The sequence below is a fragment of the Rhea pennata genome, chromosome 14, assembly GCF_028389875.1.
Source record: "Rhea pennata isolate bPtePen1 chromosome 14, bPtePen1.pri, whole genome shotgun sequence".
NCBI lineage: Eukaryota > Metazoa > Chordata > Aves > Rheiformes > Rheidae > Rhea > Rhea pennata.
The window spans coordinates 17,949,743-18,093,921 of record NC_084676.1 but is presented as its reverse complement, the minus strand read 5'-3'; the positions used below and the strand labels follow the sequence as shown (position 1 = coordinate 18,093,921).

Below are 144,179 nucleotides of genomic sequence, written 5' to 3'. Positions count from 1 at the left end.
GTTTCAAAAGGGGGGATCCTCAGCATTTTGGGGGGGTGGACTCTGATGACATGTCTTCCAGTGAGGAGATAATGAGTGTACTGCGGTCTCCTAAATTTTGAGTATTTTGGGATACTTGGGAAGGGTTGTCTCAGGGAGTCAAACAAAAAGAGAGACGGGCTCATTTGCACTGCTCCCAGAACATATTTCCCCGAAAAGGGAGCGGGGAGGTGGGGGCAGAGGGGAAGGCTCCTAGGTGCCGGGTGTCTGTGTCGCGTTATTCTTTCCTTTGTGGTAGAGTCTGAATTCTGGGGAAGGACCTGATACATGTTACCAAAGCTCTCCATTTAATTACACAAGTGACCAGGCAAAATCCCGGAATGGAGCAGGCCAGGGCTTGAGTCGGAATTTTTGTAGTGTTCCAGGTTTATAAGGTTCCCCATTAAACGGAGGAGAACGGCCTGCTTGTTTCTACGGGAGTTTACTAGCCAGACCTTTACCACCTCTTAAAGCAAGCTTTGGTTGAGGTTCTTTCTGCCTTTTTTTTTCTTCTTTTTCTTTTTTATAAGCTGTAGGAAAGAGGAAAGCCCAGGGGCCAGGCCGAGCTGGGAGAAGAGCTGTGAGTCAGGCAAGCCCAGCTGGCAAAGTCTGCTGGAAAGGAAACACCTCTTGCCCTCTCGGGTTTCCCGTTGGCATGCCCGGACCTTTGCAAGTCCTGACTCTTCACTGTCCGCATTAACTTCAGCGGCTCTGTGGCTGGGTCTCTGCGACTCTCCGACTCCCAAAGCCAAGGACTTTTGGTTACTTTTGGTCGCGGGAGGTGCCGGCAGTTGCTGCGCGGGCTCTTTTGACGTATCCCTGCCGTATACGTTGCGTGAGCCGGGTGTCAAGACCGAGCCGCCCCGAAAGACGGTGGCAGAGACGGCTCGGGCTTGCGGGGGCTGCCGCGAGCGGGGGGCGGCTCGTGGGCGAAGCGCTGCGGGGGCCGCGGCGCGGCGCGGGTCGCGAGCCGTCGCCTGGAAGAAATTGTGAAATGCCCCCGGGGGAGCCGGTGTGAAAGCCACGCTTCGGCGGAGAGCAAACCCGTGTCCGTGCGACGGGGCTTGCTGTAGCCGTCCTAAGTCTTACCGCTTCTGGAGCGACGGCTCTTCCGAGGAGCAAATTAAATTGGTTTCAATTTCATTGCCATAACTTCATGGAAATGGGTTTCAAAAGCTCAATAACTAATATTAGCTAGGATAATAATATTAGCTTATTCACGTGTATAATAGCGGTCATAAAAGGAAAGCTATATGAAATATAAAGCTAGGAGAAATCTCAGCCCTTTGAAATAGTTGCCACTAATGTCCCTCCTTGGTAGAATAAAAATTCACCTGACATTTAAATTTGAAGACGAAAGCAGTGTCATCAGAGCTGTTTCTTTCTGAGAGTATACAACAAGCTGTTATTATTCAGTATGCAATGTTCCTTAGTAATAAGAAACATTTTCCTATGTATGGGCAAATAAATTTCAGTTGTATTTTAATTAGTTTTGAACTCATGCCTATGAGAAACACAGTACAGTACTGTTATTAAAATCCGTGCTGTATAATAATTAGTACAGTTAATACGGTCTCTGAGAACTGCAAACTAAGGGACAATTAACTCCAGTTAATGGTGGAATAATCAAACCCTTGCTATCAGTTAACCCATACTAAATTTTTAAATAGGTTGCGTAAAGAGAAAGGTGGTGATCACTCTTTAATTATTTTTTTCCCTAGGCTACAGCAAGCCTGCCATTAATTATGAATACTCATTAACTTTAACTGATTATATCTGCCGTAAAATCTCTTACCTGAACTTTTTAGTTTTACAGTAGGGCAGTTTTGACAAATATAGCAGGAACTGTCCTTAAAAAAAAATTTTTTTTTAATCTTTCCTGGAATGCGTATTTAAAGCAGAGCAAAATGACTAATGAATTTATGAAAGTCATTGCTCAGCTCTGTCATAAAATTTTGTTGATTGCCTTTGAGACAAAAATTTGAATTATAGCTAGGATATTTTCCCCCATGACTTTTTTGTTTAGTTTTAAAACTCCCTAATTGTTCCACACGATAATCTCCCTTTGTATTTTGCTGTAAATTGATTTGCTGTACTGTCGGGAACCTAAAGAAAAACATCTCTAAGTAAAAGCCTATAATCTTGCAAGAGGAGCTTTAAAAGCACGTATTCTTTTTAAGAGCCGAAGTAACCCCTCTTTCTCCTCTCTCCCGCAGGAGATGCTCTTTTCCCGTAGTGCCCTGTGCCAGCCCCAGGTCCTGAGGGGGAGGCTCACAAGACGCAAATGCAGCTTAGGAAAAGCCCGATGCAGCCTGTTTGGTTTAATAAGGAGTTTTACTGGAGTTCGGAGTAATCAAAATCCAAGCTCATAGAAAAGCTTAAATAAATCTTAGGTATGTTTTTTGGTTTTGGTTTTTTTTTTAGAATTTATTTCTGCCTTGGTTTTTCCTTTTTTGTGGCTCCGTACTCTTCACTGAACATTTATGGTGGTCATTTAAGCCGAGTCCTTCATATTTCCTGAATTGCTTCAAAGCAGTCTTCCCACACATATTTTGGGGTCCCCATCCAGCTTTGGGGTCATCCCCAGTGACAGACTGCCTCTGGCTTTTTTGCCAAAATTACAAATTTGTAACTTTTTCTTTTCTTCTGAATGTTTGATCACTGGACTAGATGGACCCAGAGAAACGCTATTTCCGAAACACTCCTAAGACCAGAAGTTCAGGATTCTGTAAGGGGAATTAGTAAAACTATTCATTTAAGTGCATCTTAAAATATAGGATGATGAACATGACTATTTCCCTACAATATTGGCAGTGTTTCCTGTGGTAATTAATTAGCTACTCATTGATGCTGGGCTAATTCCCTGACTTGCACATTGTCAGTCAGGTAGAAATCCAAATGTTCGCCCACTCCCTAAACTATTTCCCTTCTCTCTGCCACCACCAGAAGCACATGACACATCTTGTAGATCATGTGAAAGAAAATCTGATAGTCTCTCTTCTTCACTCCAGTGGAAGGGGAGGGGGAAACATGATTCTCAACTGTATAATCGTTTCCTCTAAAATAAATCACTTTATCTGTCTTAATGCTGTCACACTTGAGTTCTCCAGTGATCTACTTTTTCCATCTGTATGCATAACTGTAATCTTCTCTACACCTACTCTATGTACTTTCAAGTGTCAAAATCTAGCCTCAATCATTCCTGTCATTAGTCTCTTGTTTTTTACAGCATAGGGGGCAAAATATCACAATCCTTGGGACCACTTTTGATTATTTCTGTGCTCACTTTTCAGAGCTTATTCGAGCTATGAGAAATAAGACGTGACTGAGTCTCGATTCGGTTTGGTTTTTGTCACCTTTCGTCACCTTCACTACTTTTGAAACCGCTGGGTATTTGAATGAGTCCGCGACTTGTTTCCGTCACCACTCTTGCTACAGCCACGCATAACTTCAGGAGATACCCACGTTACCCAAATTCTATCGAAGTTGACTTACTGCTTGTTATTAAGTAATTCTACATGACTCACGCTTTGCTCTGATATAATTTTTTTGTACTCATTTGCAGAGTATTGTTCGAACAATTGAGCTCACTCACCAGAATCACCATCTTTTGTAGCGGGCAAGTGCAGCCGCTTTGCTCGTTCGCAGAGCTGCTGTAAGAGCAATGGGCTGACCCATAAATTATGACTTTCTTGTTTTGCTCAAAATACTGATTCTACTCGGCTAACTGCAATAACCACAGGGAAAAAAAGACACCGTCTTGGAAGCTATGCATCTTCATAGTTTAATTTGACATTGTGCTGCTCCTGCTGAGCCGTGACCTACTTTGCTCACAAAATTCTCTCGTTGCGTTCCCCCGTGCACGAGGCTGCCGGTGCCACCAGGATCCCTCACCTCGGGATCTGCAACCGCAAGGTCTCAGCCAGTGAAGAGGGATCCTGTGGTGGTTTCCACGTGAATCATTCTGTCAGGCATTGTGCTGCTTTTTGCATGTCCTGTAATATCTGATCTTCTCACACAGTTATTGTTTGTATCATTTCTTGTCTCTGTTTCTAGGCTGCTTTCTGTAATTACTCCCCTCAAATTTACGGCTGGGTGAATTTTCCTCTCTCATGAGAGATTTTGATAGTTTTTTGATTGGATTGATTTTTGGGTTGGCTCAATTAAAATGTTTTGCTGTGCTAGTTCAAAACACTTCCTCCTTCTTTTTTATAGTCTTTTCTTTTTCATTATTATTTGAGAACCGTCCTTTTCCTCTACTCAATATATTGTGTGCATCAAATCTTTGTAGGATGCTTACTCATGGAGGAACAGCAGACAAGAGATTAAACATCAACAGCTGTGGGAATGACCTACAACATATGGGACATTTGGTAATTATCCGGGCTGTCTTATGTAAGATATAAAATTATGCTGCTCTGCTAAAACATGTCAGTAGAGAAAAAGAAAGTGATAGCAAATGACTCTTCTCCCAGAAATAAAGGTTCTTCATTGCATGTTTATGTTTTCTGGCTCTTCAGCAAAGGCCTAGAATCTGCTTGCTGAATTCAGGTTTGTTGCGTAGTAAAGGCAGCATCTCTTAGAAGCAAGGCTTAATATATTGGAGAGATTATGGTACTGAAAGGCATTTATTGATAAAGAGGTTTGCAGCATAAATATCCACAGCTAAGAGTGATTTATAGATCTGTGACTACAAGGACTTACTGTAAAAGGAAGCCTGTGCTGCTGTAGCTCTGCCCCCTTTGAAGTCGGAAGGAAATTTCTGATGAATAGCAGGAGATAGTGGCAGAAAAACAGTGCTGTGGACTTGTGAAATTCCTAGTACTTTCAGTGAGCAGTATTTCATGTCCAAATGTGATAGGCAGTCACACTTCCTCAGGGCTGAAGTCATCAGAGAAGAGCAGATTTACAGCAGGGAGAGCTGTAAAAGTTGCATGTGAAATATAACTTTTAGTGGAGAAAAATTAGGGAGTTCTGTTTACAATGACTGTTGAATTGGGCTACGACAGGGACAAACTTGCAGAAGTCCCCTGCACCTAGCAGTTTCCACAGCCACAATTATGGTCAGATTTTCCTTTCCTGAAAGTTGCTCGCTTGTTTTGAAAATCTGTTCTGAAGCCTTCAAATACATATTCAAATTCTCGTCCTAGTTTAGCATCACAGCGCTCACACGGAAAACAGCTGAGGTTGTCCGTGAGGTGTTGCATTTGAGACTCGTAACTAAAGATACTGATCATAGCATGTAGACATACCTTCGCCCCACACTGAGAGAATGGTCAGGCTTATTATTTGGTGCAGATGGTTGGATTTTAATGCTACAAGGATCTTTATAGTCAAAAGCTATAGAAATGTTCCATAAGCTGGAAAAATGTCTCAGAGCTTGATCTGGTTCGCTTACCAAACAGCAGTTTGAGAGGTGATTCTGTTGTGACCTGTCAATACCTTCATGGCACATGTGGTGCCTACTGAAGGGCTTCTCCAGCAGAAAAAAACCAGCAAGAGCCAACGACTCCGTTCAAGTAGCATCCTGATGCAAGGCTTTAAAAGCTGGCGAATTAGCCACTGCAACAAACTGCTAAGAAAATTGTCATTTTCTTAGGTCTTGTCTTCTTTTAGTTACAGCTGAGGGCTTTTCAGGATGACATACTTGTATAAAAAACAACTTTTCGAGTTGTACTGAAGACTCGATATAGTCACCTGTGGCACACAGGAGACTGGATCGTAGCTTAGTTTCCAGAAAAGTTTATGAACCAGCCATCTAATCTCATCTCATACTTGGTATTTTTGAATTTAATCTAATGAGACATTTACTCTATTCGCTTTAAAGATCTGACTGAATTAGTTGTCTATGCTTCCCCTATTACCTGCGAGGAAAGTGGGCTCCTCGAGAGGACAATTCAGAAAAGCTGTTGGAACCGCTTCCCTGGCTGTATGGGGAGTTTAGCTTTTATCCTACACATCTAGGTGAAAAGCCTAAAGTCAGGTGGAATAACTACCCACTCTAGCAATTTCTGCAATTTCCTCCCCATATTTTAAGTGATGCTGTTGAACATAATAATGTGTTTGAAAACTAGCTTACACCCATTGGGATTTAAGGACTCCAAATTAATTTACAAGCTTCCTCTGGGAGCTGTTCTGGTGGTTAATATCCTCCCTGAATTTGGAACTTAGAGTTACATTGACTGTTCTAATTGCACATTTATCCGCTCCGATTTTGGATGCCAGTATCTATATTTATTGGGAATAGAAATACTCTATGATAAGATACATGATTTAAAAAAATGTGTGCCTATGCAATTAAAGGGTATGTGTACAAAAGTTAAGGTATTTTTTAAACCCTTTGTTTAACAACACAACCCAAAAGATTAAACCTGGAGTATTCTGTTAGCAGTAAGGTATATCCTTCTGTACTTCAGATGATCCGAAGTTACCCTTTGCAGTAATTCTCAAACTCTTTACTTGCTACTTACGATTTCATTTTGTATTATGCTTTGCTGGCTTACAGTATTACTTTATTTGGGTTTACAGAACTCATTCTTGCATACATAAAGAAGCTGTTTCCACAATATCATTTAGGAATAAAAGACTCTAATCTGCTGTACTCAATTTAACAAATGTTTTTCTCTCTGGAGAGTCCAACATTTTTCTAGAAAATCTCAGCAGCTGCACTTTTTGAAAATAATACCTGATTCAAGAATGAAAATTTACCTCAAAGTTAAGAGAAAGAAATATAAACCAGTGCTCCTCTTCCTCAAGAAACTCCCAGACAGTTGTCTAAGTGTCAAATGTAGAGTGGATTTTTTTTTTCTTTTTCTACTGAAAACTTCGCCTTCCTATTGCACCGTTGGCCAGGAGGTAGCACTGATATACCACGGTGGAAGGATGATGATATCCAGAGCCTCTTGTGCTCTGACTTCTCTATGCTTCCCAGGAGGGTGTGAGGTGGATTAATAGTTTCTTCCTAGCATGAGCCAGGGCCAACTTGACCCAAACACAGATGCTCGAGGAAATAGTTCATCTAACACAGTCTGCTGGGATAATGCAGGAATGGAGGTGTGCAGGGGAGAACAGAAAGGTTTAAAAAGGGTTTTGGCACTAGGATATAGTACTGGGTCAGATTCTATTTGCCTTCCTCATTTCAAATATTTTCTTATTCTGCAGTTGATTTCACTGATTTCACCAGGGCTACTCACCGTGGTAGGTACAAAGTGTTGTAACTAAGGCTGAGAGAATTGTACTCTCATCCCTAAATTGTGTTTGAGAGCTATTTGTCCATCCTATAAAATACCTGCAGTCATCTAACCAGAGTGAAAAAGTAAATCGTCTCAAAGAGCTTGGGGTTAGCTAAAAAACCTGAGAGTTCAAAAAAATATTTTCATATAAGTACTTCTAAGAAGGCTGAAAATTCACTCTTCGGATATGCAATTGTCATTCTATTGAATTTTTTGACATATGGTTATGTAAAGCATGTAATATCAAACCATACCCATTTACTCCTTCCAGAAGGCTGTAACTTCAGGAGTTAATGCAGAATTATTTTTAGTATGTATTCAAGTTTATTCATGCTGAAAGGTGGTACTTATCTTTTGTAATTTTGGAGTAGCTATTTGAATAAAAACAGGAGTATAGTTCCACTTTAACTGCCATGTGACATTTGCAAGCAGGCTAAAACCTCTCCCAAGATGCCAACACCCTCAGAGGTTTTTTCCCTACACTATCTCAGCAGTATACATAATGCTTGTGTTTGTGTTGGGACCTACATCTATAAATGCGTAAAGCGAATAATCAGTCTCCGATATGCCGAGAGAATGTTATACCATAAGTAATAAAAGTGTCTGTAAACCAGAAGGAAGCATAATTTTCAGGGGTTTGCAGGGAGAGCTCGTTGAAGTTCAGCTACCCTTTTGAGTCCAAGCTCCATATTAAGTTGTCATCAGAGAAGTTCTTAGATAAAAATCTGTGGATCCTCAGCTGACTATTTTCCCTTAAGCTGGGTAAATATTTCTGCTAGCCAAGTAACTGAACCCTTTCTCAGTTCATTGTATGTTTGTGCAGAGGTTGCAAGTTTCTCATGTTTTGGGGTCATTGCTCAGATAAGGCTTATGCTGTTGTTTCTACTCTCTCATGGAACAGTTAAGAACGAGTATGCAGGACCAGTGTGCAATTTCAGCAGAAGGAGCTTGACTGTTTGTCCAAGAGGACATGCAGGGATCTGGCTGGGATGGACTAACATGAAGGCAACAGCAAAAGGTCAGCAAAACATATTTTGCAAAACTTTTGCAAGATTCATTTACAAGTACTTGAACATATAAGCCTCTTATTTGGAGATAACTGCAGATCTGACACGAGAAGAAGCTATGCTGTAAAAATAATAAGTGACTCACGATGGTAATGAGGCTATAGTTATGCAATAACAAGTTATGCTTATTTCCTTTGCAGGCACTGCACAACTGCACATCTTGATGTTCAAGATAAGCTGAGTTGTTTCTACCTCGGGGCTTGTGTTCATACCGCTGTGAAATACTATCTTGCAGAAGAAAATATACCAGTATTTTCCAAAATAAAGACTTTCACGGTCTCTTTTGCAAGCAAACATATCCTAAAAGTATTTGTCTACTGGATTCATTGACAATAATGTTCAAAGAGGCATTTTAAAACATACTTCTCCTCCTAATCTATCTTTCTATTTAGGACATTTTGAAAGCATTTTCAGATTGTGAGTCCTAATGAACCAGCCCTATACATGCTTGCATTTCCTCGACAGTGAAGTCTCTTAACTCCCAAGCAACACTTGGCAGTTTGAATTGCGTAGCTGCTGCAGATCGGCGGAAGGCAGAGTTCACAGCAATTCGCTGTGACATGACCAATTTACAGGAACAGGGAAGTGTGCTGGGCAGCCAGTGTTTGTATTTGACTTTCCCCTGGCAGCAGCTGAGAGATGTAATAGACCCATTACTGGCAAGAGCACACTATTTTCTTAGACCATTAACTGTACTTGGTCTCAGGGTGGATGTTGCCTCTGGCAGAACCTGCAGCTGGGATGGAGGAGGCTCAGTCTTGAGTCTGTCCAGTCCTTCCAGCAGGTCTACATGCCTTCACCGAGTGGTTAGCCCGGGCCAGGCGCTTGCTTTGGGTGTCCTCTAGGCAGAAGCTGACTGGGTCCCTGAGGATGAGGAGCAGACCCTGCATCTCGTTCACTTCTCATAAAGCTTTTGACACCCATAGTCTCATTGGGGCAGCCAGTCTGAGACCATCACTGGCTGCAGAACTGAAAGCTTCTTGGTGTCAGAACAGAGGAAAAGGAGCTCATTAATCCTTTTGGAGGTGCTGGCAATTTTCGCTTCAGGAGTTTGTATCTTTTCCTCATCCTTAGCCTAAATGCAGTATTTCCATAACTCATTAAGGGAGCTAATTCCAGATGACTGTAACAAATCCTGGACTGTGTTAATTCACTAACATCAAAGATGCAAAGCAAACTGAAGTAGATTCTCTCAATTACAGTTATTTTGTCTTGAGTTTGGAATTTCCTTAGAAAAAGCTCTAAGAAACCTTCCCTCCCTGTTAGTGTTACTACTGAGTAAGAAATAAACTTTGCAAAGCTGTTTATTTAAATGAAGGAACTGTTTGGTGCATACAGCGGCTAGCTCTCATACGGGAGCTATTGTGTTCTACCTACCTTCATTTCAGTGTTGTTATTTGGTTTGTGGTTAATGCATTTAAAGCAGACTACTGTTTTCTATTTACCATATACTCTTGGTAAATTCCTTTAGTTCAACATGTTTTTGAGAAAATGAGGGCTTTTTTGCTGAAATGTTTTTATCAAAGGTATTTCTGAGGAGGCAGTTCAGGTAACACATCAGGTTCCTTACGTTTGTGCAACAAACAGGCCTGCTGAAGATATTTTCCCCCCTGAAAATATTAACATAACCCTGCTGGAAGGAATTTCCCTCATGTTTCTGCTAGCACAAGAATCCAAGAGCTCTCCTTGAGCCACGTCAAACTCAGACTCCTTCAGGGGAGGAGTAGTAGTAGATATCTGATCTATCTCCCACCACTCGTGTCCTCCCCTGACTCCTGATTCAGGTAAATTCTGTGCAGCAGTGTTGAACACAGCCACTCTCCAACTCATTATTAGGAACATTTATCACATGGCTCACAAGATGCTAGAACTAGATTCTGCCAGTTGTGTTACCCTCTCCAACACCTTCCCAACCTATGGTTCATGCGTAGCCATTTGGGCAGTAATGTACATGGAGGTTTCAGTATTGCAGCCCTCTAAGTACAAAAGAGATACGATTTATCAAGAATACTTGAAGAAATGGAAAAATAGTTCCTTGCACAGCTGTTTCTGTCCCTGCTGCAAAGTCAGCCTGTTGGCAGGGGCAAGTAATCCTTTGGCCATGGAGAGATATTAGGCCATACTTCTTCAGCTACTTTAGAAACACCCACAGGTATGGTGAGATTCTCAGGTCTGATAATTCTCTTCCTTTCTCTCCTTGTGATGTGGGCGACTAAGTATTTTGTACTGTGCTTTCCCTTCTGAGGGAACGTATCAGCGACAGCCCTCCTGCCCTTTTGATAAGTAAAGATGCATTTTTGTCTGCAGCCAGAAAGCTTGTCGTATAAAAAGGTCTCTATTTTGAAGTTCCTATCACTGGTCCCCCCTCTCCAGGAGACTGTGTAAGCAGTTACTCAGATGGAGCCAAAGCGAGACATCCCAGTCATCTGACCAGCTACACTTTTGATCTCTCCTGATCTCCTTAAGGGCATCTCCTTCACCTCTTCAGCCCTTTGCCCTCCTTAGTCTCCTGCCCGTGGCCCACTGTGATGAAACCTCAGCAGACCTGAGTGACCGCCAGTGCCTGCAATTTGGCCCCACCGGCAGAAATGACAGAGCTGGGAAGAAACAAAGCGTTGTTTATTTATCCCTTAGCTCTGAAGGCCTGCAAATGATTAATGTGTCTGCCTACCATTTCCCACGCGTGTAGGAAGGCCCAGATTCATCAGATGGTGAGTACAGAATATCTCTTGTGTCACTGTGCCCTTCTAGGTTGCTCCTGACAGTCTCACCTCCTCCCTTTTCCAAGCACGGCATTTCTTACCATGCATTTGTGATCTACATCCCACCATGGGGAAAATACCTGTCAGTGGAGTTTTGTCACCTGCCACAAGTATAATTGGATGTCTGCTCCAAGAGAGCAGAGGTGGCAGCCAGCTCCATCAGCCTGCAAGCAGAGTGACCTGCTGAGCAAGAGCAACAATTGCTGCAAAACCTGTCAGAGGAGCACTGCAAGAGAGAAATCCTTCCGAATGACGGTGATGTTTAAGAAATTCTGTAATGCAGATGATTTTTCTAAAGTAGGTCAGATCTCGTGAGGAGTTACGCATCTTCATTTTTTCCCCCGCAGTTCAGACCCTCTATTCAATATGCCTCAGATAATTTGTTTTTATTGAATTTCAGCACTACCGTACGTAAAAGCTTATTCTACTTAAATGGTTGGTTTGAATTGAAGAGCTCTGAATGCAGTGTATCACACCAACCTTGCTTACTCTGCTTAGATCACACACCCCAAAGAGCTGTAAGGGAAGTGTAGAGTTACTGCCTTCAAGCCCTCAAAGCCATCCTTGACTCATGAAATTTCCAACACTGCCATTCTCTGTAAGGGAGAATTACCACGACCACAACAGTGGCTGCCAGGAGGATTAGCTAGGCAAGTCCCCTGTCATTTTGCTAATCTGTTCATTGCGTTAGTGTTGAACTGAGGCCATCTTTTTATTCTTTCCTTTCTACCCGCATCTTTCCTTTTCCTAGAAGGCTGCATCACTATTCATGCCCTTGCCTCACAGAAATTGCTGCACTCTGGCTTTCGTGTTACCACAGCAGTATTCAGTTTACATTCATTTCTGAAGGCGTGAAAGGAATTACCTAAATCTGGAGAAACACCACCACGAATCAGACCCATTAGCTCCTTGACGTTTTATTCCTTTGTCCAGCTTCTGTTTAAAAGTGTATAGTGACAACTGACACGGTGAGACAGAACTAAAAGCCAAATATCTGAACTTCCCCAGCTGAAGCTGTGGTACAGCACATGAGTTTTATATCCGCAATAGTAAACAGGCTCCTCTCCTCCCTTCCATTCCTTATTGCTGACAACTGTAAGCCTGCCAAGTATGAAAGAGATGTAGGAACTTGTCTCTGGCCTTGTTACAAAGGTTTCAATACAAAAATTCATGGTTCTATCCTCAACAGACTCCAAGCACAACATAGTCAGCTGCAATTGTTGGCAGCAGGTGTACGGTGACTCTCAGGCTTTGGAGAGCTACATAAAATCTTGTTTTGTTTTTGAGCTTTGAGAAATCAAGACAAAAGAACCAAACTTGTGGTTTTGCAGGGAAAATGATAGGAAGCTCCTAGTGGAGATGCCAGACTGTTTCCAAGTCGAGTCTTCCTGCTTCTTCCTTTTAAGCCTCTCGAAGAATATGTTGTTATAATTTGTTTGTGAATCACCCTGTGATGGCTATGCAGATATAAAGGGTCTTTGCTAGGCTGAGTCCATTTACGACTTGCGAGCAAATAAATTATTTAGTGAGAAGCATTAACATACTAAGTGCATTCAAAGACTATCGGCTAGAGTCTTATTCCACCCTGCAGCCGCTGTGGAGAGATCCAGCTCCGGCTGACGTTGACTAATGGGCTTTGGGTCAGATTGTTCCTTAGATACACTGGCTCCCGCTCCCTCATTTGGTGTCTGGTATGTCTGACATAACTCCGGATTTCAAAGGTCAAGGTGACAAACGATTTTATCGGTTTTTATGGCAATGTCTGCACTGCTGTATGGGAAGGACCTGCAAGGCTGGGCTGAAGGCCAAACTGCAAGTTCTGGCTTGCATGAGCACTTGAGGGGTTAGTCGTGGGGTGGCCCTGGCTGGTGCTCCCTGGGCAGGGGTCTCCAAGTGCAATTGCATGTCATGGTCTCCTCAGTAGCACACTGGGGCCAGGTCTTCTCCTTGTGCCCTGTCTCACTGGCTCCATCAAGGCTTGCTGGTGCTGTATGGGCACCATGCAGCTTCCTCAGATGCGTGCAGGAGCCTTCAGAAGGCAACGGGTGTTGGGTGCGTTGGGGTCCAGCCTTGTCTGTCCCCATGCAACCGTGAGGTTTCTCTGACTGAGGTCCCTCAGTTTGCTCATTACCTCCCTCTCTTCCTCTCTGTAGGCAAGATGACAGAAAGACTTTCAAGGGAAGGATCTGAAAGAAGAAAACCTACTGTTCATTAATCCATTGCAGGTAGTAATTTTTCTTTCCTCTACAGAGGACCCAACCACCTCAGATGTTTTAAGGAATATAGTGCTTATCACTTTATTCACATGTCTCTTTGGTGAATTAAGAAAAAAAGCAGCCCTTGGTTTTCTTTTATCTTTGAGGCTTTATTTACACAATCCATCAAGAGGTATCTTACACGAAACATTATTTAAGCTGAAATTGGAGAGTTGCTCTTAGTCTTGAAAATTCGTAAGATAAACAGATTTTGTCATTTAATTTGTTGTAGCCAATGGAAAAATAAATTATTGAGAAAGCATCGTGCAGAAAATATTTAAGCAAAGAAGAAATCAGCATGCTTTGTATGTGATCTTATACCAGCACCGTACATTTTGTGTGTTCTGTTTGTTTTTATATCAGGTAAGATTAAGTGTGCAGTTTGTATTGTTTGCTTAGGGAATAATTTAAACATAGCTAAAGATGGAGCATCTGTCGAACACCTCTTCAGTCAGTAAATATTATGAGATATATTTTTATTAAACATATCCCAACTCACTCCTTTTACTTCCCTGCTGCTGTGAATCGAAGGCTCATTAATTATCTTCAGGAGAACACACCAGGCTTAGTTGTGCAAGAATAAACGGCTGCTTTGTTTCAGAGCTCTGCATACATATAAAAGATACGTGCTGCAAAGAAAAGAACTGAGGGGTAGAGTTAAAACGGTTGGGGTCTGGAAAAACTAATGAACATCAAACAAATGAATGCCTGCAGTACCATCCTTCAAAAGAAAGTAGAAGTAGGTTTGAACTGGTGGATAATAGGTTTTCCATTAACGTCCCCAGGCCCACTGTTTCACCAGGTTGATGTCAGAAGAGCAATGACGTTAGTATTAGAAGGGCCAAGACATCCGATTTGAGAGGTGTGCCAGCTGAAATCCAGGAATGGTAAATACAGATTCCATGAAAGACAAGGTGTTCCTCAAAGGCAGAGACATGGTAAGAAACTCAGGCAGCATAATTGGATCTATCATAAAAATAAATGTATTTTCTTGTGTTGTAGTTGAGACGACAGCTGAGATGGAGAATGACAACAAGAAGCATGAAAGGACTGTAGTGGATGGAGTCTCCTAAAAGTGTCCCCTGAGAGACTCCTCTCTTCTGAGTCTGAAGATGATTAAACGAAAATGACCTAGTGACATGCTCAGCTGAGGACCAAAAGACAGTTGAAGCACTGAAAAGGTAGATGATTGTGATGAGTTGCGTTAGGAAACAACACATATAACGGAGTCTGAGAATCTGAAGAGCTTATGAGGGCAGTTAAAGGCAAAAGACAAGTGGGTATAGTGTCAGCTTAAATATTCCTCTGTTGTGATCACCAGAGAGCAGCTGTTTTCCAAACCATATGATGCATTGACCCGTTCCCCCAAGACTCCTTGGTCCTCTGGACTGTCTTGCTCAGCTGGGCTTTTGGGACTTCGCTTAACCCACTACAGCTGACTGTACTCAGAGCTGGCTGTCCCCGCCGCGGCTTTGAGATCTCTGATGAGCCAAAGATTATGGTTACAGTTTTAAGAATCTCTGATATCCAGTGATTGGTGGGAAAATTCTGTTCAGAATGTAGATAAATCTGGTAGATTTTTTTTGAGAAATTATATTAATAGTTTCCATTAGAAAAATGCAAGCATTATTAATCTGAAGTGAACACATGGACTGGACCGTGGAGAAGCTTTGCCTGTCTTTGTTTGCCTTGCTCCACCTTTCCTTCGCTTGCTTGTCCAGTGTGGACTGCAGCCCTTGCTTGGTTCTGAAGGAGCCTGCAGCGGTGAGATCCCAGAGTTAGTTGGATTTCTACCTACTATTATCGTGCAAATAATAAATGTAATGGAAAGACATTATGAAAAGACATTTTCATGTACAGCAGAGCTATTATGATTATTTTTAATAACATATATGGAGCTCTCCAATTCAGGTACCAATTAATTAGTTATACTTTTCATTTTGTCTAATGCAAACCATTGTACAAACAATGAAGATGAGACTGGGACTGAGCAGCCCTTACTGGAGACCAGATATGGAACAACAGATGCTAGAGACTTTGGTGAGAGATTGGATTTGATTAACTCTTCTGCATTGTAGACAATATAAATCTGGGAGTGGGGCAGGCCAGACTGAAAAAGAAAGGCGGCAGATGGAACGGGGGGAAGATGATTAATAGAAATATAAGCAAGCATCCTTGTATTAGCTCCTGCTGTTTGTTTTGAAATGTGAGGACTGAAAATGGGACTATCAGGAAGTGGCACAGATGGAAAGGGGACTGCTAGAGATAGGAGCTAAGACCTGAAAAAGAGATCAACGAAAGAGATGTGAAACTCCTCAGTGCTTTTCCTGTGCGTTCTGGGTGGAGCGAGGTCTGTGGGAGAGGCATGAGCTGGAGGATGCAGATTAGAATGAAGCTGGCTTCTCTTTTCATGTATTTTGGTCTGGAAGGAGAATTTCAAATGGAGCCTGAGTGGATGCTAATGAGAGTAGAGGAAGAGTTGGCAGTGATGTGCTAGACTGAAAAGTGTTTGCTTGTAATTTCGTAAACAGCAGCAGAAACAGAATGGCTGTTGTGAAGACCATGTCTTGATTTGGGGCCAATCTGTCTCTCTGCGTTGCCCTGTCAGATGCTGGCCTTCAGAAGCTCTGCACTATCCAGGTTGCCTACTAAGCTGAGAAATGAAACAGCAAAGGAAATAAAAGAAAGGGATCATCAAAAATATAGGCCTCAGACATGAGCTGAGAAAGGGGGCAGTCTCATGAAATCCATTTTAAGTCATCTCTACACCTCTGAACCATCAGCAGCAAGAGGAGCCGTAGAAACCCACTAAATAGGCAGCATTATGCAAGACAGGCATAATGATAGTGACAACCTTTCAGGCCAGCAAGACATCATGAGGACAGGTCTATTCAATACAGAGCTTATGACAGGGAACCGCAGGGACAGCATATACCAAATGACATCAATTACCACTCCACTTGTTATCACTTATTATACTGTAGATCCTATTACATGCTTCTTAATTGTAAATCTGGACCCTGCTGTGTGAGCAAAGTACAGAAAAAGGAAAAATAAAAAAAGTCATTCCTTGCCCCAGGGAGTTCATGATAGAAAGGAAGGAGTATTACTATGAAAAATTGCATTATCAGTTCTGTATTGGAGGCCGAGGAAGAGAGTGACAGCTGGACAGTGTGTTTCAGAGAGTTCACAGTTTAGTAACAAAAAAAATTTTATATATGAAATAGAAATGGCTCTCAGCTGACTAAATTACAGAGAGAGCTTTGAGAGATGCAGTGGTTCCAATTTATAGGGAAGGAGGGGAGGAGTGATTCTTTTTAGTGGTGTAGAAAGCTTAGAAGAGATTTTATTTGATCTTAGATTTTACTAGACTACAAATCTTAACCCCTTCTAACCTAACTGGAGAAATACGACGAGGCTTGGTGGTGTATGTGGCTTTCATCTGAAACCTGACAAACTTGACAGCTGCTTTTGTTTTGAAATGATGACATCTTCCAACGCGGAACTCAAAATTCAGCAGGTGATAAACCCCAGGGAAGAGAAGGATTCAGAAAAAGTCTTCTGATCCAAAATGATCTCTCTTTAAACAACCCTGAGAAGTGTCTGTAACAAAATGGCAGTCTGAGATTAAAAAAGAGGCAGGAATTAGAAGGAAACTGGTGAGGAGGAAAGTGTGGTAAGACTGACGGATCTTAGATTTACCGGCAGGTGGCACTTGGAGATTCCCCTGAACAGGGAACCAGAGAAAGGCCCATTAAATGCACTCGACCACCGGGTTACCCAGCCAATGAGCCTGGTGTTATATTTCATCAAAGACTCTAGAACGTGAGAGAAACTAGCCACAGGCAGGATAAACTGAATTTGGGATAAATGGGAGAGGTTTGTTTTCAGCCCTCGTTAGGAGACAGCTTGAAGACATGTAGTCGATGTTAAGAAAAACTTGGTTCAGCTGGCAGGGAACAGCTGCTGCTAGATGTTAATACTAACACCTTTGATGCCAGGAAATTGAATTCTCATCTTTCTCTTGACATGAAGGGACAATTGCTCTCAGAAGCTGGCTTGTAGCTACAGAAGGATGCGTTCCATGCCTGAGATGCCCTTAAATATCAAAAATTACTCTGTAAAGCACAGAAGAGCCCTGAGACCCAACAGCAAGGAACTTTCTGCTAAATTCATCTGCTGTGATAAGCAGGCCTTGACCACTCTTTGCAAGGAAGAAAGTGTAAGGTACAAAGCTCAAAAAAATTCAGGGTATAAATTGAACTGTGCAGAGTCTTTTAAGACTTCTCTCAGCATTTAATTCATGAATTTAAGTGAGCAAATTTGCCATGTAAGTAGCAACATAGGATGCTCCTGCCCTAGCCACTGTTGCCTTTCAAGCCCTGCAATTGCTCAGCTGCCGTCAGCGGTCCCTGCTAAGACTCTCCTCTTGGAGAGGCCGATTCTTAGCCTGTCTTTGAAAATCCAAGCCTGGAACTCTGCCACATATATAATAAAATATATGTTATAGTCAAACACTGAGTGGGTACGAAAACAGATGGTGCAAATTAGTACAGAGCTGTAAAGGGCTGTGATGAGACATTCATACGGAGGGCCTGGTCCAAGGAAACGAACCACTCCAGAGATACAAGCTCAGGCCAGACTGAAACCCACTGCTTAGCTCAGTCACAAGGCAATTGCTCTGAGTTCCCTCAACTTAGTCTGGATTAATTGGTTTTATTTTGGAGAATGGGCCTTATTCTACAGAATGTGCCCCTTTATTGTGTTTCCATGGTGTGGAACACTATTGTGGACATATTGTGTTTAGCTGCAGAGGTTTGCTTCTTTGTTTCATTAAATTTAACACCAGAAGTGAATCCTCTTCTCTCAACTGGCAGATTAACCATTATAGTTTGTGAAAAATGTTCATTCCACTTGGATGGAATTAACTTTGCTATGCCAATTATTAATTTTCATGAATTTCAAAATATGTTTTATGGTGATAAGCATAAAATATTTCCTCTAAAACTGTATTAAAGAAAGTGGTGCTTACATAAGTCCTTTGGAATACCTTATGCGCCATAGTTTTTGCTATAAATATTCACCAGTTCATTATTTTCACTAAACTTTGATAGTAGGTAGGTATTGATTATTTAACCAGTCAGGAGAGGAAAGTCACTTGGATGGTTGCATGCATTCTGAATAAGCTTGCAAAGCAATTTGCTGCTTTCAGTCTGACCAAGAAGGCAATTATCTTCCCAGTCTTCCTACTTCCTTTTTCCTCTTCACGAACCTTCAATATTTTTTTGACTTTTATATTTGAAGTTAATTTGCTGCACTTGACTGACAGGACTGACTCAGGACCCGCTCACTCCTCCCTCACGGCTTTTCACTGCAGGGAAGAACTTAAAAAAAAAAAAGGCTGATGCTTTTCAGACTAATATCTTGCCCTGTGAGCTTGGCTGCTGTGTCCCAGAGGAGTCGTGAAGGCACTTGGAGGGCCAATTTGTCCTTGGTATCGCTGTTTCTGACTACTCCTCGTAACGCTGGCAGCCCCTTGGTGAAGAAACCCTCGCTGAGCCATGGCAGTGAGCTGGGCAGTGCGAGGTAGCACTTAAATATTCTGACTTCTAATTGCTTCCTTGCTACCATCTTTAATGGACCTAATAAAGAAAGCAACTGAAGAGCTGTCGATCTGGAATATTTCAAATGTGAAATATGGGAGCAAATGTGCCGTGCTCTGTTGTTAATGAAGCTCTTGTCAGCTAAAGGACATCTTGCATGCTGCACTGATGACATGCAATCAGCTCTGGGGCAATTCTGTTTATTGCTTTGCTTTTTCCTGTCATTTTTCACACAGGAATAATTTCCAAGGTCTTATGTTCTATTCAATATACAAAATTAAGTTTCTCTGACAAAAACAAAACAAAACACACAGCTAATGGTCTTCTCAGCTCAGTCATTCCTCAGGATATCCACTGACATCTGGGTGTGAATTCCAGTTAATCCTGAAGTTTGAGAGTGGAATATTTGCCTTATTTCTGAATATCAGAAATGAATTTGCTGATTAAGAATAAACAAAGATCTATCACCATGGGGAAGTTTAAGAAATCAAAAAAAGTGTCGTTCTCCTATGATAAATGACATTTAACATCAGTAGAACACCTTTGATGGCAGGAAAGACATTACTAGCTGCTGGTATTGCAGAAATCTGGAATTTAAAAGGACTAGAAAAACCTGTTATACAATTTGAGACTTAGAAGGGAACAAGAAGAAAAAGTAATACATGTAATTTTGTTACTTAAAATAAGACAGTGGTAGGAAGCAAGGGAAAATGACTCTCCTACCTTCCAATGGAAATATGTCTAAAGACCAATCTGGAATATCTGAAACAGCAACAGAGTAGATGTTGCTGAGCTGCAGCTTTTTGCACTACTTTCCACAGCAACCCTTTCATTCCTCACTGCGATTCCCTCTATGTTGCTGAGGTCCATCCACTTGGGGAGCTAGATTAGGCTGAACCAGGAAAAAATAATTTCAGTGGAGAACAGGAGGACTTAATGTTTATGGCACTTAGACTTCACATCCTGGATGATTTGCGCTAATTTCTCAGTGTAGACATGCCCTAAGGATCAGACTTTGGTTATCTGAATCAGGCAGCTCCAGACTGCACTAACACTTCTGCTGACTTCACCCAGACTGTTCCCGCAGGCAAGGCACATTAAGCAAGCACCAGGATATGGCCTTAAGTAACTGAGATCGGATCAGCTCCAGGTGCTCAGTGAAATCCTGGGAAATTGTGCAGTGATATGAAACATGGCCAAAGCAGGCTGGAACAGCAGCATTTGCTCGTGGTGCATGAGCCCTAATTTATTTCCACTGCAAGAGGTTTCAGAGTTGTGTTTACCCTATAAATAATGTTTAGATTATAATTTCATTAAATATCTCTATTCTATAAGAAAGAAAAATTACTTTCTTCTTTTATTGTACCAGAGAATCAGTAACACATCTTCATTTATTCTGAATAGTATTTCTGTATTTCTCTCTGTATTTTTATCAGGAGAAAGATAGTTCATTGATTGATGCCTGATTCTAGCATGGCTAACATCTTCGAAGGTCTGTCAGAGCTGAGGAGAGCCATCACAGACATACACACTGCAAGGTGACAAAAGCACTCCCCTACGGGACAGCTTGTAGTATTTTGGGGAATGTGCCATCGTGGCATTTCCTTCTGGGAATACTTCCTTCAGCTCATAAGAAGGGAAGAGAAGTTCTTTTCCAGATGAGTGACAGACAAAAAATGATCAAAATCGTTCTCCAAAAATACCAATATGGAGAAGGAGAGGAGAAAGCCCTTGTTTCCCTGGAGGACAAGCCAGCATCTCTCCAAAGGGTCTATACGACACACCAGCGTGCGAGTGGGTGTGCATGGGATTTGATATTGCACATGAAGTGAGTGAATTCCTATCCGAACCTTTACCCAAAAAGCCTCAAATATACGTTTGGTCAAATATTAAGCAGAACAAATCAGCGAACAGATGACTTCTTGTTTCTGATTCCATCATTTGTTCTAAATCTCTTAACAGAGGGCACCGGGGCAAATTAAATATAGGGACTATTGCTGACAGATACTATGGCATGTGCAGCGCTGTCCCTGCGACTTCCCGGAACGAGCTGTCATTTGTATTCTCTCTGTGCCGGTAATGTATATGGCTTCATTACTAAGTAGCTGACCTTTACTGAGCAGATTGTCAGAAGCAAAAGGTTTCAGCTTGACGATTCCTGGCTCCGGAAAGGCTACATAGTGACTGCATTCCTGAGAGAAAGGCAAGCTGCAAACACATCCCTCAGAAATCCTGCTTCTTATTCTGAAGGCATGTACCAGGGTGCTTACAAATTTTTCTCTCATGATGCTTGAGACTGACAAATAGTGGCTGGTTCTTTTGAATGCACAGTTATTAATACACTGGCTGAGCTGCTAGGTTCCCCCAGCAAAGGGATGGGATGCTAATGGGATTTGTTTTAAAAGATTAATTTTTAATAGGGATTTGGCATTTGAAGCCGTCATATTAATTTTCAGAATAACACGTTGTGACAAGCCTGCATGAATTTTACAATAATTATTCCACCAAAAGGCTCTTCCTACCCTTTTATAGCCATGTTAGTCAAATGCAACTTCTGAACAATAAACAAATAATATCTGATATTGTGTGGCAATAGGAATTTAACAAGCTAGCATATCTTAGCCCGCAGGGATATGTCAACCAGCAAAGAGCTGATGGATGTATCGAATTCAGGCTTGATCTCTTAAACAAGCGAAAATATTAACCTTGAATCCAGTAGATAGGGGGTATGTCACTTAAAATAAACTTTAAAAACTCTATCTGTTAAAGTCTACTTTCAAGAATTCAGCAGAAAGATCAGAAAATTTTCCATCATTGAGCAGATTCGCTGGAGCACAATGCAAGCTTGTAGCAATTCTAACAAAAGCAACATCACCTGTTTTACAAGCAGGTGTATCACAAACACTGTCTGTAAAAACATTATTTTGAAGGGTATCATTTGGAGCTGCTTTGGCTGGTATGAATACTCAGAGCACTGTAGTGCAGGTTTATTGACAGACAACGCAGTGGGCAAACTTGTTGGCTTGGTGCATTTGAGAGCACGTGGTGGATGGCCCTGTAGTGCCCAGGGTAGAGGGGGGATCAGCCCCAGCGACCATGCTCGCCCCCGCTGCATTGGGTGGCCAGTGTAAGAACTGGCATCCATCTTCATCCAAAAAAGTCCCCCCTCAAACCATCCAAAAAAACCTTCAAAAGGAAACGAAGGAATTATTGATACTAAGAGAAGTGAACCAAGATGCTTAAAAAGCTGGAACAAGTGATTTCTCCTATCCTAGAGAATCAGAAAAGCTTTAGATTGGGTCATATTTGTTTATTACCCATAAAGAAAATTTGATATCATGCCACAGGCACCATGCCCTGTTTTCAGGGAAGAACTTCCATGAGTTTTAGCAGTGTGCCTGCACTCAATTTGGAGGGCTGAGTTTTGTGTTTCACTACAACTACCTGCTGCGAAGACTAACATTGTAAGGCCGTAGCTGTTGGCTGTGGGAAGTTATCTTAATTGCTGAGTCATTTGGCTTAAAAATATATTCCTTTCTGGAGTGCTGCTACAGGTGAGACAGGTTTGTAGAAGAGTAAAGTGCAGAAATTTCAGTTCAGTAGGTCCCAAGTTAGAAAGCCTGGAAAATAACAGGTTGCAGAAGAACCACTTGCTTAACCTTAACTACAGATGTGTCAGCATAATTACGGATGTTGTTTATTTTCAGAGTCAAGTCTGTTTTGTGACTTTTTTCTCTGCTTGAATTAATGAAAGAACCCAGAAGCCTCATTGACTGAGCAAATCAGCAGTCGGTTAGGTGCATCCTGTCAGTAGAAGGTAATTTTATGCTAGGCCAGTGGTCTCTCACTAGTTAAAAAAAACACATTTATTATTTCTTTTGGGGATTCTTTCCAAGAAGGAAAATACAGTTCCAAAAGGTTTTCAGAGCAGATTGCCTTCAGCAGCCTGGTGCTGTGCTTTAGGCCAACAAAAGAAAGAAAGAACGAGGAGGAGAGGAAGAGAAGTATGAGGAGCAGAAAGTGCTGAAAACCTCAGATTAGTCTCAACACTGGAAGAGAAGCAGATCAATGATGTCATGAATTAAAAACAGAAATGACAAGGAGAGCAAAGAAAAAGGAGCAAGCAAACCCCCAAAAGACAAAACCTGACTGATTGGGAGGGAGAGTGTCAGTGAGTAGCTGGTAGATAATGAAGTAGATGATACAAATCTGGGAGGAGTGGATCTGGAAACACCATCCCTGGTGTCACTGGTGCTGCCGGTATATGCCTTTCTCTAATGAAAGGCTGCAGAACATTTGTCAGGAGTGACACTGGAATGCTGGAGTTTGGGGTGACTGGAATTTGGGGTGGAGATGATGAGATGAGGCCTGGAGTTCTCTCCTTGCTTGATTTGTAGCCAGGTCTCCTAAGGTCCCCGCTGGCTGGCTACTTCCCACGCCTTTCGGGTTGCTCAGGAACTGCAGCTGTGTTTAGCCATGAACAGCAGGATGGACACTTCGTGGATAAGACCTCCTCACAAGTTTCTTGCCAGTCAACACAGGAGGCAGCCAGTTGAGGTAAACACTGATAAAACCAGTTCTGCTTGGCCTGCAAACTGGCCAAAGTCACATATATACTGACCAGAGCTCAGGCCCAGCTGCAGCCAGTGCTGCTGGTGTCCAGCTGTGTTTGTTCAATGGGCAGATATCCGGTAAAAACACCTTTCCCCTGGGAACTCGGGAGGAACTCCCTGGTACTTCCATGATAAGTACAGTTAACAGCACAACAGCTGTCAATAAAACGTCATCAGTGTGCATGCGAGCCAGAAACTCCAGGTAAGTGCTTTGAAACCTGAAACAGCGAACTTCTTCTCTGTCTCTGAAATTTCTCCTCTAGCAGTATATTCCCTCCTCAAAAATGGGATGTTGCAAAGCCCCACGAGTATTTCTCCAGCCACCTAAATATTGTTGGGGAATAGAGGGAGAGGAGCTCTTGGTCCCAGTTTCTGATTTCTCCAGCCACGTAGTGTCTCTGCAAGTCCCTAGGCTGCTTCTGCACAGAATGCTGATCTCAAATGGTTTATTTTGCTGTGTTTTAATTTCTCTTTCTTCTTGCAGGGAGGCGAGAAAGAAGCAGAGGGTGTGGGGTGGTTTGCAGTGACAGTGACTGACCTATGGTTGTTCCTCAGTGGTGTTTTCAGTGGCACACTCTAGTAAGCCACTGCTCTATCTGCTTTCATCACTGTAATTTTTCCGTCAATATCACAATAATGCATTAGCTTTTCAAAGAGCAGCTGCGACTGGACATGGCTTTGCTCGCTGAGCAGATAAGCTTTTGTTGGGTCCATTTGTTCTGTGTGGACCTCATGTCCTTTCCTGTCACGACAGGAGACACAAGTTCTCACTTAACCGTAGTTTCTGCTTTGATTTAGCTCCCAGCAGAATAAAGACCTGCTCATCCTGGATAGGAGGTGTCAGGCAGGAGATCTGAGGGCAGGGGGAGAAAAATGCAACAGCTCTTCACATTGTTTCTGAAGAAAGAAAATAAACCAATGGAGTAAAATCTCAGATTTTCTTACTACTTGATGCTACACCTAGCAGAAGTCAGAGGAAAATCTACAAGTGACTTCTACAAAACCAGATTAAGTGCTGATGTAGGCACTTTGTATGAGATATTGTCTAATACTCTGTCAAGTGTCCACAAGACTGGACCATATTCAGCAGCACATGGTTTGTAGGCAGAGAAGAATCTTTTATTAGATGAGCTGACATTAGTGGAACATTAAGAAAGCTTCTCACTATCCAAGTGCTTGTGAGTAGGAACAGCAGATTTCAAAGCTAAATAGAAGTTGAGAATGGTTGTTAGGAGCTTAATTGGATATGTATCCCTTAGCCCATTTTAGAAAGAAGAGCAGCAGTTTTTGTACTTGCGGGTGGTTGGAGAGCTGTCTCTCTCTTCCTTTAAGGCAAGACTAGAAGTGAAGGGATTGCTCCACAATGGTTTTGTGCTGAGCTGCTGAGAGCTAAGGGTATCTGGAAAACCTGTTACTGAAAGCCCTGTTTCATTTACCCTATCTCCTCTGATCTCCGTGACTGGAGCACTCTAAACCAAGATGACAGGAGGTGCGTTCCCGTCTCTTGGGTATTTTTACCGGTATGGATCACACTCCTGCAACCTTCTTGCTGGAAGGGTCAGATAAGAAGTGGGATATACACTTTGATTTTCCCTGAATGCCAGCTGCCTCCGAGCAGCCCAGCTAACCCAGGGCAGGGTATTCCAGGTAATTAGATGGGCTCAGTGTGGTGCTTCACATGACTCACTGGGAGCAGTCAGCGGCTGCCGACTCGAGGCAGTGTGGGCAGTGGCTTCATCCCTGGGATAAGGTGGGAGCTGAACTGGGAGATGTAGGGCTTGGGAATGGTTGGGAAATTCTCTAATCTGGCTTGGATTTGTGTTTGGGACCTGCAGCCTTGAAGTGGCAGAATATTTCACACCTTCCAACTTTCACCTGCTCATTTGCAACTTTTAGTGCAATCATTTTTTTCCCCTTTTAAGTCAAATTTTTTCTACTTTCAGACCTTACGGCAGAAGAGCCAAATGAGTAAAACCCACGCAAACCCTGCCCAGAGCAAACCAGCCTCATTCGTCACGCCGAACATACTCACAGACCAAGTGCTGCTGGAGCCTCAGAGGCCCTGCTGCGGGGTCTGGCCGCCTGAGAGCCATACACAGATGTAAAGAGCCCTCCAGGATCCCCTATTCTCAGTGCCCGGGTTTTTTCTCAGTCTCTTTACCAGGCTTTACCCTGGCACAACACTCAGTGCCTTTTACTTCTTATTTCTCAGACCTAATGAAAAATGAACTTTGACATACACTCACACCTTCTCCATCCTTCTTCTTGTTCCTGTAATAACCCCTAGGATCTTCGTGGACACGGAAGATGGTGTTATGAATCCATCCCTATCACAACAGAATGATTTTCCATGGTTTTTCACTGCTGTGGAAGCAGCCGCAGGAATCCCTTAGGATTCCCAGGTGAGTATGGACATAAAAGGTGTCCTGAGCCCTGTGGTCTATGCGCAGTTTGTTAAATGCTTAGGCGAATTTCCTACTATCACTTTGCTCCACTGAAGTTTCTGCTCTTTGATTTTGAAGCTAATGGCCAAGAGTAGAAAAGTGTTACTGAGTTACCAATGATATATTCAAACATCAGATTAAAGGCATGACATGGCTTGTGTACTGCAGACTAGTGACTATTCTTGTATTAGAGCATTTACTTGCATGTACTGTTCGTGTTTTCCTCCCTCCTTTAACTAGTTCACAACAAGGAAATCAAAATCCACTCAGACAATGCCCATTTCTAATGGAGCCAGGTATGGAAAAATGCTCAGCACCTCCTACATGGTTCTGTGCTCTCACTGGAAAGGGCAGCCTGCACAGTGCAGGATGGGGCACTATGTTAGCGTAAGTTACCTAGGAAACTAGCTTCCTCTATAGAAATTGAGCATCTGTTTCTATTAGCAACAGCAGCCTGCTCCTGCATGCAAGTGTGTGTGTGTGTGTGCACGTGAGCTCCTCATTATTAGACCGCATTTGATGGTGGGCTTTGCTGAGCTAGCGTGGCTGTGCGGCATCGAGTGGGAAAGGAGTTGCTGCTAGCGAGGAAACTGCTGTTGTAATGGGGCAAACGAAGCGGGTGAGAGGCAAATGCCTTTCCCGTATTCATGCTATGTAACAGCTGGGACTCTGTCCCTGCAGCCCGTGTACACACGCCCTTCTGAACCGCTGCGGCTCTGAAAGCTAGAGACGTGCTTGCCAGTTTGTGAGGAGCAGAAATAAATGTCTGGCTAAGCACTGAGCACCACTGTGGCCCAGGAAAGAGCAGGCCCTTTTCAACAGTGTTTGCATATTCAGAAAACATGTCTTGGCCAGGAAGGAAAGAACTGCAACGTGGGCGAGCAAAGGAGTGAGGTGACACGGGAAAGCTCTTCTGGGGCAGTTCTCTTTCAGAAGCAACTGGATGCTGCCGGTATGTGCCTTGCAGCGGATCCGTGTAGGTGCACAGAGGCAGAAGGGCTGTTGGCATTACCTTTTGCTGTCAGAAGTGCTGTGCTCAAAGTCTACCAGCAAATTAAAGTGGGATTGGCTCTGACCTATTGAAATCAAGGCTCTCATCCACATCCGCAGGCTGGTGGAGCAAGCCCAGGGTGAGGTCTCCGTTCCTGGATGTCAGTGCATCTGCTGCTGGACATCCAAAACAGCACAACATGGGTTCACTGAAAGAGAATTGGATGAGTGAGGGTGAAATTTTGCAAAATGAGCAAAATCTCAATGAAAAGCAAATATAAGCCCTTGTCCACAATACAAACAGACTAGCAGAGATGAAAGGCAAATCTCTCACTGGAGAGCAGTTGCAGAGCAGTTTTGAATATGTTACTCTGTTTTGCCAGGAGGAATTTTGTTGCACGTTTCAAGGAGACTTTTAAAATTACCTTCGGAAAATGGCTTGCAGTCACCCAGAGAAATGGTGTGTGGAAAGACTAGGAGAATAATCACCAGAGTGATGAACATCCGAAGTGAGGCACAGACTATATGATCATGTTTAATTAAAGAGGTGAACATTTTGTTCTGGTGGGAAAAGTTGTTTGTATCTATGAAATATCAGTGTATTTTTGTTAAAGAGAACAAACTCAAGTAGGTCACAGGATGTATAAGGTGAAAATACCTTGAGGTTTATTTCAGGGTTCTCACTTTTCAATATATATAAATATTACTCCTACAAAGTGGAACTATCGTTTTCTGCAATATTAAAAACTGGATTCTTCTGATTCAAAAATTTTGTGCTGGAATGACTAAAACTTATCAGATAGGGTTGTTTGGTAGCCCATAGTAAGTCTTAAAAGCCAAACCAAGCTTATAGGAACTCAGTTAAGTAGATTAACATTTATGAATCTTCGAAGCTGTCAATGCCTTGTGAAGAATTTATGTTAAGTACTTTTGGATGCATCTGGGTAGTCCGACCTAGCTGATATTGCTTGCTCACTGTAAGAGTCACTAAGCATGCAAGCTTTTCCTTTGTTTATGTATTTTTTATTCTTTTTTAATTTCTTTTTTTTCTCTTGAGAAGGGAAAATAAAATATATAGATGTATTGCCATGGTTCCAAAATCTGAAATTCAAAAAGTAAGTCAGTTCCCTTTCTGTGTTATTAGGTTGGCCATACAGGCAAAGAAAGTATGTGAGCCTTTCAGGTTTTGGATGCTCAATCTGAGAAATGTTGAAAGGGTGTAGCCAGAAGGTCTCCTGTGATCTTGCTGAAGCAGCTGAAGAGACTACTTCTACTGGGTGCTTGTTACAAATCTACTGCTGCTGCTAACTGGTGTCAGAGGTGAAGACAAAAACTGCATCAACTATTTCTGCACAAAATCAACTAGCTTATTTTAACAGCATTCATTGACGTTATTAGTGATATTAGTGATGGTAGCCCCATGAGCAGAACTAGGAGGGACAGTGGTGACTGTTCACAGGGTCAGTCACTGCAGACTCATGATGGAGGCAATCTCCTCCACCAGAGGCAATAGCAAACAGAGATAGGGCTGGAGGTGGATGGGAGCAACACAAATAGCTTCTTAACTTCTTCCAGGCAAATCTCCTGGGAAGAAGTCTGATGAAGCATGTGGGTATTTTAAGGTGTTTTAGCCGTTGTTGAAAAATGTCATACAACGGCGATGTTTGATGTGAGTAGTACTCAATGCAGTTTGGAAAGTAGATGGCAACTAACTCCTGCAGACTTCCTGTTTTCCTGTGCCAGTGAGTGTCTCAGTTTTGTTCAGGAGAAAACTTATGGAGGAGTATTTGATGTAGCTGCTAAAAGATCTTACTTGTATATGTTGTAAGAAAGCAGTTGAGAAAATCAGAAAATGCTGGCAAGACCTCTCATTTTACTTCTTCTATATTCTTGCCTTACTGTTGCTCTTTGGTAGCTTTCAGAACAGAATATATTCTGTCTTTCTTTTCCAGTGCTCATATTATTCCTTAGTGCTGCCATGTAGATAATGTTTAAAAATAACTCCTCTACTGGATTCTATTTGTGTTCTGCCCAATATGGCAGATGGTAGCTAGGAAGATACACTCCTGTGGATCCTTCCACAGAAAAATACGTTGTAAGGCTATACAAGTCCTCCACGTCACTGACGGAAGGCTGCTGTCTGAGCTTCTGGCCCTTTTTGGCTTTCGTTGAGTTTGGAAGGAGTGGACAATGCTCAGCACCTCACTGGGCTCAGGCTGGGAGTACAGGAGACATTTTTCTGCTCAGTAGAAAGATGCTCTGCCACAGTATCCGTCTATAATCACCTTCATCGTCTGCAGTGAGAATGTGCTAGCGCTGTTAAGATCCGCCTCTCTGGAAATGAGCTTTTCCTGAACAATCCAATGTTCTGCATTCTAGACGAATTGTTATGAATGTGTTTATAGTTATTTGCTTAATTGCAAATGCTGCAGCAAATGATTTCCCTGGAACTTAATGGGAATCAAGTAACATCTGAAGCTATAGTAATAGAAATATAATGCAACATTATAAGAGTAATAGCACCAAGACTGATTTGAATGGGATTAGTGTCTCAAGATTGCAACCACAGGCAAGGACAGTTAGGATATGCAGGAGCTTACAGCACAGGGAACAACTCTGAGCAGTATTCACTGTGAACAGGCAGCAGGCAGAGAGCACAGGCAGAAGGGTAGATCATGAGGACATTATAGAAAAGAGGTAAACTGCAGGGCAGCAGGTAATAAGGGCCCTTCTAGAAGCATTGTCAGACTAGGGATTGTGTGTAAGCACAGTCAGAAAGAAACCGCAAGTTGGTATTTGTTTTCACTGGACATTTATTCCTTCTTTTTATGTATGTGTGTGTGTGTGTGTGTGTGTGTGTGTGTGTCACACTGAGCAAGACAATCTAATTTTCTCTGTATTTTTCTTCTAAGATTAAGCGAGAATTGCAGGTCTCCTTCGCAGAGAGGTCTTGTGTCCGTACTGTGACTGTCTTGGAAGTACTGCCAGGGGGTAAGGCCATCATTCCCATCTTCAGAGCAATAAGCCATGTTCACTGCTGAGTGAAGGATCACTGCTTCTCAGGCTGCAGAACAGTTATTCTTTAGCTGTTTGCTTCTCAGATTGCTGCTATCCACACGACATGCAGAACTGCCTACAAATATATTGACCATTTTACCTAGAAGAGTGTTTTGTAGGATGAATAATAGCTAGCAGTGCCTTGAGGGCAGCAGTGAATATTGTGACTTTGTACTGTCACCTACTGCTATGCTGGAGAAGCCATTGGTGCTGCTGAGTGAGAACTTTGTGGAGGTCACCTGTGGACATCTATTAGCTGGGAGGCAGGAGGCATGTGCGTACTGGGAACTTCAGAACAGGAGATTTTATTTATGGAAAAGGGGGATCCAGAGACTGAACAGTCATTCAGCATGGGCTTTTGGGCCTGTGCAATGGCAGGTGGCCCAGGACTTGGAGCAGTTTCTAGCCAGCAGGGTCTGACCCTTCATATTATTCTTAAGTTTATTTTGTTCTGTGCTGTGGTCAGAGTCAAAATACAAGCCAAGGTCAGTTACTACTGACTTGCCTGAGATACATTCTTGCTAGACTGTTAATTTATCTTCTTGAAGAACAGCTTAATTCTTAAAATTGTTATGGCCACTCCAAGCAACGTATGCATTATTTGATACTTGGTACAAAAATTGTAAAGAAATTCTTCGTGCCTTGTCTATTTTAGAGAAGTCATGGCTGTTTGTTTTGACTGGCAAACTGAGTTACTTTAATTTTAGTAAGACTGAGTGATATGAGACAATAACGAGTATCACTTCTGTCTGGATAGCAACACTGAGGGATGAGACAGTTTCTGATAGGTCTCACTTAAGACTCATTAAGAGACAAAAACAGGACAAGCAACCTCAGTGGCTCCAGCCTCCTTACCTGGGGAAGACTAACCCATTTTAAAAAGATGGCTTGGGGCCAATGGGGATCAGACTAGATGATCTCCAGAGGTCCCTTCCAACCTCAACCATTCTGTGAGTCTATGAATCAGACTGAGTTCGTGGTTTGATGACGCAATAAATCTAGGTGTAGGGCTCTGCTGGATGTGAAGGACTGCTCTAATAGAAACTCACTCTGCTGCTTAAGAAGTTTTGGATTGATTAACTTTATTTCATGGGGCGCCATCTGTTGCCCTCCAGCTGCTATAAAGCCAATGTAAACACTGACTAATGTGGCAGAAATATAATTACAAGGTTCTGATCTGGCTCAAATTGGTGCTGCTGTCTTAGGGGGTACGCATGGCTCTAGCATTACTTTGAAACTAGCCTGAGAGCTCTACAGAGCTGCAGAAAGGACCAGGGAGGAGAGGAGACCGTAAATTGGCTGAGTGTTGTTCAAGAGACTTTGAGGAGAGCGAAGCCTCAACTTCACTGAGAAGACACTGAAGTGGGTGATAGACCCAGGACCTGGTCCTCATTCAAAGCAGAGTACTTATTTCTGAATAAAGAGTTTCCACCTAGAATATAGTGTCCTTAGAGTGGAGTTACACGAAGCAGCTGTATAGCAAGAGCCACTTTCAGCATCACTATGGCGAAGCAAAGCCCTTTCCCAAATCCAAATGCAGCGGGTACGGTGGGAGGGGTGGAAGGCGCAGAGGTAACGTTAATCAGGCCAAGGGGACATTTGGATCCTGTCTGAGAATGCCTCTGTTTATAAATTCTGCATCCACTTCCCAGGAACATATATTTAATGTTGACTTACGACATCCTCTTTCTGAGAACACCCCAGCCTCCCAGCTTGTCCATCAGACAATAGAAGGAAAACAAGCACAATAGGTGCATGTGCTAAACACTTTAATGAGCACTTCCACACCATTCTCCAGTATTTCCCCACATCCTTATGAGTCAATAAGCACCTCATGCAGCTTTCTAGCTAGTATGTCTTAAACTGATACAGTTAGCCCAAATATTAACTCTCATTTACTGAGTATCTAATAGACACCTGAGCTTAGTTTGTTCTATCGTATTCTGTCTATATAATTTTACTAGAGATGCTTTTGCCTGTGTAAGCTATCGTACACTTATGCCATCTACCTGTGCTTAAAATTTTTTGGATACAGTTATCCAAGTTTATGCAAAAAGTATTGTGACAAATTTTGCGCAAGTATGCATCTGCATGCACATGCACAAATGCACACCCTATTTATCTGCACCTGCACACAGAGAAAGGCCTTTGAATTTGTTGCCCTGTGGATCTGGAGGATGCGTATGTTACAATTGTCTCCAGTTGGTTGTGAATAGTGCGATAATGATAGCATACAAATCTCCAATGATTATGGTTTAGTTGCCATTGTCATCTATCATAATATCCTTGTCCAGTAGCCTTTGTCTTGTTGTTCTGTGATGCACAGAGCACTCAGTAAGAAGTGGTGTAAGTTCTGTGTCAGAAATAATAGTTGCTTGGGACAATCTTATGTGCTGGAGACAACAGAGCTTTTGAATTGGAACTGATATTATGCATTGTATCTGGGAGTCTTTCACGTCTGGCTTTCCCTCAAATTTTAGTTCAGCTAGATAGGCTTAGGTTATATCCAAACCACCCAGCCCTTCTCTTCCAGTCCACACTCCTTAGGAATAATTTTTATGATTTATGTAAATGGCAAATTATCAGGTTTCAGAAATTTTATTTATTTTTTTAATATTGTTTATGCACATTGAGGATCCCATAGCAGGATCTGGAGCAAGAGATGTGGATCACAAAGCTTCACAAAGAACAAAGAGATAGGAGTAAGAGGACTTAAGCCCCATTCTTTTAAGCATTAGTAAGTAGAAAATGTGCTGCTTTGGGATGAAATTCTGCCCTCGTGGTCAATGGGGCAAATCCTTTGAGGTTAGCTATTACAATAATGTAGGGTTGGCTTCGAAATGTGCTTTGGTGGTACCAGCTTAGGAACTGTTCTGATTATTTCTGCTCCTTTGCTGACTCAAGGGCTTATCAACGGCTTTGTAATTATTTGAGAATGTGAAAAGCTCATATTTCAATATATAAGAATTACATTTCACTTACTATTTTCCATCATACTTTAGCTTATGCTAAATGCCCAACATATTTGCATGCCTTGGAAGTGTATGATTTCAAACATAATTCAGTGTAAGAATTCAGAATTAGGGCTCATGGGGTTTTTTTCAACACAATAGCTTTGCAGAAGAATTATCAAACTGGGAATGCACAAATATAAACAACATTTCTACTGGGGAAGTTGAAGGCCACAGAAAGCAGAGTGCTTGGGGTGTGGGAAAGCAGCATGGATTGATGTTCTTTGTGCTGCCTTTTCCTTCCATATCTGGCAAGCAAATATCTGCTTTTGCTACTCCAGGCTTTGCTTCTCTCTCAGATGAACTTGCTGGAACCATTCTTATTGGAGGACAAACTTGAACCTGAATCTCTCAGTTTATAACCATGTTATTAAAATCAGAAATGCTTCCCAGTTCCTGGCTCTGGGCACCTTACCTCAGCACCGTCCTCTCTCCTCTTTCCCCCCTGATATTTTGATTTTCTTGGAAAAGCAACCCAAAACTGTGAGCGCAAGTTGTGACTGCCTTTTCCTGATCTCTGGCAAGTGCTGTGATGTATATCTCATGCACTTCTAAGTAATGTCCCACAGCCTGCTTGCTTGCCCCTGCTGTTTGTTGTACAGGAGGCTTCCTTTCATTACTGTGTGAAAAAAGGAGACATATTTTTAGAAAGTTCTTGACTTCATCCCTCTGCCAAACAAGACTTTTCTGAATCTTTTTGAAGGCCAGGAAACTTTAGCAGAGTGGGAGTGGTTCCTATTGCCCTTTACAGCTTTAATCAGGCTACTTTTCTTTGTTATTTGTACAATAATCTCCAACTTGTAGCCTGGTTGGCAGCTCAGCATCTCTTCGAATCACTAGCTGTTTCTCCTATATCATTAATATTTTAGTTATGTTGTACTACATTGTACATCAATCTCCATGCCAACAGTTCCTACCAGAAGCTATGTATGATATTTTAGATCTGCAGCAGTACAAGAACTTTTTTTTTTTTTCCTGGATAGCATCAGTTAGTCATGTTCATTTTCTCCTTTATTTTACAGTATTGCAGAGCCAAGGCTGGATGCACTCTTCTTCTGACTATACCATGGCTATGGCAGCATCCAAAGAGGACACCTCTTCACACAGCAGCAATTCAAGTTTACCACTTGCTGAAGCTAGGGCTTAACTCTTGCTGTAACTCTTACTTATAGTATTATGCTATCAGGGCTATGCCACCATTACTGATCTCATTCCCATGTAAGTATAATCCATGTAATTATTTAATTGTTTCCCTCTTTACAGTGTTCTGAACTGCAGGTTCCTATCTGTTTCATCTACTAGAAAGCAAATCCCTCTACCAGTGAATTAGTGAAGAAGCCACTGAGAAGGGAATACGAAGGCACACTTAGCTACAGGATTGTCATAATTCTGATTTCTGCTGCAGATTTGTTGAGATCCACGTAAAGAGTCTTCTAATAAACTTATCCAGTGTCTGTACTAAATATCCTACAAGAGAAGGTTGTTGGAAGTTATCTTCCTTCCCTTATATTCCTCAGTGAAAATAGTTCTCAGCAAATAAAGTCCTGCGAGTAGAGACAGCAAAATGATTTCTGCAAGGAATACTCTAACCTGGTGCTCATTGTACTCATGCATTTTCCAGAGAAATGTGCAATACCTCCTGCAAGAGAGCACACAGCTTGGACAAGACTGAGCTGATGGCTGTCTGTCTCTAGGATGAGCTGTTTCAGGACCCACCAACCTGGCCTTTCTCTTGGCTCTGGAAAGGCATCCTACCAAACTCAGTTCTTTATGCATCTTTAAATCACATGAGCCAGACTGAGCACTACATTCGTTTTTCCAGCCTTTTATAGATATCAAAAAAAAGAAAAAAAAAAAAAGAAAAAAAAAAAAAAAAAGAACAAGAATGGTATTCAACTCTTCTTTTTCGTTTTGCCCAGTGGTTGGAGGACTAGCCAGGAACCAGAGGAAGTTTCTCTGCTCAGGCTGATATGATTCAAACCCACATGTCCCTTGCAAGGGGACCACTCTGCTGGGATTGGATGACTTTAGTGCTGCCCTCTCTGGGATGCTCACAACAGCACCAGAAAAATGCAAAGACCAATAAGAAACAAGATAAAAATTGAGAAAAAAATGGAAAAGAAATGGAAATCACCCAGGTTTAAGCAAGAAGAATTAGCAGGAAGGAACAGCCTAAAATGGATAGAGTATCCAGAGAAAGAGCAGCAGAAAAGCTTGAGAATGTTTCTCTGTGCACAACAAAAAATGAGTGCAAGGGACACCTACAGGACTGCCACTTGAAATGGAAAATCTGAATAAAATAATACTGTAGCAATTAGGATAATCTAAAGCTGCGGAGGAAACATATGTGACACTGGAAAAACACTTTAAAGACTCTTGAGGCCTGGCAAATTCAATTTGTGTTCCACAATATTCTTAAAATCCCAAGTCTTAAGACCCAGGAACAGTATTAATCAAAGGCGTAGCCAAAGGCAGAGATCCAGGAATCACGACTGCCTTCATGAGCCTCCGTGCTAGAGGGGATTAAAGAAAAATGAGTTTACTGAAGGGACTGTGGTGGTAGCACATATCAGCCCAAGAAGCAATTTGTCAGTGTGTAGCTCCTCTAGGTGAGCAAAGGGGGAGGCAACAACCTTATCTTGTACATATGGATGCAGTGATTTTCTATGCCAATTAATGCTAACTAAGAATATATCCCTGGAGACCACACAGCAAGCACATAGCAAGCCAAAATTTCCTAGACTGACATTACAGACATGTTTGCAGACTCACTGTATCAGCCTTATTCATTTACTTCTGTTTCTTTCATTAAAAATCCACAGTGGGAAAGAAACCGGTGCATCTTCCTGGCACCTGTAATCTATGTTGAAGAAAGTTTCAGCAAGTCAAATCTACTATCTATCTTGCAATATATTTTCAGTTATGTTTTTCATGAAATATAATGGGTGATGGCTTTGCTTATTTTTCTCAACTAGCCATTTCTTTACAGCTCAAATTACAAGCAGCCCAGTAACTTTCTGACACAGCAAGATGATAAATGACCTGCAGAAGTGTCATGCAGGTTCTGCTATGAAATCTGTCAATTTAAGAGGTTCCTTCCTGGTCCTGGCAGCAATGATTTTTGATACCCTGTTAAAACGCACTTTAGTTTCTGCTCTGATAGGTATTGGAGGAATAAATGAAATTTGAAATCCTCTGTGCCGGTAGGAGGGCATTAGATGGTTCAGTGCCTTTGAGGGTGTTGGTAGTCGTTCTTTACTCATGTCCTGTGTTGGTTTAATGGGTAGTTTGCCTCAGTGGGATCATTGCTGTATTTTGTAGTTTTGTTCTATTATTAACTATTAAAGGAGTAATAGGCTGCAGACAGCTTTGTCTCAAACTACCAGTTCCTGTATTTATTGGCACCACCTGGGGATTAAAACAGATGCTGCCACTCAGCACAGTTGTCCTCAAAGCAGGGGAGATATAATGAATACTTGATGAAAGCACCCTCCTCCGTTCATCCCATTGTGTCGGAATCGTAGACAGAGACGTTTTCTAAACAGGAAGCTTTGGCTCTGACGCCGAGGGGAAATGAGCGGCGTGCAGGCTTTGCTCCGCGTGGCAGGAGCAGGCTGGCGAAGGCAGAGCCGTTCTCTGAAGCTCTTCAGAGACGGGAAATGCTTGACAATCATGACAGCCTCTTCTAAGGAAAAAGGCTGGGTACACGGCCAGAGTGAAAGGGTCTGAGGGAAGCGTGTGCTCTCGTCTTACCAGAACTGCCCGGTTACTTGCACTGCCCGGGACCACGCTCGTAACAAAGGTTCCTTCAATGGCCCTTTGGGATCCTTTCAGCTCCTGTCGTGGCTACTGGGCATAGTTTTGCCTTTCCAAAGACCGATGGGGCCCCTTCACCCAACAGTAAACCTACTTGTCTTAAAGATAGTACGGTACTTTCTTGTTTGGAGGAAAAGTGAAAGAGACCATTGGATCTAGAAGGTTATATCAAATCCATGGCAAAACCACTAGACCTTGATCCTAGCATGTTCCTTGTGTGTTTAGTTAACAGAGTAGAAAATGCACAGTGAATCGTTTAAGTGTCATCGGGCTTGGCTGGGATGTGCAAGATCCCTCTAAAATTTACAGTGCCTCTCTCTTCCGCATTGCAGAAAGCCTGCAGCCTCCCAAGCCTGTGTTGGTGGTGTCCTGAGCCACACAAGAGTGGCACAGCCTTTCCAGCACTCCACGTGCTTTGAACTGAATTAGGGCCAGTCTTCACTGAAGTGGTCTGAGGTGCATACATCAGTGGCAGCATTTGCAATGTCAGATGACATCTTCAAGCCACATCAGGTCCTGAGCTTGGAGAAAGGTCACAAAGGTTTCCCTCAAGCACTGATGAACAACCTTGTCCCTTTCTCCTCCTCTCAAGCTCCTGACATCTTCAAGTGTGGCTTCAGTTTGGGACATTATCATGCTGAAAGGTGGTACTTCCAGAAAAGCTGAATGTCTGCGGAACTGTTGATTGAACTTTCTTTGGCATTAGTGTTAAGCATAATTGTGCTACCTGGCAGCAGGCCAGTCCAGGTCAGCACGTGCCTGCTCTGTTTAAGCCAGGCACTGCCTGAGATAAGTCAAATCCTGGAACCAGATGGCCTTTATGGTGCTTTCAGTTCAAAGTTTGATGATAAGAGTGTGTTGTGGTTAATGATAAATTTTATGTTCCTCATTCAAAGAATGTGGGAACTGGTAAGGTAAACCTTAGTACAGGGCAGGGAGTGGGCCAAGAAAAATATGTCAGGGAGATCCATCGCTGCCACTCTTCCGTATTTCAGGGGCTGAGCACAAGGTTGCTTTCCTCCAGCGGTGTGGATCTGTTACCATCAGGAGTAATCCAGTACCCTTTGCTGAGAAGTTCTTGTCTGGGAATGGGAGGAGGAGCTGGGTAATGCCCAAGTTACAACCCAGCAGTGAAACTGTACCACTTAATAATTATGAATAAAGCACGTTCTTCCAAGTCACTTTATAAAACGAATCATCCAGATGGCTGTAAGTGAAGACCTAGTCGTCAAGCTGAGTAAAGCATATTTTGAGTGCATTAACCAAGAAACATGCATAATTGTGCTAAATTATGCATAATGTAACTCAAACAGATACACACGCAGAGGCAGGAATATCACAAGTGTTAGACACCAGCAGCTCATACCGTCAGTCTCTTACAAGTCTTTCGGTCAGTTCTGAGATTTATGTAAGGGTGTAAAATGCAGCTTATGTACAGAGAGGAAGAATGTCTTTTCTCTCCTACAGCTTTATAGGCACTGAAATTTCTCAAAAATTAACAGGAGGTGTTCAGTGCTAAGTGGCTAAGTGAAGATAAACGTTCTCTCTCTTGAGCTCTCTTTTTTTTTCTTTTTTTTTTTCTTTTTGAGAGAGAGAAGCTGGAAAGGGCACATTTTGTTAAGAGTCGTTCAGAATAAGATAATTTACCTTTTCAGTTAGTTCTGGTATCCCCCCAAGCCCCTTAAGATGTCCAATTCAAACTTGAAAAAAAAAGAAAGAACTTTGAAAAACGATACTAACAGATGAAGGTAAAACCCAAGCACTTTGCCAGGGCTATATAATATAAATTCACAGAGACGCTTTGCAGCCAGCTCTGCCCAGACTGACACACTTGTTTAGTGCTCGCCCTGAAAGGCCTGGAAAGCGTGGAGAGGTGCGCGTGATTGCTTTCAGTGGATGCTCTCAGTAGGGTGGCTTTCAACTGCATTTGCTGTGCGAATTCAGGGGTAATAGCCGTAAGGGCTGTATAGCTGAGGAATGCTGGAAGGGTCTTGCTGGCTGCCCTTGGTGCTTTATGTTTCCTGACTTCACTCCTCAAATTGAGACTAAGAGGCTTTCAGCTGGGACCACCTCCATAGCCCATAATATTATGGAAACTGCAGAAAACTAGCTCCCCCCAGCATTAGGAGGCTTTATATTAGCGTGGCCATGGCGTGTCCCATAGTACCCTCCTGGAAATCTCAGAAGTTTCCACTGAGAAAAATATCACCTGGAATTCAGTTGTCCACTACGTGTCGATTTACATAAGTAAACTTTGTGCTAAAGTGCAGCCTGAGTAATGACAACCGCTTTTTTTCATGAGTACAGTTTTTAATAGCTGTGAAATCAAGCCCTTTCCTTAGCTGGAAGTATACGAGCAACCTTCATGCACAGGAACATTATAGTGGCATAGTGGAAAAATAAAACTATTGAAATCTCTTGAGGAATAAATTCAAACCCTCATTAATCTCCGTGGGCTGCATCTCACATCTGAATTTTTATAGAATGGGGGTGGTATTTTTAAAGTGCCTTGGTAGAATTGATTGGTTTAGAAGGCTGACTTAGATGTTAACAATATGTTTCTAAATCGCAGTCCTGTGCCTGAATAAGATGCAGGCTGTTGTTTATTCCATGTACGTCACCAACACACCAGTGCACCCCCAGCGCAGGGGTGACTCTGGTGTCCTGGCAGGTCTTACGCTGGAGATCAGAGTGCCTGTGGAGAACGTGTGGGACTGACAAATAGAGGCTGTTCATAGACTAGTTTTGATTTTTCTAATATTCACTAATAGAGTTGTGACAAGCTCTTTGTGTGCCTTTACTTAATTCTTTTTCAAGAAACTGTTGAACTTCCTAATTTGGGACAACGCATCATTTCTACTGTGAAACCCCAATTAAAACTGGAGAAAATGTGATGGATTTGTCATCCTAAAAACCCCGTATCACTACCATCTTTCATCCTGCTCTCAGAGGATTCTCTCATTACCGACAATGCATCTCTGTACCACTGACGAGCTAAATGTCATTGATGAGGCTAATCTGGATTCTGCGCAGGAGAGGTGCCCTTGACTCTTTAGCTATAGACTGACTCTTAAATTGCATCTGGCAGCATGAAGTTCATTGGTTTAAGCTATCACAATGCTAATATTTCTGACTCGTCTATGCAAGAAGTGAAAAGAAGTAAGAAATAAACTGTTTTACTTCTGGAAATCTAAATTATTACTGAACTGGAAAGATTTTGTGCCTATAAACTCTGCAGTTTCCAGCTATGAAGGCTAAATTTCAGCTCCATGGAGCTGTGTGGTAGAGGGATACCCTGCTGGAATTTGAAAGGAGTCCAAAAGAGACCATTGCACGGGAACAGTTGCTGGTCGTCTACCATCAGATATTTTTAAAAGCTTCCTGTGGTACTGACTACACAATATTTGTGTAGTACGTGCTTAGAATGTACCTCATTCTAGGTAGTACCTTCTAGGTACTTTATACATTTTGGTAGTAATACTATTAAAACCTGAAGGATGGGTCAAGAAAATTCGGCTTATGTGAGATGACAGTAGGCAGAAAAGTGCTTTTGTTTCCACGTTTAAAGCAATTTGTTTTTGGCTTAAGTCCACTGGTAAGTATACAGTAAGACAGAGGTTTAACAAAAATAAATAAATAAATAAATATATTTTTTAAAATAAAAAGAGTAGGATAGTACAAAGAATAAAATCTATTTGAGGACAAATCAAAAAATGAAGAAATGCTATTTTTACTTCTAGCACAAAAGTATTGTAATTCTTCTTTGCTTTAATGGTACAGTTAAATAAGAGCCAGATTCTCGTGCCTTTGTGTGTTGTTAAAGCATGTAGGAAGGTTGCTGAAGAAAAACCTGCAAAAAGAGGGTTCCCCCCCCCCCCCCCCCCCGTAGCTTTGGTTTTAGTACAGAGCATCACAGGCAGCTGTGGATTCCTTGTTCTCGAGCACAGCCTGCTGGTTCTGCCTGCGAAGGACAGAAAAGAGCTTGTGCATGTGCAGTCATGGTTTCTCCTCAGAGAAACCTGTACTGTCCCCATTAAATCGTGTTCTGCCTTTGGGAGTGCTTTAAAGCTACCTCGGTCACTTGGACTGGAACAGAGATGTCCTTCTAGGCAGCTATGCTCCGCTAGCCCGCTTTATTTGATCGGCTTCTTTATCAGCCTGGAATTCTCTTAAGTCTCTGTGAGACTGGAAAGTGCATGAACACCACAGATCTTGATGAACCCCGCTCACCACCCACCCTTTACTCTCAATAACATCAGTTTTTGGAAGTCAAAAACTGCCAGGAAGCCATGTGCTGAAGTATTGCTCTTAGGCTTGCTTGGTGGCTGCCTTTCGAACAAAACTGGTGGCCTCTCTTGAGCTAAAGGCATGTCTAGGTGTTTTGTGGTGACTCTCCTGGACTTGACTTAAGGAAAAGAGCAAAATGAAAGTCACTAAAATGTGAGCTCACTTAGCCGGCAGAAAATGCAGAGTTGGGAATTGCTGTGAGATATCTACTAGGGGAGAGGAGTAGCTTTTAGAAAGGCTGTCTGTCTTTTATCAGCTGGTTCGGGTATGATTGACAAAAACAAGCAGTGTTGTGTCAATAGACAAGGGCACATCAAGGTTCTTCATAAGATGAATGAAGTTTTGTTATCTGAGTTTGGGGTTTAGCCCAAAGCACATTTTGGTATAAAAGACACTTTTCCATAAAATTAGCTTTTTGATTCAGTGGAAGCCCCAAATGAAAGCCTTTTTCTGAGTTATTATAAACCCTTCCCCAGAGCCCTTGCAATTAGAAGTGGTGCTGAGTACAGAAAAATGGGAGGTGGCTGGGAGACCTCTCTACAGGGAAGAGCGCGGCTGCAATGCAGGGCGTTGCCAGACCCTGGGTACAGGTAGAGGTTTCCTTTGGGGTTTTGTTGGTTTGTTTTTTAGTGTAACTTGCAATAAAGTCTGCGTGCCGCCCTCTTCGACATGCAGGATAATCCTGCTCGCCTACCCCAGGGCAGGTAGAGTTTCTTTACGTAGGGATTAAAGGCTTGAACTGCTTCATCTCAAGGAAGATCTGAAACGGAGGTCTCCTGCTTCTTCACTAGGGGTTCACACCGCTATGCTATCATGCACAGGCCTAAATCTGCTACCGCTGGAGAGCTAATTGTCAGAATAAAGGTCAGCTACAGCAGCAGGGAAATTCAGCTCAGTGCTAGAAACCCCTGGCCCAACATGCTGTGTAAACCCTAAATAAGACTTTGCAGCAGAATAATTAATAATTAGTAAGAGAATTAAATATTAGTCAGTTATAGTAAATATTAGTTAAATATTAACAAGGTTGTTAGATATTCATCAACCTTTTAAGCCCTTCCAAATCCTCTTTATCACACTGCAGGTTTGTGTTAAATATCTCCCTCAAATGACCTTAGGCAAGTGCACTTTTGCTTTCTACTGAAGGCATTAGAAATTCCACAACCAATTTAGTTATTTTGCCCCTTTGGGCATTATCTCCCTTTCCATTTGGCTTTATTTTAATTAAACTATAGTCAAGATTTATCTCAGTATTGATATGGACCCATTAAAACCTCCCAGCAATTTAGGGAATCACTTCCCAAAATGATGAATGATAATTGAGGTAATGATTCTTCTTTCCTTCTGTCGTTCTTTTGCTACTTGCACTGGGCATTATAAGATCTTATCCCGATGGCAGAGAATGTGACCTACAAAGACTAAAGACAAGGAACAGGAGATGGGGAAGGTAATAGCGATAGCACCAAATAGGACTCAGTGTCTGGGATCCATTATTGGTCCCTGACTTCCAGCTTGTTAAGGGCAAGTCCCTGAATTTCTCTGAGCCTCCATTCCCTCATCGTACACTATAGATATTTCTCCTGCTCACTCATTATCCTTTTTACTAAAAATGTAAGATGTTTAAAGATCTTTTTCTACAACCTTGTTCAGGCTAGTGTACAGCATATGGGTGTCCACCTGCAAGGTCTGCTGTTACTGGCAAGGTAAGACGGGGGAATGTAACAACAGGGTGAAGGGGGGGGAATACTGGGAGCTGCTGACCATAGCATCTCTCCTTCCATGGTGGTGAGAGATCTATGGCCAAAGCAAGGGCCTGGTCACTTGCCAATTAAGCCAAATTAAGAAAAAAAGTGAAAAGATCTACCAGCCTGTGAATGCCACGGGATTGCTTCTGATGAAGAGCAACTTGCTAAAAGAGTAATGGGGCCTCTGACTGCATCAGCAGTTTTGCAACCTGTCTCTTCCTTGATGAAGATCTTGCCAGGTTTCTCCTCTGGAAAACTAGCACAGATGCTCTGGGGGCATAACCTGTCCTGCGATGCTGGCACAGATGCTCCCTCTGTCCGTCCTTCAGCTGAGGACCATGTCTCCAGTGTTGGCCTTTGTCCAGCCTATGTGTCAGGGAAGGGAAGGACTCGCCACTGGCCGATGGATGTATTTGAGGCCCTATCTACACCGAAGCTGTCTCCCAATGTTTGTGGTAATAGACTGCCTTCCGAGTTGCCCTTGAAGAGCCTTCCTTAATCGCTGATGACTTTAAATTAGGTTAGTTGCTTTGGCTCACTGCAGGTACATTTCTCTGGTAGATTAATTGAAAATAAAGCCTCAGTGACAATTTAATGTGCTGTAAGCTCTAATCAGGATGCAAGCAATCCTCTAAGCAATTATTCATGATGCCATTCTTGCTTTTTATTTACTTTTAAACGGTGTCTTGTAGGAAACTGGGGGCAGTGGCAGTTCTCTGTGAAGTTATGGGCAAGATTAATCCAGACTTAAAGTCATAGCTGTGTATAAAACGTCACTGCCACCCTCTGGGCTGCAAGGCCCATCCTGTGTGGCTGAAAGTGATGGCATGACAGCTTGGTGCTCTTGGGCAGCTCTTATGGTTCAAGATTTGAATCTTTGCCCAGTAGCGTTTTATAATTTAAAACCTTGCTGTCCAGCTATTTAAAAGGCGTGTTAATTCTTTCTGCTGTTAGCCCCACTTCTGTTAGTGGCAGCTGACTGGTTTGGTCTTTGCAAGACAACAACAATTAACTGAACATATGGGGCGTCAGTGAACCACTACTGGGCTAGTTAGTGCCTCCATTCCCTCTTTCACATTTTGCCTGTTGAACTTCTGGTTTGTTCACTTGAAGGATCTGCAGAATTAGGAAGATCTCCTGGAAGAATATTCACCCTGGTGTGGATGGTTTTGAGAAGTTTATTCTTCCTCTGACCCCTCTCTCGTGTATTTCCCATAGAACGTCACAACTCTGCATCTACAGATGCTTTGACAAAAGCCTTCATACCCTTAGTGGTATGAATTTGTCCAAGGAATATTAACTTTCACACTTCAAGGCCTAAGGTAAACATTTTTTTAGACTGGATTAAACCTAAAGTGGCAGGTGGCTCTCTGCAACATTGACCTACCATGGAGTCTCCCCAGGGATGAGAGATTGGGTTTGAGTTACCTACACACTCCAGGTCTGGGACCCATCTGCTCTGATTTTTTCCTCTTCAAACTCTCTTGTTTCTCTCAGGGATCTTTTAGTAAGGCTTTTAAATTTTAATTTGGTCTAAACAGAGCTTGGAGAATAAACCATGCAAGGAATTTAACATCATTTCTGCTGATAGAATATTAATAAGTTGTATGCAGCTTCTGTGTGTGTGTTCCAGCCTGGGACTAGATTGAAAAAAATATGCTCTGATGAAGTGGGGTTTTGCTTTCCATGAATATTTATATAAGGAGCCTCAATGTCTCGATAGCTCATGGAATGTAAATGTGTGTGTGTGGGGGGGGTGATTACATTTTTTTAACAGTATTTTCCCCTCTGCTTCTCTTGGTCTCATTCTGCAGTCCTAGGAAAGTAACGTGGTCACTCACAGCAAATTCCTGTAAGCAGAACAGCACGCTAACTACCTGCCTGTGGCAGGATGCACTGCTGCATTTACACAGCCGATGCGCAGGGGGCAGCGGGCTGGGCGCAGGTACACAGCCCCCGCGCAGGGCCACGTCGTTCAGCGAAGCTGTTCACGGTAGGGTGTTAATTGCACTGACCAGAACACGCATTTACTGCGATATTCAGCATTAAGGGAACACTCCTATAGGCACTGCTGGACTTCAGAACAGGCCATTTGCTGGTTGCATCTAAATACACGAAAATTAAGTGCATCGTAGTAGTTCTTACCTTTCACGTGCAACTTGGCATACAATATCACAAGAAATAGAAATTATGGGTATTATTGCTTGTTCTACTTAGAATTATCCTGCTTGGATTTCTAGAGGATGTTAAAATACTAAATGGGAAGGGTGAAGCAATGACTTTGATCAAGAGCCAGGTTTAGAGCTGTAATGAAACACATCCTTAAGTCAGTAGCGTGGCAACAGAGCTGGTATTCCAAAAATGAAAATAGCTTTACGCAGTGGCTGGAAGGAAAAAAAAAAACCCAATATGACCATGAAAGCTATTCCTTAGCATTCTTAAAAAAAAAAGAAAAAAGAAAAAAGAAAAAAAAAAAAGGATCAGAATGGCGGCACTCTGACAGACAAGGTGATCCCTCCCTCTCGGCCAGCCTCCCAGCTGCGGCACTGCCTGCGGACCGCGAGTCACTTGCCCAGCGCCCTAAATCCTTCCCCAGGCAGATCCTGCAGCAAGGGCAGGGTGACTCCAGCAGCGGTTATGTCCTCTCATTGCAAAGATCCTACAAGAAGAGTAGGAAAAAATGTCAAGTCTGTACCTGGCAAGGGAAGGATCTTTGCAATCAGCAACATTTTCTGGCTTAAGTAGAGGAAGAGAGCAAACAAGAACCCATTTTTGCAGACTAAGGTTGGTCATAGAACCTATAATATTTTAGTTTTACTGCCTTTAAATTTATTTTACTTTAATTTTTGCTTTTTGTTTCTTTCAGGCTTTAGAATTCCTATAGTAAAATTACTTCATACAACAATTTCATTGCTTGCACATTACAGAAAGTTGGTAAAATGTCCATATACTGAATATTCAAAAGATTAGGCAAATATTTCACTCAGTGTACAACAAAATATTATGAGGTAATTTTATTTTTTCCCATTTTTAGGTAAAAATATTACAGTATACAAGATAATCTTATTAAAGGTAAAAATACAGTATTTTGCTTTTTCTCTAAACAGATCTACGTACAGTACACTTTTTTTATTTAGTGTTTTGTTTTTGTTTTTTTTTTTTTTTTTTTTTTTTTTTTACAAATATAACTATTATTCTATTAGGCTGTGTTCTCATCTGGCACTTAAGAACAGATCACAGGTCACATTCTGGTTCTGCTTCTTTTTCTTAGCTGATATCTAAATGCAATAGTCATAGTGTAGCTTGTAAACAAACAGTACAGTTTAGTGGTTCCCAAGTAGTAAGGTGTGCTTTAAACAGTCAAAATCATGTAGCTAAACTTAAAAAAAAACCCAGGCAATCCAGTTTACAGTTGCATTGCACAGACTGATCACTTCCCTTTCTAAAAGGGCAGTCTGAGTACTGCAGCCTTTAAAACAGTTTAAATTCCCTTCTGTTCCTCTGTAAGAGCTGAACACAGAAGACGATAATTTCTTTGACGATTTTTCCTTTTTCCCTTTCTCCGTCAGAATGTCCTCAGTGGCAATGAAGACTTTCCTTACTGATTTCAAGGTGTGAAACTATCAGACTGTGTTCTCCGGGACGTGTCTCACCCTATGGCTTGCTCTTTGATCTCCGGAATCCAAAAGCTGAGCTCGGTTGAGTAGCTGTCGTCGGATTACTTTTCTTCCTCAGACTGAACAAGTTAGCGCAATGTATAATGTTTCTGATAGGGGTATTCCTGGGAAGTGAATTTCGTATCACTGTCAGCATTTCAGTATATCACTGTTGAAGCTGGGATCATCTAAGGATAAAAGAGAGGCAAAGTCTGTATGAAGAGATCATATCTAATTGTGAACTACCTAATACAGCTGGAAAAGGCAGACAGGAGATTTTGGCTGGGAATCCCTTAAGTAAATTCAAGCAGGACTCTTTTTGCCCAGCAAGCTGGGCTCGTTTTTTCCAGCTGCATCATCCAGTCTAATTGAATATATGACCTCTACCTGACACACCGTCTTCCTAATTTCAGCAGATGATTTCTCATTTGCTTTTCATTAGCCACAGTGTCATTCGAAGTTAGCTTCACGGGCGCCCATGTAAACATAAAAGGCGAGCACATACCCAAGAATGGGATTTTTTAAAAATTTTTTTAAGGAATATACATGGCACATCTCTTCTTCAGATGTCACCCAATTCTAATCAGTTCAGTCTGAGTAGATACAAATCAGCACTGTTGTGTTGCCTTCAGCACAGCCAGATGGGTGAAGATTGGCTTTTTTGCCTTTAATTAGAGGTGCCTTCCCTATCTAAGGTAGCCATGATTAGCTTTTGGAAGTGGTGCAGCTATTTCTGATGTCAAAGGGTATGTATTTTTACCAGTAGGTCAATTCCATATCATAAAGGATTTAACTGGTAATTCACCAAACACAGGAGTAATGCAAAGTGCTCCTACCAAGACTTGCTAGTTAGCAAAAGTTGAGTGTGCAGTACCCATCTTTTGCACGGTTTTGTCTTCCTAAGATGCTGGTTGAGATTGAACAATGTTTATAAAACCAGTTGTCTTTCTCTTTGTTCACCATCAAATGTCCTTGTTCAAATTCTTCCCAAATTTGTCGCTCAGCTGCTGAATTAGTCTTGCCAGCTCGCCAGTAGCTTGTGACTTTTCCTCTAGGAGTTCATAGCGGAGACTAGAAATATCTTGCTTAATCTCCTTAAGTTCTCCTAGAAAGAAGAAAATGTTCTGGTTAGTAATACTGAATCAAGTAATTCATCCCTTTGGGTGTTCTTGGTCATGAGCACATGTGAAGCTGCAAAAGGTATCAGTGCATTTATGAAGTTAATACTCAGCTTACAGGAAAAACCTGTGCTTATGATAATGGTACCAACAGCAATAATGTGTGGAAAATTCTTTTTTTCTCAGGTCTCTTCTCTCTCCACACACAGATCTCAACACACACAGAGCATTTCCAGGAGGGTAGCAAGGAGGCATTAAAAGGAGGGTCTTTTCTGTCTGCTTACAATTCCTACATGACAGCATGGCCATGCCTATCCTTACTCAGTTCAAAAGAAGTCCCTGGCAGAGGTATGGGCAATAAGCTAGAAACTGCTTTACACAGACCTCCAAGACAAGGCCAGATATTGGCAATACTTGGGGTGTTGTAAAGCAAGGGTAGGTAGAGCTGTGAGGCATGACAGGACTTTGTAAAGACAGGTCCTACAGTACATGTGTTCTGCGAAGGAAGGTGACTGTACCAGAATTTCAAGAGCATAAAGGTGGTCTGGAGTCACCACTGCTCACTGTCATATAAGCCTGAACAAGCTCTCTCCAGAGGATGTTACCCAAGCTCAACCATCTTACTGGATGTGTTATTCTGGAACTACGCGATAACATTACATGCACTATTCTGTGACAGCTACAAAAATCCACTTGCCTTCATTGACTTCATCATTTTCTCGGTCAACCTGAGCCTTCAGTACATACCGCTTAATTAGACGTTTCATTATTTTCTGAAAAGTGAACAGAAACAGTTACCTAAACACAGGGTTATCGACACTGACTTAATTCTAGACTTACTATGAACAATTCAAGCAACAGATAACCCTATGGATGAAACTTGGCTTCAGAGGAAGAAATGGAATTTTATCATTGATTTCCTGATTTTATACTTTATAGTATGCACTTTGTATTGCAACAGTTGATTGGCAGCCATTCCATAAAGATCCTGCATGTAAGGAACTTTGAGGTATTTTGTGAGATGCACATGAATCCCACAGACAAAAAAACCCAAACACAAATGGTCCAATAGTAAACTAAGAAATGTGATCCAGAGTCTTCATTTAGCCTGTTGCTGTTTAATGTATCAATAACAAACAGTCTACTGGAAGAAATAAGAGGTTCATTAATTATCTTAGCAAAGTCAGTCATGATGATCAACTAGAAATCTGACACAAGCTAACAGAAAGACTCTGCTTAGGAATTGGTGTTTTAGGAAAAAAACGAAATGCAGTGAGGGACAGAGAGACAAGAGTGTTTGGAAAGAAGTAAGGAGCTTAAGCGAGTGAGAAGTGTCTTAGCGAATGGCAGAGTTTAAGGGACATACATAGGGAAAAATAATACTATGCAGACTTACAAAATGGGACATGATCTTTAGTATATAACAGCAGATATGGAAATGGTAGAAGACAATTATGGATGCGAACTTGCAATGTGATATTGTTCCAAAAATGAGTAAGTTACATTTATCTACAGACAAGAGAAAAGTAGCTTAGTTTTGGGCTACACACTGGATTACAGGTGAAGGCCTGTGACATTTCCAGTTCTTGCTGCTGACAAGAATACTTTAAATGGCAAAAAAATCTTAACTGTGATAAAGGCAAAAGGGATTGCTCTCTCAGAGATGATTTAGTGTCCAAAGTAATATACCTAAATCTGTTTTTCAGACATTACTTCTCTGGGCACCCAAGTGCTGTCTTGGAAGGCCTCAAGTTGATATAGAAGTACATGCTATCTTGCTTGAGGGCAGTTTCTTGAAACAGAGCAAATTAGGAGAGAACCTTTTACCGTGTTTCCTATTTGACTCTAGCACTTCCAGAAAGAGGCAGTATTAAATGGCACGTTTCCTTCTGTTCTCTTCGAGAGAACGGAGTAATAAGCTCAACCAATATTTCCGTGCCCTCAAGGCTTTCTGCACCCTCTGCAAACAGAGCTAAGTGAATATTCAAGAACAGATGCACAAATGTCCTGCCCTGGACCAAAAGGCTAAAGCAAAAGCCTCTCTCCAGTGCAAGCTTATCTATTCACTGAGCAATCACACCTCTGCTTTGAACATCACTGAAAAATACTGCAAAGAGTTCGAAACATGAATTAAGGAATTAATACACCTGCCCTTTTTCTTAGTAGCTAGGTATGAATTAGAGCAGTGTAAAAGGCACATGAATGACAAAAAAAAGGATCCAGTCATTTGCACATAGGTCATGTAGCCATGGAATATGGGATGTTTAAGACTCTCTCCTTGAATCAAAGAGGTATCTGGCTAACCGGGCGAGTCAGTTAAGGAAACAGAGATGAGGCACAGTGCACGTACGGTGTGTTGAAGATGGCCAAGGTAGTAGAATCCAGAGGGAGGTAAGGTTGCCACCTGAGAAAACATAAATGAAGTAATGTTTGGGGGAAAGTAGGGAAAACCTGGATCCAAAAAAAAGAAAAGATTTTTCAGAACAGATGACAGACACAGGAAATTTAGAATAAAACAAGGAATCAACGTACAATGAATGCTGGTATTACCTGGAAAAATATGATAACATGACATCTAGCTACTCCAGTTCCCATACAGCTTATATGTTTGATGGACACTACTCAAACGTTGTCCTGTATTCATCACTACATGTGATGAAAGTCAAAAGCTTAAGAGTGCCTAGTTTATCAGCTACATGTTCTTGTCAGATTTGTCCAAATACCTACAACGTGACCACTTTTTAACTTAGTCATTTAGTAGATATTTCCACCAATAGCTCTAAGAAAATGATTCATTTTTGCCTCAATGTTACACTGTGCCTTTTAAGCCTTGCTCCTCCTCTTCTCCCAATGCATGGTTACAGTAGGAAAATTCTGAATAAACTTCCAGACAGCCTCTTGGAAATAAATGCTAAACCTGAAACAACTCAAATAGACCTGAATTCTAAAAAATATTGTTCCTCCATTTGCTGAAAGTTAATTGAAGGTCTTCAGATTTTAGAAATCTTTTATATTATGTAAAACACAACAGCTGAGGCTTTCCTCACACAAACACCTCACCTGCTATTAATCAGTGGCAAAAGAGTCTTCAGAGAAAGGGTTCTAGGAACAGGCCAGTCATTTGTAAATTATAGTTCTCTGCACTGAGTTCAATCTTTCTATGTATTTACTGGCACAGCCTTCAAGTTCTGCATTTGCCCTTTTATAGATTCTAGCACAGTGGGAAATGAGAACAGAAGTACTGATTTGTGGTTGAGGCACTGGAATTGGACTTGCGAGATCTAAGCTCAGTTTCTGGTTCAACCTCTGGCTTTTTTGGTCCAGTAAGTCCTGCTGACCTCAGTTCCTTGTCTTTAAGGTGGGGGTCATGATGCCTTTCCACTTCACTCTTTATGATATTTTATCTTGCCTTCCTTTATATGTGCCTTTGAAGATCACATTGTTACAGATCTTAATACTGCTATTTAATTCACAGGTTTCTTTTGAAATAAGGAGAGATGATGCTCTGTTTGTGGACACTGCAGATGTTGCTTGTTGTGTGTGGGGGGCACACACACAATCCCAGGGCATTACTAGTGGGAGGAAACGCTTTTCACATTCATGTCCTTGGTCAAAATTGGACACAGTCAGTAATGACCAAGAGGACTACCACTGCTTGGGGGATCAGATGTCACCTGGTGATCTCAGACTCACACATGATCAATTAGGTAGTAGAAAGCCCAGGAGTGAAGTGAGCAAAGTAATTTGCTTATTTTTCATCTCTGTCGTTTTCCCTCTCCAAACTGGATAGAAGGATACCTCTAGGCCTTCGAAAGTACAAACTATTCCTTCTGTTTTTTTTTTCCTGACAAATCCTTCCCTGAGTTTTGTAGACCAAGATGTTGTTGATAGGATGACAGCCTGCCAGCTCTGAAAGTAGGAAAAACTTGTTGGCCCAGCACAATGTTTTAGCAACACTCCATCCAAAAATTGCTCAAGAGTGTTTGGTAAAGGCATTATGATTTTGCCTGGGCTAGTTTATGTCCAGATCACAGAAGCTGCATGTTGACTTGTTCATTCTATTTTTTAAACTACTGTACATTTAAGTTCTGTATATTTTTGTTGTTTCTCAAGCAGATTGTATTTATTACGTACATATACTCGAGGTACACAGACTGCAGATACATAATTTTATAAATCTCACTAAAGAAAACAGTTCAGAAAGAAACCACTACTACAAAAGTTTTTTGCTGTTCCAGGCTGGCCAGATTATTAAACTATTCTTCTTCATATTTAGATAATCAAGACCATAACACTTTTCTTGTATTATTTTGACAATTTCTTCCTGCAGCAACTAAAACTTTCTAATATCATTTGAAGATGAGTCTAGTAGGAACATTATTAAAGCAAAAGAACATGTAGTTATCACTTTCTTTGAAAATACATCTATTTTTCACATCTGCCTTTGCCTTTTTCTACTTACTGCCCTTGGAGATAAGGGTCTAATTTACCACAAACATCAGGCATCCTCATTTAGGAATAATAGCTACAGGAAGAGAATGAATCCAGCAGAGGTTGACACATCTTTCTGTTACCTGTGGGTTTGGATTTACAGAAAAACAACAAAAATACTTAAGTGTCTTTCTGAGTGGGACGTAATCATGTCTTCTCCTTTGCCTTTGAAGATGCCAAGTCAACTAACTCCAGATGGCTAAAGCAAATGAATGTCATTTCTACCTGAGATTTCTGTATACACCTTTTAACCTTTTATCCTGGCATAAGAGTCCAGACACCTTTAAAAATCAGTGTAAATTCATTACTGGTGTTGCTGTACAGCTTAGGTGCCCACTGTGCTGGATGCTGCACCAACAGAGAAGATGGACCAGTCCTAGAATTGCCATTGGACTTTATATTACACTAAATTATTATTTTCCTAAACTCTAATGTTGACGTCTTCAGACATTTCACTTATCATTCTTTTCACTTTACATAAAAAAAGAAAAAAATACTGTGGGGAACATTTTGCTTATTGTCTCGAGCTACCACACACGAAATCCACTGTTTGCACAAGAAATAATACTTCTGCTAGCAATGAACACTCAAGCTCAGACAGACAGTTGGGTTAGTTCACACGACGGCTAAGGTAACCCATGCCACTGCGGCAGTCACAGGTATTTTTGAACCATACCACATTGCAGGTTTAGCTAGATAGGACAAGTCACTGCCAGAGAAAGCACATGCGAATGTTAATGTAAAAGCTAGAGAGATGATGCTGTGTCATGACAAAATGAAACGCTGTCAATGCAAGACTCGGGAATTAAAGCTTGAATGATATTTCTTGTGTTAAATTAAATACACTAGACTGGAATTAATTAGCCTTGTTCTGGCTTTCATGCCGTTATTACCTGGTATCTCGTGGGCTTGTTATAAGCGTTCTTCCCAGAAAAGTTTTCCGTATTTCGGGCGCTAGACTGAAAACGGAGTTTCTGAAATTATAAAACGTCACGAAATATCAAATCAATGATAGCGTCTCACTCCCACCAGACCACCCAAAATTAAAAGAGCCTTATAAAAACAGCGGGCAATCACTCAGTGTCTGGGGAGAATAAAGCCAGCACCTTCAGGCTAAAAAATATTAACTTTGGGGAGGCAGAAAAGGGTTGAAAGGCACAAATTACTGAAAGGAAAAGAATTCCAAATTATATAGCCAAAAAATGGTAAATCCCTACAATTTTTAGATAAGAAGGTGCTAAGAGGAACAAAAGATGTTAAGATTAACAGGTGGGTGATTACAACAGAAGATTTAAGGCTGAACATAGAATTAAAAACAGAAAGAAAAACAATGCCCAGGTTGAAAGAACACTAGTCAGTGGGCAATGAAAACAAATTTTGAAACAATTTTCTTCAGCAGCTCTTATTAAAACAGCAGTGCAGCTTGCTATTCTTTTTTCCTCAAAAATATGCTCTTTTTTTTTTTTTTTTTTTTTAAGTCAGAGCAGCATATTTTTTGGCATCACATTATGTGACTAATTTTGTACTCTGGAAGCTTCCAAGAAGCCTTCAGAATGACTATACTCAATATTTGTAAGCAATTTCTTTGACTCTGTTGTTTGCCTATGAACTTTTTGGTCCAAATGCCAAAGAAAAGAAAAATCACTTTTAAGAGATGTTAAGTCATATCATAGACCTCTGTTCCTGTATGCAAGAATATGCACAGGTTAGGCCTTCATTAACACTTTGCCCTCCTAACAGGACCAGAGATCCTGAGAAACAGGTGAAATTTATTGCATCAAGATGGTAATAATGACTGGACAAAGAGCCTGAAGCGACCCTGTAGTTTTTTTGCTTTGTCACTCATTAGGTGTGCCATGGTGCTACCGACACTGGTTTGAACATGGTCTGTAAACAAAATCAAGAGGAAAGCAAGAAATGATCAAGTTTGTTCATTGTTTAGGTCAAAGCCATGGAAACTATGAATTTTGCCAAGTTTAATGAAGAAAGGCAAGCCAGACAGTTTCACTCATACAGCTTGGGGAAACTGGGGCTTTGTGAACCCTTTCATTAGGTTGGTTTATGCTTTGAAGCAGAAATTAAATTCCAAACCAAGTGAGCTCTGTGTGGTATGATTCAAATATTATTTGTAATAGTTAAAAGACAGGTATTCCTTTTAATTTCAAGACCTTATTGTTTTAATGGGTCATTCAGTGATCAATATTAGCGTTAAATGAAATAGTAGCATAAAGTGCCCCCAAATGTTTGTCTATCTTGGCAACACTCTTATAAAAAAGAAGTTAGGTAATTAAATTAGTTGAAAACAAGGAATAGGTCCGTGTGCTCGAGCACATCGAGTGGGGTTGACCCCAGCTAGGACTTAGTCCAGCATGAGGGACACGCTCCTCCCTGCGCTCGGTATCAACACGTGCAATCTCTGCCGTTGTCCCACCAGGGCAGGGGAACTCGTGGTCCTGCCTCAGCGCTGTGCGGGGCTTTCCCTCTCCCTGTGACAAGCAGCAGACACACAGCTGAAATTTATAAAGCATGGATCGATGGGTCCCAGAGGAGGCTGTGGGGATGTCAGCAGCCCTGAGAAATGGCTGGCGAGAACGCTGAGGAACAGCGATTCAGCCCATCCCTTGGGCAGCGACTGTAAGAGAAAACAGGCTGAACATATTTCTGTGGGCTTTTTCTTTATTCTGGGAATTGGTTCTCAGTGTGGTTTTCTTGTCTGGAATCCAGCTTGAGCTGGGAAAATTAAATAGAGGCCAGGACACTTTTAAGCAAAGCTATCTCCTCATGTCTTTTAATCCATTGAATTAGATGACTACAGCCAAGCCACTGCAGCTGAATTCTCTGAGTTGGTATGAACATTTTGGGCACTTTCTTCACTAACGTAAAGCAGAAACACTGCAGGTAGATTTGCCCTCTGAGTGTCTTTATGCGTATTATAAATTTACTTTCTAAGAACGCTTTGGTCCCAATGACCCTCTGAACAGTATTGCAGATAATTTCCTTTGGCAACATCCTTCTCTTTGATCCTTTGGCATTTTCTTGGAAGGACTAAAGTTAATTTTGTTGGAAAACGCGTAACTTTTAAGCATATTCCTGCTTATCTCTCTCCTGCTCACTTGTGCTGCAGTGCAGGCAGCAGATGCTCAGGTTTCCCAAGCACATCTCAAACGACCAAACAGGTGGTGGCTGCAGCAGGACCTGCATGGTGGTGGCCATGCTTGTCACTAGGCAGATGCAAGTAGAGAGATTGTTAATTACAGCATCCGGTATTTAGGAAGCGTCATTAATCCCTGCTTGGAAACTTGTTCACAAATCTGGAATGGCAGGAAACATTGACATTTATGTAATGACTGCAAAATTAGTTTGGAAATCCTTAAAGGAAAAAGGATGCTTTGAAGAGGCAGCAGGGCCCAGTGGGTAGATTAGGAGCCAGACAAGGTGATACCTTAGTTATGCATCTGCTTTGGACCTTGGGCTTTGACATTCCCTATTCAGCCTTGGGAAACTCCCTTATAAAAGGGCCTGCATTTTTAAAAATTGCTCTTTTCCTAATATCTGGGCAGTATCTAATACAATAAGCCACGAGTCATCCTCTAGGTGAAGGCTGAGTACAAGTAGTGTGTAATGACAAGGCTGAGTAAGAGGCTTTGGTGGTCCCTTGTCTACCTGCAAGCTATGAAACCACCCTCCCAGAAAGTTCTTGAACCCTTTCTAGAAAGAAGGTAAAAAGTGAAGTTGCAACATACCCGTTGTTTGGAATTCAGCATCCCCATCTCGAGATCATTTTCACAGTTTTTGGCCTTAGATTTGCAGAGTTTTATGAGGCACATTTTTATTCTCAGTATGAGATAATAAAATGATTTAGGGCTCGGCACTAGGTTAAAAGGAGCAGGCAAAGTCCTTCCTTCGTCAAAGTAGGATAGCCAGAGCTTGGCCCGTGCAAACTTCCACTCCACATCTGCATCCTCCTTAGGAAGGGAAGAGGCGGAAAAGAATCCCAAACGCATAATTAGTACATAGGAAGGGATTTGGCTAACAGGCTTCATTAGCACAGGGACAAACATACAGATAGGAATCAGGCTTCTGTTTGCCAAACCAAAGTCCTTGCACACACATCTTTCTGGGTTTCTCTGTGGTGATCTCAAAATAAGGAAAGTTTGGTCAAAGTAATGGATATACAGAATACAAATTCTCCACATACTAAACTGAATGTCATGTCATTTCTACTTAGGTAGAATTTTTCTACAAGCTGCTTATTAATAACCAGTTGGGAATGGACAAACTGTTTTTGTCTTCTAGAGTCAGACAAATGTCTTAAGTCTGAAAGGTCAGTGTGAACTCTGAGATGAACGAGCTCACATTTCTCCCCAGAAAGGGCTACAAAAACACAGCAGAGAGCTCCCCCTCAAAAAATATATTGGAGGAAGGAGGGTGGGGAGCCACAAAGCCTTGAGCAGAACCCAGCTGCAACAAGAATGACGAATGAATGAAAGAAGTGTGATATTCAAAGTCTGGTATTTATCCCCCCGTTTCTCTATCTCATGCTGACACACAAGCAGGCTTCAGGCAGGTTGGTAGCGGTAGCTACTAAGTAGATTTGCTGAAGATATTTTGCACATTACTGTGATTCTTTTCTGCTGAGTCAAACACTTCGTTGAGTATCAAAGGGGTTGTCCTTCATATCTAGAAAAAATAATAATCTAGTGCTTGTGCTATGCTGACAAATGGAAGTATCAGAACATATATAGAACCACGGAAAGCAGAAAAAGCTGCTTGGAGATATATACATAGATATACATATATATACATACATACATATATACACATACACACACACACACACACATATATATATATATATATATGTACATATCTCCAACAACAACAAAGCCTACCTTCAGTTAACTGCAATGTTGTTTAATTGCCAGGGAACTGTTATCACTGAATTGACTGGGAATTCCCCATAGGATTAGGGGAGTCAGCTTAGGTGCCTGATTATCATCAGCTGATTTCCTCACTGATCCTGTTTGCACTTACCATCACGTGTCCCTAGATCAGTACATCTCTTTTCTTTCAGCGTTCCTCACCTGCCACACAAGCAGGTAGAGGACAGGTCCATCTCTCAATGCCTGTGAGGTCCCCTTAGGAAGTGGCAAGGAGAGCCAAGATCATTTCCGAGCACAAGGTTAGCACATACTTTACGGATCTCCTTGGCATTTATATAGGAGAACTGTCAGACCTATATATCAAAATCACTTATTAGGCCAAGGAAAAGCTGAAACACGGCTGCTCTACGGCTGTTTTCATTGGAGTTTATTTGGTAGCCAGCAGCATCAGCAGAAGCGTGGATCGCCCCTACCTCGTGCTAATGCACATCAGCATCTGCTGAAATTAATAGTGCATGCCTCTAACTCTCCTCAGTGTACAGCTCTGATAACGCCTTATGCCTGAAGCACAGTCAAAAGTGTCATAGCACAAAATAGAGGGTTTGAACTTAATTCTGTCACAGTTACAGCAATATGCCTTTGCCAATGGAGCATTCATGTCTGCCATTTGGCCTTTTCATTGCTTGCACTTGATAAAAATCTTAAGCCTAATGACGGTATTCACAACTTGTTAGCATTTTTAATGCTTTTCTGCTACATATCTAAGAACATACTGATGGAAGAAGTCTGTTTTCTGGCTGACAAAAGGATTTTTTTCTCTCCATAAATGAAAAGTACGCTGGGAGCACTAAACAGAAGTTTTTGAAGAGAGGTGTCCAACGGAAACGCAAGCCCTGTATCTTCAGCTAACAAGAAAGCATGGCCCCAGTGGCCATAATGGAATTTAATTCCTGTGTAATTACCATTCCCTATTGTCACCGATACTGTTGTCGTCAGATAAGCACACTGTCAAAAACGACTTTCTCTACTGTGAGGAGGAAGACTGTGTGTCTTTAATCTTCTTGTTACTGAGCATTTAAAGGAATTCATACAAGATTTCTCCCAGTCCTGAAGTAAGGAGAGTCTGAGCCAAATAACTCAGAATTGTTTTCCTTGCCGGTAGTTATGATTATTTGCTAACAAATTTTTGAAAATTTCCAGATAACTAAAAAGGATGATAAAGCACTTTTCCTGCAAACTGCCCGGCCATCATGAAGTTTTAACTAAAAGACTAATACAGGCTACCTACTCAGACACTTTTAGAGAAGGTTTTTTTCTTTTGTAGACTTCAGAGAGCACCTCTGCCTATAATAATAAACTAGAAAATGCAATAAGAGGCTGAGACCCCTTTCAAAGTAAATCTTGTTTCAGTAGAAGAGGACTGAGGAAGAAGCTCGATCTTAAGAGATTAGAAGCCTTTGGGGAAATGATTGTGCATTCTGCATGCACGAGGGCTTCTGGGGCAGAGAACAAATGTAAGGTCTTGCTGACATTTAGACTTAATTGCAGCACACACAAGACAGAGCTGTATTTGCACTTCAGTGCATGGAGGAATCAGACATTACAGTGAGAAAATATTTTCAGCTCTGGCCTTTTGCAGTGTCAGGTTCTAAGGAAAGATTAGAGCAAATAATTAATACAAACCTTGCTACAGAAACTTGACATTTAAGAAATCAGGAGAAGAAAGAGATGAATCAGCATTAACTTTGCCCAAATATTAATCCTTTTTTCTGGCTTTATGTATATTAGCACAAAGTTGTTTATGCTCAAAGCATTTAGCAAGCCCAGTATGCGAGTACCAACAACACTGAATGAAGCTGGGTAAACTCTACATATGCCTCTCTGCAGAAACCTATTCGTATTCCCTGAGTGTTGTGCTCTTGTCCTTTAAATGTTACTTTTTGTGACTGTTCATGCAGTTGCATTTTGCTGACCAAGGCACTCCTCAAAAAATCTATAACAAGGTTATATACCTGATATGTGAAAAATACAGGATTTTAACTATGCCTACATGAATTTCAGACCTAGATGGGCCTATGCATTTAACCAGTAGGGAATGGGGGAAAAAGGCAAATGAAATACTATTTGATCTATCATAAATAACACTGCTAAGGTAATACACATGGATAACCAGTCAAAACCACCCCAAAGACTAAAAAATATGACAAACGTTTTTCATTAAATACATGTAAAAGAAATTGGTGTTTGCTCACAAGCAGTCATTAAAAACAAGGAAGTTAAGTTGTTATAGTTATGATTTGTTGTTAATTATTAATTCAGCCCCAATCTGGGGAGACAGCCTTGATGCTCACACAGTTCAATACTTGTGTTTCAACGTCATTCAAGTATTGCCCACGGAATAAGCTGCAACTTCCTTGTTCTTTTAACATTTTCACTATCAGTGATATTAGTGTACATTGAGTTTGTAATCCAGTTTCTTATCTTACCTCAATTTCCTGATAGGAGTTGTTGATCATGGCTATTAGCATATTAAGCAGCACCACCACCATAGTCACGTTATATACTCCATAGAGTACATACCCAATATTCTCAATGAATTTATGATCGTACTTCAGCACCACAGATATCACTTCAGATAAGCCAAATATTGACCAGAATAAGGTCTTAAAACTTTCTTCCACCCTAAAAAACAGAACAAATAATCACTTTATAGAGTTGATGCCAGGTTAGCCAGGCCAAATGCTAATATGAAAAGTGGCATTCTGCCAATATAAATATGACATCTTGGCACTGTCATTGAAAGCCATTATCCATCACCCAGAGACCTGCCAAGTCATATTTCCTGACTTGATAGAGAAATAAAGTTTCTGAGGAATAATAGAAAGTGACAGTGTCCCCTTGTCTTCTCCATCTGTTCTTCTCAGATTTATTATTGGCAATTTCTATGTTGTATCTTTATGAAGATTAGGGATTTATTATCTATGGGCTACCTGTAGTTGGAAGATTTTTGTAGAGCTACATATTTCTACTCACTTATTCATTCGCCCTGCAGAGGAGATAGGCAGAGATTGCCCTAAACAATTTGAAATTAAGGACATGCATGTGTTTTAAGGTAGGAAGGAACCAGAAAAGAAAAAAAAAGAAAGAAAGAAAGAAAAATTGAAAATTGAAAATTGAGGAATAAGCTAATGACAAAGAGAAGTGGGGCAGGAAAGCAAGTAAGGATGAGGCTGAAATGACAGGTAAAAAGGAGAGTCGGATTTAGAAAAGCCACAGCCAAAAAGGAAGGACAAGGAGGGATCATGGTACAATTTGGAAGCAATTTGTGTAGTTTTTAATTTATAAACGAATTTCCCTTTGTGGAATGATCCTTAGCATAGTAGCAGCTAACCACCTGCCCTCTCCCCACTGCCTCCGAGGACGTAAACACCTTCTAAGAAAAAAAATAGCTTTGCCAGTCACTTTGATGCAATTTTTTTTTTTACTATCATGGCATCTTAATCCTGCTAAATACGTTTATAAAAACAGATTATAGACACAAAACTACTAAAAGCCCTAAGAGAATAATAAGCTTTGCATCAGCTCCAGTGTCAATTACACCGTGCACAGAAGCCAAAGAAATTAATGTCAGCCCCTGGAAAGCACAGTGCGCTGGGCAGTGCCCTGCTGCCACCGCCAACCGGTGCTAGCTCCCGTCGCAGCTCGTCATGTTCCCTCTTCCATTTGCACCTAGTAGTAAGACAGTAGCAAATATAGAGATGGCACATTCAGCCAGTCTGGCTGCCTTGACTCGGGGGAAGCAACCCTCAGCGGCCGTTTCAAATCGCTTTAAACATTTGAACGCTTTAAAAACGCGCGTTGCTGCTCAATCTCTGTTGCCCGAGCGTGGCCGACTCGGGGCCGACCCCTCCAGGGAGCGGTGCCCCTCAGCGGGACGTTTTGCAGGGTGACTTTGCAGCGGCCGGCGTGCTGCTGCCGACAAGCCACACCGCTTCTCCACCTCGTGGGCTTTTCTTCTCCCGTAACACCACCGCTCTTGCCCTCTGCCTGTGCGTGCAGAAGGCGGCAGCTGTCACTACTATAACGCTTTGCTTTCATAGGAGCAATCCGGCCAACGCTTATTCCGTTAAATGTTGTGCTTTTCAGTTAAAGAACATACATAACACCAACAATCTCTGCTTTTGAAATCTGTCGTCTGAGTCACTTATCAAACTAATAAAAACTATCACCGCCAGCCTTGATCCCGGCAGCACCCTGCTATTAACCTTCCTTTTTTAATTTGGAAAGGTTCCCTTAGCTGTCCACCCTGCTGGCAGATTTTAATACAGCGTGTCAGCGCTGCTCCTTCTCCGCAGCTTACGCATTAACCCTTGTTCTGGAGCGTTGCCAGACCCTCTCTGAAAAGTTAATTACGAGCTGCATGTGGCCCTGGCCGCCAGGAGCAGGGCACGGGCTGGGCACGGGGCTGCCGCGCAGCTGAGCTGGCCCCTCTGCCAACGCCACCGGTCCCGACCTCCAGTGCCAAGGAAGGAGCCCCGTGTCACTGCTGCCATCTATGCAATTCTCCCCCACTTCTGCAAGGTCAGTGGGGATTTCACCCTCCCCTAAGGCGGAGGAATGAAGGCCCACGGGAAGCCAGGTATCACGGCCAGAGCAGCCACCACTGACAGCAGGAGGAGCTGAGTGGTGGCAGATTGACTCGTGGTCCTCGCTGAGACGGGCATGCTGTGCTCGCTCATGCTACCGTGGCAGAGCTCTCGTTACAGAGAGCACAGAGCTTTTTTTTTTTTTTCCCCTGTATGCATAGTCCTGTGAAAGTTAAACAAAGATTTTTGCATCAAAGAAGAAAACATGACCATACATGACCATCTAGTTGCTGGTTTTCTGTTTTTCTATAAACAGCAGTGAGCTTTTCATCAAAAAAAGATCATGACAAGGCCACAGCTTCATGTCAATCTCTCTCCCACATCATCCTCTTTAATGAAGCTTAAGGCATCCTTTCAGACCAAGTTCTCCCCTTGAATTGATTGACAGAGCTACACACAGGCAAACAAGCAACAATCTCAATATAATCTACAAAAACATCTCGTTTTGACAAAGCAAAATGAGAAGAAAATAAAAGCCTTTGAACTTGTAAGTAACATTTGCACTGAGCAATGACTCACGCTTCGGGAGAAGGAGACAGAAAAGCTCATATTGTGGCCTTCAGCCTGATTTGTGATGCAGAAAGCAAGATGAACGCAATCAGTCTTGCCTCCGTTTCGATTTTGTTTGCATAGCATGTTCTTAATTACAGGCTGTTTCAAGAGCTGTGTTCTATACACAGCATACAATAAACAGATAAACATAACTGAGGTCGGTTGCAAGAGTCATGGAAATTGTCTACTTTTCAGCATTTAAGAACTTCAAAAGATATTTTGAAAGTACACCACGGTTAGCTAAATAATGTCTGTATCTACCAGTGTGAAATAAAGCACACTGCCTTTTATTTCCATTGCAGAGAGAGCACATAAATTCAAGAAACAATAGAAAGGCCGCGTGATTCCTCCCTTCATATGCCACTGGGGTGCTAAGTGCCTGCTCTTTAACAGGCAACACAAGCAAAAACGAACATCTGCTTTCAAAAGCACGCTTACACAGGAAGGTGTAAACCAAGACACAAGGGATATTCACGGATTACTATCATCAGAATTAAGCAAGCAGTTTCTTCTCAATAACATTTGGACAAACATAGCCTTTTCTCTGCCTAAGTACTGCCCAGGGAAGCTACGGTGTTCTCAGAGGTAGTCGTCATTCAAAATTATTTCACCGAGTCGCTCGTTGTCTGCTAAGTTGCTCACTGACGCTATGCGATGTGATATTCGGAGCAGGTTGTCCGTTCAACGTCTGCTGAAACTACCACAAACTGAACTGCTCTTTCTGCGGCACGGTTAGCCAAATTGATATCTGAAAACAAACCCTCATAGTAAAATAGTCACATTTTTGAATGTTCACTTTCTGTAAAATGTAACCTATCTTAGTTAGAATTTGCAAACGTGCCTGCCAGGAAATGCGTTCAGCGAAGTCACTGAAGTCACCAAATGGTCACAAATGTAGCCAAGCAAGTGTTATTTTTCTTTGCCTCAGTGAATTTTCAGAACAATTGCTCTAGTTACTTATTCAGCTCTAATACTGAAACTTTCCTTCTTTTCACAAATAAGTTAATGGCAGTAGGAACCCACCACACAGAGCAGGCCCCACAGGCAGTTCAGGAAAAATAGAGAAGGAAATGTTGCTAGGATGGGCAGCTGCCCATCTGCCAATATATCCGTGGCGTTGGGTCATTAACATGGTGTGGAACCATAGGCTGCTGGCTTCCTGAACCAGAATATGCCGGAGAAGAATTCTTCGGATGAATGTTTATCTCTGTATATTTGTGTCGTATGTTGAAAAGGTTCATCTTTACTGATTGTTTGACACGCTTAGGAGAAAGTAAGTCTATTTTAAATCTCTCCCAAATTTTCAAAAAGGAAAACTGTGCCTCTGAAAAAAAATTTCTTTCATAACAACATTGTGTCCCTCCAGGATAACTGATCACATCCTTGAGGCTGAGGAGGAAGAGCACTGCCTCTTGGTAAGACCTTCCCCACAATCCACACTCCTCTTTGGCACATGAGCTATCTTTAGTGAGTGGACACCATTTCAGTCAACATTTGCTCATCGTTTCCATCAATAGATAGTGACTACTGGAAGATCCACATGTACTACATGTGTTAATCAGAGAGCAGCAATACTATTGAATCAGAAACTTGTGTCTGTTAATAATACGCTCTGGTGGTGCATGGTACAGTACCATAACTGACGGTTCCTGCTCCACCACGCAGTCAGGGACAGGATCTACTCAACTTCTGATTAACTCTTGTGCTTCAAGAGCATCTTCACAAATAAGGAGCAAGTTACACCCCACACATTCAGTTTTCTTCTACCTTTCTACTGAAAACAGATAAATATAATTGCATCTAGCCTCATAAATTTTTCCATTAAAATGTATCCTAAGGTTACAGGAGAAGTTTAGAAGGCATATTCGCCTTCATTAGAAAATCTAAACATTATGTTATAAAGCACAGGTCTCACTAGATGGTGGTATGATAAAACTGGTTCCTGCGCATTTGGAAGGAAACAGGCACTCAGGGACAGAAACGATGCTGGGAAGGTCGTTGTCTCATAGAGGAGCTACAAGCAAAGCCCCCAGCTCACTGTGTGACACATTAGAGAAGTGACACATCAAATGCCATCTGTGATCTGCTCTGGATTTGGTAAATGCCGTAGGCTCAGTCATTACAAGTCTGTAGCAAGGCTGCCTTAAAGTTAGATCAGAGTAAAGGGAAAACATTATGCCACACTTTCCTCTTCCTTCACAGATGGGAAAGCAAGAAGGAAAGTCCCCACCATTTCCCTGAGGCAAGTCAAGGAGATTTTGTGAGAGATACGGAACTCACTCACAGAGAATTTCTAACAGTGAGACACCTCGGTGAGAGGATGCTGCACTGTACCACCTCGTGCCAAGGTGGCATGTGAGGGAAGAGGCTTTCCTGAAGGGGTTTACACATCCCTCAGCTGCAGCTGAGCATCAGGAGAGCTTCTGCCTTGAAACCTCATGTCCTGGTTGTGTTACGCATCAGGCTGCTCAGTATGTGGGGGTCGGGGAGCAGAAGAGAGGCTGCTGCCCAGCACTATTATTATCTGAGATACCGCCCTTACTACACAGAGGTGTGAGACAGGCACTACAAGTCTCATACCCTATGTGCAGGATCTGAGAGCCACGAGTTCCCATCTCGTTTTGGGGTCATGTCAGGGAAGAGCAATGCTCCTGCAGGGACCTGTTGGTTTTCTGGCTTGGGCTACACGTTGGAATGGCTCATACCCAACCTGCTATTACCATGCTGCAGCACAACCCTCCCAGGGTCTATGCTGCTGCAGAAACGTACTTGAAGAGCTCAGCTGCCACCTGCTTCACTGGGGCAGGGCTGCATTTCGTGCTGCCTCCAAAAGCTTGTGCTCTTGCCCACCTCAAAAGCAGCATCAGCTTGAATCTCACTCCTGAAGCATTTGCCAGCCTCGCTCCCCCTTCCTAATAGCCCTGATGACGTTAACGGTGTGATTCATTCACTGGTATTGAGCGTGGCCATGTGTGTATAGATCAACACATTTGCTTGTCCTGAAAGGACAAATGCCAACGCTTTCTAATTTCCTCATGTATAGTCGCAGGGTTTTGGAGAGCCAGCTGACTACTGTTCACCCCCCAGCGTTGCTCTCCATCAGCAAGTGCATTATTCGAGCAAGGGCCTGCTGCTCCGACGTGCCAACCGCACAAGCGCGCGCGCCGCTTGGCAGTACCGCGGCTGCCGTAGAGGCTGCGTGGCGGCTCCACGGCTGGCACTGGAGGGAGAGCACGACCAAGGCAGGCCAGCCTCCCCGCAGGGCCAGCTAGCTCGTGGCACTCTCTGGACAGCCTTAGCACGGCCTCTGCTGAAAAGGACTCAGCTGTGGTTTAGAAAACACACCTCTCCCTGCACTAGACGCCCCGTTTTGTTTGGTTTTTTTGAGCAACGTGACTAGCAGTTGGCTCTGCAGTTTCACCTTATAATTATGACCACTCTCAGGCAGTATCCTAAAAACAGTTCACATGTAAGCAAAATCCTTCCATATTTTACATATATTATAACTTGCAGTTTTAAAAACAATAATCGTATGTTTAACCTCTACTGTGCTGCTCCTCTTGATTCATTAACCTGAAATTCCCTTACACCTCTAGCCCCTACCTCAAAACATCTTCCTGACCAGTTACTTTGATTTCCAGAAATAACCACTTCTGACCTAGATCTCTCCCTTCCTTCAGGCTTTGAGCAGATTGCCAGGGCTAGTGGTTGGTACAAGCTTCCCAGCCAGAGTTTGATGTGCCTTCCCTACTCCTTACTCCCTATTGGAGTAGAAACTTCAGGTACATTTCTCCAAGATGAAAAGAGCAGACATTTATATCCTCTTCCAAGGTCCTGCCTGAACTTACGCGAAGGAAAAAAATATGCATTCAGGGTTAGAATTTTACCACAGTAGATTCACTGTGCCTTGTGCCTGAACAATTTCCAAATGGCAGAATTCCTATTAAGTTTAAGGGTCTCTTAATAATGGCAATATTATTGCCATTAATTATTTGCAATAAGATCAAGCACATATGCAAATAAGAATGAGGATAAAATATATTAGTTAAATCACTTTCAGCCTTCTTTATAATTACTCACAGAAAAGCTACCTTTCTTCTGTCTTTCGTATGGGCATCCACATTTCACAGCTCTATCCCTGCATGCAAGGTCGGAAGCAGCCAGCCCAGCAAACACTGACCCTGCATATCCCTCCAGATGTGCCTCAGGTTTGTGTCTGGCTGAGATGAAAGCTAATGAAATGAAAGGATCAGGATTGAAAAGGCAAGTGGGAAGCCCAGGCAGCAGTAGGAAGGGAACAGCTGCTGATGGAGGGAGGATTAAAATGGTTGGTGTCACACAAGAAAGAGGAAAACACAGATAACTCCAGCATGCTCCAGAAAAAGACCTGTACTTCGCATGTAAAGGTATCAGCTGCATAGATTTACGTATCTCTCCACTTTTAGCCAAGCATCTCTTTACAGGAGCAAGACTGGAAGAGCATTTTGCATCACCCTGAATATTTGAATGGACCTTGCAGCAACAATACAGTACTATCAATGTACTAACTATGCTGGACAGAGCAGATACATAGAGCAGGCATTAGCAGAACTAGCTAGAATATGATGCCAGAACTGCCTGGCAACAGTGGGGCTCTGTGTTTGCAGAGCAAATCTCCTCACAGAGGATGGGAGAAAAGAGGGACCTGTATGCCTGGGTATGATGTGTGCCTGGGTTCCCATGAGTTTGGTGCCAGACAAGATTGGATTGAGCCCTGCCAGAGTAGCCGCTTTTGCTTGGGTACTCACGTTGTAAAAGCGGGGTTATATTTCGCACCAAGGTAGTAAGAGTAAAGGTTGAACATTCCAATCATGAAGGCCAGGAACACCATGATGAAGATGACCATGAACTTGAAGATATCCTTCACAGTCCTCCCCAAAGAGATCTGGAGGGGGCCGAAGCTTTCGTTGGCTGGAAGAATGTAAGCAATGCGGGAGAAGCTGAGTACCACAGCTATTGCATACAGTCCTTCTGAAATGATCTGAGGATCCGAGGGAAGCCACTTGTTCCTGGCTAAAACAATACACGTACATTAGGTATTAGTAATGAAAAGTGTTAGTTGGAAATTATCATGATAAATGACCCATTTTCAAGACTGTATCTCAGTTTTGTCCAGGAGCTAAGGAAAAAATGCTTAAAATAACTGGTCACTGCAGTCTTCTGCATGTTTTACAAAGATAGGTGAGAAGGATTGGTCAATTTTTCACATACAGAAGATGAGATAAATAGGCAGGTCACTGGGATTTACTAAGATGTCACAACAAACAAACACTATAGCTTTAAATCAAGTTGATACTCTCTGTTCCCGTTCGTACATCAGCTGCACTGTTCCTTTTCCATCTGAAGCCCTTGAGATAGGGCACTGAAATCACAATGAAGTGAAGTTTGCCTATAGCTTTGGTTACGTGCACTCTCAATATATGGAAAGGAAACGTTAGCAAGGTTGAGATCTCTGTCCTACCACTAGACAAGGAAACTTGGATTTGTTTGGATAAAGGAAATATAATCATCCAGGTATACCAGCTTCACGTTACCTTTAAATTAAAACCAGTTCTTGTAATGTGCTCACTCATACATTTTTTCTTTAAGAAGCTTTTTGTTTTTTTGGCTGTACTGAAAATGTGAACATTTTTGTTAATATAGGTTATAAATGTTCTTGCACCAGCCTATATTCTTGATGGAAGGATTGCAACTCAGAGCTAAAACACAGCGTCTCTAAGGGCACAGCAGTAAACTGAAGTATTACTGGCAAAAATCTGAGCAAAAAGAGAACAGCAGATGGAGCAATTCACAGGATACAGTTGTGACATTGTGTTCCGGACCCCTCACACTGAACACAACAGCCTGCACGTGACAGCCTTACTCCGCAGGAGGGAGCGCTGTACAGTGAGCTTGCTTTAAGTGGGGCAGCAGCAAGCCAGAGAGGGGAAAAGCACAATATAACAACTTCAGAGGCAGGCGTGCAGCGAACCCAGTCCCTACGCCTCAGTGCAAAGCTCCATTCATTCGTGTATAGCACAGGAAAAACCATTTCAGCCATCAAGAATGATGTTGTCAAGCTCTGCTACTGCTTGCGCTTCCAAATGCTTTCTATCACTTACAGAAGACACAGGCTCTCCAAAATAAAGGTTCTCTCTTAGGGAAGGAGCTTCTCCTGGGTGGAGTCTATGTCTGTATTTGTCATTATACCGGCACTGGATGTGATATAGATGCAAAACAAACCATCAGGTAGGAACACAGTTCTAGCTCCCATGTTTGCTCACACATCTCCCCCTCTCACATCTGGAAAATCAAGCAGGTTAATTCATCTGTAATTTAAATTATATTCTGCTCACTATTCATTCATGATTATTTGTTTCTCAAGCTATTTTGCCAGTATGTGATTGAACTGAACATAGCCTCAGTACAAGATCAGAGACTGAGTTAGGCTCAGATCTTGGTTCCTCTCTAGCTGTTTACGAAGATGGCTGGAATGGTGAGATCTGAGAAGAAAAATTTGCTTTAGTCTGAAAAACTGCAGAGATAACAAAAAAAGAAAGCAAGCTGCTGCTTTTGGCACTACCACGCATTAGTCTGAAAGAACAGGAAGCATTAAATAGCAAAAAGCGTCTTACCATAAGTAAAGTAAGCAACTTCAGGGGGGAGGGTGACATTATTGAGGTCATCATCTTGAACGTACTGATCTACGTACTGTTGTGCTTCAGTCGCTTTGAGAAAGGCCATGAACCTGGCCGTGAACGATGCCACAAAGATGGACAGCATCCCGAAGTCCAGCAGGTTCCAAAGGTGCAGGACATACTCACGTGGACCCTCTTCCCAGATCTCCTTACACTCTGACCATATCATGCCTGCAGGAAGACCAGAGCACGTTAACTGGCAAGCACAAAAGGGGCTTTCTGGAGTCAGAGGCAGACCCGCGTTCTGGCTAAGGGTGGCTTGTAAGACTGAACCAAATAATCCTACGTAACACATCCACCTTTCAATTCCAGTGAACTCTCAGAGAACAGTTTCTGTCATCTTTTCTTTAAAAATGATTCAAAAACTTAATCTGGTATATCCTCTTGTACATGTGAGCTAGAATTTTCAAAGTTTTACTGTATGACTCAACAGTAAAGTAGACTTCTGGTGATTTCAGAAAACATGGAGTTTAGAAACACTGAGCACATTAGAAAAACTTGTGTCCTATCTTTTTAGAAAAGTTAAAAAAAAAAAAAAATACAGGGGACCAGTATAACCAGGGAAAAGGAAAGCTAAAATTTCTATCCTTGCAGAACTTTTCTATAAAGTTTTGTTTATTAGATATAACAAATTTCCACACATTTAAATCTGATCACTTTGAAAATCCTGACTTTAGCCTGAATTTAGAATTTATGATCCTACTAACAATAAACTTACTTACTGAAATACCAAACCAAGACAATTCAAAACTGTTGATCTCTGTGTTCTGCTAGGAAGAAGAGGCGAAGTCACTGGGCAAAGTGGAGCTCAGGTCAGATTTACCAACTTGCCCAACTTCCGGTCACAGTTCAGTTCCAGAGCCAAAATCTTGGTTCTGAATAGCTAAAATATGGGAATATTTGACTCATTGATAAGTATTAAAATTTTCTGAACTCTATCCAGATTGCAACCACATTTCCAAGTGAGCAATCTTGTTTCCATAGCAGCAGCAGAATTCACATTTAATCAAGCAGGAGCAGGGCCTGCCATTTTCCAAGTGGCCTCCTGAGATTTTGTCCTTTTTGTGAACTCTTCTTCATCCTCTTTTCTGGATGCTTTTGTGTGTGGCATGAAAATGTATTTTCCTGGCTACTTTAGAGACTCCTGGAGGTACATGGTGTCCCGAGAGGTATAGTTGGAGGCTGGGTTGTAAGAAAGCAAACAAGTCATGGTGAATCTAGCCGGAGGCTGGAGGAATAAAGAACTGCCAGGCTGTCAATCACCCTACACTGAAAGGGTTTGAAAGAAAAAGGAAAGCTAAACTCTGTGACATCGGGAGTTAAGGCACTGCTATAGTTGGTGATGTCGGGAGCTGGAGACTTGCCTTCTGGGGAAAGGCCACAGCCAGAATTTAACACGCCAAAGAGGATAAGATGCAGCTGGTGCAAGTGCCTGCCGGCATGTTTCCCCATCCTGGTGACTCACTAGGGCTTTTTCTCCCGGCATCCCTCCCAGGCAGATCCCACGAGCCACTCTGGGATATAGGTTGCGCCTTGTATAGCTCTGTCTCACGCATCATGCAGAGCCAAAGGGCACGCGCGGGAGGGGACCCCCTCTTACTGCTGCACGACGTTGCGCTCAGGCAGCTCCTCTGCTAAAATCTGTCGGCGTCTGGCTGTGTAAAAGCGGGAACTTTATCCCTTAGCTGTCATTCACCACGAGTAAGATTTAATAATAAATAGCTAAAGGGAGAGGTGGAAGAATTGGTTTCTCAGGCAGTGTCCCAGCCCGAGGACAAAATATTAAAGAAACGTATTTCTAGTTTAAAAAAAGATATGCCAAAGAAATAGGTACGGATATTAGCCCAATGTATTATGCGTGCATATCATATAAAAAGTACTAAATTGCTTGAGGAAATACCATATGCAAGGCATTGCCAAGCAGATCACTTGCTCACTTATGCCCATAAATGTCTTTCCTGGTTTAAATATTAACTTCCCCACCCAAATTTATTTCTAATCTAGGTCACTTAATACACCAAAGTCATAGATTAATGAAGTAGGAAATGTCTAAAACTGAGTAGACTGACTAACATTAGAATCACTCAGTGGAAGTATCACATTATTGGCCTATAATTTACATCATTCTTTTTGCCAACTATGTGACAATCATTTTTTATCCATCCATATGGAAAAGTGTCTATTCAAGACGTGCAGAAGAGTTATAGCAATTATGTGGTCAGTACAGCTCAGTAATTGCACATGCATTGTGAGAGAGTTACTCAAAGCGTCTCCTTACGTAAAAAAACTGAGAAGAAAGCAGCTGAAGTTCAGAAGATGGGATATGAGATGAGATATCAGAACAGAAATAATAACAGCCAATATGAGATTAGGAAAGGGCAGGTTTGCTGGGATTTGTTTGTATTTTGTTGGCCCCCGTTTTTCTCCGATGGCTGTGTGACCTTCAGACTCAGGGGGAAGCTATTTCTCTCAGTCTGATGCCCAGAGAGGTGGGGATATGAACATAAAAGAATGTCAGAATTGCCACCTTGATGGGCACTTCTGGGTTTAGCAGGGAAAAAATTTGACTTAGAGGCACAGGTGGTCTGGAGGGAAGTTGGAAGCATGCAAGAAGAACTGTTCACTACCTGCACACAGAAGGGACCAGTTTGTCAGATTTTTATATCCTCTGGCCTAATATATAAAACACAAGCAGCTGACGTTAACAAGATGACTTTGAGCCTTCCCCAAGCCACCAAAGGCTGTCGAAATAACTGAGATGGTTGTGCTCCGACTGTGTCTTCTGAGCTTAGCTGCTGCCTCAGCTGCTTTTGCAGCAGGGATTTTTGTCTCTCCGAATGAAACTTCTCGGTTTTCAGTGTGCATTTTTGGCTGCACTCATGCAGAAAATCCTAGCCTTTCTGTGGGATGTGCATGTGGCTCAGTTTTTACATCTCCAGCAAGATTAATTGCAGGCAATACTATCACAGGCTGTGCTCACTCCTGGCCACAGCACACTATGTTCAAGTATCACCTTATTCTGGAATAATACTATTCTGGACGTGGCTCATAATTTTACAGTTGACAGCCGGATAACTCAGACAACCAATCTTCTCTTCCAAAAAGAACTGAGATCAGGGACCTGTAAATTAATTACTCAGAAATGGTTGGCTATGGTTGAAACAAGTAACATGTCATCAGCATTCATCATTGCTGCCACAGTACGAAGGAGAAAAGAGAAGATACAGAAACAGGAGAAAGGGATTTACAAGCTGAGAAGAAGTAAAATCACACTTTTTGATTGTCCTATGAGCAGAAATGTAGGTAACATACCTAAACTGTCCAGTCTGAAAATAGCAACTGCAGATGTTGCCAGGCAGGCTTAAATACAGATGTGTAGTTTTAGCACACAATGTTAGAATTACTATTTTTCAGCATATACTTAGTATACACTCATCCTTCTATCTTTGGGAAAGCATATCTTTGTAACTCTACCTGTGATACTTATCTACAGTGTTTGCTCTTATTTGTTTATATTTGCACTTAAATATACGTATCAGTGATATCTATATTTTTGCACCGAAGGCTGGACAATTTGTCATCCATTCTCCTTTTATAGCACTTAAAATTCTGGGTTACACACAAGGCCCAGCAAGTGCCCAAGCCCTGAGCCAGCTCTCCACAGGCACCAAACTTTCACCTTACTGTTGCTGATACAATATTTGAAGCAGTAGGTAGGAAGATAGGCAACACGGCCAGAGAACACTGTCAGTGCTGATGTAGGCAGTCATTAGAAAATCTCATTATATTCAGAAGCCTGTACAATGAATCACCTTTCTTCTCCAAGAAAACTGAAAACCTTCGTTTTAAATGAAATGTTTTCTCCCTCATCTCTCAGGAACTCACCCAGGCAGGCAGATACCTACTGCCAATGAGAACATAATACCTGGTCTAAAATCTAATCATCTTGTCTCAACTACTTTAATATCATTTTAAAAATATATCTTACAGACTTACTCAATCCAGTCTGGCATCTATTCATTTTTTTCTTGCCTAATATCCTGCATGGGATTCTGCTTATCGCATGGACAGGGAACAAAGAAACAGTGGGCAGCAGGTCATCAGATAGAGCAGCTCTACCCTATTTTTCAGGGGGGTTTAATTCCATCAGTACTTGTGGAACCGTAGAATTATTTGTCATGCTGCAAGAAAAGCATCAAAGTCATGGTGATGAGTAAAAATAGATACAGAAAAGGTAGATAAAGATTCTGCTGAGCTGATAAGCTCAATTTTCCAATAAATCCTTCTTAGTTTGTTTAGATTAGTGGTTCAAGGTAGCAGACCTGCCAGGAATAAATTGTACCTATAGGAAGAGACATACATCTCAATTTGCCTAAAACTCCCTGGCAGTTTAACTTGCACCTCTGACATACTTTTACACTTAGCAGAACTCATCCAAATGATACTTTTTAATTTTCAGAGATTTTCATTTCTTTTAAGAGATTTGAGCACTGTGCTGTCATTCCACAAGTAATTATTTCCTACTACGAATTTCATAAAATCCAACTCTTATTTACCTAATGCTTTTCAGCACTAGATCTCAGGCTGCTTTACAAAGGTGTAAACAGCAGTACACCTGTTTTGCAGATAAGGAAACAGAAGTTCGGTGAGTTGCAGTAGGATCCCATGGCAATGGATCCTGTTATAGCCCAACAAGCTAGTCACCCATGTCTCAGTGGACATGTTTTTTCTGCTCATTTTAGATGGACTTGAAAATGGGTATATCCTGTAGAGAAGCTATAATTTTCTTTATATATAAATATGCTACCTTCTTTAAGATGCAATGATTAAACCAACTGAGGCAAACAGATAGCATCTATAGCATTTGTCATGCAAAGTGAGAAATCTAGAGAATGAGAATTTCCTAAACATCGGTTAGTACTTTCAAAAGCATTGACCAAGTCGTCTTTGATCTTATTAAAATCAAAACACTTTCATCAACCCAACTTATTTTTTTTCTTTGACATATCATCACCTTTAATGCTACAGTTATTCCCAGTCATTCTGAATATCCCTGGAGGATAAAGGACACCTTGGGTTTACTTACCCAGTACCCACTTCATGATCAGCAATTCTGTCCATGAGAACTGGGTTGTTTTTACTCTAAATATTTGTTTAGGATGATCCGTGATGGTCTCATTGGGAAGATTTTTTACTCCTTCAAATCGGTCTGAAGCATTCACTACTAACAATCCAAGGAAGATTGTAAAAGAAACTGCATGTGCCACAAACTTCATGAAAGGACTTCGGAGGGTCCGTCCCAACTGAAATGAAACATACACAAGACAAGATTTTTTTTTCTCATCCACTTCCTGGTGGAAATTACTAGAATTTCAGTAAAAACTTCAGAAATTAATTACAGATCATGAACTAAATTGGATTTGTTCGAGTTGTTCTTTGCTACTAATATACATTACACTGCATTACAAATCATACCCTGTGCGTGTTAGTGTCTTATATTGCACTGCTATGCCCACACGTGATACATGATTGTCCTGTCCATATGACAGGTGGAAAATGAAGAGACAGGACATTTATATACAAGACTAATATTTACCTATTTACACACACATATACATGTATTTGTATACGATATGAATTAATTCATATGTGTCAATATAAATCCTACTTCTCTCCTCCTCAGAGCATCACAAACTGTTCAACACCAGAATCTCTTGTTAATGTTATTTGTTCATTAAACTGCATAAGACATACCATTCTGTTTAAATATTCTTCAGTAAAGCTTTTAATATGCCCTGGTGTGACAGTATTCTACTATAATTATTGCATAAGCAGGAGATCCACCGAGCAGAACACAGGGATTTATTTCAATACAGTAAGTCAAGTGCAGTAACAGAGATCTAAGCCAAGATCTCTTCATTGTATTTAATTTGTTCCTTCTTGAAAAGTATTGCTTGCTAATTAATTTCAATAGTATCTCATTTTATATTTTCCATGATCTAAGAAAATATTACTCCAGAAACACATCAGAGCTAGAAGCTTTCTTTATGAGTGCAAGGACCAGTGTGCACGGCTTCAGACACAACACAGCAAAGAGAATGCTGTTCTATATGGACCTTTTTCTCAAAATCTGCCTCAATATGCATGGGATTTTTTATTTATTTTTTTTTTTTTTGCATTTTTATACTCATTGATTAATCTCCCTCATTGACAAGTCTTAATATCTACTGACTTGATCATAAAATTTCATGGGAAATATTTAAAAGGAATGAAAAATTAAATTCCTTCTTCTCTTGATTATCTCCAACAGCAGCTTTGTTCAAAGCCCATTTCTAAGGAGCCCAGGTCTTTGGTCATTGCAGAACAGTAAATATTTTAAAACCAGGGCACAGTTATGTCAGGGCTCTTTAGGTCTAACAGAAATTTAATGGGAGCTTTATGATTCTGTTTCTTATCTTTTTCTCCTCTGAATTTTTAAAATGTCAAATAAATCTTTCATGAGGTTGACAGAACAGAAAAACCTATTGGAAAATTTGCATGTTTCTAAATCCCAGAAGGACTTTCCAGAAATGAAAATGGAAAATCTGATCTATTCTTGAGTCCTTAATAACATGTATACGTCTCAGTGAAGTCAATGAGGAAATGTTTAAGCAAGGAGGTATTCACTGAATTGAAGTCTGAGTTTCCTTAGTCTTGTCTAGGAATACCCGGGCAGATGTAGGGTTTTCTTCTGTTTAAATAAAGATTGTTAAAAACATTCTCATTGTTTGTGACACTAGCTAGCTCTTCTACTAATGGTACTGTACGCCCTGGTGCAGCCCTCAGCAGTTTTTATGGCTGTTGTTGGCTAGATTTATAGTTTATAGCAGAACTTCTTGTATTTCCAGTACAGGGTTGATGGAGTGATGAGATATTTGAACAATGTTAAGACACATGGAAAGTCCCACATGATAATGACCTCAGATACTTCCTTCATGTGACTCAGCCAAGAGACCTCATGGAGAACGAGTAGAGCTACAACAACTGTGTGTGTGTAATTACTGAGAAGGTTTTAGGAAGATGCATTTGTATCTAAATGCATCTTCCTAAATGACCTAGGAGTCGTTTCTACTCTGAATTCACTAAGAAGGAAAAAATACTCTCCTGTGAGCCATGAATTCTCTTGAAATAACGACACATTTTCTCTTGCCTGTAGAAACTTAAAAAATAGAGACCTGAGGTTAAAGTTGTACAGCCTTGGCTATCAGAGAAATAATCCTGAGTACTACAGAACCAAGTGAATTATATGGATAATTTTACTTAGTTCTCTACTAATTTAACAAAAATCTGTATTTATTCAGTATTACATCAATGTTTTATCACCTTTATTACTGAGAAAAGCCTATAACTTTTTTCCTGAGCTGATGTTTTTCGTACCTTCTCAGAAATCTGATTTTTAGCCAAGTGCTACAAGAGGTGAAAGTGTTGACTAGAATATTCTGTGAAAAATTAATGAAGCTTGAATTCCTTCAGTCAGCTTAATGCCTTGTAACAATAGCATATTTTTGAAGCAACATGAGACAGTTAAAAGCGTGTAACTACTTCGATGTATCTGTTTCTCAATTATTTTATTAAATCAAAATACCGTGTTTCATCAAACTGGGTTTGCAGGGAAGTGCCTGATTGTCACTTTTAAGATGACAGAAACACTGACAGAATGGGAGTTCAAAGGTTCATTCTTAGGAGAAAGAGAAGACTTAAAGAGTTCAGCTGCAAAATCAGCTAAATACTGTGTACCAAACTTTTTAAAAAATGATGATTTCTTATTTCTGCTGTAAAACTAATGGATTTTCTTTGAAATGCTTTCTCAGTTTAGTTTTTTTATGCTTTGTGTTTAAAGTCTCCATTTATTTCTAGTCTAGCTGTGTTCCCCAGCTACTGCTATATTCAACCCTTTTAATTCTGACAATACACCACAAACGTTGCAGTTGGCAGGTGTGTCAACTCCCAGCACACTGAAGAGAGGTGAAAGCAGTAAAATAGCTTCCTAAATCCCTCCTGGACTAAGTCCCAAACTACAGGAGTCAACACGATAATTCCACACACAAATTTCTGCTAAGATCTAGCCAAAACCACCCACCAAACAGCTCTGATTTCATACTTCTCTGTTCTGTGTGATATTTTATAGTCCTGTTCCGTATTCGTAAAAACTGTTGACTTTTGTGTTGATCTAAGTGTTGAGAAAATAAAGTTACATTCTCAAGTACTGCGAGAGAGTGTTTGTCTTGGAAATGCTTTGGAGAACACCAAGCTTCAAACACGTTTTATTACATCAGGTGTTCTTGAAGGCTGATTGTTTTCAGAGGTTTGTCTCGCTGTACTAATGGATAACTCTTTTGAAACTATAGTCTGCCTTTAATGCCCATCAGTGGGTCTATAGCTTTGTGGACTTGACAAATTTAGACAGAGTTCCTCACTGGCTTTTAAAGGAAATCAGAGAAAATGCTTTCAGGATTGAATAAACTGCCCATGCCAGAGGTCACTTCTATCAGATTTAAGCAGCTTTGATAAGCCTCTGCCAAAGATACTAACTCGTAGTGGACAAGGTGGCCACTATTGTTCCATGCGAAACAATTCCCCCCCACACACACCTTTTAAGTGGCAAGAGTAGAGAAAAAGCTATTCATCACTCAGCCACACACCTATTCATCTCCCCTTGTCTGAGCAGTCTCAGGATGGAAATCTCATGACAGAATCCATACCAGGGACAGCTTGAGCTTTAGCACAAGCTGGCTCTGGTCTTTTGGCCTCTAGGTCTTAGCAAAACTTTCCTGCTCCATCTGATGCTATGAGACACAATGCAACTATAATTAGATACATGGCAACTTTTCAAGTTTTGTCATTTTTCCCTCAGCACTGAAGAGGTTGCATGATTAAGTCTGATCTTCTCTGTGGCACTCAGCAGTCCCCCATGGCTTCACAGAGCTTCAGATGCATGTGCCATAGCAACACCCCATTAACTAAAAATACAAGATCAGCAAGAAGCAGAAGGAAAGGGAAATAAGTTCTGAAGAAGAGGGGAATCTATAACACAGGGTGCAGAAAAGGGAATGAGATCAGGGTGAACTAAAAGGGAAACAAAGATCTTTTTCCTCTGTTAGTCTTCATTTTTCTTCTATTCCTTCATCTCACTCTCCTACTGTCATCTCCTTTCCATTTCTTGTTGTTCCTATTCTTTTCTTCTCACCTACTGTTTCAGTGTTTCCTTCCCCTACCCTGTCTTTTTTACATTTAAGGATGAACTTTGGAACATGCTTATGGGCACCATTTGTGCCACATCTTCAGATGTATCAAGAAACATCTGAAGCTTGCCTTCTTTTGAGGCAATCTTAGATGATAGAATTAATCATTCTGCAGCAGTATTACAGAAGCATTTGGGCCTTCATTCCAGGCCTTGGATAGAAATGACCATAAACAAGATGCACCTTAATCAGTTTGTACCTTGCTGCACGGCGCGATCCAGTATGCTATGGCAAGGAACGGCAGGCCGATGGAGACCCCGAAGACAGCCAAGAATTTCACAGCTATAGATTGCTGCCGTAAGCCTGAGAGGTTTTCGTACCACATGGTGAGCAATTGCTGCTGGCAATTGGGATGAGCAACAAACTGAAAGAGAAATAAAAGCAAAAGTTTCAGTAATGTTGTCTGAAAAGGTGAGATTTCAGTGCATGACCTGCTGAATGTACTAGCAGAGTAAGACAGGGACTTTGCAGTCCAATGTGGTTTATGGTGCTGCAAACAGAAAACTGCAAACCAGACCCTTAAGATTTGCACTACTGACAGACCGTGTTTCACTTCTCTGCTTCATGTCATTTCTAGATACAATCTTTGCTAGATGGCAGCCCATCTAGCTAAAACCCAGTGTCTGCCGGTGGGCAATACTGCCAATCCATCTCCGTGGGGCTGGGATTTGCAGCTCCATTTCCTGACCGTGATTTGAGCATGTGGTCAACACCGTCATCGTCAGTGAAACAAGAAACAAGTCTGAAGGACTTTACACTGTATTAAAACCTCTGGGCTGCTGCACAGAGGGTCTACAGATGGGATTCAGTAACACTCAGAGAGGTCTATCTGAAGTCTCTATAGAGAAAGCCCGTAATTTCACACATAAGCATGTGTCTGGGGAAGAGTTGTATGTTGGCAAATATGTAATCTTTTTACTAAATAGGGACAAAAATTGATAGCTTTGTTAATAACAGTTCAGCTAATGACATTACAAATCAAGAGCTTTATATTGTAAGGCAGTAAAAACACAAATCCACTTTTCCATGGTCTTTTTACATGTGTCATATGCAAAAGCAAGCAAGCCTTTGGTTTATGAAAGTTACGCTATCAGAAAGTTCACAGACCAAAGATTATTTACAACACAGTATCACATCGTTCTTTTCAATATTTAACTATTAACAACACTGGCAGGAGGAGGGAAGGGAATCACACCTGTGGAAGCTTCCAAGATGGTGTACATCAGGACTGCGAAAAGAAATGTAGAGGCACTTTGATGTTACGCTGAAGAAAAAATCTCTGATAATTTGCTATAGACAATGAAAGTATCAGGGTAGCTCAAACAAATTGATTATTCAGCACTAATCTTATATTGTTTTTCTTCGCTGCATGTAGACCAGAATAAACCACTCTGCATAGTTCTCCTTCTCTTGTGAACTGTAAAATGTCTGGATGGTATTTTGCAGGAAGCAACTTTAAATGCTGTATCTCATATTATCTTTTTTTTAAAAAAAGACAGCTCATTCTTCACTGATGGGACAAATAATAGACAATTTTAAAAGCAGAAGGAAGAGCTGTGGTGCTCTGGTACAGAAAGTACATGTTTTATATCCTGTAGCTGCGACTCTTCTTCAGTTTATTGTTCAGAGGGAAAAAAAAAAGGGCGAGTAGCAGACAATTGAAAAGGGCAATTTCTTAATGGCAAAATTACAGCACCACCGGATCCCGCTGAAGAGTTTTATAATAAAGATTAAGCTTCTTTATTTCATATTGTTCTTCAGAGTGATTGAATTTAGAATGTGACTATCTGTAATCACAAAGAAAGATAATTAAAAAGCAAAATAACTAAGGGAAAAGATGAAAAATAAATATTTTGTTAATGCAGTTGATTGTATTAGCAGAGCTGAGAGTTTCATTTATGAGCTTTGAGGGGGAATAAAGGTTCTTAAGAGGGAAAGGTAAAAACCTCCACTATTTCAAAAAGCAGGACTTTCTGGAGGTGAGGGGAAGGCTAAGGGAGTAGAGAGAGACAGCAAGGAGGAAGGGGAGGTTATAGAGGGGTTTGCAGCTGCTCTTACCCCCGCCTGGCATGTTTAACATGGTCCAGGTCTGGCAGCTGTCCCATTGCCCCACTACAGCCCCTTCTGGCTGCAGCCAGCTGTAATTTCAACCATCGTGATAAAAGCAGGAGTCCAGTGTCCACCAGAACGGATCTTCAAAAACCAACACACAAAGCTGGAGAGGAGGGAGGACTCCCATCGTGCTTGCATGCCGCTAGCCTTGCGGCAATAATTGCATGGGAAATTTAATGGACTCTTTTCTAGATGTTTGCATAATAACAAACCGGTTATTGTGAGTTTTAATGATCAGTTCATTGCTAGTGCAAAATGAAATACAGTTACACAGTAATTAGGATTGCTATGGAATGGTGCATTTTGTTCTTTAACAGCACATTAATGCCATTTAAAAATGTGCTTCTTCAGATAAATTAGGCTCTGGGGCCTGAATTTTTGAAAAAAGAAAAAAAAAAAAAAAGAACTTACCACTACCACTTCAGAGTGAAGGAAGTTATTTGACCCTCCTTTTTTCTTGAGACATTGTCCCCAGAAATGTTACCAATTTATCATATCATTGTTTTTATGATGTTTATTATGCTTTTAAGTTAACTAGGGAAGGGGAAAAGTTTATCAAAAAACAGGCCTATAAATCATTAGTCCTAATTATTCTGAGCATTTAAAGCTTAAGCCTGAAGTGATGGCAGCAAGTATTACAATTAGGAATTTCCAAATGTTCACTGTTTATGTTTGTGCTAATGCTGCGAGGAGTTATTATATTTTTGGCAAATGGAAAAAAAAAAAAGATTAGCTGGAAAGAAAGTAGATAGAGAACCGATTCCCTTTGTAAATTTTATTTTCCAGTTTGATGAAGTCAATAGCGACTGTAGCAGCTAGCGGCACGGGAAGCCACACGGGTACGTGTGCAGAGTGCAGAGGTGCGGGGCCAACGCCGCAGCCAGGGTTCCCTCGGCTCCTGCAATCACCCACCACATTATGAGAACTGCTTCAGACAAAAAAATTCAGTTGCCCTTGGCAATGAGACAGTCAAAGTCTTGTGCTGGCTGGAACTTCAGAGAATTCAGACATTTTAATCTGCTCACTGTTTCCCTGTGTCTGGTAACAGCTACAATGAAAATACAAATAGGAGAAAATTGAGGCGGAATTGCCATAAAACTGAATTTATTGGAACAAATGTATTTTGAACAAGACAATAAGGATTGGCAACATGCCATAGAGCCTTGATGGCATTCCTCTTTGATTATTACCGAAAAAAAGGGGGGAAAATAAGATCAGGATAAGGAAGATAACAGTTCAAAATTAATTTATGTTCCTATTTGCTTACAGCAAGCAGTATAGTTTTTCATTACACTTGCTCCACCACTAACGACCTACCCAGTGACCCTCGGACAACGCTAACCATCTCTCTATCAACATTTCAGAAATTAATTGTAGATTCTCATCAAACACATGACAGAGCTGTTTAACTTTCTCTCTTCCCTGGGAATTGGACTGACACCAAGTTAAAGATTATACTAACAGTTTGCTTAGTATCACAGGCACAGAAAAGAACAGAGCTTGAGATAAAAGCTTCAAGGCAGAGTGCTTTAAAATGCAGTGAAAATGGTGATATAGTATAATTACAGAGGCCTAAATATTATAGTGCTTTTTTCAAAGTTCCTATTAAATACTATTTCCCTTTATTCAGTACTGGGGGAAAAAAAAAAAAAAAAAAAAAAACTGTGGCCACTCCTGCACTGTATCCTGGAAGGAGGGAAAGGCAGAAAGTGCCACAACAAGCCCGGTGTGGCTGGGGCTTTGCAGAAGGACAAGACATCCGTGACTAAAAGGGAAGCACTGGACGTGGAAGGGGTTGCATGGATCCAAAAGGAGCTGTTTAAAAGCATTAAGTGCTTAATATCATGGGCAGGCTGAGTCCCCTCCAAGCTGACAGAGCTAATGCATGAGGCCCCATGAGCTCCAGCAAAGTGCTTTCCACCACCACCCTGTTCAGAAGCTGCTGCAGCAGCTACATGACCCCCTGCTGCAAGGACCCTGTTAAGGTGGTTTCCTTAACATCATGCCCACCTATGTGGTTTAGGAGGAAAACTGCACTTCCATCAGCCTGTTACACTTATTTTCTAAGCTACTGAGGTTAGAAAATCAGCATGTTGGGCTAAAAAGCCAGCTTAAATAACAAAGCTGCCAAAGTGACATTTTTGAGAGCCACCAGAAGACTCAGCAGTGCTGAAAGCTCAGAAAGCTGTTGTTACTTGCTAGAGGTGGTTAAACTAAGGGCTAGGTATAGCTTTAGCTAAAATAAGGAAAAAAAGCTCCCAGGGGAGCAGGGATCAGCAGGGATTAAAAGGGCCCAAAGGAACAGCTTTCCACACAGAAATAAAGAGAAGGTGCTTGGAGACCACTGTAGACACCGCATTAAACACTGACTCTGCCACACTGCTGTCTAATTTGATGTATGACAGCTCTTTCTCCTAGCCCATCATGTGTATGCATCGTGGGAAAGTACCTCACAGCTCTCATGACAGAACGTGATTTTTTTCCCTCAGCACACTTGTTCAAAAATGCATGAGTTTCTCTGCACGGACAGTGAAGTACCTTTACAGCTCTACCACTGTATAGGAAGTTCCACGAAACTGTAACACAGACGCTTTCATTTATTTACTGTCCATTACATTGAAGAGAGAAGGGATCTGTCTGTCACGACGATCCCCACTTATTGGTGCTGTTTAATATTAGCATTGCAAATGCCTACAGCATCACTGGGTTAGGTACCACAAAAACACCCTGTCCAAAACTCACCGCATTCCCGACCTGAACAGCATCTCTCCTGTCCTGCAGCACGCACTGGGTGAGTTACACTCGGAAAGTAAGGACAGCAATTGAGGAGACTAAGAGTATAAGCCAATGCTCAGACATTAAATACAGAAAAAAGAATGGATATATGTTTTAGATAAATGAATGCTGTAAATCCATTGGCAGAAAAAGGAAAAATTCTCGCAAGTAAATGCCAGAGATCAGCTTCAGGTGACTGGAACTAATCATACAGAAACAACAGTATCTCTCTATTACTGCAATAAATGCTAATTCTCTTGAATGTAGAAATCTACCATCAACACAAAAGAATTAATCGCTCAGACAGGATTATCCTGCTTTACTAACGGCACCTTGTGCTAAATAGCCAGGGGCTGAGGTCGGAAGGAAAAACTCATCAGCAAACCAGTGAAAACACTAAAAAACTCCACATCAGAACAGTGCAAACTTTAATATTCTGCTTCCAGCCAGGCATTCCCATCACGTTCCCTCCAACTCGCCCCTTCACTGTAAGCCTTAGAACAAATGCAGGCAAAAGTCTGAAAACAAAAGCTGTAACTCAGGTGAACCGTGATATGTTTAATCAGCGAATGAGAGCTAGAAATGGAGCTACATAAACAGATTTTCAGGAGAACATTTATAATGTCAGGAGATACTGCAAGGGGCAGAGACAAGTCATTTTTCTTTGATCATGTAGCTTTGTTCATGCCCTTAAACAATCTCTCTGGGCTCATTATTAAACATTTATCTTTTTATGTAGTTCTTTGCTCCCATAAGCCTTCTATAACATAGACCAACACATTTTAAGATGTAGTATCTGCCCATGGGAACCTTTACTTCACTACGCAGTTCTTTGAGCACCAGAGATCCTAGCAGAAATGAGGAAACTTCTGGTGACTCATTCAAGCCAATTGCCATGCTGGGCCTCCAGGTTACAAAGGAAAATGAGGGAGCTTTGAGTTTTCTCTACATGGATTTTCCCATTTTGACTGGCACGTGACCAGAGAACACGAAGGATGAAAACACCCCCGCCCTGAGAATTTCTGGAGCTTTTTCTCTGTTGCTGGGGTTCATTTGACTGTCTAATGGCATCACACAAATATTCGTGAGATTCTTGCTCATCCTGTAGAAGATCTTTGTCACATTTCTGATGACTATTCAAACTTGGTATCTAGAATCTAACACCAGTATTTACAGAGCAAAGGGAAAAGGGTTTTACTTTAAGTAGAGCACAGATGACCTGGAATTACCAGGACAAAAAAAAAAAAAAAAAAAAAAAAAAAAGAACTGTGCAATGTCAGGCCCTGAATTACTTTCAAGGCTTAGGAAAAATGTTATCATGGACTTTGAAACAAATTACTACCTTTTGTAAAATCTTTCAAAAGCAGCTTTCTTAACCAAGATTTTTTTTTATTAAAGCCATTTTGCAGTGGAGAAATACATTCTTACATCAAATACCAAGAGAACCATATACTCTCCAGCTTTATTGAAGTCCAGTATCTGGATCCACTTGCTAGTTCACCTAAATTATCTAGGCCAAATTTATGATTCTGAACACTTTACATCTTAGTATAGCTACCGTTTACAACCATATGTCCTTTCTGTCACTCAGTAATCAGGTATGCTCTTTGGGATAGATCTTCTGCTAAATCAATGACTACATTAAGAGGATCAGGATCTCACTCTGCAGCGGTGACAAGAAGATAGAGCTGAGGGGATGGAGGTCATCCCAGCATCCCAGGGCCTGCATAATTGCCCAAAGCCACCCATGCGTTGCAGAGCTAAAAATGAGACAGCGTGGTTCCTGTGGAATGAGCAACGTGGATAGAAACAGAATTCAGGCAGGCTTAAAATGTTAAGCAGACAGAAAATAAAATCAAATGAAAGCAAACTAATTTAACAGAAAACAAAAACAATGGAGTAAGTAAAACTGCCAGGCCTATTTCAAATGCAATCTGCCTATTAACAGAAATGTTCTCTAGTGCTGAGTGAAAACACTGTTAACAATCCTCTCGGTAATGGAGGAGACAGAGGAAAATTTTTTGTTGCTGCCGTTGTTGTCTGTCAATTTCATAACATGAATTTAAAATATAAGTTTGATATATTTGAGATGCATAGCTAGAGAATGTTGAGTGTGCAGGAGCTCTGTAATTGTTTCAGTTTAAAGCTTGTTCTATTTAAAATTTTTTCATAATGTCAGTTCACTGAGATAAGGACATGGTCTCTTTTGTGCTAAAGATCTTTCTATAGTCTGGTGAATAAAGCTTTCAAACAAATTTGAGTTTCATATTTTAGTGGGCTGTATGTTTTACAAAAAGATATGCTGCTGATGTCTAGTTTCTCCTCTTTTTACATGTATGAATAAATTCTTATCACTGAATTATTTATTTGAAAACAAGAAAATGAATTGGAAGTTCCTGCCTCTAACATTCCATTTTTTTCATATCTCTGCAGAATCAAGGCCATTTGGAAATCCTTATTATTTAATTATTCATTCATTCAAAAAAAAAAAAAAAAAAAAAAAAAGCCAGAGTAGAAAGTCATTGAACAAAAAGAACTCTCTTTGGTACCTATACAAAAACAATCACAAAAACAGAGCCATGGAGGGGACATGGAATAAGCAATTTAAAACACTATATCCTGTCCCTCCTCGAGAGGGCCTGAGCTATGGGCAGTCCTTCAGCTGCACGGCGAGGACAGGCTGGGTTGGTGCTCAGACTCAGACATCCCAGTGTTGTCATCCTGAACCTTGCAGAGCTGAAGAGAGGAAGACTAGTGGGACAAGAATCCTCTCACTGTAAGAGTCCCAACAGCCAAGTCAAATGTAGACATCTAAAGACAGGTGGTGAGAAACTCATGCAGAAGAGTTGCCCGCTGGGTCTCTGCCCATGGAGACACCCAAATTTGAACACCACTTGGTAGAATCCCCTCAATAACTTAAAATATTGAATCTTATTCTTTCCTTAAGGCTTTGTGCTTATCTTCCTCTGACCTTCCATCCAAAATGCACATTAGCAGATCTACATCTGGAGAAAGAGACGAAGCCAAAATTGGGAGCATCTGAGGTCAGGTTTATAGCAGATCATATTAATTGCTATTTTCTAAGATAATTTTAATATTAATAAAGGGAATTTTAAGTCCTTTTATCTGTGATAGGGATCTATTCAAAGGACCCAATGCGTGCCCGTGCTCTCTTGTCATTGTTTTGATGGACATCCAAGACCCTGTGGCACTTTGCAAATGAAAATAATTAAGTCTGCATATTACAGTAAATTGAGAATATCGCAAACACCAGTCAGGATGGAGAAATGATTCATTCAAGCTTTCAGAGGATGGATGTATGGGCAGGAAGTAACAAAACGAGATTCATCTTGGAAAAGAAAAGAAATTAAAACATCTGGGTAAAAGGAAGTCATCAGAACCACCGACTTCAGTGGGAGGAAGGAATCTTGCTAATGAAATACCCAGGAAAGGAAGCAACTCTCTCCCTTTCCAATCTCTGACTAAAGGCCTGTAATTCACAATTAAAAATGTAAAAAGAAGCCGAAAAATTCCATGGAAAAGTTTAGAGTCCAGGATGACCAGCGTGTTTCTACAGTGCACACAGGAAGTAGACTACATTTTTAAAAGCATTTGTTTTTGAGAAGTTCTCTTCCTGGCCTCACATTTGGAAAGTAAAACATAACCCTTTCCTGCTTCAAGCAACACTTGCAAGAATTTACAGAAAATCATAGCTCACCCTATGGGAAATTTCTAAATTTTATTTTGTTCCAAAGCAGGGCAAACAGCCACAGTGTCCTGTGGCAGCGCTGGAAGTGGCCAACTTGGAGCTGAAAGATTTTGTTTTGGTTACAACAATGTGGCTTCGTGGTGGTTAAAAAAAAAAAAAAAAAAAAACCTGCAGGGGCTGTCTGAGAGGCTGAGAGGCAGTGGTCTGTGGGACCTTCTCACCTCCCTTTCCCGGCAGCGGTTCATCCCCAGGACACGGCGCTGTGGGATAACCGCAAATTCAGAGCGCGCAGAGCCCTCAGCAATCCACCACGGCACAGCGCACACGGACTCTCAGCTCTCACAAGGGCCAAGCGTCCACAGTTCTTGCCAGCTCTGGTCTTTTCCAGCCCTCTGCTCTCCAGCGTACTTTCTTCTGCTTCACTCCCAAACACTGAGCTTTTCTAGTCACCCTTGCAAACGATGTGTTAGTCAAACCCTGCTCCAGCCAGTGTCTGTTACCGCACATTTGTCTGAAGGGTAGGAGCAGAAGCTTGTGCTTTTGCCCATCAAAAGACTACCTTGATGCTCCTCTAGCTCCTGCGTGAGCAGTTAGCAAGAGCTACGGCTTCGTACGCCTTGAGTACCTGAGTCGCATGACCAATGCGGTGAAAAATCATAATTTAATGGAGCCAGGAGTATTCTGTTTGGAGCATCATCCATATGTTAATTATTAATAATACAGTTATGAGAAAAGTTCCTGTTCCAGCTCTCTATTAAATAGGATTTACACAGCCATCTGGTGTTCTGTTTAATTCTTATTATTTTTTTTTCCTCAGACCCGATTTGTGTGTCTTACTGTTAATTAAATTAAAACTAGTGAAAGAGAAAGGTGCTCTGGCTTTGTGATGGTCATGAGCTGAGCTGCTAACTGAGAAAATAGAGCTGGGCACTCAATTTTTGCAATTAGAAAGAACACAACAACAATGATGCTGACACTGGGGACAAAGGAGAATAGATGTCACCTCCTACAGAGAGGCTCCAGCTTTCGACCTAAAGGTAAATGTCTACATATAAGTACCCTGCCAACATGAAAGGATGACGAGAGGAGTGTTAACAGTAAGAACAGAAATAAGAACAGAAAATATTTAAATGTTCTGTAAAGCTAATATACACCACTAAAATGGATTTGTAGTGGTATATCAAAACCTGAGCATTTCCTCACTATCGGTTCTCCACACAAGCAGATAAATCTCTGGCTAAATCTCTTTTTCACTAGTCCCCCCCCCCCGCCTTTTTTTTTTTAAAAAAAAAAAAAAAAAAAAAAAAAAAGAAGATGTCTTATGATGAAAGGGCAGCTGGGTTTGGAGAGAGGAAGAGAAACTCTTCCCAGTTGCCCATTGGTAGAAGACTGGTTCCTGTCAATGGGAGAAATCACCTCCAGGTTTAACAGATGAATTCACTCATAAGAAAAGTCTGTGCCACTTTTGTATTTCCAGTATCTGACTGGAATCAAAATTTAATTACTTCAAGACAGCAAAACACATTACTGTGCAATTTCCAGTCAAGAACATGAAGTTGCTCCCACTTAGACGTTGTACACCTACACAACAAACGACTGAGAGCATCCTTGGCTGAAGGAGGTTTCACAGTAAAGCTGCATGAAAAGTGGTTGAGACTACCTCTTTACAGAAAAGGAGAGTGTTCTGTTCCTTCAGGACAGATGAATTTTTCAAGTGTCAGAACTGTGCTGGAATGCATCTAGTTTGGGATTAAGCTGGTTCCTGCAGAGCTTATGTGAAAAAGGCGTAGAAAAGTCCTGAAGTTAGCGCTATGGCTAAGATCAGTTCTGTTTTCTTCCATCAGGACCAGAACTCAGATCTGGCAACTCAAGTCACTCTTGACTATTTCCCAGCAGAAATAGGCAGCCTAAATGATTATTGCTTCAACTTAACATCACGTTAAATTTTGCCACTTCCATGCGTTCTGAGTAAGTGCTGGAGTCTGCCACAGCATTTGCTTGCTCACTGTGATGAGCCCTCTGCTACACTATCCCAAGAAATCACATGAACGGCCTTGCTATGCTCTGCATCAGCAGCAAGGTGCTTTGCTGCTCTTCCCCACACCCCACCTTTCTGCAGAATACAGGCACCCGCTGCCTTCGCCGGGGGGTCCGCACAGCTGGAGGGCAGAGAAACCTCTTCCTAACCGGCTCATGCAAGTGCAAAGTGTGACCACATAATGCCAGGGAAGACAACAGTGAGTTTGCCACAATCCCATAATACAGTCCGTTTCTTGGAAAGTATCCAGGACTTCTTAAATGCCCAAATGTTTGCAAATTGTTTATTTCACTCTTGACAAAATGTTCCCACTGTAACATTTGGAATGGTTTTAGAGGAATCATGAATCATTGAAACAGCTAATTAGAAGGGAGCTGTGATTCTGGAAAACTTGAATTTGAGGACTTCTGAATGCCTTTTTCCAAGAATCCTGGGGTACAGAGTGATTGTTTAGTTCTTTCATAGAGAGTAGAGGACTAGAGAAATATGGAGATTTTAAAGACTATTTTGTAAAATACAGCGATTTTAACTTTCTTCTGGCTATGAAATATGCACAAGTAGAGTTTAATTCTTCAGTGACCTTCTATATAAAATCCCTCAATTGCATTATAAAAGATAAAGTTGCTCTCTTGCCAGTGTCTTATATGTGCTAGTAGTTTGTTTTGTACAAAGAAAAGAAACGCAAAAAGAAAAAGAGACAGACAAGCAGACAAGAAGCAAACAGACGTTTGAAACCTCTGATGCATTCTTGAATGACTTTCCAAGGTTCATCTCAAATGTTCTATGGTACTAATGAGAGATACTGATCAATAAAACTACCTCCTGTCTATTGAACTGTGAATTGCTTTTTGGAAGAACAGAGGGATAAAGTAATAGAGAATCCTAATGGGAAGCACAAAAGAAAAAAAAAATGCAGATAAAGATCATTTAGGGCCTGAAGCAAAGCCTGTTGAAGATCTCCGTTGCAGATTTCCTGGGGAGAGGATGTGAGGGCGGACAGAGGCAGCAAGGAGGCTCTGGCCTCCCACGCAGGGCTGCATCGTGCCCTGGAGGTCAGTGGGGCTGCAGGCAGGAGCTTACCCTTCAAGCCAAGAGGCATGAGAAGCCCTGGGCTTTGGGCTAAGAGCAACCACGAGACTGACAGAGGAGTTCTCAGTAACACAGGCACAACGTGGATGCTGTGACTGTGCAAACAGCAGCCCCTTCCTTCTGCAGCTTACTGGGAAACCTAAGTGGTGAATTCAAGATTAAGAAGATACTGAGTTGGAACCAAAATTAGCTCTAACAATATGAACGGTGTATATGATATTAACAGTGTCTCTAAAATTTTCACATAGGTGTGTAGAAGAAAAAAAAAAGATCATAGAACCAATTTAGATCCATAAAATGCAAAGTGATGGGTGTGACGAGCCTCAGTTTCCAAATAGTGACATCTCTACTACTAACAGCACGTGGGCTGTGAGCTGGGCAGGGGATAGGAGAAGCTGGGAAACCACCTGCAACAATTGAAGGACACTGCAGCTGCTGCTGACTGCACTGTATGAGGACTATGAAATAGTCCTCTTAACAGAGTCCACTAATAGAGATACAGGAGTTTTTCTTTTTAAAAAAAAAAAAAAAACAAAAAAAACTTAAGTTTGTGCAAAGGCTTGATGAAGTTTGAATGATGCAATTGCTATCCTACCTGAGGATGAGAGTCCTTGACATCTTTCTCAGACTCTGGAAATAATGATGTAATAAAATATGGACCAGAATAGTAGCTGGAAAAGCAAATTCATGGATACTAAATAATAATTTTCAATATAAATTTTGCTCAGGAAATTTTTATCAAATAAAGCCTATCTCAGGCACTTAGAGTGCTAATAAGAAAATGTGAATTAAGAAGCATAATGTTAGAAACTAACAAATATTTGATATTTTATCTAAACTTTGTATGCAAGTACTTAGACTAGAGACTAACTTAATGGGGGAAAAAACTAGCAACGACCATTCATTTTATTTTTTCAGCCTATTACGAAATCTGTAAGGGCATGTTGTCTTCTAAGCTTCTTCTTGCTGCTCATGGGAAGGAGTGAGTATAAAGTATTTCACATGCTATCCTCTCTATACTCACTTAAGAAAACACATCTTTATTTCTTAATACAGAACTGCAAGCCTGTCGTAGCTAAGATAATGTCCAGGCCAAAAACGCAGACACCGTTATTCACATATCATTCCAGTGCCAGAATGCAATTAAAAAGCTGGAAAGCAGCAGCCTATCTGGCCTGGGATTGCTTCTGGTGAGATGCAGCCTCTCAGGTGCTGGCACCTTGGTTTGGCCAGGGCAGTCAAGGTTGTCCCGCAAAGTGACCTGGCTGTGTGGTTTGAGCGCTGCAAGTGGGAAGCCACTTAACGTGCCTTCCTCAGTCTGCCTTTTGTACTTGGAGGGCAACTTGTGATCCTGCTATGCCTACGAATTGTTTCATTTACTTCGAAAAAGTGACTTGGAATTTACAGAATCAGCCTCCAAATTAATTTATTAGATATTTAAAATAATTCCCCTTCTCTCTTCTCCTCTCTATTATATGATTTTCTTAAAATGAAAATACAGTTCAGAGCACAGATTTTGTACACATAAGCCTAGCTGTCCCTGAAATAGATATAAAACCCATGCATTGAATCTATTGCCACTTATGGAAACCATTACGGTATTGCCATAACATCACCTCTTGGTTCATCGAGTATGTATGATAAATATCAGTCTGTTATCATAAGTCACTGCCGATAACCAAAGCCATTTATCTGACTGTGTCTCTGCCTCCCACAAATGAAACTATCTTCCCTTTAATTTAGCAGGTAAATGCTCAGCTTATACATAGACACATACTGTCTGCTGAAAAGAATATGCTAAAAAGTGCTAACCTCAGAGTCAACACAAGACTGACTAATGCTCACATTTATTTTCTGTAATTAGTTTAACAATTAGTATCTGTGAGCAACAAGCCACAAAGGATGCTGAGCTTTCCTGGGCATAGAAAGTTATTTATAGATGAAGAGACCAACAGCATATGACCTACCGCAGATACTATGTGGCTTCAGACCAGTGGTCATTATGAAATTCATGAAATACATGAAATAATGTACTAATATAACAAACGAGAAATGGAGGAAATGTTCCTCTTAAAACAAACTGGCTAAGCTAGAACAAATGTTCTCAAAACAGCACAATAACAGACAGCAGTTCAGCTCTGGCTGGGACAATTTCAAGGGTCTTAGGATCTAAATGATGAGGCCAGTACTCAGCAGAATAAACAAGCAAAATAATGCAGAATTCACCCATTCAGAGGGCTTGAGGTCCCTACCAGCTTCGTGCTACCTCTTTGGCCGTAGGTTGGTGGGGGCTGCTCGTGGATGGTGAAGCTCTGAATGCCTTCCAGTGAGGTGGTTTTCTGAAAGAGCACCAGGGCAAGCTTGGAGCTCTGTTCCTGCATGCTATATACTCCCAGGAAGAGTTTTAAGATTCTCTTTAATTAATGGCTTTCATAACAGGAAGAGACCTTCTCTGGCCAGCACAGTAACAGTATTGAGAGACAGATCAAAGCAGGTGGCGGGTTTGTGAGGGGAAAGCAAGAGCAGATGTTAGCTGGAGATTTTGGAAAGCTCTCCCAGCCCAGTTGCAGGAGCCCAGTTTCCATCAACGCATATTGTAGGAGCAATTAATTGGGACCACCCAGACCCAGGATTTGCCAGAATTAAATTTTCCATTCACAGAACTTCCATAAAGCTGTTAAAACACACACACACACCCCCCACGTTTCCACAAGTCAAACAGGTTTTATATTTTTCCCTTAAAATATACATCTTTTGTTTATTAGTAGAGGAATTTTGAGTGTTTTTCGTATGAAACACCCCTATGTAACTGCGGAATCAACAACATTAAAATCAAGATCAGATTTGTTGGAAACCTGAACTCCCAGAATATGCGTCTGGAGCTTTGTAAGAGTGGGAACTGGGGATCTATTAAAAAAAATACATAGATTCACAGCTGGGCCCTGTACAGAAGCTCTGTGCCACATGGACGTCTCTCTCACCATCCGTATGTCCAATTCTATCACTTTCAAAGCAATGCCATGCCTACTATAATGCATACTCGGCAAATATCCTTCTCCACAATAAAATACGTGAAAAACTGCCGATCACATCATAAAACGTTAAAATCCAAGGGATAACCCTGGGCCCAGTGCAACCTATGTTTCATTTATTACTTCCCAAGGGGCATCAAAGCAGCAGCATTTAGTTGGTAAGATGGATTCACCAGGCATCTAAAGGACGAGCTTACCTTTTTGACCTCGTATTTAATGGCCAGTCTAATTCTGCTCAGGCTGGGCCGGTGGTGCTCGGGACACAAATGTATGCTCACGTCTCCGTTCAGAATGGCCTCTACTTCTTCGGTGTCTCTGCACAGGTCCAGCACCCCCACAACAAAGTCCTTGCATTGCATAGATAGCTTCCTGTAGTCGTTCTAGGGGAAAACAGAGACACACGTGCTATTCGATCGTGCGCTTGAAAGCATGCCTCAGACAAGCCAAATGAAGTCAAGAAAGCAAGAGAGAGCAACTACGAGCAAGGTTCTCTCTGCAAAACCTCCTGGCTGGAATAGTAAGAAAGCACCTGTTTCACGTAGGAAAAATCTGGCGTTTTGTAAATATACTTGAACTTCTCCCAGAACTGATTAATAGTTTAGCTATCAGCAACATGTTTTACAATGCAATAAAACACACTTTACAGAACAGTAAGTTTAGCAAGATACTTGACAGAAATTTTGAGGTATATTTTAAGCAAATACCTCACCTTTCCTCATTGCGTGGCAGATCTTCTAGGAACGTGAGAAGATGGTCAAACAGAGGTCAGTCTAATGGGGTTTGAATTTACAGCACGTTTTACAGTTTAGATTCTTTCCTAGTAACTCTGACTCTTTCTTCAGGAACTTTCAAGGAGTTACAGATTGTTTCATCAAACTGTGGCATCGTATCCAGCTGAGTTCAGATGAACTATATAGCTGTAATACCAATTTCACTTTAAATGCTATTACCTTATACTTTGGTTAACCAATCCCAAAAGAATATCCAGAGAATACTTTCTATCATAGTATTTCTCTAGGAAACATGACCTCAGAAACTCAACACGAGTTCCTATGAAGTAATTTCACCTTGAAAAGAAACCCCTCCCACTTTACAAACTCAATTTTATAGGAAAAGGAATGGTATGTAGCTGACTTGATGGAAAGCTGCAAGAACACTGCCTTAAATTAAACCGTGATTGATTTTCACATGCTGGCACTTAAAAAAAAATGAGGAAAATGGCACCATCTGAGTAAATGCAATAAGTTAGAACACAATTAAGGCTACTGTTAATGCACTAACAAAATGGTGATATTAAAGACCTGGTGCAACAAATAGAAATAATAAGCATAAGACAGGCTCTTAACTGACTTGAGAGATCTTTTCAAATTAGGTTGATGAGTTAATTAAATTCAGCAGCTTATCTAATTAAGCAAGCAACTAAAAAAGAAGATCGTTAAACCTGGCTTTGATGAAATGATACTCCTTTGTACTCGTATATTTTCTGAATTATTAGTTCTAACATTTACACATAGCAACCTGCCTTCCTTGTTAGACAAAGATCTCAAAGCACTGTGCAAACAGTAGTTAATTAGGCAGCATAGCGCTGTATAGAAGATGATGATGTTCTTGGAGATGGCTAAATTTCTTCAGACAATTATTCCCCTTCAGAAATTAGATGTTCTTGATAATGAAATATTTTGTTATATAAGTTGGTTTGATGACCTTCTATTACATTTTTTTTGCAGCTGATTAACCCTTTCCTCCCCCTCCCCCAAAATTTCGTTACATTTAATCTTTCATCTAGTGTCCACTTACAGTCGGTCACACGCTGCCCTGTGTGCTGAAGGCTTTTCCTTCTTACGTCAGAATAACACAATATTACTGCGCAGTCTTTTTAACACATAAGTATTTGTTTGTGTAGCATCTATTTCTAAAGGTTTGCAGCCTGTGGGAATCACCAGCCCTGAGTTTTGTACCTAGACTTTTTAGTACATGCATGAGAATTTGGCACTAAAACTGGGATTCACATTAGCCCTGTGAGGGAATGATGAGAGAAAATGTGGTGCCTGTCTCTTCTTTGGGTTCCCAAGCATGACCTGCCCTGGGGAGCGAGACACCAGGTCTCTTACAGCGTGTATCAGAGAGAAAGGGCTCTTCCACTCAGAAGAGAAAAATTCAATATTCGTAGGCAGCCAGTGTTCTCACAGAAACAAGAAGCTGCCATCTCAGATAGGTATTGAGGAGAAGAGGCCAAGAAGGAAAGGTGAGGAGGAGCATACATACATCTGAGAGGTGGAATTTACATGCTTTTACCTGTCCAAAAGATTGAAATTTGGATTTCCCTTTTCCTCCTTGAGCACTGTAATCAAACACCGTGTCCTAATTGTAGTGTTCTTAAATGGTGATCAATAAAAACTCAAAATCATAGTTGAAAGGAGTCTTAATTCACAACAAACACGTACTTATCTCTGGTAGAGCAGCTGCATGCCCCACAGCAGAAACTAGGACACAGAGATTCCTATCAAAGTGACAGTTTAAGGGACTAAGATTTAAGATGTCTTCACAGCCAGGCAGAAAGTGATTGTACATTTGCATCCAAATCTGGTTCCTAAATATTTTGTGAAGATAGAGTTTGTAGGGTGAATGCTATCAAATATACAGTGAAGTAAGGTCTGAAATGTAAATGAAAGGCAAATTGTATTTTATGGATTCAAACTGCTCTTCTCTAATCAGTTCTGTGCTTTAATCTTCACTATGCCAAGATGAATTTCAATAAATAGAAAGCTTGTCTATTTACTGAAAGAATAGATGCCCAAACACGTATTTCAGCCTGGAAGTAACTGCAGGAATTGTGAAGGATGGCAAATGCAGAAAAATCTGAAAATAGATGTAGGCTGGAAAGGAAATGCCTACTTTTTGCAGGTAATGGAGACACTTAATTAGTCCAGTAGGTTATAAAAAAATAAGGATGAGAACTTTGCTAAGCTTTAATACCTTTCTCTATTACACTGTTTGTAAAGTTCACAAGATTATCTCTTAGCCAGCATATTTTAGGTAATTCTCATCACCATTTCCACATCATCTGAACAGCAAATATGCATTAGCTCAAATTATTTTTCTTCTTCTGCTTTCTTTAAGGAAAGGAATTCAGTTAGCAGCTAGGAAAGTACCTCTAAGCAACTCAGTCGAGACCTGACTCCATTCACATCTCCTCCAAGCTTAATGTTTCTACTGGTTTTATACATTTTAAGAATTTTTGTGATTGAAAAGCTTTTATGTTCAAAATTATTCTTAAGTTGACAAAAGCAGCAACACAATCTATCCAAGATATAGAAGGTATAAAGGATAAAATTAAGTAAACAACCTCCCAGCCAATGTGCAAGTGGGCTGGAGGGCAGCTTATTGCTGCCAAGAGAGCTTTCATACATGTTAAGAGAGGCCTCAAGGATCACTGAATGTACTACATATTCTCACTAGATCCCACTTATAGAAGCACCTATCATAAAGATCGTTGCACTGACTTTCTTCGTGCTCACAGTCAGCATAAAAAGTTTATTCTTTCTGGCAGTGCGAATACAGCACTCTGATCCTCCTAACGTATCCCTTCCTTTGCAAGCACAAGTTAATTGCTATATTTTCACTAAAATCTGAGATTTCCACAAGACCATCAGCCAAGCTTCTCACATCTTTGGCTTGCATACAGTAGCTCTGGCAATGCAAGCAGAAGAAAAGGCCTGCCTATGTTTAAAATACTGACTTGGGAGTCACAGTAAAGGGTGAAAAGCAGAGGGAAGCCTAGAAGGTTAGCAAATAAAATATGAGCTGGATGTACTGCTGTATTGGTTTCTGCACCAATGCTGCATAGATCACATGCATTTCACACATCTGGGAGCATCCAAGACCCAGCACAGAGGACTGCACCAAATGAAGGCACGCTGTGACAGTGGTGGGACTAGCTTTTGCTTAGGACCTGCTGTCCCAAGGCAGCAGTTAGTGAGGTATGGGGGCAACAGTCTGGGCGAAGATGTGAAAGAGCAGCAGAACACATCTTCACCTACTGTTAGTTACACTAAGGTTTCCAACTTGAAGATCAGACCCTTAGGTGCACCCTGGCAGAAGACAGAGGGACAGACTGCCATTATGTCACAGGGCTGCTAAGGGCAGGGGCAGTCCCAAGCCCACTGCTTGCTTCCACAGTCCAGGTTCAACCCCCAAACCAGACCTTCTTGGCCTAAATACCTTCCTGCAAGCCGTGAATCAGGCAGCTCCCATCAGTCTGAGCTACCTTCTAGCCTAAACGTCTGATCTGAAGCTGGAGCAAGCAAACCCAAGGTCCTCAGTGACCTTTGGGCGTCTGGACAGGCTGTGGCTTCTCCAGCAAGCGGTTAACTTTCTCTTCCTGCAGCAGCAGCAAACTGATGGCTGGAGAGAGGAAATTCAGCTCAGTTCTCAGTGTAGCAGGGCAAAGACGGATGTATTTTGTATGTAGACCATGACAATAGCCCAAACTTTCAAAGTACTCTGATTAAATCTCACATTACAGAAGTTTGAGGATCATGAGTTTTATAGATCAAATCAATCTATACAGTAATGAAAACCCACAAATCATACATAAAGCACACTGGGGCCTCATCCTGACATGCTGAGTGCTGTCAAGCAAAGATGAAGGGTGCCAGTAAGTACACAAGAGAGTCAGTCTACTTCAAATAATATGTGGAACATAGGTTTTTTGCCTATAGAGACAGTGAGTAGAGGATTAGGATAATGTTTGAGAATGCCATAGTATCATTTTTTTAAAAAACTAGAATATAATAAAAGGATTCCAAATTAGTCATTTCCTGCTTCTTCTGACACTGTTGTGCATGTGGAGTTAAAAATGTCTAATTCTGCTGTTTTGAAAAGGCTGATGGTACTTGTCATTCACTGCAATTTCTCTGAGTACCCTATTATTATCTGTTGATTATGTTCTAAATGAACTCTGTAATGTCTCTACATCTGTTCAAAATCATCCAGATTTCCTTCAGAAAAGAGTTGTTTCAGGTCAGAGGGATACAGACAGAGTAAAAAGTTAAAGGAAATGGGAAAAAGTAAGACCAGCCACCTATCTGAGTTAGTGAATGAAAAAATAACTATTTCAAAAGCAATTATGGTCAAGGGCTGAAGAGGAATTTCTTCATTCATGGGAGCCTACCTCCAAAATGCCAGCATTTTTTTCAGGAGCATTTTGCATGGCAAGCTGCAAAATCTGGCCTTGGTGCTGCAACATATTGTGAGCAGGTCTGTGATTTGCTGAACCCCTCAGTGCAGATGAGCTTTTACCAGAAACTGAAGTGGTGCCAATGGTTCAGAAACAGGATCAAACCACTTTATATGCAATTACAAACATCCTCCAGCTCCCTCAAAAATTTCTTTGGAGCTTCTGTCTTCCCAGGCCCAGATTCATGAATATGTTTGGATTTACATTTAAATCCTACTGATGGTGAGGAAATAATTGTAAGCATGCATTTTAGTGCTTTGCCGAAGCAATATTTTTTTCAGACTTCAGGAATGTGGAAGTAGGATGAGTCTGTCTGGGTCAATGAGCTTGCAGTTTTCTCAGTTGTAATTGCTGTAGGAGATTGTTCACTGCACAGTTCCCACAGTAAATAGGGCAACAGACCCACAGGATGGTGCATGACACGCAAATATGGAGCAACCTGTGCAAGTGCACTGTTCATGAAAATCACTCCAATGACATTATTCAGGATATTTAATTAAATTCGCTTTAATAACTGCTTCTGAATAACAGGCATAAAAAGCAAGGCAGGAACCACAGCCCATCACTAGATATCCTAACCACAGGTAATTCCAAGATTCGTCGTCTATGCTGCTATCTTGTACACAGCTAAATATTCCAGTAGCCTCTACTAAAGCTGCAAGATCAGACTTTGATCAGTAAAGGTAGCATCACAGATTAGTTTCCTTTCAAATATACAACCGTATTTCTAGATCAGAATGATTTAATCTACAGACTTTTCCTAGAAATAATTACAACCTAAAATTGCTTATCAATACACATATTTATTTACCCAAGAGAAGTTAATTAAGAAAAAGTGGAGCAGACACAGGGCGACTGTGCTAGACATTTTTCAAGGGATCTGCTCATCACATACTGTACGTCTTATAAATACAGTCCGTTGGAATTTGAGGATTTCCACACCAATCCAAGACTTCTGGAACTGATGGAGATGCATGTCCAGCATCCATGCCTGGGGCTATCAGAGCACCAGAAAGCCTCTAAATGTTTTCAGTGCATTCACAGACTGAATATGTGACACACGACTGCCGAATCCAGCTTCCTGCCTGTGAGCAGCTCAGCGGCTGTGTAGTCGGCAGTAAATCTGGCACTCCTGGGGAGCATGAAATTTACTCTGCAAATGAACACTATAAGCACGTTGCATAGGCCCTGTCTTTATGTTTCCTTGAAGCTCTTAGCTATTTGTATTTAATTTACATCACACATGCACATGTATCACGGACAGAAATAGCGCATTTCTTAGATTACCATTTTGAGGAGAAACAGCAGAAAGAAAATAAGGTGGACAAGTAATTCTGTAAAAACGAACAGAAAGTCCCTGAAATGAAAAAGCTGGTAGAAATAAAATAAAAATGAGAGGAGACAGAGGAGGAAGAGAAAAAAAATAGCATTACATTCTAGATTTGAAATGCACTTTGAAATAAACCATCATTTCACGTATTAAAAGCACTTACAAATATTTACTAATTAGATTTCAGATTAAATACGAAGTTGCTGGACAAATTTCCTTCTGGGTGTTTACGCTGCCTCTAACTGGCTGTATACTGAGGAAGGAAACAGGGCACAAGGTCTAAGAGGGGGAAGGCAACGAGAGGAGCGGCTAGGGGCCAGGCCAGCGCCGGTCCCGCTCACGCAGCCGCGCTCTGCCCCGCTGCGCCCCGGCGCCCGGGCAGCTCTGCTCTCGCACCGCTTCCGCAGGGCTGGCGGCCGCGCGCGTCGCTGCTCGTAGCTGTGAGCACAGCCGAGTGCGTTGCTGTTATTTCCAGACCGAACGCCCATCGGCGTAGCCAATGCCAAGGCTGTACAGTTAATTTTCCAAAAAGCACGTCAATTGATTTATGTTCTCTTGCTTCCCAAGCGGTGACACATCAGTGGTTTTTGGAACTTCGGGTGCACTGTGTCGTATTCGGTGGGCATGTCCCTGGAAATAAAGCCAAGTGCTCATCTGAAACATTTCACTACTCAGGTGCATATTGCTAAGCCTGTCTAGAGGTAGCAGCAGTTACTACTGGACCTTTTTTTCTCAGCGATCCAGAGCTTGACTTCTTCACCCGTGACGAGCATAATATAATAAACAGGCTGTTCGCATACAAGAGTTTGACATTTCAAAAATGTGTGTCTGGTGCTTTCCAAACAATTTGGGCCTTTCTAAAAGGAGCCAAGATAAGCGTGACAACTGTTTGCTCCCTGAGGAGCGCCAGGCTGCCGAATGGCTGTGCAGAGGGGGAACACCTCCTAGGCAAAGACTGCCTTTCCAAACCTGCCAGGCAGGAGACCCTGAAATACGTGTGCAATAAAGGAGCCCAAGGGCAAAGCAGACAGTGCTGTTTGTGCTCCCATCATTATTTCTGATCGAAGCAGTCCAGAGAACAAGTACGAGCTGACTGAGGGCTTAAAATTGTGTGGCATCCAATGAGTCATAAAAATATCCCTAGCATCATTACAGGGATTTCAGTGATGGATATATTAAGGCTGGTTTGCCATAAGAATTGTTTTTTCATGCGTGTTTTCTCCTCAAAAGGTTAGGCTCCCTGTCTGCAATCCATCTCCTAACTGGGGCCGCGGAAGCTGGTCGCTGAAGAGGATGGAAGAGAAAGAAACCAACCACTTTGCATCTCATGTTGTGCCACTCTGGTACACGAATCAAATCAGTAAAGCAGCTAGCTAAAAGCGTGTTCAGGATTTCTCTGGTGGACTTTGGAAATCCTTTAAAATATGTAACTGTGCTTTTACAGCATCCTCCGCAAGTCCAGGCTGTACGAGTAACTTTCTACAATAATGCACCGTGTGTCAAACGGTTTGTCTGAAGTCAGATATGAATTGTGTTAATCAGCAGGTTATTTCTTTCTTATTTCTCAATATAAACTTCATTGTGCAGTATGATTTATATCCTTTGTCGGTTCATAATAGTGAATGCAGGGTGAAAAACATTATTTAAAGTGGTAGATATGAGGAACAGATCCCATAAATTTGTTTTATTCCTGAATGTTCCAAGAACTCCCGTGTGGGAACTATAAAAGAGCAGCAGAAAAGATAGGTTTGCAGCTACCTGTTCCGTTTCTACCTATTTTACACTCTACTTATTATTTTTCTACCAGTCCTACTTATATTTGCTTATGGCAAATTGTTCTGATTTTTTATGTGAAACACAGCTTCTGTAGGATGTGAGCTGTTTCCACAACTAAAAAGATTGGAAAATGCAAAACATTTCCTTTTAATATCCCTTTAAATCTTTTTATTTTAATAAAGTTCTTAAAATGTGCTTTTTCTTTTCTGTTTTAATCTAAAAATTAATATGGCAAAAAGGATTGTTTCGGGCGGTAAAGACGCCAACCTATTCACCTTAAGAAAGAGCTGAAGGCAAAAATTGCAAATGGCCTTGACTCAGCCTAAACTTTAGATTCTCTGCATTAGGAGATTTCAAGACCAGTCCAGTCAATTTTTTTAGTAACCGTGTTGATTCTTTTTTCCACCTGGGAGACATAAAACACAGTCCCTGCACAGGGGAACACTGTGCACGCTGAAGTTAGCAGATCGCTTGACTTATCTAAAGCCCTGACCATGAACAGAGTATGATCCTTTTTTTAATATATACCTAAGAAGTAGCCTGAAGACTACGTCCAGCTTCTCCTCTACCCCAAAGTGACTTTTTTCCCCGTAGTTTTCGTTGTCTGGCAAGGTGACAGCAAACGAAGTAACCCCCTCCTTCCCGTCTTCCAGCACACGTACCGCGTGCTTTCCCTGGGCGCTTTCGGCTCGTGCCGTGCCAGGGGCTTTGCGCAGAGCCTGCCGCGCGGCCGGAGAGCTTTCAGCATGACAGCGGGCCCCGCACACCTCGCCGTGCCACCAGCATAACCAGGATGTTGCTCACCAACGCGCGCTGCTACTGAGCGTTGCCGTGGTACGTACGCGCACGCAAACAGGAATGCTGTTCGGCTTAGAGCTACCACTCTGTTCCAAGGCTCTGGAGATATTTAAACAGCCAGAGGACAGAAATTACGCTGGTTGACAATAATTTTTTAAAATTAGGATATTTAAAATATCAAGGTTGGCATAGCAGCTTCTCAGTATAAGATGGTATTTGATGTTTGATGTATTTCTCTTTCATATAATCTCAGCAGATTTTCAAACCCAAATCACAAGTCGAGCACACGCTTTTGATTCCTCAGCTAATTAAAATGGGGTTTTTTTTCCTTCTTTCAGATTTTCTCAAGCTCATTTGAATGCTTTTGCTGAAACACCTGTTTCTAGAAGATAGAGTCCCTGGATGTCATGCAAACAAAACAGGCTGTAAGGAGGTATTAGGTAAATACTTTGGCATGCAAAGTGCAGGGAATATACACGTTCAGTGGAGGAGAGAGGCTTTCTCCCTACGTCCTGTCAACAGCTTCTCTGAAGCATAGATTACATTTTTTTAAAATAATACCCTGTTAATTCTCCTGGTGAAGAAGAACTTAGGATCTGTCAATGCCAGAGGCAAAACCAAGTTCATCACCACATAGCGCAAAACTCTGAATGCCTCTGTGTCATCTGTGTGGGGACATGAAACTGAGAAACGGCTTTTTTATTTGAAAAACATAACAAAACAATAAAAAAACGCTGTCCCCTTCATTGGAAGAACCTTTATCTTAGCCTTAATATCCATCTTCGTACAGAGAGAATTCCGCTTTTATCCCGTATGCATTTCACAAGACCAGAAGTCCTGGGCAGCACTGGGGTTAACTTTTTTTGTTTGTCATCTGTTCTGTTTTTATTAGACCACTTACAAGCGGCAGGAGAATGGGCAGCAAATGTGCAGGTGTGACATGACAGATGTATCAGAGGGAAAATGTTACCTCTGAGCCACACTCCTTTCACATGCTCTCCAGGCTTTTTTGCTGTAGCATTTGACCGTGTTTACTACTTTCCTGATCTTCCTACTGCGTGCTCCGCTGGGGAAGATCAGCAGTTCCCACACATCCTGAGCCTGGGTAGGTAGTTTCATTGCTCTAAATGCATTAGCTACCCTCCTCCAAACTGTGTGGCTCTTCCTCCTCAGCTGCTTGAAACAAGATGATAGTGCCCCTCAAAACCAGGCGGCAAACACAGAGAGGAACCAATGGATTTAAATTTAAAGGAATTGTTTGCTTAACATGTCCTCTCCTAAACTGAACTAACTTTGACACTTTCAGCTTGCTTGAAGAACACGCTTATGCACTCAAGAGCTCTACAAGTCCTATCGCTCATCAGCAGTTTGGTTACAAGCTGCACTTGTGTACTAGAAAGGAGATTTCCCATAAATCCGACCTGCAAATGAATGATAACTTCACTGTGAGTAATGATACTCCCACATCCATAAATAAAATTAGCATGATCCTAATCAGATCCTAAACAGCTGTCTGACAGAAGTTCCCAATGTCCAACAACACCAGCACTCTGGAAAACTATTCAGTAGCAAGCCACAGGCACAAGCAGAGTGCAAAACAGTGAGTCCAAATTCAGGCCCCTCACAGCTCTAACTACCCAAGGAGCATTTCTGCAAACTCAGGTCCCAGCTGCAGCTCTCAGGCTTGCAGAACTCAGGCACTGAGCACTCTTGACCACCTGGGTGGACATCAGTCCTCCCTCTAGGAAGCACAGACTGAAAGGTGATGCTGCAGTGCTTTCTTAAGCAGAAATACAAATATAAAAAAGTGTATAATTACATTTCTCTGTTTTGAAATGAGTCCAGCTCCTGAGGCTTGGATACGACAACAAAATGACACAGTTGCCAATGAGTAATTTCCATGCCATATGATGCAAAATTCTCTGCAACAAATTACATTCCAGGAAGCTGCCCATTTTGATCATATAAATGCCAAAAGCCATGAACACTAAAGTACCTAGTATCATTTTGTGGCAGTATGAAATTGTTTGTATACCGTTCCTGTTTATCCACAATCCAATGGATAGTCTATTTAGGTGCACTGAGGATGAGTTCATTATAATTATCAACAATAACAACAATTAGCAATACAATGAGGAATAAACTAAACCACTTCCCATCTGCATCCACTTTAATGTCAGACTTGAGATCCTCAGAATGTGTTAGTCTGTTTACATTCATTAATGCAATATTAATTCTCTGCAGTGCCTTGGATAAATGTACCTGCCTCCATTCTCCCGTCTGCCGAGCTAGTATTATTATTCTATTCAGAGCAATAGTCCTAATTATGCTCATTTGTAGTTGCAGTACATAGCCTTGCCCAATGTGAATAATGAGCAGTAGTTTTAGGAATCCAGTTATCTTGGTTAAAATAAACTGTCTGGCTCCTAACTATTCCCTAAAAACCAATGCTGCTGTTAGCTGAAAAACTCAGGCATTTGACATTACTAATTAAACACAAAGCTTACCAGTATTTCCTTTAATAATGCAATGGTAATAGCATCATTTCCTATCTGTTTTCCTCACCAATAATTTGATTTTGTCTTTTTGAAAAATGTTTTAGTCTTTGGCATTCTGACATATACCCTCTTGGTACCATTTACTGCCAAGGGGAGGAGAAAGGGTAATTCTATTGCTACATAATTTTATATCAGCAAATGCTCTGAGAAAACTCTCTAAAATGAATGGTGAGTCTGCAAAAAAGGGCAAGTCCAAAGTCACACAAACTCTGGCTTTTTGAGGTCTGGTGACTAATGTGAAAAAGACCAACACGTTTTTCTTCTGCTTTAAAAACAACCAATTCCCAGCGGCAGGAGCCCTCTCTGCATTACCATCCAGTAGGCACACCATTTTTGAATACTAGGACTCATTTTGCCTTGCACACTTGGTGGGTAAGAAAGGAAAACACTCTGCCACGACGAACAAACAAGCAGTTGCCCAACTTGTTCCCCCAATTTTCCCCAGTGCCACCAGCACCTGGTTGCAGACTCGGTGGAGAAGCGCGCGGGGCAGCGAAGGCCACCGAGCGCAGTCCGGGGCTGGCTCTGCCGCGGCTCCTCCGCCTGCCCTGCACGGACCGACCCACAGATCGTTGCACCGGCTTCGCTTTGAATCTCTCTTTCGCAAGTCACCCCTCAAGGGCCAGGGTGACGGACTGGTTTCAACCGCGACTGCCCAAAGATGGTAGGATGATCAGCTGAACCATGATTTTACCCTGAGTACTGGAGCTTTTCTCCTACGTTAATAAATTGTATTCTTAATAAACACAAATTTTTAAAGTATTAATTAATCATGAGGAAATCAAGACATAGTGGAAAGTTGAAGTTTTTAAGTTTAATTAAATACCTAAATTATTTCTAACTCTTTGCTGTCAGTCTGTTAGACTTGAGTCGGTCATTATGCCTGCTAGGTCCATCCTCTTAACCATCTGTACTCAAAAAGCCGTTGTAGAGAGCTGTGTTGGCACACAAAGGACTAACATGATACGAGCAAATTATCTTCATTTCTAAAACCAAAATCAGCTCTAAAAACAAACAATTTTCTAAACACACAGTCTCAGAGAGGCCAGAGTGAACTGAAGAACAGACATCATAGCATCATTTGGGATGAAAGAGCTCGCAAAAGCCACTTAAACCAGCTAACTCTCTTTACTGAGCTATGAGATGTATAAGACTTCACAACAAACTTAATACTATATTCAGTTAATCTAATATTATTTCACTTGCTTTTAAGCCATAGTAACTGTAACTTAATATAACCCTGTATTTAACTTTGCCTTCCTACAAATCCTCTATAAATTCACAGCAAATTACCTCAAAATGGCAGTTTTCTTCTTTCTACTTAGTCAAGACACTTCCCATTCTCAATTAACGCGTTACAAGCTGACTACCAAATACCCGGAAATGGTCCACGTCAAAGGTAGTGACTCTCTCCCTCATATTCATTCATCAAAACTTCAAGTTTGGTAGAGCTTTTCCTTTCATACCCTTTCCTTTCTTAGTAATTTCATTGAATTAATAAAATTAAAACCTTAACTTGACACAATTCCAACGGCAGAAATGATGAAGGATGAAAAAAAGATCTTTCAACTCCAAACCATTTTCTGCTAAATATAAAATATATTAATATGCTCCATGTTACTCTGTGTGAAGTGTTACACATTCCAATATATTTCCTGAAAGTCATGGCTCAGTATTGCTACACTACATGGTGAAATAAAATAAGTTACCATTAGGCCTTGACTGTTCAGAATAATTTATGAAAATCACCCCACACAGCATAAATTAATTTTTAATTTCTTCAGTTGCACTCAATGTTTAAAATCTATTTGGACTTGGTGCAATTGCCAGTGCCAGGCCACGAGAGGGGAAAAAAGTCACTAGTGGCTTATGCTGCGCATTGGTGCAACACACTCTTGTGCGGACAGAGTCATTTGCCAGAATATTGAACCTTCAGATTCCAAAATTAAATGATGTTCCTGAGAGAGGAGAAATGTATCTATTTAAATTGCTGTTTTTTCCCTCTGCTGCTATGCATTGCTCCCCACTGTGATTACCTGTATGTGCGGGAGATGCTCTGCTCACTGCCCTTATCGACTCCAGCCCTGTAGGTCCCTTAAAAGTATATCAAATAACAGGGATTTTGCACCTTGAAAGAAATTTACTCTTGATAGAGGATGAGCTGCATTTATTAATATGAAAATAGTGACATTCCAGGAGAAAAATGACCTTAAAGCAGCTGAATTGTGCTCAATTCCTACTCATTTGGCTACAAATTTCACACTTATTTCTATAGCTGGCTAAAAGGTCACGTTGTTCTCCTTAAAACTTATCTGCATGAAAATGCTTCTAAAATACCCGACAATGGTGGGTGAACTGCTGTACTAAGACCTCTCTCTTGTTACATTAATGATTTCCATTGCTTCTTCTTTACATTCAGTTCACTAGAGTGAACTTCACCAGTTGCCTCCCATTAAAGTTTATAAGGGGACTGCATTTTATTTTGCATTTATATGATCAGGTCTGTTGCTCACCAAAGCTGGAATCCTGATCTACTACTAGGGTTTTTATATGCAATCAAAATGGAAACGGTAAACTGTAAGTGTCGCAATTGCAATGCTTTAATGAACTTTAGTCCTTAAATGAACTAGAAATTGCTTCCTGAAGAGCTGTAATAGGTAACAAACATTGCATTGATGGTGTGCAAACTACTGTTGCCAAAAGGCTCATCTACACCAGCATCATGGGAAGCAAAGAAGTTTTCAAGTTCTTTCTGGCTTGCCATCTCCAAGCGCAAAAGTTTCTTCCAAATAATTTTTTGAGGGACAAAATCCTTTAGGCATCAGCGAGAAGATTCCTCTTGATACTGAAGCATTGTCTCTGATTTGGCATGCTCTGAACGAACCTTTTATCCCTTACATTCTTTTTCAAGATCAAGACATGGGCTTATTCATCTGGGAAAGTGAGGAGAGCGTTTTCCTGCATAAAATATTATGTCAACTTGGGAGCTTGTTTCTTTCTTTTTCTTTCTTTTTCCTTTTTTTTTTTTTTTTTTTTTTTTTTTTGGACCGAGGTTTGCTGGGATATTTTAACAGCATTTTCACCCAATCATCCATAGGGCAGGTTAAATGATGCAGTAGACAGTTGCCAAGACACAATTTTAAACAACTGCTCAGTGACTAATATTGTTGTTGGAGTTGCAACTTTCATGAAATACAGTCTAATTTTTGGAAGAGGTAGATGTGGGGTTTAGATGGCCTTAATTATGAATCATAGTTGCTGTACTGTGAGTAGATGTAGACAGAGACTAACATACCTTCATAGATACAAATATATTTTTCAAGACAGCAATGGGCATCATGGTGTTGGCATCAGTTTTAAACCATTCTTAAAAACTTTGGAGAATTTCTTCACATGCAACATTTTAAAACCATTTTCCTTGGGCAATGTGCCAGGCACAAAATTATTTAATCATAGAACAGGCACAGAAAGAACACTTACAATAACAGCTCTTGAAATGCAGAGGATATTTTTTAATTTATGTATATTTAAAGAGAACAATAGAAGAGTCACAAGTTTGTTTTTAAGGTCAGGAGGATTCTCTATATTCATTTGCCACAGTCTCTGCTCCACATCATGCCAAATATATCTGCAATTAATTAATGTAGCTATCAAGACAAACACAATTTAACATCTATTAGTAGTGTGTTTATCTTGGAAAAAAGAAGAGCATGGAGAATGAGTTCTTCAAGTGTGGTGTTCCACTTGGCGAGCCAAACACAAATTTCAATATAAGGCTTAAAAATATTCTCCTCCTCCCATGCTATTTCCATGATAGTTTTTAATGTTCTCTCTTATTTTGACATCTACATAGCTCCAAAAATACGGTAGGATTTTAATGAAGGGAAACATACTTTCCTGCTTTACTGGGCCTTGAATTATAGACCTATACTGGGCCTGCATTATGACTCAGGTAATTGACTGTACTTGGTAATGCATTTGCTTTGCACAAGTAAAAATTGCAAAAAAAGAACCTCACCTTTTAAATATACATATTTTTAAGGCAGTGGAGAAAATTGGCTTTTAGGTGAGAGGAAAAAAAAAGAAAGAAAAAAGGGCAACTACTTCTTTTCTAAGGCTAAAAAAATACCAAACCACACCCCTGACCCTTGGGGCTGGAAGGAAGGGAGGGTGTCAAAAAACAGTGTTCTCACTACAGATCAACAGGAAATGTTCAGATCCCCAAAAAATAACTGGAAAAAAAAAGACTGCTGATTATTAGTGTACATTTAGAAGGAGCAGTTTTCATCACTTCCGCAGACTGCAGCATAGAGCTCTTCTGCCTGGGCCCCAGAGGGCAAATGCATTCAGTAATATATGCATTTTCGTTCTTTCTCAGGGATCATACTTGTTTGGGGAACAGATTAAGTGAGGCATGCTTTTGATATTGGGCATCCAGATGATTTCAAAGGCATCATGGATTTCTGTTAGAGAAGCTGAAGACGCTAATGCAGTATAGAGCCAAGAGCAGGAGCAGAGAACAAACTAATTGGACTGTAGATTGCAGCACAAAATGGGTCTGAAAGGGATGTTTCTGGCCCAGCCACACCAAAGCCTAGTATTATCAGGCATTAATTTGGGATAGAGCTGAATAGCCTGCTCACTCAAATGAAAATTTAGCTGTAAGAGCTACAAGAGGTAGTAGTGGAAGGGTCTGCACCTGGAAGAGGTGGTTTTCATCCCTGAGGAGCAAGGGGAGAGACATGGCTTACATCAGCCTCAACTGTTAGCGTAAGATCACTTTACAGGTACTCTGTACTTTAACTCCATCAAACTATAAAATACTGGACAATGTGTTAATTACTCTGTCACACAATTAGCATAACAAAAACTTCACAGTGTATCTGACATAGCCTAAAATGATTAACATGTTTCTGCGAAGTGTTTGGTGTGTATGAAGTGCTTAATTTCTTCACACTGAGTCCAAATATACAAATACTGACTTTAAAACAAAGGCAATGGATGGCTTTTGGAACAAAAGACATATATACAATATACATAATTAGGAACTAGATGTATTTATCAACTTAATAATGTGGCTGCTACAAATTATTCATCAGTAATGACTGGATTAAAAATACTGCCAATTAGTTTGTAAAATACTTCATATATTATGTTGAATAATACATGGATGGCATTACAAGTAAAATTAATAAGTCCTACTGTTTTTCATATTTGAATGATTATTTGTGAACATCATCTAGTGATGCAGGTAACTCTGAAGTCATAAGCTTAGTGAGTGAAGAGAAGAAAACAAAGTATAAATCATGTATGATTGATTCAAAGTCTACATTTTTGGCCATTTTTGTACTTGCTTTACAGCTGTGCACAGGACCTGCCTCAAGAGAAAATGACTTGGTAATACTGGTCCCTCATGCATACCAAAGAGTTTACAATGATTATGCTTAATTTTCAGCATAGGAACTACTTAAGACTGAAGACTGCTGTGGAAGAAAAAATAAAAGCAGTAGCAAAAAGAAGCAAATATACTCCACCTATCAGAAAAGACTCTAGAAGAAGAAATTCTTCTGCCCAATTCCAGCAAAGTTAAACAGCACAAGTGAAAAGATAGCTTTTTAAAAAACGCAAGCACCATCTGGATGAGAAAAATAAAAACGAACAGAAATGCTGGCAAATTAATTGAAAAACTAAAGTAAGACTGGATGAATGTAACCCACAGAGCTCCAAAGAGCATCTTGGTTAAGTAAGAAGTATGACTCATAAAAGCTCTTCCCAAACATATTAGAAGCAAGGTTCCTGCCAGGGAGTATGTTGAGGCAAGAGATTATGGAAGGATAAAAGTGTCATTCAAGGAAGAGCAGGCCAGAACACAAAAATTAAGTGATTGATTTACAAGAGTGTTCATGAGGTTAATTAGGGAGGTTCCTACAACCTTGGGAACTCTTTATGGGGGAAGAAGTCTCCCGAGCTGCCTCCAATCAGATAGTCGATAAGTGCAGAGAGCAAAGAAATACAAGAGTTTGTTCAGTTTTTAGAGGAAGCATATGTCCTCCCTTCCAAATTTTGGATTATAGTGTTATTATTTTACATCCTGATTTTTTCAATACAATTTCTGTCTTTCCAAGCTCAGTGCTGTCCTCTAGTCTCACAAAATATTTCCCCGTCTTACTGTTTTTCTTCCCAATATTTTGTGCTCATTTCTCTTTCCTTAATCATTCATTCATTTCAAAAAGTAGTAGCCTAATTATGATTTTTAACTCCATGTAGCTAGTATTTTTCATCTCAAAATGCTTCCCAGACGGGACCACAGAGCCTTACTTTTGCAGTTAGCTTATTTCAAGTTTTCTTGAGACTTCAGATTATTTTTTTATTTTATATTCTTTATGTTTGTTACTACCACACTTATTTTCTCACAAGTTTAAAAATTAAAAAAATAATCTATTTATTTTCTGTTTGATGGGTTAAACTTATTTTATTAAATCAAATGATACTAATTTATTTGAGTAATCAATATGAATTTCCTTACCGGAGAAATGAAGTAGTTTATAATCTCTAACGTGGTTATCCTCCCCATTGTCCATGATTTGCAGATGTCCTGAGAAATTAAGAGGTTAGAACCTCTTATTCAACACTGTGAAGTTGTGATTCCTCGGCAAGATATAACCAACCATTTCAATGCCTATTACTTTGCAGTAGCAGTACAACAGCATCCTCAAAGTGCAGAATCTGCCCCCAATTCCTCATTTGCAGAGATAAAGATCATAAATAATGAGAAACTTTACAAGGTCATTTCTATTAAGTTTACATCAAGCTTATGCTGTGAAGTTAACAATTTACATTTGGGTAGGAAAACAGTGGGACTGACTTGCTGCAACAAGAGTATCATTGCAGGAGTGCCAGATCATCACTAACTGCTACAGGTCACCACGTCTCCTGGGCTGTTTTACCAGTCTTTTGGCAGCAGAATTTAGGGATTTGAGCCTCAGCTGTCCTACGTTACTGCAGCCCACAGAGATGACAAGTAGTTCCTCGCAGGCATCTCTCCAGGCATCTACACGCTTGACTTGGTGCCACGCAAGCCGTTGGTCCCCGTAAATAACCCAGCAGCCAGCTGTGGTCTGTCACCTGGCTCTGGCAGTGTCTGCTCGTGTGCCCAGCAGAGCAGGTTCACAGCGAGATTGTACTTTTGAAGCACTTCATCAAGGCACATCCTCATTTTTTTTCTAAAAAAAGGGGCAATAGTAAAAAGTAGAGTGACAGCAAGAGACATTTCATTTATAAACAAAGCAGGTTATGCTGTAGTAAGTGAACTGATACTTTTGGTAGGCTGGATTAAAAAAAAAAAAAGACGACACACCATATGTCTTCCAGGTGGTGGTTTTGATCAGGCCTTCAGTAACATTTTAATCAACATGAGCTGAGATCTTATTTACCACTTATGATTGGTGAGATCTTTTCATAGCCTCCTTTGCAATTCTGTAATTTAATTTCTCCAAATTCCTAAATGGAACGAATTGGCCGATTGTCTTCATCACAAGGACGTTCACTGATCTTGAAGCGTGTAGTCAGGTTGCTATTTTGGGAGCTTGCGAGGCTGTAAGATCGACCTGCGTGTAGAGTGGGATCACACCAGAAACAGGAGCGCGCACAATCGTGGCTTTAGGAAAGAGTAAACAGAGCTGCTATTCTGTATTTCATTCACTGTTTTCAAAACGTGTGTAGTAATATTAAGTCTCCTGTTAGAGACAGTTGCAAGGGCAATTTTGGCAGTCGGTTTGCTAGAAAAGTAATACCCTAACAGGATCAATGGACATATAAAAATGATTCTGTTGACTCTGCTGTTAATATTCCGGTCTTCGAAATGAGTCACCTGGCTGCGAACAGCTGGCAGCTACGCAGACATCTGCGTATGGCTTCACACCAAGGTGACACCAGGGAGGTTGATTTCTCCAGGTCGAGCTGTGTTCTGAATCGGAGGGCAGCTCGCACCAGCCGGGTTCTTGGGCGGTAGCATGTTCTTATGGATCAGTCCTGCCTATGCTTTTGATACTGGAAGTGACTTCAGGTTTACTTGCATGGGTAAAACCAGAAGAATACAACAGGCAGATGAGTGAAGGATTATTTGTTTCACACTCAGGTTCAGGGTCTGCTAGCTTTGAAAGAAATGGAAGTGTACATAGATTTTTCAATTCAAGTAAATACACAGCAGGCCCTTGTAGCTTCAGATACTTAACCTCTCCCTTTATGGTCAGCTGTGTTTAATACTCAGACCTAGTTAAAAGCTGTAAAATATCTTAACATAATGTGAGATATGCACACACTGATTGGGAGGTTGTGTCACATTGGTAAGAAATCTTTTTGCAAGACTTTAGCACTGGATAATTTAAGGAAAAAAGCAGAAATTACTTCTATACCAACATAACATTACTCAATATTTTTCTTTTTTTTCTCATCAATAAGCCTTCCAAAAGCTGACATTTGCTTGCATTAACAGCTGAGTAACATTGATCCAAACCATACATTTATTCTAAACAGTGAAGCAGATCATCTGCTGTGGACTCTTCTAAGCTTCAGTGGAAAAGCACTGTTTCACCCCAGTGGAGTATCTGCTCCAATAAAACTCAATATTGATCGGCTCTGTCAGCTTCCATCTTTCTTCCATCTCCAAGTCTCCACTCTTATTATTCTTTTCAGCATGTGGGAAGCCACAGAGTAGTAGACTATCTCGATCTCACTTTTGAGCCAAAATCAACACATCAGAGTGGGAGTTCAATAGGGCAGTACATCCACTTCAGAGCGACAGCCGGGATGCCTGCTCACGCTCCTAAAGGCCCTATTTATTGATCGATGGAAAGGCTCTGGAGGGCCAGCAGTGAGATTTAGCGTATGTCTAGACTCCCATTTTCTCCTTAATTTTACTCCCATATTACTTTGTGATGTGTGACATTTATGCAAAGAGATTAAATAAAAACCACAGGGTAAATCTTGAAACCTAGCAATTTAGGGTGAGAACAATTTATTCAGCTTCTACCTCTGTAAAAAAGAACCAATCAAAATGGTTGTCGCTCAGTGATCTTCACTGGAGTCTCTCTCAAACTGTGGCCAACCATAGCTGATTCAGCTCTTACCCTTTAATGGGTTTCACGTGACTGTTTTATTTCATATCTGTACAGAAAGACTTAATTCTAATAAAAAAAATTAATGTTCTCCAAAAACATAGTGCATGTACTGTCCTCTCAGCTGGTCTTAAGTGCTGAATGATGCTATTGTATAAGCGATTTAGGACAGCAAGCAGCAGGTGAGAGGCACCACATTTATATTTTAATTAGCTCATGCTAGGAGTTTCTTCAGAGGTAGGTTATCTAACCATCTTAATTACTATTTGTCCACCTACGTTATTAAAATCTTACTCATGTCCTTCAGTTTCAAGGACCCTGCAACCTTGCAACATTTGCATACCTCCTGCAAATGGTGTTGCTAAGCTTGCTTAGAAATAACTATTCTCAAATAATCATAGATGATAATTTTTTAAAATTTGTTGAGCGCTGATGGTAATTACAGAACTTTAGCAACTGAAAGTGAAAGTTGGGGAAAGTATTATTTTAAGAACAATCTATCCTCCAGAGCTTGTCTGATTTCATTAATTTTTCATAATTTGCAGGCTTCTTCAATACATTTCAGCAACTATATTCTTTTTCTAGCCATAAAATCCTGAAATGTCAAATTCAGTGAAAAAAAAATCTGCTGTACTCTTACCCTATTCTGTGTCACACTGATTACATTAATAAGAATAAATATTTTTGAATAAATACATACATCTCATTTTCTCTACAGTGAGAATACATTATAGTACTTCAGATGTTTATTATTTCCAAAGATATTAATATACTGAAATAATGTGACAGATTTGAAGTAAACTATTGGTAAACTATGGTTTAACTTCTGAGCTACTTCACTAACATATGTAGATGTGTGTTGCAGAGGATATTCCATAAAGTGATGGAATCGTAAGGAATTTTCAGGAATTTATTGTATTCCTGAAAATCCGATAAATTAGCAGAAGGTTCCTGGTAATTTCCCTCTACTGATTTACTTGCACCCGTTTGTTAATGCCGGGGAGCTGCAGACTAACCCTCATGAGGCTGTTTAACATTCGATCCCTTGTTTGCTTCTGGAGGATTCATGTATCTGCTAGTGCTGGTCTAGACCATGTTGGCAGTTTAATGAACAAAAAGAGGGATTCTGGTAGAAATATATTTACGACTATGCAGCAAGACACTTACCAGAGCTGACAAGCATGTAATACTGGAGCTGCTGATGCTCCACCAAAGGTATATTTTCCTACTGAAAAGAAACTGAAACATTAATGAGATATTAATGTTAACAGTGGATATGAGCGCTTTCACGCTGGAGTAACCCTCACTTAAGCAGCCAGTCTCGCTGAACTCAATTAGGCTACTTCGCTAGGGACAGTCCTAAAGCTAGGACCAAATGCCAGGCAACGAAAAAATCCCCTTTAAATTTTCATCATGTTGGATCCTTCCAGTTCTTATTCACATGGGTAAAAAGCATTTGCAAGATTTTGCCCTAACCGAATTCCTAAAAGAGATTAGTGGTTTGCTTTTTTTTTTCTCCCCCTCCCCATCTGTTACAGACTTTCTACTAAGTTTCAAAAGAAATAGCTTCAGAATATATTTCCTGTCACTTTTAAATTGGAGAGGGTATAGTTATAAACTCTAAAAAGAATTCTTGGACACTTGAATAGTCTTCTAAATCAAAAACAATGTATTCCTGGCAGGCATCCTGCCCCAGTTTACTCAGAACATGGACTTTATTACCCTAGTGTCACTGATCGTGACTGTAGCAGCGCAATAGTCAGAAAAGTCAGAAAAATAAGTCAGAAAATAGTCTTAGGTAGATGACTGAGCTACTGAAAAACAAGTTTTTTTCATGACTAATTTGTCTTAAAAAGGAAGATATGCTATTTATGGCATGTAAATGACTTAGAGAAATAATGCAAATGACATTGGACGTTTACAAACTTGTTATGATAATGCAAATCTTGAATAACTTGTAAGAGAGTTCTGCAAGTTCTACTGTTATGCTTAGCATGACTATAAATATCGTAACAATCTGATAATTTTTCCCCTCCTTTTTTTCGTGAAATCCATCATATAGAGAAGCAGTAATCAGCCATTAAGATGCATTGTACCATATTTAAATTATTTTGCAGAGCACTAGAAGTACTTAATTTATACCTTTTATAATTATAACTGGACTAGATTATTGGACTCCTAAACCCATAGTCCAACCTCTCTCTATACCTCTGGCTCTGAAGCAGGTTGCTAAATGAAAGAAACTTACCTTTCTTACAAGAAATAAGAGTCTTTGCTTTCAAGAAGAAATATTCTAGTTTTTATTCCTGCTGCAAAAATACACATTCTAAGCAATCACAGTGTGCAACATAAAAATTCCAAGGAAGGATCGCTCTGCTGTAATATTGAATGCTTAGTCTCAAGTATTTATTAACTGGAGGAGGTATAGAGATCTGAATCTATGCATAGTTAACACATTTAAAATGCTGAGTGATAATTTTTGCCTGTAACATTCTTCAGAACATTTGTGCTCCTCCCTCCATAGGGCTAATGCATTTTATGTTCGTAATATGCACATATTCGGATTTAGAGCAGTAAGAATTAAAACAGACTATTCTGAAAATACGAAATGTGAAAATCAAAGGTATTAACATGCAGCTTTGCTAATATTACTTTGCTTCTCATCAGTTGCTCAAAATGGCTGTGGATTTGGGGGATAGCATGACACTTAACAGTAAATCTCTCTTTTACATACAAAATGGTGGATGAAGATGAGGAAAATCTGATATATTTCTTTCTACATTGTTAAAAACAGCAGTGAAAGTGCTTGATTTTTAATGCCTCACAGAAGGAAATAACATGCTAAATTCTTACAAACTACCATTTGGAGAAATGGAAAAATCTTCTTTTTTATATTACCCTCTTCCTCCTCAAGTGTTGGAGTGGGAATGATTTATTCCCAAACATACCTTTTCACTTGCAATAAAACCTTGATAAAGTCAAAATACAGATCAAAGCCTCCCCTCTCCAGGCTGTATTGGTGACTGATTTCTCACTTGGAATTCCTAAGACTGTTTCTGCAGCTTCCATTTCCTCCCTCCCCCAAAACTGTGAACCAGGACTTAGTTCCACCTGTAGAAGATAGAGCACCCTGAACAGATTCAGCCCGAGGAAAAAGGCACGGTGGTGAATTACCTTAAATTCAGTTTCAATGTTGGCTAGTCTGGCCAATTCATTGCTTAGCTCTAAAGCAGTAAGGACAGGATCTTCACTGGAAAGAGACAAATAAGCAGCACTGGCTAATCCCTTGTAGGCATTCATCCTCGATCGAGAGTGACTAAAGGAATCTTTCCTCTGTTTCTCAACACATTCGTTGCACTTGCAAAAATAGTCATGCGGCCTTTCAATCCGCGCGCCTTTTAGAAGTAAGATGTGGACGATTTCATACTCCTGGCAATGGGCAGCAAGTATGATAGGGGTAATGTCATGGGAGAACCGAGTTCCATCTTCGTCGTAGGCGTAAAAATCATCATCTCTCAGTTCCTGCTCAAGGGGGCTAAGTGTGAGACGCTGTCCTTGTGCAAAGGCTGGGTGGTTCAATATTGCTTCTACAATGCGCACGTATCCTTTACTGATGGCTAACAAAAGTGCATCCCCAACTCGAGCAAGATTCTCCTTTTTAAGGAGGAGTTCCGTCACTTCCAAATGCTCGTTCCCTACTGCCAGCTGTAGGGCATTTTGTCCCATGTAATCAACACAGTTGAAGTTCAAGGTTTTGGATTCCTCCAGCATTTTTCGCACAACAGGAATGTTGCCATATTCTGCTGAATCCAGAAAGCGTTCCTCTTCGGCAGTTAGGCTGGTGCCTTTCTCATTGAACATATAGGCAGGGCCCCGGATGGCCTGCCTCCGGCCCTTCTCCCGAAGGGTTGTGTGCCTTCGATGCATGTTTTTATAATTGCTGTTTCTCAACCTGCAGAAAAACAGAAAGGATGGTTGGTTATAGCTTAGAAATTCATAATCTCACATAACCTGAAGTAACATCTCATTAGGATCTGATCTTGCCAGCTTTATAAGATCTGAAACACATTTTAAAAATCACTTGGCTATATGTGGAATAAAGGAGAGTTTGCTGAAGAGCAGCCAAGTTCTTTTCTGACGTTTAAACCCTTGTGGATTTTGACAGGGATACTCCAGAAGATCCTTAACTTGGAAGCAAGCAGAAAAAAATTTGCATAAACACCTTGTTTTCCATTTTTATTTGTTGGAACTTCATTAAGTAGTATCTAGGAATGGTGTCCACAGCGTAATTATGTCCCCTAATTAGTATTATTGGCTTTTATTATTGAGGGCATGAGTTAAGCTAAAGAAAGTTGATGGACTCTCCGTTTCAATAGACTTCACATCTGGCCCATAAACTGTTCCATAATGTTAAAAAGGACACACCTAACTTTAAACACATAAGTTTAATGGTACCATTCATGCAATTAAATTCCATTGTATTGACTTATAGCCTTAAACCTGCCTTATGTGGTATTAATTTGTGCAAGGCAGGGGAGATCCTGATGTTAAATACGGCAGGGATAAATTTGTCATAAATTCTGCTAAGTTTCAGCTGCTACAAAGAATACACAGCCTGAGTAAAAAGGTAAAAACAACTTCCCATTTTCACAATGCACTTGTGCTCAGTCCAATGGCAAGTTCTAAATCACCTGAGTAAAAACTTAAGGAGCCTCTAAACTACAGTGGGCACATGTAGCAAATAAGCAGGTGATAATGCTCAGTGGGTGGCAAAGGTTCATCCTTCCACACTTCATCTGTTCTCCAAGTCAGTTTTGACCTTCAGTCCATGAAAAGTTCATGTGTTACTCTGCAAAAATACTGTGGGAGTTTGAAAGTGAGTAATGAGGGGTAAAGGTGCCGGGACACAATATGGAGGAGATACAGTGCCTTCAAGAATATACTCTTTAGGAGAAGAAGAGAGTAAGGGAAGCAGCAAAAGGGCAGCAAAACTGTCCCAGAAGGAATAAAGTACTCAGACTTTCAGGACATAAAAATTCTTAAGGTAACCCTTGATATGGAATTTATGTATACATACGTGTGTGTGTGTGTCTGTGTGTGTGTGTGTGTGTGTGTACCCACTGATCTAGAGCAGAAACTGGTCTAAACAGACATTTTATGCAAATTTTACAGCAGCTTTCTATCAGCTGCATTAAAAACTAAACAAATACTAAGAAAGCAATTTTGTGACCATACAAAGTCAAAAGCAAGGCTTATAATTAGGTAAGAACCTCTCCAACTATCCTCTAATGCATCAGTAGAGCAACTTAATAAAAAGTGGAAGAAACTGAACATACTATAACATTCTCTGCTCAGAGATAATGTGCTACATGACTTTTAAAACTGATCCATTCCAACCAGGAGGAAGGTTCAGGAAGCGGGTGGAGATTAGGGACTGAAGGGTGATGAAGGAGCTATATTAAATAATATTATTTAATTTATTTATTTATTTAATTAATTATTATTTAATAATTAAATAAATAAATTCATTCCTAAGACTGCACAAAGTTTTCTGCAAGAGAAAACAATAACAGCAACAAAAATTGGATCATTAATGTGTCTAATGCTAAGATGGAGACCGAGGTCTCTAAAGCAGCAGAATTCCTGGGGTAAAATTAGGACCCTTTGAAGTCAGCTGCAGAAGTCCCATTTATATCAGTGAGGCCACATTTTACACACACACACTCACGTATTTGCACTCTCACACATCACCCCGAGCAGTTAACTTTCATCTCACAAGCAGTCCCCGTGTCGACCCGGTGAGGTTGACAGGACTAACACATGCTTAAAATTAAATATTTAACCATATGCAAAAATGCTTATCTAAACCAGGGCTCATGTCCTTAGCTATTCGGCACAACATTTAAGTTTTAAAGCTGTACTGAAGTCTTACTGAATTCAAGGAAGAACAAAACATGCAGATAAACACTTTTCTTCTGGATCATGGCTTTATCCAATGGGGACTCAGCGTATCAGAAGGCACTTTAAAGTCTTGGGTTTTCTTGGATGTTAAAACAAACTTCTAAAAATGTTAAGCACCTCAAAAGGAAGAAGTGGTGCTAACTCAGAGCAACTGTTGCTGGAATCAAGGGGAAATTGATCTAGCTCCAATAATTGCTCAGTGATGACCCCTGAGAGCAGCAGGTGCACATGGCTAAACATTGCGTGGCAGTTAATTGAAATTACTGTTTTAATCAGGAGGAATTCCACTTGGCTTTTTGAATTTCAAGAATAAAACTTTTTTATCTTCTAGAAATGTTGTACAGTAATCTTACTTTTGATAAGCTTATATTTATTGTTAAGTTTCATGATTAGTACTGGAAGCAACTCAGAAATATGGAACATTTCCAGCAGGGAGGAATCTATTTGATATTTTCTAAAGAATGTCTGGTATCTAAGTGAAGTTTACAGTATTTCGTTTTTTAGAAAACTTTTCTCTCTTGAACTATTACACTCTATAAATGAGAACCCAGATAGGTGCGATGGATAATGTTATACTCATAACCTACTTGTCTCAACACACCTAGAGTAATATATAACTATATAAAATGATGAAACTATCAATTTTTACCTTTGGACCAGGTCTAAGAGCTCTGTCTGAGAAAGGAGGTTAGCATTTGGCCCAGAGCTAATTCACACCCATCTGATATATATGTAATAACATGCCAGAACAGGGACCTTCACTTCACTGTCCCCAATTTAGAGGGAACATGGGTTTCAAACACTGTTTCTAGTGACATAAACTGCACCAGAAAAAGTACAACTTCTCTCCAAAAAGATACTTAATATAAAACATTTTACAAAATATAAATGTTCTGTAGTGATGCCTTGACAGCACAGACTTAATCTCCACTGCCTGCAGGTAAGGGTAACAGCATCCCAGTTTGGAGGGCTTCACCTCGTATGAGTTATGACCCTCAGTCTTTTGCATGAGCAGGGAAGATCAATATCTCAGCCACTGCACTTTATCATCTTTATAGAAAGTAGGAGATGAATAAAAAATTATACTTTTAACTTTGAATAATTTCATGAGAAATGTTCAGCTATCAACTCCTGTTCTGAAAAGAAAGTTATAATTACGTTTGACCTAAGCACTGAGTCGTGATAGAGAAGTGGCAGTGCAAAGAGTAATATATGCAGTAGCTGAAGATCTTAGAAACTCAGTCCTACTTTAACGTCATGACTCTACTTGGCATCTTTCTCTACTCTCCTTTTCAGTTATGTGCAGGCAGTTTTAGAACTAATCGTATTTACTGAGCTTGTGTAATATGTCCTCTTGAGAAACCTAATTGTAACTTGATTGCGTTTATCTTACTATTGTTGTTTAAAGGTGCTTTGCATTGAAATGACTCTGTATTTGCATATTTTATTGAGACAGTTAGTGATCAAACTCGTCAGGCACTGCAATTAAATATTGTGTTTTTCTAGAAAAGAATATCAATGTATGTAGTGTCACTGGAGAGAAAATGTTCTGGGAAAAGGAAAAAAAAATTGGGGGTTAAAGTACTATTTCCAGCAATGCATATTCAGTGGCAAACAGCTGAGGTGGGCATAAGATGTCTAGACTCCTGTGGTGCATGGAGAAGAAAGGTGATCACCTTTGAAAAGTGATCTGTTGCCTCTGTAGATCCACACAGGACATCCCTGCGCTGTATGAGCACATCTGGAGGGCAGAGCTGCTACCTAGAGCTCAGTCTTTGAGCAACTGTTCAAAGGCCTGAAGTGTCATTACACCTAACTTTGAATCTTAAAAGCACATAGGCTGAGTAATACTTGCTTCAGTTCTTAAAATATCTGAAGCCTGAATATGCACAGAAATCAATGGGTATTAGGTACAGTAGCAGTTCTGAAAGTGTCAGGAGATGCCAACCTTTACATGTCTAAAAGTCTAAAAATTGAAAAGGGCATTTACAAATGCAGCTTTAGAACTTGTGTTCTCTGATGGCTTCTTGGGATTCCTGTTACAGGCCGTGGGGAGAGGCTGGCAGGCAGCTCCCTTGAGCCCCTTCAGCCGCCCCCTTCATCCGCTATTACAGGGGAAATCTAGGCTAAGGAACCTCCTAACTTTACTATGCCTCCGTCGGGGAAAGTAAAAATCACATCGAGCTCTGATGAGACACTGGTTCTGTCTTGTCTAAAATGAAATTTAAGTTCCTGAAAGATATTTAAAAACACTATCCTTAGTTCCTGCAGAGCCTCAGAAACTGTCAGACTGTTGGGGGTTTTGTTATTTTTCTTCCTACTTGCACCAATATTTCTAAAAAGAATCAGGGCACAAAAACGCTACAAGATTCCCTGAGGCTTCTTTGGATTTGCAACAGCTTTCATACATCAAATAGACTATTTTCCTCTATAAACTATTCCACACAGAAAACATAATCATCCAAGACATGCAATAAAAATGAACCAAAAATAAGGAAATGAAATTCTACAAGCAGACACAAATAGATGCATAAATTAATTCTTTTAAAATAGTAAATCAAATTGTTCTGGGCAAAAATAGTAGGCTGTTGTACCTTTTAGTTAAGAAAAGGGCAACATATTTTGTAGCAGACTCCAGACTTCAGGTCAGGAGCACAGACTGAATACATCCTGCACATATTCCACTGGCAGGCATATATTACCAGAGCTCTCTGATATGCACATTTTCTCCAGTATCTTACTGGCACTTTTTGAATCTCATCCTAAGACAAGACATCAACATTTAATCAAATATTTTAACAGAGTCAGTTTTCTGGTATTTCCTACTTATTCTGTATGCAGTCTGAATATCATCTGGGATGGCAGCTTTTGATTAAGCAACTTACTCTGAGGCTTATAGTACTTTTAAATAAGTAAGCAACACCTTACTTAATCTTAGGATATGAAAAGCACTATTTAAATGCTGTTAGTAATGTGGTCCTACTGCAATACGAAAAGTTGCATAAATAACCAGGATTAGTTAATAGAAATTTTTTAGTTTTCTTTGGGGGAGGGGTGTTGTATGACCCAGACATTCATCCATTTTCAGAGCAGTCCTACAAAGCAGCTGCAGGAAGTAATCTCCTCCCCGCCCCATTCCCACTGGTCACACAGATAAAAGAAAATGATATTTCAAGGTCAAATTTTGAAAATAGGCTTCCCTTGTACAAAGTACAAGTGCAAGCAGCAAAGCCACGCCTTCTCAAATCCCTGTAAGAAATGGCAGACTAGGAAATATTCAGACCAAAAAACCTGTCTTTCATGTCATTAATTTGATGAACAGCTATATAGTAACATATCCATAGTCTTGTTGTTATAAAACATGAAGTCTGAGGCCAAGCACTACAAAAAAATTGAGGGTAAATCACCAAATCTTTATCAGTGTCTAATTTTCAACTCATGCCTGAGGATGGGAGAACAGCTATAGAAAGACTAGGAGGCAGCTCTGCCCAATGGTTTGAAGAAGGATGTGGAATTTGTTTTTTCACATACACAAAAAAAATCTTCACAAAAGCTCATACACCGCTTTCTTTTGTCTCCTTGTCAACTAAGCATCAGCATTTTCTTTCTCATTCCAATGTCACTCACCAATATTCAAGAGAGCAAGAGAGACTGTAAAATAATCACCTTGGTTTCTGTATTCAATTATCTTTTGTTTTGTAAATACTTATTGTTCCTTCCTGCACTTTCCTTTTATATTTAGTTCTAAAGATGATTGAAAATTGAAATATTATCGTAGTACACATGCAAGATATAAGGAAATCAAGACTATTCTTACAGTCTCTCCCACTGCCCGTTCAATAACTTGATTGGCCATTCAATGTACTGTCTCGTTTGGGGAAAAAAACGGTACTGAAAACACTTTTTAAAACCTGGGCTTGACAACTAATAACATTTTATCCTCACTGTGAAGAACTTTGAAAGTCAGGCTTAGTCCATATCCAGACCACAACAGAGGAATACTTGTTCATTCATAAATTTTTACTACTGAATACAGTAACTAAGAATATTTCTAATTGTGCAAGCAGGGGGCAGTGTAACGCTGAATTACAACGAACAATTCCATTAAAAAGAGAAAGAAAAATCTCTGAAAAGAAATGGAAATCTCAGTTCTATGTGTATATCATTTCCCCATTTGCTGCACCTCTCTCCATTGATTACTTTATAGTTATTGCAAGAAAAGAGAAAACGTGGAAAGAAGGAGTCCTGACACCCATTCAACGCAGCAAGCTCAAACAGGCTTGAAGCAGGGTCCCATATTTACACCTGCCAGTTTGTCTCTCCTCGCCTTGGCCATGCTTCTGTTTCCAGCACAAACAACCCTCTAGAGAATTCACCCTGCTACCAGACAAAACAACCTCACGGGTCCAAACCGTGCGGATGGTATCAGACAAAGCCATTTGGACTGCACGGAGACCGAGCAGGTTGCCAACACCCTCAAAGGGTACCGCGCAGAGCCACTTGCACGCCCCGCGCAACGCCGCCACCGACCCCATCGCCCAGCGGCGCACCCCCAACCCCAGCCAAACTTCGCGGCGCGCAAGTAGGCACCGGCGCTCGGGCCGCGGCGCTCGCCGAGGCGGGGGCCCGGGGAGCGCCGGGGGCTCCGCGGTCTCGCTGCTTACATGTGCGCGTCGGGGCCGGGCGCTGCCCTAGATGCGCGGGGCGCGGCGCGGCGCTGCGCGGGCGCGGCCCCCCATGGCGGCGGCGGCGGCCGGCGCTGTCCGCGGTGCTGAACGGCCGCTCAGCGGCGCCGGACGGGGCGGGCGCTGTCCGCGGTGCTGCAGCCGCCGGCGGCGCGGTCGAGGCGACGCCGCATCCTCATCCCCTCCGCGCGGCTGGGCGAGAGCTCCCGGGGAGCGGCAGGGGCTCGCTGCCTGGAGGAAGAGCCCGCTGCGAGGCTGACATGTGGGTTGCGTTGTCCTCCCCGTCTTCCCTCCCTCCTCCTCTCCCTCCCCCCACGCCCGTCCTCCTCCTTTAGGTGTGGGTTTGATTCTTCTCGGTGCGCCCCCTTCCCGGCCAGAGCTCTCCCGAGGGCTGCCCCGTGCAGATAGGGGGCAGAAGGAGCCCTCCCGGAGGGGGCAGGGCTGCCCAGCGGGGCCAGGGGCTCCGCCGGGGCTCAGCCCCTCGCACGCCACGGGTTTGCCTGCCTCTGTCAGCTGTGCCGCCCCTCTGCTGGGAGTGGATAGTGCTGCTTCTCCCAGCCTGCCCGCCCTGTCTCTTTCTGCCTTCCCCAGGAGAGCTTGACTCTTCGGGGGCGGCCCTAGGAGGTTTGTGCTTGTGGGAAGGGGGGGCGGGGGGAGAATGAAGCCAAAATGAGAAAAATCCACCAATGTGATCAATCTCCTCTCTCGCTTGGCAGAGGGGAGCCGCCAGCAGCAGTCCGCTCTGTGCGCCGGTGCCCTAGTTTACCCCTTTCTGCTCCACCTCAAGTGAGAAGAGCAAGTGTTTTTCCTGGGACCCCTGCCCCCCTTCTCTTTGGGATACTCCCACTATGTCCTGCATAGCTCTGCCATGTACATCCCTCTGTGCCTTTGACCTTCCCTGTCCTTCCTCATCTGCACAGTTCACCTCTCCACCTACTCCTTCTTACCTGGATGCAGGAAGCTCCACCACTTTATGCAACTCAATGCAATTTCCAGGTAACTTCGTTCGCCTCACCCAGTGGCTCCCCTGAAGTTTATGCCTGAAGGCAAACCCCTGCTTGGAGAGGGGATGGGGGAGAAGCAGCTCAGCTCTCTCTGAGCTGCACAAACAAGAGGGCAGCAGGATGTGGTCTGACCACCAAAATCTCCCTCTCCAGCCCACTCACAGCACTGCATGAGGTGAGAGCATTGAGTAAGAGATTTTTTTTTCCATCAACTTTCAGAGAAGTTGATTCACTTAGATTTGGGACTGAGAATGTTATTTCATGGAAACTTGTGAAGAAAGTTATGCGGGCAGGCACTCCACAAAGACAAGTTTAGTGTGACTTCTGTAGCCACTATATAAGGGTACCCCAGACAATTCTTTCCTAAAGGTCACTCAGAGATAGCCAGTGTGGGGCTTTCATCTGACATCCTCAGACTCAACTATGCTCACAAGCCTGAGGAGGGGGGATTTTCCTATTATGGAGTTTTATTGCTCTATAAAGGAGGAGTATATTAACTCATAACTATTGCTAGAGGCATCCATGCCTGCAGGATTCACTGCACTGTATTCTGACTCTGACACTGTTCCCTGTGGTGACCCCTCGTGCTTCCTGAAGTGCACCAATTGCATTCTCCTGGACCCCTGTTTATGACTTTTCAGAGTTCACTGAGAAAATCAGGAGGGCTAAAATGGGTAAACATATGAGAAGGGCATGGAAGTTGTCAGGCTTGGGGGAGAACACCATGTGGGGAAAGCCATCCTAAAAAACAAAAATAATAATAAAAATAAAAATTAAATAAATAAATTGCAGCTATGCAGACAGCATCAGAATCAGCTCAGTACACTGATGCCATACCTGTATTTTTTTCAGGCTGTACATGGGAGAATGATTACCTATGTTTCATCAGACTGATCATATGTTCAACCCTAAAGCCACCTTAGTTCTAACTCAAATGGGAAATATTCACTACATATGTTTTCACACATATCTTTTATCAAAATAAAATATTCAGTCCTCAGCAATGTCTAGCACTCAGACATATCAGGAGAACCTTGGAGAACATACTTCAGAAATTAATCAGCAGCTCATAAAATGCAGCTGATAAAATACTGAAAAAATTCCAAACTGCAGCTAATTTTGTAAGATTATCACATGTGAAACTATGTAGCAGAAGGGAAAATTGTTCATGAAAGAAAAAGAAAGGATTGAGAAATTTTATAGACTGTCATTCTCAATGGAATGAGAAATATTTAATAAGGCCACTGTAGGTTTCAGGTAAGACATTTCTCAGCTACAGATGAAGAGCCAAGCCGTCTTACACCTGGCTCTCTGGGCAAACCAACTACCCTAGACTCTGAATTTCTGTAAATTGCCATTCTTCTTGATTAGCTTTGAATTTTGCTATTCCAAAGGTTTCCATTCACATGAAAAGAGTTAGCTCAGAAATCTATTTCTGCTGTTATAAAGAACCCTCCTGACTAAGCTCTTACTAACTAAACAATCATACAAATGATGGTTTCATCATGCACATGATCAGCGTTTTGCCTTGTTGTATACTGTACTAATACAGTGTTTAATTCACTGAGGTGAAGGGACTTATCTGAAAGGCCTGAGTTACTGGCTTTTTCTCTTGTCCATATCTTTAACATTGAAGAAAACATATAGCAAAGTTTCCCACCAAAAACAAACATACATACCTTTCTTTGCAGGAACACAAATGTGGAAACAATTAAGCAATTCACAGAGAGTCCTCTCAAGGTTTACTTTTTGGAAGCTATTTAATTCATATAAGCTCAGTATTCCTTATCCTAAAGTAATGCTTACTGTGTTTCCAGACATATTGCAGAAAGAGAATAGAAGGGGAAAGACTTAAAATAAACTTCTGTTTGCTCAGCTCTAATGTTTCAAACAGCTGTCCATATACCCCCCAAAATGACCAAATATAGATTATTTAGGGAAAAAGCTTAAATGAAATGCATCAGGAAGACTCAAAGGTCAGGGTACGGAACTTCTCATTCATTTTCATAGTAGTTAATTCTCCAGTAATTCAGCAGAAATCCTCTCTGCCCTCTCTTACTCATTTCCACTGTTCAACTCTTTTACTGCTGTCACAACTAACACCAGCCAGAACACAGATGGAAGTTAAGCAGTGATTTGCCTGAAGAATGTTTGCTTCTATTGATAAACACTTTTCACTGCAGAACCCCTTGTCCAGAGACTACTTTTCAATTACTTACTGCTTGACTCTTCCATCAAATACATATGTTCATTAAGCGCTAATATTTCAAATTAAATATCACAGTGAAACAGGTAAAATATTAGCAATAAAGCAAAAACATTAACAGTACAAGGCTCACAAGAGTTCCATCTTTGCCTTCTCCCCCCTCCCTCCTTTTTGCATCATTTCTTTTCCCAAGATAAAATCATCATCGATAGCTTACTGGTTTATAATACACGGTCAGATTTTTCCTCCCCTCTTCCAATTCCCACTTCCAGCCTCTGCTTTGCTCCAACCTACAGAACTGTTTCTCTATTTTTGTTTCTTCTAACACAGATTGCAGCTGACACTGACCAAAAGACTGAAGCTGAGAAGAGAATAAATTAAACTGAACAGAAATTCTAACCCTCAAACCTGGATGAAATGGCAGCAGGCAGCTTAAAGGTATTTTAATTTTAGGGGAATGGGATGAGAGAGAAAGAAGCTGAACTTGACCTGACATGATAACCAGAAGATCAGGAAAAAAGAAGCAGAGAAATTCTGCTGTGCTTTCAGAGAAGTCAAGGAAAGATGAGGAAGGAGGAAGGGCTGAAATGAGCTGGCACTTTTGACCTGTGAGAAACATGGGTAACCAAACGTATATGTCATCTCCCACCAAGCTCCAGTACTAGCTGTATTATCCACGCTATTGCCTATAATTAGGCATTAGCACGTAGGTCTTGTACAAGCTTCAGAATTTCAGGAAAAATATTACAGTGTATATAGCATCTATTTCTAATTATTTCTGAAATGTTGCCCACCTGAACCAGCTTTGACGCAGGTATGAAAGGAAAAGATTACTTTACATCTTTATTTTCCTTTTGCCATCACATGAATTTTCCATTTTCTTGAACTATTGGTTATAATGACTGGCTGCTTACATAGTATTTATGAATAGTAACCCCAGTGGCTGTACGGTCTCATCTATTATTCTTCTATGAAAAAAAGTAAAATTACTGCTAAAGTGTTCTCATACACACACACACACAACATAACAAGTGGATTTCATTTTGATCACTTACTGTCTATCTGTGAACCATTATATTCAAGATGGTTTTATTCACTTTGGTGGTATTTTCTGTTCTTAACTACTTCTCCCACTGACCCAGCTACTTCAGGATAACTTCACTAAGACTAGCAGCTTTCTACTACCAAACATGTAAATTTGGTCATAAGAGGAGCAGTAGGGAATGAAAGTGATGAGTTGGGTTAAGATATTACCAGCAACAGGTCTGGTCTGACAACTGGCTATTTTTTTTAACCCATTTTATTTCAAGAACAATTTATATGATAATCAGATCCAGTGCAAATTTTCCCCCGTTAAAAGTAAATTATCCTTACATGTCAAAAAAAAAAAGAAGTCTTCTGATAATAAATGGAAGAGCTAACATTTGAATCAGAAGAAATTCAAGCGTACAAATATATGTGTTGAATTTCTTACAGAACTTCATTTCCATTATAGGTTAAGTTTCTAAATACAGGAAAAAAAAACCCAGTTATTTATTTACAAGTTCAAAAGCTAATAAGAGAAATAAATTCTATTATTTTAATAAGTACAACCTATGTCCTTCCTTATATTATAGACCCATTTTCTTTTAGAAGTTATGAACAGGCTATGTCAAGGTCACATTACAGACAGTGATATTGCTATACATACCTTGGTACCTGTTGCTGTAGAAGGTGTTGTAACTATATGCTTTTGATGTTCGTTTTAACCGCACTGAATGTTCTTTGTTTGCTATGTGAGACATTACCTGGTTATATCCTCTTTGCTGCATATAGAAAGGCACGTGTACATCTTATTTGAGTTTTTGATGCTGTTTCCCACTAAACACAGCACTCTCTAACCTCTGCATACCTCAAAGATCACTTTATGAAAAGAAATAAAGTCTGAATTTCTCCATGTTTGCTTAGACTCTCATCCAGCATAACGATTGAATGGGCGCTGAACTTTAAGCATATGCTCAAACCCATGCTTATCTGTTGCACCACTTTAAGCTGATGTTCGAAGCCACATGCACGCACATACATGACCGAATCACAAGCACGATTTCCAATGCCAGCACAAAGCTTTCCTGTGTACTGGCATTGATTTTTTGGTCTCTGAATTCCTGGTGATTCTGTAGGTCAGGGTCACATCAGGGGTCTGGAAACAACACTGCACAACTGCATTTACTACATTTTATTTTTATACGGCAGTGGTTGGCGAAATGGCCCCGCAGCTTTGTTAAAGTGCTCTGGACAGAAGCGCATGTGAGGTTGTGCCCTTACAAAAGCCTTATTAACCTGTACCCTGCACAACTGTCGGCCCGTTCTCCTTCACTTCATTCCATTGACTTTTTCCAAAATTTACTAAGCTAATGAGAGCTTTCCAGAGCACTTCTAATTTTCTTTATCTTATTTTAATTTTTTTAAGTGGTTAATTATTTTTGCTCTTCTTTTCTGCATATAAACCATTGTTTCCTTTCTCCTCAGGGTACAGATTAGGGATGACTTGCCAGATGGCACTCTTACACTTGGGTATATATTAATTTAGCTTTGAACACTTCCCATTTCCCTTCTGCATCCTTTCCCTCTGTTATATTTTCTAATCAGATTTTATGCAACACTTCCTGCATTCTTCCAAAATATGTTTGGTTACAAACCCCCATGGCTATTTTTCCCCATGATACCTTCTCCTTCTGGATTCCACTCTAATTGCATTTAAAAGTCAGAGCATATATTTTATTCTCACAGTGTCCCATCTTAACATTTCCAATGATGTCTCCTGAATTACTTATGTCTCAATTAAATATTACTCTTCCAGAAGTGTCATGTAACTGGACAAATCAGGATGGATCTGGGCAGGTAAAGTTCTTCTTGACGTGAGCAGGAAGGATATGAAAACTAAGAAGCAATAGGAGAATTTCTACCTCCTCTTTAAAAATTACTTTTTTTCCTCCTATGTCCAGGTACAATTAATTATCTGCTCTATTATTTTATTTCCCTCTCAGACCTCTTCAATTTTTTATAACATTTTGTTCATTTTTTGCTCTTCTGCTGTTTACAGTAAATTGGTATAATTTAAAGGAAAAGGATTTTATTCTAATTGCAGAGTCAATAACTTTTATATTTGTTAATTCCGAATATTCCTCTCAGTTAAATAAAATACCTACCTGTGGGAAAAGTACTTCACAAGCTGCAAAATTGCATACAATTGTGTGATTATTATAGAGAACATTCACAATAATCATTTGATTTTCCCTTATTTTTATTTCCCTACAAGTATTCGAATGGACAAGACTGCTGACAAGATTGTCTCCTAAAACTTTGCACATAATAGAGAACATTGATGTAAGACTAATTTTAAGACTTAAGACTTCATTTTCCTGAGAATTCCTACAAACAATGAACAACAAAATGAGAGCCCTGAAACAGAAGAGAGTGTTACTCATCCTTTGGAGTAAAAATCTTTAATACTGAATAATGGAGGAGGAAAATTTAAAATAAAACAAGATATTCCATGCAAGAATCAGAACATAATGGCAAATTCTGTTTACAGAAATTGTTTCCTTGCAAATCAAAACAAAAATAGAGAATTACAAAATTTCGTCCAATTTTTACACGCAAAACTGAATTTTCCTATGTTGAAAGAGATGTTCTTTCTTGTATGCAGTAAAATGCTTTATATCTACTTTCACTATAAAATTTTAGAATGCAATCTATAAATATGAAGTCATTTAGAAGCAGGGAAAAAGACTATCTTTCAACATTATAATGTATTTTTAAAACGAATTTTAAACACGTTTTGAAGAAATGGCCATACTACTGGAATTTTTTCATCAGCTTTATGTCTATATAGTATCGATTGCAAAATACTAGAGCAATCCCATGAATCCTACCACAGCTTTTGTGCGAAGTATTTAATCATGGAAGGAAATTTACCCAGTTTTATGAGGCGGAAGTTAAATATTCTTAACTGCTGATAAAGGTAAATGGAAAGGTATTTGTCATTTGCAAATGCTTCATTTTGTAAAAACAAACTACTAAGTTAGAAATTGTCTTTTTTTTTCTTTTTTTTTTTTTAACTGTAAATATGAAAGAATTAGTCCACCCCACATACCAGCAATTTTCTTGTATTTGGTGTCTACTGTTACCTTGTGATTAAACAACATTAAGCTTTCCGCTCTGGTTCAAATTCTGGGCACAAAACATTCTTTGATGTTTTTTATCAAACAAAATATGTACTGGTTCTAACTCTTCTAAAACATTGGATTTTTGATGATACTTAGGAGATAAACAGAAACTACCAGTAACAGGCCAAACCCTCAGCCTCATGCTTGCTCTGTAGGTAGCTGGAACAATTGGGGTTAATATGGGATGATATAAAAGCTGCTTTTCCACTCCCCAGCTTTTGATATGGGGTAGTTTAGAGTAGCTTAGTGCTATAGGGTAATGAAGAGTAGCTCTGAACTCCCATAAGACTGTCTCAGAGGCTGCAGAGCCTGGCTGCAGAGGACATAGGTCCTCCTTATTGCCAGTGCTGTCGTGATGTGCCTCTCCTGCAGAGCTCAGGGTCTTGAAAGTCCAGAGCCAGCTACACCTCACAATTTCTGCCTTTCACAAAGGAAATTAAATAATATTTTGAGATAATTTTTCAAATCCTTCAAATATTTGAAGAAGGCAAGAAACAGAATCAAGATTAACTTCCTTTGTCTAAAAGAAATGTTTACATTTAAACTTCTGTGCACTAGAAACCATACACAATGTAGGACAGATGATGACCTGCTTCATTCAGTTTTACTCTGCTAGAAGAACCTTAAGTAAACACAGGACACAAAATGCAGAAGTTTAGCCCTTGCAATCAAGCTTTCTGTTAAATTTCAACTTCAGTACTTGTGAACACGGAAGGTTCAGACTGTATTGGTAAAAGCTAAATTGGTACACTTTAGCACTAACGTTGTGAACTTTTGCAGTTAGCAGGCTCCATGTCCTAAAGCATCCTACTATGTGTCCTGGGCCTGAAGGACATCATATGAAAAAAGCTGCACTGAACCTAACCTGTTTTGGGCCTTTCTTCTTCTCTGGAGCATTACTGTAAACAGTGTTATCATCAGACCAAGCCTGTCTAAAACATATCCTCTTACGGATGCTGAGGTGGTGCCAGTGCTCTCAAAGTTATCAGTTAAAGCAAGCTAGCTCAAGGTGAACCTTCCAGCAGTACTTAAAAACCTTATAATCTCAGGGCAAAAAAAATATCCAAAAGAGGCATTTCAGAAACAAGAAAGTTGTTAGAAACTGTTTTCCAGTACTGTCAGTAACCAGTCAAATCAGTTGCGCTTGGAAATAGCACAGTGTGCTCAGCAGTTTTTGAGAACCAGATCATTCAATGGATTTTTTTGGCTTTAATATAGTGACCATGGTGTGGGATCACATCATACATGCATCAGTGTCTCTACTTGAAGGAAACAATCCCAAAATGACTAACAATTTCATTCTGGAGCCTAAAGTCTCCTTCAGTTCCTTCTAGAGTCAACAGGTGGAGTCAAAAAGATTCAGATCCTGGGTATGCAGATTTACCTGATGACAGAAAGAAGATTTATTCAGTGCTCCAAACTTAGACTGGAGAAGTCCCATGCATTTTCCAAAGTGTTTCATTTATTGATAGAACAAAGTTAACAGAGATGCTAACTCAGTTCACAAAACCACTAGTAAATTCTTTGTCCATAGTATGTTAAGTGAAGTCAACAGGCTGTAGGCACTGAATTTATTTAATTTGTTCCTTCAGTCTTTGATCTGTCATCCCAAGCACTTTCATCTCTAATCATTTTTATTTCCTTAAAATAAAATATGCAAAAGAAAGGTTACTTGTATCATGCTCAGCATGCAGAATTAGACAAGAAGAGCATCACTAGCCTATGGCAATGGGCAGAAATTGAAGCACAGGCAGTTCCACCTGAATGTGAGGGGGAATTTCTTCCCTGTGAGAGTGACAGAGCACTGGACCAGGTTGCCCAGAGAGGCTGTGGAGTCTCCTTCCATGGAGATCTTCAAGGCCCGCCTGGATGCAACCCTGTCTACCATGCTCTAGGTGACCCTGCTGAGCAGGGGTTGTTGGACTAGATGATCTCCAGAGGTCCCTGCCAACCTTACTGATTCTATGATTCTATGGTAGCTTCCTCTGCCCCTCTCAGAAGTTTCTCACCAGTGTCCTTTGCAGCTACTGGAAGTTAAAAAATATGTTTATATATACATATATACATATCTTTTCTTAGTGATTTACTATCAAGTTTGTTTTAATAGCATTATTATCATGCTATGCAATGTGACTGTTGTACTAGACTCTTCAGAAAACAGCAGTCAATAGTGTTTTAAAGTGTCTCCCAATTTGACAACTGCCATAAATGAACATAATATACCTGTGCCAAAGTGGAACTTCCCTGGGGTTGTATCCCAGCAAAATGTGGGGAAATTTCTTGATCCTGATAAATATAAAAAGAGAGAGTTGGGTGAGGGTTTTGAAAGACTCAGATCCTGAAATCATCCTCACTTTGAAGAAGGCAGCTCACTTTACCACCAATGCTACCAGATTTCCCAACATCAGTGGAGTTGGAAATCCTACTATACAAGAAATAATAGTCTATATATTAAGGGCAATACCTGATGCAAACTTCAGGACAAACTTTATACAGATAAATTGTTTCCCTAAACTTGAGCAGATTCTGATTAAGCTATGTGACTGTCGAGTGAACAAAGAGTGTTTTCCTTCTTAAAACCTTCACTCCTGAGTATATCAAAGTGTTAGTGAGATCGCGTTTAGAAATTTACTCTTTTGTTGAGAAACAATTTCAGAAAATCTAAAGCACTTAAGTAGAAAAAAATAAGGTAAGTAAAATTCCCTACCTAGTGCAGGGAAAGAATCAGGAACGTTGAAATGTGTTTAGGATGGCTCAAAGGCTAAGGGTTCATTTCATGCAACTGTAATCATTTAAAAGTAAGTGTTTAGGTTTCTTTTTTTTTCCGTGGTCAGAATTGGCTCCAAGTCATAGACAACAGCTAGGCTTTCTGGAATACCTCATTAAAGAATATCCATCCCATGATAGCAAGGCTATGAGTTTCAGATGTACGTAACAAAGTTCTTACATTCAGTGATAAATATCAGTCTGGGTGATACTTTAGTTGGATACCTTTGCGGATATATTTCCTAAATTAGCAAAATCTGTTTTTCCTTCCAAGGAGAAGCTTATTTGTCCAGTAAGATAACCACATATCCACTGGGAAAACACCCACACAAGCAATGTATTACATAAACATTAATAACCATCCGGAAACTAATTTAAATGGTTATCAATATCAGATACGTGCTACCTAGCTGCCATTATATGTTGTATATTATATGTTGTAAGTGAAATATTACAAATGACAAATTCACATCAGATCTCTTTCTGAAGGCCAGCAGTCAATTTGCTTGTCTCTCTCAAGCCCTTATTTCTAGTCTGGCTATTGTCCATTCTTCCTCAGTCTTGGAGAGGGAAATTCAAGAAAGGAATACAGCTCTTCCTTTGCCTTATCTTTTATACTTTACACCAGTGCTCCAATTATACAAGTTCTCTCTTATCACCAAATGCTCACAGTGCCATCCCTGATGAAATGAAGTTGAACTTGGGAGACAGGATTTTTAAGCTTACAATGGGTTTTGATATCTGGATTAAGAAGTTTCAACCTTAACCAGAGCATTTTTCCCATATTCTCAGCAAACCAGGACTGCACTCAGCAAAGCCAGGCCCTATAGTACTAGTATTACCGTATTTTTCTCTCTCACCTCATCCATGAAATCATGAGGAATTCCATCACAGATTCAGTACGGGCAATGCGAAAAATGAACGTGAAGTCCATATCCCAATATACCACAGAATATTCTCAGAGATGGGAAGTATCAAATTCAGTACAAGAAGTTATTGGATTCTATCTTAACATACCAGTTCAGAAACTACTTTGCACACCTCAGGAATATTAAGTGTGAAACTTAACAACTCTAAAATGTCATGATCGTTTGTACTAAGCTCTACATTGGTATCACTGGAGTTCTTGCTTGATACTCAAGCAAATTATAGACAAGACAGCTACTTGGCATGTATTTAAAAAACCTGGGGCTGAAGCAGTTAAATACTGTGTGAATTCCTTCAACCTTAGCTCAACAGGGGACCAATGCAATCTAACTAGTATTGCTAGACCAGGACATGCACTGCAGTAAATCAATGTGTATGCCAATTGACTTCAAATAAGTTTTTATTCTATTGCAATTACTATGTCTGATGGGCTTTCTGCTTTTTTTCATGTGCCTAGAACACACATTTTTTTGCTGCTTACTATTCTGGAAAATGAGCTTTTTGAATGACCCTTTCGGAGCATTTGAAATGTACAATGTACTTCATTTAAAAGGCAGCAGCATTTGAGTATCATTGAAACTGCATGTTTTGTTCCATGATGAAAACAAAATGTCAATACTGTCACCTTTGTGAGTCAGGGGAGACAAGTCTTTCATTTCCCCCTGTCAACTGCAGCTGTAATTCACTTGAAGTTATACTTGGCATGCTTCTACTTAGCAAGGAAAGATGCAAGAAAATCAGATTTATGTATCATAGAGACAGGCCATTAGTGCTGCCTCATCACAAGAAAATGGCAAAAACATCACATACCTTTTCAAAAAATGCTGAAGTTTTCTAAAATCTTCTTTCACATTCTTGATTTCATGTCATATCTTTTATGACCCTAACTGGGTATAATAACAGGTAATACTTCATGCTTATACTCTGCTTTTTAATCTGTGTAGTAATCAACTATGAGATTTAGGAATTCTGTATGAGATGACTGAGCTTAGAGTAATTTTATGTCTCCATTGCTGATAGGTGGAAAATACACAAATACTCTGAGCAAAAGAGGGTTGATTATCATGCTAAGAAAAATTAGAAGTTCCAGTACTAAAATGCACTGCATGCTGAGTGTAAGGCAATATAAAGTATTGCACACAGAGTTCAGAATGGTAATTAATTCCAGAGCACTTCTGCAGTTATGTAATAGTGCTGCTATGAAGAGCCTTCTTCACCCTTCAGGAAGGGATGGCACCAGCTGAAGGACACAGATGAGAGAACGATTTATTTTTTTCTAAACAGACACTTACTTCAGAAAAAAAAATGTGACTGCTGAAACAGCAATGAAAAGAAGGTTCCCTCTGTCCCTTTCTTGCTTCCTCTCTTACACCATGGGGCTTGAACTCAGAGACCTGATAAACTATTTTTCTTCCAATGCTGCCAGGAGTACACAAGGAGGTTTTACCCAGCAGTCACTCACCCACAGTAGCTCCTTCTCTGTCTTTTCCACTAGGTAAAAGGAGCTTACACTTATTCCTCACAATTCAAGCTTCATCTTTGCCTTTCCACTGCTTCTTGTCACAGGACAAGGTAGCTGCTGTAGCAAGTATCTACCTCCTTTCTTTCCAAATTTCTTTTAACCCATGCCAAAGATCACGCACAACTGTCAAAGGCCCATTCAGACCTACCTAACTGTATGAGCAGGGAATCTGTTATTCTAATCTTCTCTTACCCAAACTGTGACATGTCAGTATTTTGCAAAGCTTCTGTCTGGGTAAATCTCCACAACGCAAAAGTATTCACTGAAAAAATTACCTAGATCTAGTTATTGTAGATTCTGCACTTGTGGTTAGCAATAGGCATTTAATAATCAGCAAGTTTGCACTGCTTAATAAATAATATGCGGTTGCTGCTGTTTTAGCTATCATTACAGTCTCATGGTGGTGACTGGAATAAAGAGTATTAAGTAGAAAATCCTCTTTCCAGTGATCATTTAAACAAACAGGCAGGTTAGATTTTCCCAGTCTTTACAAGGCCTGTTTGTGTTTTCACTGGAATCAGCGGAGGGTTTATGACAAAGTCCCCTAGAATCAGTAAACTTTCAAATCAAGCCAGATTAATTTCTTTACGTCTTCCCCCAAACGGGAAACAACAGATCAGCACAGAGCAGCGTGATGCTGTAATGCCGCAGCCGGTGTAGCCGGCCCTACCGCGCTCAGCGTGCAAACAGAAGCCAGCGCAGAGCTACGGAAAAGTGTCGAAACGAAACGGTCCTGCCTGGCTCACTCTTGGGATCATCCTCACAGAACAGGGCTGAACCAACACTCGGAAAACAGCATCAACCATGTTAGCAACATCAGTGTAAGAAAGCTGATGTCATCAGCAGAGAAATTTGGATGAGGCAAGCGGGACTCATTCCAGACTGGAATGGCCATTTTCTAAAGAAACAGCACTATACGCATACAATTCAGCATGCAAGCTTAAGCAGATTTTATGTACAACACGTGCTCAAAAATCTTAAGTTTTGCTTGCACACGAACCAAAATTTGTTTTACAAGTATGAATTAGGAGCAAACATTGGATTCCAGATCATATTTTCCAGTCTCAACAGCAAGCTGTACCCAGTCTGCTCATTTACAGAACACGTAGCTGCAAGTGGTGTGGAAAAATCAGCGTCAGACTTTGGGAGAGGCTTTATGGTACTAAGGCAAAGTTTGTGATTGAAATAATAAATAAACCAAAGAACTATACCATTAAACAAATCATTTTCCCATGGTTAATTTTCATATACATTTTTATCTTAAAGCAGTAGAAAAAGAGTACTGTCTAGCCTTTGCCATGTGTATTCAGTCCTCATCCTGTTTTGAAGGCCAGGTAAAAAGACCTTATCTCCCCAAAACACAGGTAGACACTGCTGTCAATAAGAAATGATTCATGAAAGCCATTTGTCTTTTAGTGTTCTTCTGAGAAGCTTGGAAGGGCAAAAAGACATATCTTAGAGAGATTTGCCAAGGAGATAAGGGGAGAGGAGAAAAATCTTTCTTTTTCAAAGATGTAATGGAAATCTAACATCATTTCCTCAGCCAGTTCAGAATTTTAAGAGAATACTCAAGGGATAATGTGTGGGTTTTATCTGTCGATTGCAGTACATACAGTAGGTACATACGAAACCCGGGGGAGTATTTAGTGATATCTCTAGTTCAGTGGCACCAGAATATGACCAAAGGTCTAAAATAAACCTAAGCCCGGTAGACAGAAAGATCACTGAGTTTACAGGGCTTCCCTTGAGGCCTATTATCCACCGTTCCTTCAGACAGTGTGAATGATGTCCCTCCAAAGGCCTTTCTGTCCATCTTGTTCTCATAAAAAAAGATACTCAGGAGTTAACTGGAGAAAGATTTATAGATTCGGATTCACATTTCTGACCAGTGCTATTTTTTTAAATGTTTTTCTCGATTATTTTTAAAGAGACTAACGACAGTCAAAGGATTTAGTGCTTCCTCTCCTAACTCCATGGAAGTTTTTAGAAGGTAATAAATTAACACACATAATATCAGAGGCCCTTCCAGAGAGTTGGTATCCCATATATACAAACTCAGAGAGAGAGCAAGAGAGAGCGCCAGAGCAAGCAGCTGGTAATTTATTAGGTGTGGAGGAACCCAGGGACCACATAAAGCCACCTAGATTGCCCCATCACATCAAGGAGCAAAAGCGCTGCACCTCCTGGATTCTTACTGGTGGAACAGGCTGAGATGCGGGAGAAGCACGTGCCAGGAGTCAACTCAGTCCTGATTCTCCAGGAAAGCATGAAATAAGGACACGAACCCCCTTTATCTCACCCCACACAAAGCTCTGCTTGTGCCTTCAGCAAGCTGTTTGCTAGGGTAATCTGCACAGCTAACCTCTTCATCAGTTCTCTGCACATGCTTGTTCATTTAGATCTACTTTAAAAGGATAAGATAACATTGAGGGTCCTGCTCGGGCTTCCACCAAGAGAATACACCACCTTTTAAAGTGATTTGTCCTTCAGGAGGTGGGAGTGTTTCTACCTAAGCCAAATTTGAGTAATTTGCTTTATACTTTCACTTTTCTTTCAACATTCAGAAAGCAAGTGTGGTGCTTGATTCTGCTTCTCCAGGCTGCTGTTTTAAATATGAGAAGGGCTAGGACCTCTTGTCCCCTCTGACTCTGGATACTGAAATAAACAAGGAAGATTTCACAACCTATGCAACAAAATATGTCCTTTGAATCATTTTGTTAGGTCACAGAAAGAAATAAAAGGGTACTTTTTCCTTATAAAAATGCAGGGACTACAAGATTACTTCTACATGTCAAAACTAAAAATAAATGGGACTTAAAGGGAAATGATTTTATAGCATCGGCAAGATCTCTGTTGCATCCTTTGGGGTCTGTCAGCATAAGGGTAACTGCAAAGCTCATCTTTAAAGCAAAAATTCTGACTAAACATGCAATCTTTGTAGCAACCCGTCTGCCTACTTCATGTTGCTGCCCACCAATGGGAACCCAAAATACAGCTACTACAACCTCGTTGACTTACTGAGGCCAAAATCAGCATTCTTCAGTACATGCTGTGTTGGGTAGAGAACCAGCTCTCTAACTATAGTTGGTAAGAAGAGTCTCCCCTCATATATAAGGTGTCCTTCCATTCTAGCATTCCCATGCATGTGCTTAGGAAGACAAGGAGGCTGCCTATGGGATCATCCCAAAGCTAAGGTCTACTCTTCCCTGGGGCTGACCCTACGTAGAGAGACATACAAAGGGATTCAGTCTCTAAAAATGACAACTTGATGATTTTTATTTTAAATTGGTTTGCTAAAATGACCGGAAAAGCAAATCCAGCGCTGGAATATTTTTGGGAGATTGAAAGGAAGGATACAGCTGCAGCCCCTTGTAAGCCTAATGGGTAAAATAAATTGCACATGAAATGAAGAGTGGATAATTATGTGTTGCCTAAGAAAAATAAAACTGTTCCCTCCTTGAGCTTATTTTGTTTTGAACTTAAGTGCTGCTGGTGAATTTCTGTCTATGCTAAACGACTGAAACAGAGGCAAGTGGTTGGGAGAAACTGTGGAAGAAGTCTGCATGCAAGAGCAAGAAAATACTCCAAAAGAATTTGACTTTTTCATCTTGAATCACAGGTATGTTGAAGAAGGTGAAGTGGTTAAATAGAAGAGAAAAAAGCACTATTAAGACAGAGATTTAGAATGTTAGACATGAGTCTATGGATTTCTGTTCTTTAAAAGAAAACATTAACTCTTTAAGGGGGGGTGGGGAGATAAACTTGTTTCCTTAACATGATTCAAAAGATAAACATTTTGATCACAGAAGGGACAAGGATTCCTGTAAATCAGCAGCAGTACTTAACTTAGGGAGGTAAGGCAAAACTGTGCAGGAGGCTTCTGAACAGTACTTGAAACTAAAAAAGAAGGAAAAAAAAAACAGGTCTCCTTCAAAATGACCCTCTGAACACATACATTCTCTTAAACTGCTTCTATAGTGGCAGGAGGATTTTTCTAGGACATGCTCTGCGGTCAGTTCTGGAGGCAGTCAGAAGTGCACAAGCTAGACAGAGTTACAGTGAGGACAGAAACTAGCTGGCTCCAGGTATGAAAACCCAAAGGCAGCTCAGGGCAAAAATTCATATAATACCTCAGCACTAGCTTGGTTGAAGAGCAAAAGAATTTTTCGGCTGAAGAAGAAAATGAAACAAGATACGTTAAGATAAGAGAGACTAGTCAAAATAACTATGCAATTAATAAGAGATATTTCGACAAGCATTACTACATTCATTTTAGGTCACACATTTTGCATTATAAAGGATTGCCTACATTTGACAATACCTGTTATATAAGAGCAAGCTAGACAAATCAGTAAAAATTTACAGTACGGTACCCGCTACAGAAACCATAAGAAGTGGCTGCCAAAGGTTTTCTTCTTTTCCAAACTCATTTAAGCAATGCCCATGCCATTACTCTCCTGGGTCTCAGCAAAGCAATTGGCTCCTTCAAGAGATACTTGCTGCTTGGAGCCAGAAGAGTCCTGCTATATTTACAGTTTTAAGGTGAGTCTATTTTCATAAATACTAGACTAGCTTGTCTAGAGGTTTGACATTTTGTTGACAGCCATACAAGTTAGGTTATGCAGATGGAACAGACGCTGCCATTTTTAGGTATAATTACCATTTCGTTTCCTTTCAGACAATTTCCCCATCATGTTAAGCACCATCAGGGCAATGGTAAGGTTCAAAAGAACACTCCAGTACAGTTTTGTGCTATTAAAGAAAAAACCCTTAGCAATCCTTTCTGAAATTAGAGTGTGTGTGTGAGTACGTGCGTGCAATGATGTTTTACAGAGTTAATGCCAAGTAGAATTTAAAAAGTTATGTTATTAAAACTTTTCTTGCAGAAGGGAATCTTTAGCAGAGAGCACAGTAGGAAGGAGAACAGGAACCTCCTTGGCTTTTGCATAAATGAGAGGGGAGGAATCCTGACTGTCCCCGACAAATTGTCCAAGGGCTTGGGTCTGGGAGCAGGCAGGAGGTGGCATCCTCCTGTCTGGAGGCCACATGATCACTACAGTGCTTTCCTGATTATTGAGGAGCTCTCCAAAAGTATTGAGCATTCAAATCAAGAATTTGAATTCAAATCAAGAAGCCAGGCCCCCACAAAATCCTAGCCCAAAATTCATGACCCACAGAAGCCCTCAGAATGGCAAAAGACCAACAACATACAACAGTAATTTCCAAGGCTTCCCCTGGCAGGATTTAACTACAATTTGCCACAAACATCAGCCTCTGCTTTAATAGACCTTACATGTCATTTATGCTATTCTACCTGTTTTCTGCAAAACGTGAGGAGTATTCGTTTTGTTGTTCTCTTCAGTGGCAGCAGGAATACGCCCCAACAGTGCATCTGCCATGTGTCAGTCTAGTCGTGAAGATAAATATATCAAAAAAAGCAGCCCATAGATTTAGAGTCTGTGATACTTGCATTTAATACTTGACAGAGGTACAGTGGAAATACAGGATCCTTGCAGAGTCACAGTAACTGAAATGAGTCATAATACCAGTGCTAAATACCAGCGGCATTTAGCACATCTACCTGTGCTAAAATAAGGTTCTAGAAAGTCCTTGTCTAACCTTGTCAGTCCTTTACAGAACAACTTACACTAAAGAAAAGGAAAAACAATAGTTATGGCATCTAAGCCTGTTATTTTTCCTTCTAAACATATTAAGCACTTTGCAATTTAGATTTTTTAGTAATGGTTTCGTTAAAATAGAGTGGAATACTAGCCTTCCCCTTCTTACATTTGACAACAGAATACCTTTTATACTATAGCTACTGTAATTGGAAAGATTCTGTAAGACAAACTCTAATTACCATCAGTTATGAAGAAGTTTAAAATACTTGCTTGCAGAACCACCAATCACTTGCCACTTTAATAATATTGTTTACTAATCTTTTGATATTATTTAGATGTGCCTTATCTTAACCAATCAATGAAAAGAAGTTTTAAAGAGACAAGCTAATAATACTTAAGGAGCATGAGTTCATACATCAAGTGTTAGTCAAGCTAGAAATGCTATTTTAAGTTGAAAAACGAACTGTGAAAGATTCTAACAGCAGGGTTTCAATTTTCATGCTAATCTGATGTACACAATAGGATTCTTCTTGTGAAAGAAATTGTCTGTATGATCGTGGCTTCAGTGCTAGATACATGCCTGATTACTCATGTAGGTACCACTTAGGCAAAAGGACAAAAATCAGAGAGCTTTCATATGTACCTAGTACCTTCAAATGAATATCAAAATCCAACTTATTTCAAAGGGAGGCAGACTGAGGTTGAAAGTGGCAGCAATAAAACAAGAACTATAGGGTAAGTGCTCATATTTATTGAAAGAGTAAAAAAGACTATAATGAAATCCACATGTAAGCATCCATTTCTACTATTGCAGTCTAATAAAAGTAAATGAAACAGTCTTGATACTGATGGCTGTTCTTCTAAAGCTTTTCCTTGTGAGAGAGAGAACAGTCGCAGGTGAGGCTATGTAAATGAATCAAACTAAGTGTAGGTGCAGTTCACATTGTTTGCAGAGATCAGCACCCATATAGGAAAAAAAATGTACAAAAATAATTGAAAAACCAGTAAACTTTGCCTCATTAACGCTAGAAAAAGCTTGAATTTTTTTCTTTAGTTTTCCTGAGTGTTAAAGGATTAGGAATGATAATCTAATGGCAGCTCCAAAGGAAAGGGGGAAAAAAGCGTCTCCTGATGGGAAAAACTTTCTAACACTGACAAATCTCTGTCAGCTGTATGAGTGTTTTTAATTGGGCTGCTTCTCTGTGCTGAGCTGCCAGATGAGTCACTGATAAATGGAGGAGCTTGCAGTGCAGCAGACATGAAAACTGTTCCTTATAGGAACCAATATAGGAAATTGCATATAGAAACCTGTATTTAAAGACAGTCACACAAGAGGGTTTAATGACAGAACGAAAGTTGTTCTGAAATCTCACCTTGGCCTGCCTAGGCACAGACGTTTCCACGTTCCTCCCAGCATCACAGAGACATGCTGGCACACCCAGTGACAAAAGCTCCTCCTTGGGGCTC

At 40.8% G+C, this 144,179-nt stretch overlaps 1 protein-coding gene across 4 annotated transcripts; it reads right to left on the bottom strand.

The window, feature by feature from the left end:
• Positions 1 to 47,515: 47,515 nt before the first annotated feature.
• TRPC7 (transient receptor potential cation channel subfamily C member 7) lies at positions 47,516 to 117,739 on the bottom strand. 4 transcript variants are annotated; one of them, XM_062587187.1, is made up of 11 exons: positions 116,987 to 117,739; positions 93,193 to 93,375; positions 78,440 to 78,604; positions 74,046 to 74,262; positions 68,897 to 69,130; positions 67,031 to 67,295; positions 59,532 to 59,727; positions 55,906 to 56,127; positions 53,056 to 53,136; positions 48,369 to 48,444; positions 47,516 to 47,658 (listed from the first exon to the last, which is right to left on the bottom strand). In XM_062587187.1, the coding sequence occupies exons 1-11, from the start codon at positions 117,737 to 117,739 to the stop codon at positions 47,516 to 47,518; spliced, it is 2,535 nt and encodes an 844-aa protein (XP_062443171.1). The 4 variants fall into 4 exon arrangements, with proteins under 4 accessions (XP_062443171.1, XP_062443172.1, XP_062443173.1 ...); XM_062587188.1 differs by lacking the exon at positions 78,440 to 78,604; XM_062587189.1 differs by lacking the exon at positions 93,193 to 93,375.
• Positions 117,740 to 144,179: the final 26,440 nt, after the last annotated feature.

Coding starts and splice junctions, on each gene's coding strand:
- TRPC7 (XM_062587187.1), bottom strand. CDS start 117,739: ATGCATCGAAGGCACACAACCCTTCGGGAGAAGGGCCGGAGGCAGGCC. Junction 74,263..78,439: donor GGATCGCGCCGTGCAGCAAG/GTACAAACTGAT, acceptor GTTTCATTTCAG/TTGGGACGGACCCTCCGAAG. Junction 59,728..67,030: donor TATAACCCCGCTTTTACAAC/GTGAGTACCCAA, acceptor TCTGTTTTTTAG/GGTGGAAGAAAGTTTTAAGA.